The sequence below is a fragment of the Hemiscyllium ocellatum genome, chromosome 23 (genome assembly GCF_020745735.1).
Source record: "Hemiscyllium ocellatum isolate sHemOce1 chromosome 23, sHemOce1.pat.X.cur, whole genome shotgun sequence".
Taxonomy (NCBI): Eukaryota; Metazoa; Chordata; class Chondrichthyes; order Orectolobiformes; family Hemiscylliidae; genus Hemiscyllium; species Hemiscyllium ocellatum.
Genome location: NC_083423.1, coordinates 38,055,844 through 38,190,144, shown reverse-complemented (window position 1 = coordinate 38,190,144; position 134,301 = coordinate 38,055,844). Strand labels below are relative to the sequence as shown.

The 134,301-nt window shown below is 41.3% G+C and overlaps 2 protein-coding genes across 2 annotated transcripts; both read left to right on the top strand.

Moving 5' to 3' along the window:
* Positions 1 to 68,112: 68,112 nt before the first annotated feature.
* ccnd2a (cyclin D2, a) lies at positions 68,113 to 98,167 on the top strand. The gene is made up of 5 exons (XM_060842888.1): positions 68,113 to 68,841; positions 75,713 to 75,928; positions 77,141 to 77,300; positions 82,910 to 83,058; positions 95,769 to 98,167. The coding sequence occupies exons 1-5, from the start codon at positions 68,647 to 68,649 to the stop codon at positions 95,907 to 95,909; spliced, it is 861 nt and encodes a 286-aa protein (XP_060698871.1). The 5' UTR covers positions 68,113 to 68,646; the 3' UTR covers positions 95,910 to 98,167.
* A 6,032-nt stretch (positions 98,168 to 104,199) lies between these two features.
* Positions 104,200 to 134,014, top strand: LOC132826607 (fructose-2,6-bisphosphatase TIGAR-like). The gene is made up of 8 exons (XM_060842562.1): positions 104,200 to 104,218; positions 106,884 to 106,934; positions 110,227 to 110,264; positions 110,774 to 110,801; positions 115,125 to 115,246; positions 117,786 to 117,863; positions 129,713 to 129,823; positions 132,464 to 134,014. Exons 1-8 carry the CDS (start codon positions 104,200 to 104,202, stop codon positions 132,905 to 132,907), a joined length of 891 nt encoding a protein of 296 aa, XP_060698545.1. The 3' UTR covers positions 132,908 to 134,014.
* The last annotated feature ends 287 nt before the right edge of the window (positions 134,015 to 134,301 follow it).

Genomic DNA, 134,301 nt, shown 5'->3' with positions numbered 1-134,301 from the left:
TTTAACCTGACCCCAACCCACAACTTCTACGCACTGACCCTCTGCTTCACCCAGGACCCCACACATTTGGTGTGATGTCTACTTTTTCAAATATGATCAATAGAAGCAGTCATAAAAATGGAGATTATTCAAGGCTGGGGATAATCTGATGGCATTATCTAGTCCTTTTCTAATACAGTAATGATCCAGGTTACCATCTCTGGAAAGCTCTAGACATTCTCGCTGACATACAATGAATGGAGGTCAAAACCTGCCTCCACACATTTTGATTGAACATTTTCACTGGGGTATTGGAGTACCTGGGGAAAAGATCAAATGAACTGGTCCTTTAAATCTTAAAAGAAAACCCCTGCTAATTAACCTGATAGATGATATACTACAGCATATATTTATATAGTACCTATAACACAACATAAGATGCTACACAGTAAAACAAAATTACACAGTGAACTGTACATGCCAAAAACATTGTACCCCAGCTTTTACCTTAAAAGATTTGTTCTGCTTTTGTAACTTTTTTGTTTATATTTCACCTTTCCAAACTTTTCTGTTTTCCTTTTTTTCTATTCACAAATCATGTATTTGTCTGACAGTCTTTGCTTTGCTCCTGCATCTGAGTAAATAGCTATTCTCTTATTGGCAATTTTCAAAGATTACATTTAAAGACTTACATCTAAGGCTGTGCTGGAACACAGAAAAGTTCACATGGAGCTGCTGATTTATTAGGCAACAAAAATCACTGGAACCAATTTATCTCAACAAGTGTTTTCTTGCATCAAGATATAATTGTTGCAGATTTTAAACACAAGAGTTAAAAGGTAAAGGATAAATATTTCCATGACCTATCTTACTGTGCATCACTGAAACCACCCTGCGGAACATTGCTCAGTGCTAATGGTTGCAATGTTTCTAAACTTTTTTTGTATAGATTGGTGCTCTGGTTTCCACCAACAGCTAAAAACATATCGGCCTAAGTTGTTTAGGTTGCAGTGTTTCCACAAAAATGCATCGGAATGGGTCTTCAATCCAGGCTGCAATTCTAGTCTGAATCTTAACCTAGGCCTCACTTCAACACTTAAGTACAGTTGGTCCCACTGGTACTTGCATCACCTCTGATCTTATGCAAAATCCCTCAGAGCTCCTCGAAGATGCACATTTTCTGGCTATCCGGGCCCAACCAGGACCATTATATTTTACCTTCAGCTAGAACGACAATCAAGAGTCAAATTCATGATAGTTATTTTTTTGGTTGATATTTAAAGTAATTGCAATGATTCCTACATGTTTATCTTAAGACAGAATTGTCGTACTTCATGAATGTTGGAAAACATTGCCAAAAATTAAAATTCTTGAAAGGCCATAACAGGCTTGGATTAAATAAAAGCCTGCCCGCATCCAGTCAGAACCAAAATTCTCAGAATTTCAAGATTTTGTGAAGGCTCCAATAAAATGCAATGACCTAGCAATGCTAAATAAGTCACATGTGTTTCCTTAGCAATGGGTAGTTCATCAGTAGAAATGGGAGTAACTGGTGGTTGACATCATAGTGACATTTAAACTTTAGCTGGTCAGTGTTTGGATGGATGCTACTGGCTACTGATTTTAATCCCAAGGAGAATAGATGTTAGGAATGGTGATTTGATGTGTGAGGGCTAGTTCACTCAGTGGTTAGGTGGCTGTTGGGTAGAGCAAAATAACTCCAATGGCAGGTTCAATCTCTGTAGTGGCAGTGGTTGTTCATAGAAGCCTGCTTCCTTGACTTGCTTCCTATTTCCTGTTGAGTTGTATCCATATAGCAGTATCACTATTTGTCTCTCTCTCTCTAACAGTGAGAGAGAGAGAGAGATACACTGTATCCTTCATGGATGATGGCCAATTGCTATTGACAAAAAATTTACTCTGGTGTTCTGAAACAACTCAAAGTTGATGGTAGAGAATCCAGACCCCTTCTTTGGAGGTTAACACAACCCTTGAAGGCGTGTTGACTGGTATGTGACCTGAAATCCTGAGGTGACTATTTCACCATGTGGCTGAACTTTGGCTGCCTAAAGCTGCTATCAGACTGAGAACAGAGTTCCACATGCCAGGATTATTTGATCAGTGAACATGATCAAGGCATAGGCGTCGCTTTCATGTGAAACAGCTTTAGGGAGACGCCAGGTAATCAATAATAGAAAACATGGATTGTGTTTTCAGTCACAGTTTATCCAGATTTTCAAGGATATTCCAGTTGTACAGTAAATTACTTCCAATGTAATCATTTTCCATGGAATTGTTTTGACATTGCCTGCTCAAATAATTGAAAAGTATATTTGCATTTGGACTTGTCAGCTTTATGCAATGTCTGGTAATAGAGCTTTCAGTATTTGCACTTTGGTGTCAATGTTACTTATTTACTGGTATTGATATTGGTTTTTTGTTATATTTTCCAAGGTACATCATGATCATTCTGTACCGCTGATATTGTGGACCTGTGTAGACTCATGCACCATGCATTCACATGTAAGATTTCCTACAATTGTTGTATTAAGCCAAATAAAGAGGCTGACCCTCTGTACCCTTGTAAATGGACATCATCGAATAGGTTGTATTTTTAAAGTTTGTACGCTCATTGTCAAACAACTTTTAAACAAACAGAATATTCCTTTCTACTGGATAACATGCTCAAATGTGGAAAGTTCAATCCTTTTTTAGCTGTAATATGTTTAATATATTGCCACAGATTTAATACAATAAGAAAATGGTAAAAACATTCCCTGGTTAATCTTCCAAGGACATAAAGAGATTGGATAGTTTTAAGAGGCAAAAACCAATATCTTGTGTTGGGTTGAGGACATACTTAAAATTTTAAAAACACCCAAGATTAACTTCAACACAGTTTCAATGCTCCAGATTTTGAGATGTGTTTTGCTATGTGTGACCAACCTAATGACAGCAGTCATTACTGCAAGCAGATGGTCAATGAAGACCATTATTTTAATGTTCCCTGTGACGACCAGTATGTAGGCACTTCTTTCATTCTCTGGTTGGTTTCCCACAGGTACGTAGTGAAATTGATAATGGGGATGCCAGAGATGCCTGGCATGCCTTCATAGCACAAAGGTTCAGATAGTTTTTATAGCTGCAATTAATACTAAGTGAAAGCTGCCAGCTAACTCTGCAGCTGAAACCAACCAACTTCACCATCCCCTTCACCAAACCAAACCACACAAACACCCGTTATACTCCTACCCATGGGCATCATAATGAATTGATATCCATCATTGAAACAAATGAACAAGTAAGCACTGAAGCCATAGTAATGGACAAGAAGTGGTAGCGGTGTTACAGTTATAATGTTATAGTGGTATAAAATCACTAAATTTAACAATATAGTATTGTATGAAACACTTTAATGAATCACCATTACTTTAACTTGTGCTTCTTGTTGTTTCTATCTGATACATCCAATGTAGCTTCAGTATGCAACTCAAATGCTTACCCTTACTGCTGAGATGCTTATGGCATACATTTGCAGCCTGTCAATACACCACTAAATGTGATCCATAGAGGTCAACCTGTCCATCAGGAAACAAGGTAATATGGATAAGCATGCTGAGTGGAATTAACACTTCCACATCTTTTATTACCATTTCCCGTTCATGTGTCAGTGGCACATTGCTCCTACCTCTTTGCTGCAGCCCAGCTTGGAGGAATTCAGTTACAGGCCATAAGGCTATGGATATGCTAAAGTTGGCCAATGTGTTAACATCTAGACTATATTGACCTTGCACATGGCTTGCGTGGACTCAGTTCAGATTCATGTTTGAAGCATTTACAATGCAGTCACACTCTCCCCTTGACAGACTTTCTTGCAATTACCGGAACCATCTATTTGCCAGTGTTTGAGTGGAATATGGTAGTAGAAAAGGTTTATGGTTTCAGAAAAGGTACTGATGTTAGGTGTTAATAATAAAAAGTGGGCACCTCTGCTGGAACAAATTCATTCAAACAAGATGGAGAGGGATGATAAGGGATGTGAGCAAAATTGAGGGAACTCTTGCACCTCATTTTCTACTTGACAACCTTCAGAATTCAACATTGAGTTCAACAACTTCAGAACATTCATTTTGGTTACGCGCTTTTACTCGCCTCCCCCACCCAATGTCTTATTTGTATGATTATGTTCTGAGCAGAACTGACTTATTTTCTGCTATTAACAATTACCAACAATACCTATTTTGCGTCTATATCATTCTGCTAGCACCAACAGCACTCCTTTTGCCTTTTGCTCTGGACATCCTCACCATCTGTTCCACTTATTCCTCCTACCCATTAGTCAACAGCTTAAAAATGATCATTCTTCCAGCCCCTTCAGTTCTAAATAATTCATATTGGATTCTTGTCTTTGTCTCACCAGAGATGTGACCAGACCTGGGTTTCTATAGCACTTTCTGTTTTTATTTTTCTACTTCTTCTTGACCTGGTGCCCAAAACCCATAAGCAGGCATGGCTCTGGCAAGACTCTAAGCATTTATCAAGCTCCTGTTCCTGGTAGCGCTGTTGGTACTGGATAACTGCTGACCTCTTATTGGCCAGCAGCTATTTGAACTGGGATTTTCTGTCTGTTAGGGACAGACGTCCAACCTTTAGCCAACTATTCATTAAATGGCTCTGGAAAGCCACAGCCATGGACAAGCACCCCACCCCCTCCATACTTGTTAGATAGCAACAAAGGGGATTAGTGGGAAACATAGTGCTTCATAAAATCCAATTCAGAGGACCAGAATGCTTCAGGAATTCAAATTTAGGGTCTTGGCAGCTAAAGGCACCACCATCTCTGGTGATGTGATCAAGATCAGGAACACACAAGAGGTCAAAATTGGAAGAACTCAGGAATCTTGAAGTGTTATGATCTTGAAGGAGGATGTTACGAAGATTGAGCTGGATGATGTCTTATGGGATCTGAAAGATTTGAGAGTTTTAAACTCAATGCATTCCATAACCAGGAACTAATGCAAGTACTGAAATCCAGCATCTCTGGATGTGAGGAATGTCATGATTTCAGTTATGAAGACAGACTGGAGAAGGTGGAATTACTTGGTCCTGACCAGGTATACTCTAGAACTCTGTAGGAAGCCAGAGAAGTGATTGCTGGGCCTCTTGCTGAGATACTTGTATCATCAATAGTCACAGGTAAAGTACCAGAAGACTGGAGGTTGGCTAATGTAGTGCCTCTGTTTAAGAAGGGTGGTAAGGACAAGCCAGGGAACAATAGACCAGAGAGCGTGACGTCAGTGGTGGGCAAGTTGTTGGAGGGAATCCTGAGGGACAGGATGTACATGTATTTGGAAAGGCAAGGACTGATTAGGGATAGTCAAAATGGCTTTGTACGTGGGAAATCATGTCTCACAAACTTGATTAGATTAGATTCCCTACAGTGTAGAAACAGGCCCTTCGGCCCAATCAGTCCATATTGACCCTCCGAAGAGTAACCCAACCAGACCCATTTCCCTCTGACTAATGCACCTATCACTATGGGCAATTTAGCATGGCTAATTCACCATACCTGCACATCTTTAGACTGTGGGAGGAAACCGGTGCACCACGAGGAAACCCATGCAGACATGGGGAGAATGTGCAAACTCCACACAGACAGTCACCTGAGGCTGGAATTGAATCTGGGACCCTGGTGCTGCGAGGCAGCAGTGCTAACCAAGTAACAAAGAGGATTGATGAGGGCAGAGTGGTAGATGTGATCTATATGGACTTCAGTAAGGTGTTCGACAAAGTTCCTCATGGGAGACTGGTGAGCAAGGTTAGATTTCACGGAATACAAGGAGAAGTAGCCATTTGGATACAGAACTGGCTCAAAGGTAGAAGACAGAGGGTGATGGTGGTGGGGCTGTTTTTCAGACTGGAGACCTCTGCCCAGTGGAGTGCCACAAGGTTTGGTGCTGGGTCCACTACATTTTGTCATTTCTATAAATGATTTGGATATGAGCTTAGGAGGTATAGTTAGTAAGTTTGCAAATGACACCAAAATTGGAGGTGTAGTGGACAGCAAAGAAGATTACCTCAGATTACAACAGGATCTTGATCAGATGGGCCAATGGGCTGAGAAGTGGCAAATGGAGTTTAATTCAGATAAATGCGATGTGCCCCATTTTGGGAAATCAAATCTTAGCAGGACTTATACAATTAATGGTAAGGTCCTAGGCAGTATTGCTGAATAAAGAGACCTTGGAGTGCAGATTCATAGCTTTTCAAAGTGGAGTCACAGGTAGATAGGATTGTGAAGAAGGCTTTTGGTATGCTTTCCTTTATTGGTCAGAGTATTGAGTACAGGAGTTGGCTGTACGGGACATTGGTTAGACCACTGTTGGAATATTGCATGCAATTCTGGTCTCCTTCCTATTGGAAAGATACTGTGAAACTTGAAAGGGTTCAGAAAAGATTTACAAGGATGTTGCCAGGGTTGGAGGATTTGAGCTATAGGGAGAGGCTGAACAGGCTGGGGCTGTTTTCCCTGGAGCGTCGGAGACTGAGGGGTGACCTTATAGAGGTTTACAAAATTATGAGGGGCATGGATAGGATAAATAGACAAAGTCTTTTCCCTGGGGTGGGGGAGTCCAGAACTAGAGGGCATAGGTTTAAGGTGAGAGGGGAAAGATATAAAAGAGAGCTAAGGGGCAAGTTTTACACACAGAGGGTGGTACGTGTATGGAATGAGCTGCCAGGGGAAGTGTTGGAGGCTGCTACAATTGCAACATTTAAGAGGCATATGGAAGAGTTTGGAGGGATATGGGCTGGGTGCTGGCAGTTGGGACTAGATTGGGTTGGGATATCTGGTCAGCATGGATCGGTTGGACCGAAGGGTCTGTTTCCGTGCCGTACATCTCTATAACTTTATGAGAAGTCTGAGATAAGATCTGATTGAAGCATTCAAAATCATCAAAGGCTAGGACAGAACAGATAGAGAGAAAAGGTGGAATTTTATAGAGGTCTGAGCAATTTGGACTGTGGTAAGGGTCATGACAGAATCTGATGAGATGTCCAATGAGGTTAATCTAGATGTGGGGAGTAGCTCACTGCATTTTTTCTGCTTTTCACCACTTGTATGGTACCCCTTGCTAGGTAGCAGTGAGGTGCCATTAAAGGGGATTTATTCTTGTTAAATACCTTGCTGATGGCATAACTTGCTTCACTAACTTGCTTACTATCTAACCAAACTTGCCAAGCAAGCTCGATGTCAAGAAAACTCAACACCATGGAAAGCAGAGCAGCTATCTCGAGGTTCAGCTCATCACTGGCTCCATGTTTCCTGAAACCAAACAACAGCCCAGGGTATGATCACAGGCACCAACCACAAGCACCCCTCTCTATGGACATGCTACCCAGCATCTGTCCACCCCTCAAGACTACCATGGCCCCCACCTGCAGCATTCCATGGAAGCACAGGTTTGCATTGAAGAGCACAACAACAATGAGAATTGAAAGGCTGTAGTAGGGATACTTTCCACACACTTGCTTGCTTGCTTCCTTCATGATTGTTCATTTAGTGTCTACCTGGATGCTCATAGTATTCATGCATTGACTTGACATGCATAATACTGCAGGCATCTGGTCTTGTTTGTCAGCAGAGCTCAATCAAGCTCTTCCTGTACAGCAGTGTGTTATGTCAATCTCACTCCTGTATCATGTGCCAGCAGTTTATGCAACTAATACACTGAATGTGCAGCAGGCAGACAGCCATGTCTCAAAGTCTTAGGGAGTGGTTCTTACCAAAGGCCATGGAGACACCTGTCAGTCAGGGGCCTCTGGTACAGTAAGTAAAGGGCAGACTCCGATATCAATCCAGGCAATTGGTCACAGTCAGGGAATCCATGCCTCTGCATTCTGGGAGTGGATCATTGTCAATCCTGTGGTTCCATAGCAGCCAATCTGGATGAGGGCTGATGTGATTGGGGAAATGTACAGCAACCAGTCAGGGGTCTTGGCACTTTTTGTACAGGAAGATTTAGCATATTAGTCTTTGTAACTGGGGCTGCAGACGCTAGGAAATTGAGGATTACAATTGTGAAGGGCATTACAGTATCTGCAATGTTGGGAGGTACAGGGTAAAGCATGGTGGAGAGGTGGTTAATGTGGGAAAGAGAGTTGTGAGGTCAGAAGCACTCTGGTTTCAAAGGAGGGGAGTGGGGGCAGTGAATGACCATCATTGGTATCGTCACCTCATTTGCCAGGGGATGAGTCGGAAAAATGGGTAGGTGCAGGTATATGTATGTGGTTTGGCTGGGAATCTGGGAAAGTGTGAATCCTAGGGGGCTTATGGGATGGGCTACTAGGAATGGAATGTGGATATCTGGGGATTCATTGACATGTGCAGGCAGAGGATGCAAGCCACCAGCACTACTGGTGGAACAGGTGGAAATTGAAAGTACACCTTGGGGAAAAATTGGCTGTGAGCATATTCAGAGCAGCCGGGTAAGTGAATTATCCTGTGAGGAAGGAGTTTGCAGGACCCATCAATGTGAGAATCTTTAAAGGAAAGCAACATTATATACAGACCCATCTGGTCATCTATCATTGAGTGGCAAGTTGGCATCTTGGGATGGGGCCAGAATCAGACATGACAAATACCATTGGAGCAAGATGGGTGTTAATGTGGCAAGTTTGGTAAGAAAGGTAGTTAGGCCTTGCAACAAAAGAGCTCGAGGCAACTTGGAAGGCCTCCAAGAACGTTGAGGCAACTTGGACTCAGCCAATATATAAGAATCAGTCCAAAATATTCTCATTCGTGAAAAGATCAAAAACTAGAGGGCACAGATTTAAAGTAATTTGTAAGAGAAGCAAAAGTGATATGAGGGAAAGCTTTTTCACACAATGAGTGGTTAGCGTTTGGAATCCACTTTCTCAGAGTCTGGTGGAATGAGGTTCCCTTGAGGCATTCAAATGGGAATGAGGTAGTTATTTGAAAAGGAACAATCTGCAGAGTTACAGGGAGAAGGCAGGAGAATGGCACCAAGAGAACAGCTCATTTGGAGAGTCAGTGCAAACACAGTGGGTGGAATGGCCTCCCTCTGCTCCGTACTATGTATAATTTCTGGCATTCTGAAGTAAGCAAGCACAGCACTGATGGGGTGAATGAGATTTGGTACATTTGGAAATGGGTAGCTCATTGATAAGGTTAAGATTGTGGAGGATGGGAGATGTGGGACCTGCCAGGCATGCATTGGAACAGTCTTGTGGCGAGATTAGAAACATGTGGATAAGTTTCAGCAGCAGGTAAGCTGAGTCACAGATGGACCTGGGTGCTGTCGTTGTGGAGGAAATAGATGGTCTCAGTGATGGCATGAATTTGTAGACCTGTGGTCATCTTTGAGTCATGAGGGTCACAAAACATTTGTTTTCTTGTTGGTTGGGAAGATAGTTGCCCAAGTTTCGGAGCGAATGCAGTTTATGGAAGCGATCCAAAACAATGGCTTCACTCTGCCCAATATTTATTGCAGTACTGGATGTCAGTCTAGCAATCCACCAATGAAACAGTAAAGGGATCAAGGTAATCTGCTCAGTAGTCACAGTTCACACCCACATGATATGATCTGAAGCCCACTAACATTTTCTCATGATTCACTTCCTCTGGTCTTGTAACCCCTGACTCTCTTCACATTTCCCTCCCTCTCTGTGCTCCTAAAACATTTCATTCACTGCATTCTCTTAACAACACACCATCATCTTTCCATTCCTCTTGCAGAACAGTCAGTCTCCTTGATTCTCACTGTTTTTCTTGTCTTACTGAGATTTAACTGTTCAATATTTGCTATTTCTATCCAACAAAACAGTGACATGTATATCAATAAGTTCAAGGATGGTGGAGGGAAAGCATTTATCATCTCTGTATTTAAACTTGTGCATCCATTTTTGTTTTGTTACAGTTGTTTTCATTTCTCTGTTGTTAATGATACTTTTCCGGTTCTCTGCTGTTTTCCTGGTGCACGTTGCGATGTGTTAGTTGAATGTTTGTGTGCTGCTATGGTAGCAGTTGGAGGAAGCGCTCTGTGTGGCACACTGGGTTTTAATGCTTTGTGTAGACTGTGTGTCTGCCAAGTGGGTTTAATGTCTCTTGTTGCAGTGGTTCCCAAATATGGTATCAAGTAGTGCCAGGAAAACAATCATATCCAACATTTATTGTCCAATGGGTCCAACTCCACTCTGTAAAGAGCATTTTCACCCCACCTGTCAAAAAGAGATTCAATGCCAAACCCAGTTTCTAAAAGTAAAAGGGTTTACTTGCGCTGGGGTTTTGAATGTTGTGACTCTACGTAACTGTTTCATGTAATTTCTTTATAATCTCAAAAATAAAACCAATATCTCTAAAATATTATTTCACTGATTTGTTTGTGATTCCATTGTAGATTATTGCTACTCATCTGCTGAGCATTTCACTTACATATCATTTTTGAAACACAGAGCTAGCAAATTCAATCATTACTGATTTAATCTAACTTAAATAATTTCACTTAAGGTTATTATTCGGACTCACAGGCTTTGTAAACATATAAATAAGAATAATAGCACTTTTAAAGTTAGCTACATATCAGAACTGCATATATTCTACATTGCACAACTGAAGTTGAAATGCAATATCTTTAGATATTCAGAAGCATAAATAATTATTATGAGGAAAGTAAGGGAATCATATTTAAAAGGATGCACTTGATTTTTCAATTTTTTTTCTTCAAATTAGATTTTTAACTCTCTTGCACCCAGAAATAATTCTAGCCTTCCTTCACAGACTTTAATTTTGCTTTCTCGGCTCATGGCCCTACCACTGAATAAAACAAGAGCATTCCACTGAAACAAAATAACATCAAGGGCCATGCATTTCTAAGGGGAAAGCAGAAATAACAGTGTCAACCTCCAGGCAACCACAGCAAAGCTAAGCCAACAATAGCAAGACAGGATGTCAGCTCCACGCAGCCAGGTCAGATTCAGTCACTGAGCACTGTGCTATTAGGCTGCTGCATGACGTTAAAGTCCATTCCCAGGCACAATGTATGCCCAGTGCATTGCTGCATCTTACTGCCTTGGAGGACAGATTGGAATCTGGGATCAGTGGTGCTGCTGGAAGTGCTTCCACTGAAGTTGAATATTCCACTGTCGGTGCTCATGGCACATCCAGTTTCTTCTGGCATGTCACACATGCCGAGGGTTAGGTGCCCCCGTGGACATTCCTTGTGAGCACCCAAAGCAACTGAATGCTATCATGATATCACACAGTTCAACTGGCAGATGGGAAGCCCATTTCTCAAATGTGAACCAAGCAGACCCATTCACAGGTCATTTGCAAATGTTCAAGCATTCGCCAGCCAAAGGTACCCTGCACTCATGTTACTTAAAGGTCCAGGTGCCCAATTTGCCAGTAAGATGATTTTTGAAGAACATCTATTGCAAAGAACCTGGAGGTTGCTTGGGCTGTTTCAGCAAATGTTTTGGCACATTTCTGGAATTGTCATGGCCTGTTATATCCCCAGGGATAACCTATCCATACAGATTGTAACAGTTATGGGGGTCAGTTTCTCTGTGATTGTACCATTATAGGGAGAAGATATGGAGGCCAGGAAGAGGGAGGATATGATGACCTTTCCAGACTTGCAGCTTGAACTGTGCTCCTGGATAGTGGAAGGAGGCTGTCAGGTAGGCCTGCACCCAAATGCAGATGCCTGTTTATACTCTCCTATGTACCCCCTGAGCAGGTCTTCCAGTGAGCTAGCACATGAACTCATCCAACGTTCTGCAGTTCCCTTCTACCCAGTGACTCATCTTTGTACTAGCTTTTAAGATAAGTGCAGTGCCATGTCCTGAAGGTTTGACTGCAAGTATCAAATAAAGAGATGAGGATTCTTCATCAGTGCTGTGCTGTGCTCGCTCTGCTGCTCCTTATGTTGTTCTGATTAGGCACTCCTTGAGTGTCTGACAGCAGTAAATCAGAAGGAGAACATTAGGCTGATTAAAATGGAATTGAAGTGGTGGAAAACCAGATGAGGTCTATGGTAATGCCATCTGCAGCTTACTCATCATGCTAGGTAGTAGGATGAGGGTGAGCTAAGAGGCATAATACGGGAACATGCCAGCATCCTCACAATATTCACAGCTACCCCCATGATATGGATATCCATCTCCTCCATTGGACTCAAGAGATGTGAGTTTCCTGGTTCCTTGTCAGTTTGGCACTGCCCATTTTCTTGTGTGCCACTTTTTCCTGCAAAAGGGAGGACAGAATGAAAACAGTTGTGTTTAAATGATGTGCCTTCCATGGCTGAACAGCTGGAGACACATGGAAGCAGCAAGAAGCGTGTGTAAGGCAGGTAGCATTGGGAGGTGTGTGAGAGTCAGTTTGATGTGAGATGTGAGATGGGGATGTGAGAGATGTGAGAGCTGAGCAACAAATACTGCTGATGGGCACATGATGTTGGTTGCAGTGCATTAAACAGCAAGAGAGGCTGCTGGAGCAATTGGTAGGTGGTATTATCTGAGGATAGGTTGACATACATTAATCACCCATGTGTGATCATCAGACTTGCTGTGACCTTTCCTGGCCACCAAGACTTCTGGGGGTCATTTTGGATGGTCTCCTGGGCCTTTCATGGAACTGAAGTATCCTTCCTTCCTTCAGATCATCTCCATTGGTGTGGCCTTATAACAGCAAATGACCCTCCACCTCAATGGAAGACATGCATTCATATACCTGGAGCCCTCTTTGCGTGCTGGTGTTCCATTTTTCTTGATATAGGGCTATGATAATAATATTAAGCAGGATCGTGTGGTGATTCAGTGCAGCTTTCTTTTAAGAGGGCCAGAATGCTGGCTGTAACACTTGTAATTAGAAAATGCTGCTTGGCTCCAAGCTGAGTGCAGAAGCAGCCTAAAGCAGCGATGGAGCCCATCCTACAACCAAATAATTGTGATGGCAGCACCAAAACTATGTGAATATACAGAATCAATATTAGCTGGTCATAACCCATGACCCCTGTGTCCAAGTAATATGCCAATACAATTTTTAACCCCTTGTGTTTGTGGGCATTTTAATTCTGTAAATAAGTTTAATCCAGTTGTCATACCCTGCTGTAAGTCTTTCCATTCAGATGCCTATGTCCATTCTGGAATGGACATGCTCAATATCAGTTGGCTCCCATTGCTGTGGAATTACAATCCCTAGCCACTAGATATAATAGTCAGTGGCAATACTGATATAACTGTACGACACATGAGGCCCCAAATTTATGAACACCTGACTTATGAATGCTTCTAGTTACAAACACGGGGGGGGGGTGGGGGGGGGGGGGGGGTTGTAGTTTTAACAATCTGACATATGAATGCTTCCTGTTCTTATGAACAGCTGTTTTATATTGTCCTGCATTGGATTCCAACTTATGAACAAATCAATTTGTGAACAGACTCAAGAAAGGAATCCATTTGCAACCAGGGACTTCTAGACCTCCACTGTCTATCCTCATCCTAATTATGGGTCATATCTAAACTTCAATTTTGGTTTACAATCTAACAAGTGTCAGCACTCATTTGTTGCCTGCATATCAGCTGGTACCATGGTTTTGCCAATTGGCTGGACAACTTTATGGGTTCCCAAAACACAAAGAATTGTAGCATTATAAAATCGTACAGCACATAAAGGCCCTTCAGCCCATCAAGTCTACACTGTCAAAAACTGCTCTGGATCCACACCCGTTCCATTTATCAGCACATGGTCCATAGCTTTGAAGGTTATGACATGGTGTATGCTCATCTAAGTACTTCCTAAAGAGATACCTTGTTAAGTAATATTCAATGGGGACACCCTACCCTCTGGATGCAAGTAGTCCACTGGATATTTAAGCCAAAATTCTGAATTGAAGCTTCTGTTTCCAGTTGAGTTGGTTTAGAACATTCTTTTTTCATTCATCCGTGGAATATAGGCACCACTGGCTGGGTCAGTATTTATTGCCCTTGTCTAGTTACCCTGGAGAGGTAAGCTGCCTCCCTTGAACAACTACAGTCCATTTGAATTGGGTGGATCTACAATGTCCTACTGATAGAGGTACAGACTATGACATGAAGATTCACAGTGTTGCAACAATGGCTACATATCAAAAGTAGTCATTTTGCTGAGGAGAAACTTGGAATGTCCCAAGAATGTGAAAGGTGCTAATTAAATGGAAATCAGGTCCTTTTGAAATTCTTCTGTAATTTAGAATGCAAGGGAAATGTTTCTTAGAAAGTGGTGGAAATTGAGTGGAATGGATTTTACATGGGTCAAGCTGTGGCAAGTGCTGCCTCAGGACACTCAAGGTCTAGAGTCAAAATTTAAAGAAGACAACTTCGCAGATCGCTGGTAAAGGCTGGTGAGAGAGCAAGTTTGGAAGGGCAGTGGAGATGAAATAAGCCTGACCAGAGTAATAACATTGGGCAGGACCTCTCCTGAACCCAAGAGAGTGACAGAAATACTGTCAGATATTTCTGCCACCAATAGAATTTCCCTTTATATCCCAAGGTGCTCTTACCCTGAAACTTCTGATGAGGAGGTTTTGCCCTTAGCCTTTGGTTTAAATTCTAGAATTCATCACAAAACGTCAGGAGACAGAGCCGATAATGTAACCCAAAGTTCCAAAAAGGAAAGGTCGAGCAAATTAGAAAAGACACCTAAGCTCCTCAAAGCAGAGTGGAGTCACTAAAGTGACTGTTTTGTGGACAGCAAATACTGAGCAGCATCAATAAATCATGCATGTTTTCCAACTGATTAATTTACATGCAAAGCCCATCAAGGGCAATGCAAGCGACCAAGGAGTAGGGAGGGGGAGAGAGAGAGAGAGAGGTGTAGTGAGAAGGGATGGGAGAATATTATTACCTTCAAAGAAAGTATAATTTCAGCATGCATGTAACCAACCTACTCAGAAAGTTGTTACATACCTCTGGAGCAGGTGAGACTTAAACTCAGGCTTCTGAGTCAGAGGTAGCGACATTACCACTGCACCACAAAAGCCTCCTACCTACTGATGGAATACCAGTGGTGTTGGGAGGACAACCTTAAGTAGCCTTTAATTAGCAACAACTAGGTGACCCAAAGTCTTCCCTAACTCTGCTAAATACAAGCAGGAGAGAGCAAGTGATAGGCAGGGAGCCAGGCCACCTGATTTTACACCCAGACTTTACACCAGTCCTGGTGAGTTGCGGGGAAGGGGTTACTGGGATGTTTGATTCCATCTAATGGTAATTATTGTTGCCATTTATGACCTTGCATCTTAAAAAGAGATTCCTGAAAATAAATAGCGACTGGAGCGCTGTTTCCATTTTAAGGCAGTATGGCAAGAACTTTAGCAACTTAAATAGGACTAAAGCAAAACAAACTGTTAAATTGCTTCTCTCACTTACAAACAAAAAACCAGGTTCATTTGCTCACTGCATAGATTATTGAGGTGAAAAACTGGTCAACAATAAACAGGAGCAAGACACTTTTTAATAGTACTAGAGCTTTGCAATACATGTACTTTCCTTTTCGTTTTTCTGTACATGCTATTATGATGCTGGATTACAAAAAAGGTAACCACGTTTTTAAATGGTGAATAAAGTACTTGCTTGCACATGTTTGAGTACTTCCCCTTGTCACATAGTTTTTTTTCATTCTGGAAAATGTTCCCTTTTTAAACTTCATGGTGCAGAAGAAAAGGGCTGCCTAATTCCAACAGTCAGTAGGGTCTTTGAGATAACGTTTAATTTATCCATAATCAGTTGCTGAATAAAGGAAACATCTGTTCTTGTGTTCTCTGATTGAGAGGCTGAAAGAAAGAAAAGCTTCTCATGTGTAAATGAGTAACTGCAGCCGTGAACTACCAGCTGCTCCTAGAATCTGTTTTCTGGGCAGTCGAAAACTGGCTGTGGTTATGTGTTGCTTAATTTTACTGCAGCTTTTATAACATAAAGGGGCATGGTCAGTATCTTAAACTACTTTGGATCGATTTAAATGATACTGAGGCTACTCTATAGCTGACCAGTCCTGGAAAATTGATTTGCTATTTAACTTGCTTTACAAGCATAATATCTAAAGAGCTCCACTGTGGAGTTTCAAAGGTTCTGGCATTCTGTGGGTTTCTGTGAATAGTTAGTGAACAGTAAAGAATGGCAATGTGATCACAGTGCAACCATATGTAGGTCTTGCACATGTACAGCCAGTTTCCTCTGAGTATGAGCTAAATTTGCTCAAACTGATTAACAAATCCCAACTATAGCACTTGAGCATGCTGTGATGAATGCCAATTTAATACAATGCAGGGCTGTACTGAATCATTTCCTTCATGTATGTCTTTTAAAGTCTCTTTTGACATGGCTACATTCCTTAACACTATGGCAGTTTCGGTGCCCATGCATTTACAGGCAGATTATTTATGTTTGCGATTGAATTGATTTTATGTTCCTTGCTTTGTTCCGTGTTCTTCTTTCATGTAATATTAATGCCTGTTGATTCCAAGTGTTTCTTTGAACATCTGAACATTTGTTCCATACTGTATGTTGTTTTTCTTTGCAGCAATGAACTTATTTTTCCAAGGATTACAAAGGTTCATTAATTAAGGGATTTTTGTTTAAAATGTGGAAAAGTTCAAGTCTCGATATATTAATTCTCATAGGCAAGACTGAAATGGAAGTGGGTTGGTTAATTTGTTTGGTTAATTGAGGAACAAATTCAACTACGTAACCAAATGCTGGTAGGCTGTAATGACAATTGTTTGCAGTGTCTTTCTGTATATTTTGAAATTGACAGTAAATGCCTGCTGCATGGTGTTTCACCTCAATTTTACAGCGCATTTGCCCTACCATTGCAGTCATGTGTGTGGTCTCTGCTTCCTCTTACAAGAAAACACAAAGGATGCAGCATACTAGAATACAAAAAGTTTTTTTTGTAGCTCATGAATGTGCTGAATGGAACTTGGTTTAACACTTGTCTTTGCAGAATGTTTTTGTAAATTATCACTTTATCATGTATCGGGAGGAAAAGCCCATTTGATGAAGTGTAAGAATTGTTACATTTTGCTAGTGGTGGCTGTGAATAAAAGTGATTCTTCTTTCTGAGTTATGTGTTCTTTTGTCAGAAATTGAACTCACTTTTCTTATGCGATGTTCAGAATTAACAGTACAATTTAATGGAGCACAGCAATGTCACAATCTGTACTTCACATGGTTGAACACATTTCCCCAGACTACAACACTTCAAAAGCATTTCTTTGGCTTTATAGTGCTTCAGGACATTGTGATGCCATGAAAAATGTTTTATAAATGCAAGTCTTTCTTTTCTTCTTAATGTCTTCATTAATCTGAGTGTCCACACCCTAAACACCCCATTGAGTTGGTAATTCATCTTTGTCAATTCCCTTTACAGTTAAAAATATCTGAACAACTTCACTAAATAATGAAATATTTAGTAAATAATGAAGCAAGTAGCTGTAATATTTTTAGTTCGATTAATGAATTTTAAAACTGTTATAGTATTAAAGTAAATAACCATATTAAAGATGACTTTAAAGACAGTAATAGAAGGAAAATGTGCAAGTTCAACATCCACATCTTCACAAATGTGTCATTTTCTGTTGTGGAATTCCAATGCAATTACTAATGCAAATCTCATGAATGAAACGTAAATTCAACAATTTTTTTTGTTTTCTACTTATGTACATTTCTAACTTGGGTAATTCATCAGGAAGAGTAATATTCTCCTGTATGTTTTCTCATTATGTTCCTTCATCATCAACTAGCTGCTGATCCTCTTCATCGAAACTGCCTTGCCATTCTCAAGTTGAAAAATGTTTCTATCAGGCTTCAGCTTTTCTCTTCACCCTGAACTGTCAATAGCCTGAGCTATATGAGGCAGCCACAAATAAACCCATTGAGGGTTTAGAGAAACTTCTTTATTCAGAGAATGTCTAAAATGTGGAACTTGCTCTTGCACAAAGTCAAAAGTCACACAGCACCAGGTTATAGTCCAGTAGTCTATTTGAAATCACAAAGCTTTCAAAGTACTGCTCCTTTGTCAGGTGAAATGATCTGACAAGGAGCAGTGCTCCAAAAGCTTGTGATTTCAAATAAACCAGTTGGACTATAACCTGGTATCATGTGACTTCTTGACTTTTTCCATGCCAGTCCAACACAGGCACCTCCACATTATTGCTAATGCATGTAGTGGTTCAGGTGCATAGTACTAATGTATTAAAAGATCTATGTAAATGCAAGATAATGGAGGTTCTATGGATTGGGTGAGAGGAATTTCATGTGCAGCATAACAGAAATATAGAAGCCCTTTGGGTTGATACGATATGATTGTTTCTGTGTAAATTTCTAAGTACACGGTACCTATCCTTAGATAGATGATTTTTTTTCCTTGATCACTTTCCTATTTGTTTTTGTTAACTATGCTTTTAGATAGTACCCTGCAATAAAACTTGTGGTTTTAGGTTTTAACAACATAGATCAAAAGAGTAAAGAACTAATCATGTATTTGTTGAAAAAATGGATCGGTCAGGCTACAGTTAAAGAACTGTGCGTATTTTCGGGCACCTATAAGAGAAAGAACACTAAAATGATCAAGAGTGCTAAGTAAAGATTTACCAGGATAATGCCATGGTTGAAGAACTAAAGTTATGAGGAGAGACTTGAAATACCTGGACCATTTCCACCAGAGCAATGTGGTTTAAGAGGAGATTGAATAAAGGTTTTTAAAAAGGATTTATGAAGTACTTTGATAGAGTGACTAGCGAGGCCAGTTCCTCTGTTTGGACGTTAGGTGTTAAGGAGTGGTTTAAAGTGAAAATGTCCCTAAAAAAATGGGAAAATGGTTAGTAAACATTCTTTCCTCAATGCTGTTGAAGCATGAAATCCTTTCTACAGTAACCGTTGAACAAACATTCTTGCTTCTTAACCCAGAAATAAGATAAATATTTGAAGCAAAGAAAAATACAAGGGCTGTTGTGGAAAAGAGCTGAAATAAACAATTGTCTTTGTGTCTGTCACTCATTTTCATTTCAAACATTTAAGATGTCTGAAATTGTTAAATTTGAAGATTACAGGACTATAACTATTTTTAATTGTGAATGTCAATTGTGGTAATAAGAATAATCAAACCAAAATTATAATTTACCTGGAGTTATTGTCAAGTCTTTCTTTTTTCCTTATTACCCCCATCTTCTAAAACAGTGCATCCGATAAACAGCTTGACATCAACCAAAGTTGTTCTAGAGCTCTCTTCATTCTCACTTCATTTCATTGAACTCACGAATGTTCCCAATGAAAAACAAAACTACCCCTGTTGCCTCTGAAGTCCTTCAAGCACTGGACTTGGACTGTCCTCCTATTTTACTTCATTGTAAAAAGCCAGCATGTAGATATTATCAACAGGTTCACACAACTTGCATGCAGGATTAGGTCAGCAGAATTTCTCTAGCCAGTAAACCCACTGGGGAAAGGTTTTCAAAATTCACATTATTTATGAGTTCGTTTGGATAACTGAATAAAACTCAAATGATTGACTGAAAATAACATTTTTTTTCTGATTTTAGTGTTTATCTGTGTCTCTGAATTAAAAGGTAAGCTTTTAGTAACATCTGAACATTTTTCTGCAGATTTTGAATGTTCTTCTGTAATACTGTGAATAACTAACCTGTTGTCAATGACATTTCCACAAGCTCCCACTGTTAGTAACATTTGTTGAGGATAAACGAACCTAAAGTTCATGGTTTCCTGTTCTCAGACTTTCATGCAACAAATCAATTATTTCCCGTTACTTCCCAAGGGAGCCAGATCTACATTTGGACCTGTAAATCTCAGGGTCACACTTCCCAGCACAACTGCCAAGATGCATCAGACTTTAGTCATAGTCATAGGGTCATAGAGTCACACAACATCCTAGAAGCATAGAAGGGTTGATATTGACGATGTTTGTGGGTAAAGTGAATGTGGACCAAGGAAGGAAGGCCTTCAGAGGTGTGGGGTGATCTGCAGGAGCTTCAGAAAACCGATCTTCAGTTTTGTATGGGCATCTACCAGTGCATCTATCTTCTCCTTGTCTCTCACAAACCTGGAAACACCAGCTGTGTCTGGATAGCTATAGGGAACTGCTGTGCACCTCCCCCACTGCCTTAACAACAAGAGCAATTTTTATATCCTTGCAGCTTCCCTAAGAAGACGTGCTGATTGAAGTTTAGATCCTGATTGAAGATCCAGGAACAAAATGTCCTGAATTAGAGAATATCAGCACCTACTAACTTTGTGTTGCTGGTTTGTAGAGGTGGATGGAAATTCCTCTATCAAAAGATCATCTTGGAAAGATGGCTACAAGACTAAGTCTCAGCCAATGACCATTCTAGTCAGCCCACTACTAGATTTAATGCAGGAGTCTACTAGAATGGTGATAGATTTTCAGCTCCTTGACCTCCAATGACTCATTTTATAATCTAAGTACAGACACATGTTTTTTCTACATTTATGTCTGCTACATCCATTGTTATATTCAACTAATAGCAAAATGTTCAACATTTTGATATCCCTCTTTAGATAAATGCACACCGTTTAAAGCAACAAATCTATTCTTCAGTTCTTCAGCCAAAGACAAATCTGACCCACAGCGCTGCAATATCCACCATGGATAAGGCAAGAAAACAGGTCCTGAATCCAACGGGTAAGAGGATTGATTACTGTGCTGTTGCATCAATATGATCTCCATCAGCCAAAAACCTAGATGATCATGGTCACTGTAATAATGGCAAAAAACTAATTCTATTTGTTGTAGCCAATATTTGAAGACATTCTGATGGATAAAATTCACCAAATAGGATGCAATAAGCAGAAAGTTCTTGATGAAAAAAGTTCCACGCCATGAATGCCATCTTAAGAGCAGCAATGATTTATCTAACAAAATCTCTGATTGAGGTTGCAGATATCTTGCAAGCTAAAATGCAACAGTCTCAGGTTGCTTGTTGTAGTCTGGAGCTATGGATAATGATGTTGGAGACTCAAATATTTTCTATCACTTTTTTCTATCACTTTCTATCTCAACTGGACCTAACTCACACTAAAGCTCATGCTTCACCACTCTCACTATTACCTGCAACGTCTTCCTCACTCACTCTCACCCAGCCTGTGATATCATTAACCCTCTGTGCCCTCAACATGGGTCTACTCACTTGCACAGGTAACCTCACTACCACCACTAACAGTACTAACTGTGCCATCTGTGTTCAGACTGAGGCCTGCTAACAACCCTTGTAATGTCCTGCTCTAAATGACATGCAAGACAGTAATAATTTGAGCCTGATACCTCTGGCTGAGGTGACCAGTGCACAAAATGTCATTGCAAGGCAGAGATGCTGCAAGCATGAGTGAGTGCTATTGTAACAAACAATGAGCACATAGATGCCACCTGGTCCAGTAAATGAGCTGGGTATCTATGCTTGAAGGGTGTTTCCTCGCTGCAGCACTACAAAGGTAGTTGCCAGTACACTCTAAGTTACAGCTTTGAAATTCTGCAGCACACTGTAACTGGATAAGAGATGAGGGTTCTTAGAGTCTGGCACTTGTCAAATGCCAATGTCCATGGATGTGAGCATATGTAGTTGGTGCCCATTGAGTGTACCTGAGATGTTGGTGCTTGGTGACCAATATGGAGGTCTTTTAGAGTTGATCCCACCAACAATGTACGTGAGTGTTGGCGGCAGCTTTGGATTGGAGGCAATTGATTTATAACTACTACCAACCTACTCCCCATTGGCCTGGACATGGATGATTGATGCAATTTATGGTTTCAATGAATTTTGTGAGAAAACTTTGCAGCCAACAGACGTAAATGAATACTTCCTCACTCAGCATCTATGACTAATAAAGTCACCTATTAAGAATGCAGTAACTGTGGACATGAGAAGTTACAAGGTGATTCACGTAAGCACGCAGCAAAGTGAAACATAACAATGAACGCCCCATTAAGAGGAATTTATATAGCACCAAGCTTTGGTTCCATGTTGAGTTTTCCTGATGGCTAGTTTTTACAGTGAATTTGGTAAAATCTCAGCCTGTGGTGAGTAGGAATGTCAATCGAGCATTTAACAACCAATAATGAATGTCAGTTGGGAACTAAAAGACTACAAAATGTAGCAGGATAATCTCAACATGGAGATGGGGCTTAATGATCATCTTATCCAATTCTGGCTCTCATCTCGCCATAACCCATATTGTTCAGAGCCTGAGAATATTCCACACATCAACTCTATTTCCTTCTTCACAGAAGCAGCTAGAAATCTATAAAACTTTCTGTTTCTGTTTCCATTTCAGATTTTCAGTGTCCACAACATTTTGCTTTAGTCAGTGATTTTTTTTCTTGTTCATTTATTCTTCCAATTGAAATGCCATTTAGCAATCAATTATTCTTCCCTAAGTCATACAGCAGCTGGCTGCAGGAAGCCAGTTCCTTGTTGGTCTTTAGCCATCGGCTTATTCCAGTTGGCCTGTGCTTTTTTTTTAACTATCATGTGCCTGATGCTGCTCTTCGTGCTTAATAGGGCCTTGTTAGATTTTCTTTCCCTCTTTCATTATTATGTTTAATTTTGTTGAGGGCTTCTGTGAATCAATGTAGTGACTTCTCATGCACACAGTTACTGCATTTTTAATTGGTGTCGTTACTGCTCACGAATGTTGAATGAGGAAGTATTCATTTATATCTGTTGGCTGCAATGTTTTCTCGCAGGTCAAATAATTAGTTAGAACACATGAATTGCATCAATCATGCCATCTCCAAGCCACTGGGAGAAGGGAGATAATAGTTAAGCCCCAGTTGCCTCCAATCCAATGCTGCTGCAAACTCTTACATACATCTCCTCCTTAAGTATCCACATTCATTGTAGAGACTGCAATTTGCATGTTAACAGTTTTAATTCATAAATTGGAGACAGATAATCCATTCCCCTTTTGCAAAAATGGAAAGCATTTATTTTAATAAGTGGGCAGCGCAGTCTCACCTGTTGGTGTCATGAAGCGTTCACTGCAGATTACGCTGTGACCCAAGTCATTTCCTTTGCCAATGTCTCCAAACTCTAACACAGCAACATTTTTGCAATAGTGTAAGACACCTGCATTGGTACACAAATTTAGCTCTACATTAGTTAGCCATCAATAAAATATTTATCTTTACATCAAAGCAGGATCTGAACTACACGTTTACAAAGGGCCTGTGCCAAACAATGTGTAAATAGACAACTTTACCTGTGCCCAATACATTGGAACATAATGACATACCATTACCCTCTGTTTATATTATGTAACATTCCTGTATCATACAATTGTTTTAAGCTGTCTTTTCCAAAGTTAACTGTCACAACATTGAAATGCTGTGACTGTACTGTACTTTCCTTACCTGCATACAGTATATTCTGTATTTCTTCTGTGTTATTTCTCCTTAATACAAATATAAAGTGGGAAAATGATCTGAGGTGATTGTGTGCCATCAGTCAGTGTGCATTGCTTAGACTGTTCATGCCAAGTCTAATCATAAAAATATTAGCCCATAGCTTGCTTGATATCTTGAATATAACTTTTTGTTCCACAGTAGATATTCTATTTTGTGTATATAATGGAGAAGCAACTCTAATAACTCCTGCCATTCTCTTGACATTGGACAGTTCTCAACATGGTCAACAATTTCAGCTGAAGTTGTCCTATGTGATGAGATCACTGAGCCAATGAAAAAGGGCTTGATCAATCTGATTTCTCCACAGGCTGAACCTGTGCATTAGCATCTAAGATAGATGCATAAATTCACCAAAGATCCTCAGACAGCACCTTCTAAACCCAGAACCACTTCCATCAAGAAGGACAAGGGCAGCAGATATATAGGAACACTGCCACCTTGAAGTTCCTCTCCAAGCCAGCCACTATCCCAACTTGGAAATATTTCAGCCTTGCTTCACTGTCACTAGTTGAAAATCCTGGAATTCCCTCCCTAACGGGTCAACCTACAGCAAGTGGACTACAGCAGTTCAAGTAGACAGCTCACCACTACCTCCTCAAGGGCAACCAAGGAAGAACAATAAATACTGGCCAGTTAGTGATGCCCACAAAATGAATAAATAAAACAAATGACAACTGCAGCCTCAATTAGAAATGTTATTAGTAAAATAGTACCTGCACTTGAGATGCCATTCACTGGAGTGGAATGTATTTCACCAAGAATTTGAAGAAAGCTTTCTGCTTATTGCATCCTATTTGGTGAATTTTATCTATCATCATGCCACCAAATATTGGTTACAATGAATAGACATAGTTCTTTGTCGTTATTACTGTGATCATGATCATCTAGGTTTTTGGCAAACTGAAAGGATCTAATTAATTTCCTATTCATTCCAAATCATTTTTCAAAGTTGGCAATCCAACTCATGGCCATTGCAGACGCCAAATGCAACTGGAAGCCTTTCATCTACAAATTAACTTTGATGTTTGAGTATCAGTTTTCAAGCACACTTTTGAGAATATGTCAAACAGTCTGCAGACATTGTGCATAGGTATAAAGAAGTCCAATACCCATACCTGTACTGCATAACCACTTAACCATAGACCATATGTATACATTTATTAGGAGAAAGTGAGGACTGCAGATGCTGGAGATCAATCAAAGAGTGTGGTGCTGGAAAAGCACAGCAGGTCAGGCAGCATCTGAGGGGTAGCATAGTCAGCGTTTTGGGCATGAACTCTTCATCTGGAATGATTTCTGATGAAGGGCTTATGCCCAAAACATTGATTCACCTGCTCCTCGGATGCTGCCTGACCAGCTGTGCTTTTCCAGCACCACACTTTCTGACATATATATATACATTTGTAGAGTAACGGGTTTAGCTTTAGAAGCATACATGGTGACAATGAAACAATGATGTTGTGTTGCATATCTGGTTAGATCTGGAAAGTGGCAGACACTCTAACCTCCTATGAAGGCCCAATTTATATGCATCCTTAGCTGTAAATAAAGAGTTCTTGCATAAAAGACTGTGGTCACAAGCAGCATACTGCTGGGAGACTAGATGGTCCTATGTAACACTTCACACACGAACCACACAAGAAGACAAGGTTAACCTTCTGTTTCCCAGTACGAAAGCCCTACTTTTCAGCTTTTATTACCTTAATCCCTCAGTATTGATACCATTCTGGTGAATCTTTGGGTTTTAATATTTGTACTATAAAGCCCAAAATACTTTGCTGTGCCTTAACTGTACTAATCTATGTATTTTATGAGTTCACTGTCCATTGGATATTAAAACCAAAGGTGAGTCCAAATTAATAGGATATGTTTTTCTTTTAAATAAAAATTGTAACAGGAAAGGTCTGTTTTGAAACTTTACCATTCTGTTTTATACAGTTTATAGTAATTTTTATTATGTCTTTCTCAGAGCCTACACATGTCTTATATAGATATTTTTATTGGGAATTTAACATTTTGACAAATTTACAAAAATAAGCAGAATTTTCAAGCACAAACATTAATATAAAAATAGATCTTAAATATATAATCATCAAAATTCAACTAATCCACAATCATCCAGAGTGTATAGTTGAGTCGCTTACATCCTTCAAATAAGAGAAAATGTTCTCTAATACATTCATAACAGTATGATAAAAAGGAAGCTATTTCCAAACAATAAGAACAAAAAAAAATTAAACATGTTTGAATGGAGATCTTCCCCCTTGTTCTCAGGGGGCCTTACTACCTTTCCAACGTTCCACCATATCCTCTCCCAAACAGTGTCCCACCCTCAACCCGGGCGCTCCTTAATAGGATTTAGATATAATACCGAGCTAGAGTTAACAGTGAGCGCCGCACCCCCACCCCTCCCCACCCATACCTGAGTATATCTAATAGCATCAATGCCACGTACAAACACACATAACTATAAAATTACAACTCCAACAGATTACAGTTAAGTATAATAACATAGCAAGGAAGACAACCCCGCTCCCAGAGGCAAAAGTAAAGTAGAATAAAGTATCCATTTCTCCCCACGGAGTGTGGAAGAGGCAAGCCAACATAAATTGTCTCTTACGATTTATTTAACCGAGTCTAAAAGTTTCTTGGCCTCTTCCGATGATCTAAAATTATACTCGGATCCTTCGTGGGTAAAGCATAACGTCGCTGGGTAGCGTAAGGTGTATTGAATATCTAAGTCCCTTAAACATTTCTTCACCTCATCAAACGCCTTCCTTCTTCGTGCCAAAGCCGGGGAGAAGTCCTGAAATAACATAATCTTGGATCCTTCATGAATCATAGCTTTAGGATCCTTTCCAAGCTTTCTGGAGGCATCCAGGAGTATCTGCCTCTCCCTATAACTCTGCAGCCGGAACAGGACCGGGCGTGGGCGCTGGTTTGGGCCAGATCCGCGTACTGCGACCCGGTAGGCCCACTCCACCCTTACCCGGTCAGTTTCAGCCCCCAGGTTTAAAAGCTGGGGCAGCCATCGCTCCAGAAATGCTGCTAACTGTCCTTTCCCTTCTTGTTCTTGAAGGCCCAGCAACCGAATATTCTTTCTCCGATTTCTGTTGTCAATATCATCCATGTAAATTTCAAAGGCCCGGACTCTCTGCTCCAGAGCTCGCACCTGTTCTGCAGCTGTTTGAGCTGCAGCCTCGGAGGTCGTGGCCTTTAGTTCCGCCCCCTCCACTCGGCCCTGCAATTCTCCAATAGTTTGACTCTGTTTCTGCAGCTTTTCTTCGAATGCATTCCATCTCTGTCGGGATTCTGCGATGAAATTGACCAGTGTCGATTCCAATCTAGCAATCATCTCTACAAGGCCTGTTTTTACATCAGCTGCAGCCGGAGGAGAGGAGGGTGGGGGAGGGGTCTTTGTTTTCTGAGAGCTGCGGGGTCCCTTTGATTTACTCATTATCCACTCAGTATTAGACTATTTAAATATAATATTCAGCAGCTAATTAAGATTAAAGAAATTTTTTGGGTGGTTTGGCAAGTGTGGTGGGGGCAGGAAACCCACTTTACCCAGGTTTTGGGAAGGGCTCTGTAGACTCAGACTTGCTGAGTCGCCGCCATCTTGGATCTCCTCGCCTACACATGTCAAGGAATAAACCTTAGTAGTAAAGTAAATCCTTTCATTACGTTACTCGCTTCCTTCAGAATTCCGTGAATGATTTCCAGCTGATTCGTATTTTATAGCTAATAACATTTTGTGGTCACTTATTCAGACTGCCTGGGTTGCCTTGACTTTTTTGTTATGGGGATTGATGTCCCTGTGGATGCACAGTTCCCATGTAAACTCATCTTTAATAAAACATTCTCATTTGAGTAGTGCATGGTTATCCAGCTTTCAAATGTTTCCATACAGCATCTACAAAAAAAATTATTCCAAACATAATTGTGACAAACCAGAAATCACTTCAGTTTAATGTATTAAATTATATGTTTTAAAATTAAGACGTGTGTGCTACTTTAAATCGATTCCTAAAGACATGGTTATTGAGTGTTGGGAGAGAATCTACTTAGATCACTGCTTAAAGTTTAAAGACGTTTGAAGAAAAGTTGGATGATACAGTGCATTAATCACTGTCCTTTTAACCTTTAGGACCTGAATTTAAACCCATCCCAGAATGACAGGATGAATGCCTGTATCCTTTTTGAGAAGTGGCTCTAGGCAGTGTCAATCCAGTCCCTAGTAGTCAGAACTCTACAGTTTCCTGTACTAGAATCCCTACAGTGTAAAGGCAGGCCAATCGGCCCATCAAATTCACACTTACTTTCCAAAGAGCATCCACTCAGACTCACCACCCCTTACCCCATCCCTGTAACCTTGCTTTTCCATAGCTAAACTACTTAGTCTGCTCATCCCTAAACACTATCGGCAATTTAGCATGGCCACCCACCTAACCTGCGTATCTTTGGACTGCAGGAGGAAACCAGAGCACCCAGAAAAAACCCACTCAGACATGGAGAGAATGTACTACTTTAGGAGAAGTTAACAATCTCACGCAAAGAAACCATGGGATTGCTGGTGTTGGAGGTGGGTAGTAAAAGAGACATTTTCTTGCACTGGGTAGTCAAGTGTTAGTAAAATAGATGAGAGAAGGTTTCTGGCCTTGCCTGGAAATGTTTGCTGCTTTGTGTCAGGGTCACCGTCTGTGGAAGGTGGCTGGACCCAACTGCACAAACAAAGAGCTGTGAAAGGTTCAGTGTACAACCATGCAAATATGATCAGATGACGGCAATTACCTGCTTACATTTCCAGTCAGGAAAGTGTTATTGTTTGAAATGCCATTTACTGCAGCTTTGAAGACAGATAAATGCTCATTCCTGATCCACCAGGAGAGGGTGTTAGATTTGTTGGCACATTACAATAGGTATGCCAGCCAAACTTTTCCAATGGTTTTTCTTTTAATTGATTGACAGTTCCAGTTCATCGATTTATCCTGTTTCACTGTTTCTCTGTTTTAGAAAAGAAAGATTGAAATATTGTACATGTTATTTTCAAAATCATGAATGAGTAAGCTAGATGTTGTAATTTAATATCATAATTTGTTTTATAATGCTCATGTGACACACCTTTGGACATTTCATTTCATTAAGTAAATAAAGGTTGTTGCTGTAGTGTAATTTGCTGTGTTGATCATTGTGTAGTTTAATTTTTTACATTTAATACATCTGTTAAATATAGTGCAGCAAAAGCCACATGGCCATAAAGAAACTCACACCAATTAAGTTACAGCAACTAAGAAGTTCTGTATAACCCTGTGGAATCTTGGATATTGTGCAAATAACATCACACCTTCATTTGTATGGACTTTTTATAAAGATCACAAAATATTATTATGCTGACAACAAAGATGAGGAAGAACACCGAATGCTAAGCAGAAGCAGACCTCTCAAATTTTACAAATGAAAGTAGGTTGTCATTAAGAGACAGTGATGTTTGGAGTGGCTATCAGGAGCTATTGAGTACACCCAATTAGCAATGGAGAAGTACTTAATTCAGATGCTACACACACACACATTGCATGCGAGAGAATGACAGGAAATGACACTGGGATAAGGAAATGGTGCTTTAGTGTAGATCCTAAACAGGAGGAAAGGGTAGATAGGGCAGCATGGACTTGCAATGACTGAACAATTAACGGTAGACTTGAGTAAAGCCACCATAATTTGAGTCCGTGCTGTGGTACATGGTAGTCTAATGAAATCTAAGAAAGGGTGAGCGTTTAAGTCTAACTGAAATTAATTTGCAAAGCCCATCGGGAGGATCATTGCTCAAGCACACATACTTAAATCCAGAAATAAGGTCTTCATTTCAAGCTAGTTTTGCCCCTTTAAATTGCACTTTTCCTCAGCAGCTGATCCTGGCAAGTCCATTTTAAGCAAGCATATATTACATTCAATGCAAATGAAGCAGAAAATGACAGGAAATTAGATGGATGATGTCATTCATTATTACTGCATTATTTGCATACATCTGTACATAAGCAGGCAGGCACTGTTTTTGGAGCAACACGGGTTCTCAGTGAAGATCCTGACCAATAGAAATAACTAAAGGTTTGGTTTCACTGATCCTCACCTTAGTTTATGTCCCTGCCCTCCCATGCTACAGTGGTGCAAGAGAGGGGAAAATAAGCCATGACACTGAAAGACTGTCTGTAAGCATATAGTCCCTGAAAACTTAAAATTATACAATGCAAAGTATGATACACTCTTTGGGAAAGAGGATTACACAATCCAACCAATGAACCATGTAAAAGGCCTGATTTTTTTTTGTGATTGGGCCTCATAGGAATATAAGAATTAAGAGCAGTTTAGAATATATGGTTCATTAAGCCCACTCCGCCATTCAGTGCGAATGTGGCTGAAATATACCTTCAACTCCACTTGCCCGATTGGTCTCTGTATCCCTTGGTTCCCTGAGAAACCAAAAATCTGTCCATCTCTTAAATATATTCAATGATGGAGCATCCACAAACCTCTGCAGTTGAAATTTCCAACAATTTACATGACAGAGTTAGAGGAACTCAAAGTTTGGCAGTGTTAGAGTTAATGTTTCAAATCTCATGTGACTCTTTTTCAGAACCTTCAGGATTTTTAATGTTTTATTTTATTACTTTTCATTCTTCTAAACTTCAAACAGCATAGACCTAATTTACACAGCCTTTTGTCTTTCATAGTAAGGGCCAATCTGGTGAGCAATCACTGTACCATTTCCCATGCAAATAAGTATAGAGCCTAAAACTGCACACCGTCTTGCCAAACTTTAGTGCAGAGAGATATGGCTTCTGTCAGTCCATTAGCAGAGTGCCAACTGCCCCCCCAATCAAAAGAATCAATGACACCTTACTGCTGACCAAGTAAAAAATAGTGTTGTAAAACCACAAAACAATGATAATTTGTTACAAAGTAATTAAGATTTCACTTTAGCAAACAGTAAATTCTCAAAGGCCCTTTCCTTATCTTATTAGTTTCAGGAGCATTCAAAGACTTGACAGTCTTGCCTATGCATCATTGGTTCTATACATAGTAATGCAAGGAATTGAGGTATGGATGCACATGGTGCATTTAAGGGACATGAAGGTGTCAAGGGAATATGAAGCAGCGTGGAGTGGACATCATAAATATGAGGGGCCATAGCGGAGTTATCAGGATATCAGGGAGCATAAGCAAACCTTTCCAAACTTACCTGTGAAAAGCTTCCTGATTCCACATGAGGTTTCCCTCAAGGTTCACACACTGACCTAACTAACAGAGTTCCCACAGTCGTCAGAAACCCACTCATCTACAAGAAGATACTGAATTTTCAGCCGGGATTTAAATTCGGAACTTGACATCACTTGAAGTGAGTTTCAGTTACAATCTGCCATGATTACAGATCCAATGAAAATGGCTAACAAGGAAAAATCATTGAGGAAATTCAAAATTATGATCACTCTTGTCTCCACCCTTCTAACTTGCATATGCTCTGAGCCTGGAGTCAAAGATGAAACCATTTGTGACCCCATCATAGCCTGTATTCCACCTAGCCATACATCATTGATTAGGTTTGGTGAACTGTTAACACCAAGTGACAGGAAATCCATCATTTGTGACTAGGGTATGAAACTCACCAAGCCAGTACATAAAAAGAAGAGATAAGCAATCTGATGATAAGAGGGAGTGTGTGGGAATGGAAAGAGACCAAAAGCAGGTTAGAAGATTTTTGTGAGTCTAGGAGCATTCATTTCAGGCAGAAAGAGCAAGCAGTTTTAATTTTAATTTCAAATTAAGCTGTAGCTAATGCAACTTCAAACATACACCAAATACTTCTGTAAAAAGATTTAATACATTGACACTGAAAAACACCCACAGGATGTCTCAACTAGTGAAATCATTCGCTGGCTTCCAGCATTTGCAATCCTTCCTGTCTCCAAGCCATACACAGATATACCATGTACTTAATTTTCTAACAATAAAAATGCTATAGCAACCATGAAGCAAATAGATTAAAAGAATGAGCAAAATGTTATTGGAATCTAATCAACAGAGAATCTGCATGGATGAAATAAATGACTTTAATACTGCAATATGAACACCTCTCCTACTTGTGTTATGTAATATCTGACTTGTATGGAGCTGGAGAGTACTACTCTTGGTCAAGTTGGCCCATCCTTGTAAGCTTGGTCTGTACCAGTTAAACCAAGTGACATGAAGTATGATTCACAAGTTGGAACTCACGGGTAATTTGAGATGACCATTCATTTTGGGCAACATGATCCTTTTAAAAATTTGTCAAAACATGAACAACTTGATAGTTGCAAATTCTGTACAATATAAATGCACAATCCTTCAGAAATTTCACAGCGTAAAAGTGAACTTTTCATATAATTAGTTGTAGTTTTAAAGGTTCAGTTGTTTGCACAAGTTACATTGAGTTCATATTCATGTGCTAAACAAGAGAGAGAGAAAAAACAAAACATACCCAGTATTTCACAGGAAATCATCAGCCTTGTTTAAACTTGCTTATTGTAATTAGCTAGTTTCCTCTCTGTAACATATTTTCAAACTCTCTTAGAAAATAGGCCCCTTACATTTTTTTCTGTTTTAAAGCCTAAGTCATGTGCCAAATCTTTAATCTTTTGCAATCTTCAGCTGCTCAGTTATGTTTTTATTAATGGCAAGGCAAGCTGAATGAAGTAGTATCCCACAGTACACTGGGATGCCATCAAATCTGCTTAGCTGGATTCCAATGATGTCTTATGCAATGAAATGATAAGATATCCCTTTGTAGTCTCTCAATAACATTTTGTTTAAACTACAAGCAAGCTACATTCCAACTATAGGTTCCCTTAAGACCTACTTGAGCTGAGGACAATGCAGTCATCCAGAGCTTGGGACTAGCCTCCTTCTTTCAGTCAGTGCTTCATTGTTCTCCACTGCCAAGGAGACATCTTTCTGTCCGATTTGTCATCATTTCTAGGAGAATTCCAGCTGCTTTCTGTAAGGAATGTGAGCGGGAAGAAGCAATTGCGTCCCCCGTAATCACACCCACCCCCATCCTTTTCTCTTGAGAAAGCTTTCATCTAGAAGGACTTGTCTGAGATGCCGGAGTTTGGAGACTGGCAAAGAGCCTGTGTCATTCAGCTCATAGTTCTACAAGGTGAAAAATGAGGACTAAACTCTATAAGTTCATATGTGGATATTTTGACATGATTTTAGTGGACAATGATTAAGGGCTCCTCTTGCTAGAAATAAAGATATGATCTCATTGTGAAAAATTTGATCTGCTCGAGAATTAACTGTGATTGTTCCACTGTACAGCTCATTAAAGTGGTAAATTATCAAGTATAATAAAGTTTCGCTCACAATAATACATGAAGAAATCCAATCGGCCTAAACAGTGAAAAACAAACTTGGTTATATATCCATATGCATAGAGTAGAAATTCACCCTTATAAAAGAACACAGTGATATGAAATTCCAGATTCAAATTATAAAATAAAACCTCAACAGTTTCAAACTGTGTCCAATGGACTTAAGAGCAATGTAACTTTAGTCAAATTCCTTGCCAGCCAGCAGCTATAATTGCTTCCTGTCAGTGTCACTGGTTAGGAATTTAATGCAAACTGTTTAATCAGAAAATTTATTGCTGATGAAGGGTATTTGTCATGCTGTGCTGTAATATATGCAGTGCTTTTACTAACATGTAATATGGACCAAGGTGTTTCTCATGGCTCAAAATGCTGTAAATTGCATAGAACGAGAGTTGATCATTTGTGTGTAAACATACCTGGAGATCTCAAAAGTTCACATCCCCTGTGCAGTCAGTCATAAAAACTGTGAAACAAGACTCTTATTCAGAATGTTTGTTTTTCAACAAGAACACTTTTGCAGCATCCAGGTTACTAATACTTTTAATATGTTTAAGACATGCCAAAAATTATTTAACTGTTTATTTTTCCCCTGAAGTAAGCTAAGTGAGACTTTATTTTAAACATTTGCTTACCCTTCATTTACATCATTGAGAACAGCAACATCACTGATGAGAAGATCAGACATACAAAATACTGCAGGGTTAGAAGCACTTCATGATTTAACTTAGCAGTACTGTATAAAGCACAAGTTTCTTATTTCTTTTCAAAAAATGATAAAAGATATCTCTTGAAGGTATAAATTAGTGTTTATTACAGCAACTTGGCAAAATCCAAGTTTCTTCTGTACCTGTTTATCAAAAATATTAAAATCCACCACATTTTACAGAATAGTTGTCAAATGAATTCTATAAATATTAAATAGCTGCATAATAGAGTTGCTCCCTTCTGGTTGCTTCCCTACAATGGATTTTCTTGTTTAAAACTATATTCATGTCCTGAAAACTAATAAAGAAAGGAGAACCTGAACAGGATGAGCTTAAATTTCAACAGCGAGGGGAATATGGCAAGGTTTAATTGACTGGTAGGCTTCATTTGATTATTGATAGATTGACACTAAATTTGAAAGAAAATTCCAAATGGAATAAATTTGTTTATTGTTGTTGCATTCTGCATCATTTTGTGTTTCAGTTGCAGATCAATTGATTGCACTTTTATTTTCGAGTCAAATGTTGTGCATTCAGATTCCCACTCCAGGTATTAAGTACAAAAATCTTGACTCCTATCCCAGTGCAATACTGTAGGTGTGCTGCAATGTCAGAAGTGCTATCTTTTGAAGGCGATGTTAAATCAGGGCCCTGTCTGTGAATAAGTGAACGTTGAAAGTAATGAATGGGGCAAAACTCAAGAGTGCTGCATTGACCTGAATGGCATAAAACTTCTTGAATGATGTTGGAACTATGTTCATCCAAGCCAATAGAGAACATTCCAATACAGTTCTGATTTCTGTCTCGTAGATTGTGAACCGTCATTGGATCGAAGGGAGATGTGTTAATTGTCACAGTATTCCTAGCCTCTGACCTTTCGTTGCCACAGTATTGATACTGGTCCAGTTCCATTTCCCAGGATATTGATAGTGGTAAATTCAGTGATGGTAATGTCATTAAATGCCAAAGGGCAATACTTTAGATCTTCTTTTTTTGGAAATGGCCACTGCCTCACACTTGCGTGGAGTGAATGTCACTTGCCGCTTATTATGCCAAACATAAATATTTTCCAGGTCTTTCAGCATATGCACACAGACTGCTTTAATATCTAAAGAGACATGATTGGTACTGAACATTGTGTAATCATTGGTGAACATCCCCACTTCTGACAGAGGGAAGGTCATTGATGAAAGAACTGAATGTGATTCGTCTGAAGTACAACTGCTAAGATGTCCTGAAACTGGGATAACAGACCTTCAACCACCATAACCATCTTCCTATATGCCCTGGCGAAGGGCTTATGTTTGAAATGTTGACTCTCCTGTTCCTCAGATGTTGCCTGACCTGCTGTGCTTTTCCAGAACCACACTTTTTGACTCTGACTCTCCAGCATCTGCAGTGCTCGCTTTCTCCTGATATGGTTCCAACTGATGAAGGGTTTTTGCCCTGATTCACATTGAATCTAACTTTGTTTTAGTGCGTTGATGCGATATTGAGTCAAATGTAGCCTGGGCACCAAGGGTAGTCTCCTTCACCTCCCCTCTGGGGGTGAAGGAGACTACCATGTTTGGACCAAGATTATAATGAGGTCAGGAGCCAAGTGACCCTGTTGGAATTCAAATTAAGCAAAAGTGAGCGGATTATTTCTTTGCAAGTGCTTCTTCATAGCACTGTTGTTAGCTGCTTCCATGACTTTGCTGATCATCAAGTGCAGTCTGGTAGGGAAGTAATTGGCTGGGTTAGATGTATCTAGCCTTTTGTGCACAGGATACTTGAGCAGTTTTCCACAATGTCAGTTAGATGCCAGTATTGTGATTATGCTGGTTCGAGTAAAGCTAGTTGTGGAGCACACGTCTTCAGTGCTGTTGTCAGAATGTTGACAGGGTCCATAGTCTTTTGCAGTAAGCAGTGTCTTTAATCATTCCTTGATATAACACAGAATGTATTGAATTGGCTGAAGACTCGCATCTGTGATGCAGGGACCTCTGGATAAGATCTCTGGTCATTATCACATTGCCATGTGTGGAAACTGGCACCAGGCAAATCGACTTTAAGATGTAGGCCATCAGCCCTTCAATTTGTTCCACCATTCTAAGAGATCATGTATGATCAGATTAATCTTCAATTCCACATTTTTGCTTTTTCCCACAATCCTTGATTCCCTCACTGATTAGAAGTCTATGTGACAGCAATGTTTCTTGCATAACGACAGTGTCTGCATTTTGAAAGTTTACCTTGATTACCTTGTTGTAAAGATTAACTTGTAAAGTTATTTAAGATGACATCCTGAAGTTGTGAAAAATATCATATAAATGCAAAACTTTCTTTTTTTCCTTTTACATCTCTAAAACATGTGATCATATCTGTTATTGAATAACTTAGTTGGATAAATTGATTTTGTTTTGTCCGTTTATTGAATGTGAGCATTTGTGGCTATTGTCCAGCCTAATTGTCTTGGAGTAGGTGGTGGTGAGCTGCCTTCTTGAATTGTGGCTGTCCTTTCAATGAAGAGGCACCCACAGTGCTGTTAGGAGAGAATCTCCAGGATTTCGAGCCAGTAACAGTGAAGTGGCACAGTTCCAAGTCAGGTTGGTGCGTGACTTGGGAGGTACTGGAAGGTGTTGGTGTTCCCATGTATCCACTACACTTTACCTTCTAGATAAAGAAGGTAAAGAGGTCATGGGTTTTTAAAGTTTATTCCTGGAGCTTTGGTGAGACTGTAGTACACCTTCTTGAGGGTACATGCTGCTGCCATTGTGTGTCAGTGGTAAAGGCAGTGAACGCTGAAGTTGGTGGATGGATAACCAGTCAGGAATGCTGTTCTGTCCTGAATTGAATTAAGCCTCTTGGGTGTTTTTGGAGTTGCTCTCATCCAGACAAGTGGGCGGTATTCTATCACACTCTTGGCTTGTGCCTTATAGATGGTGGACAGGCTTTGGGCAGACAGGAGGTGAGTTACTTGCCAGAGAATTCCTAGACTCTGACCTGCTCTTGTAACCACAGTATGCATATTGTCATGATCATAGTTCATAATCCTGGTTCATCTATGGAACTCATTGAACTTTTAATTACAACATTTTTTTTTCAGAAAGGACATATTGGCAAAAGCTAACTTCAGATGTGAACTTAGAAGCTTTCTGGAGAGAGACAGATCCTGGAATGTCACACCAGATGAAGTGTTAAGAATGCTTCAAAGGGATGGGCTTGAAAGGCAGAAAATGCATTACAAACTGAACCATAATCTCCTGGGAGTGATCTCAGGTTGCGAACATGATGGGAGAAAAGGCAGCAGTCTGGACAAGCGACATATTTTGTGTTTTTCTTCTTTCAAGAATGTACAAGGCTTGAAAACCAGTTAAATCCCAGTCTATGCCTGCAAGTAGAAGAAGGTGTGCTAGTGGAAGAAGATGTGTTATTTAGTTAAGGCGCTTATGGGCCAGTGGGCCGAGGTACTTGTGTATTAGCTTACACTCAGGTACAAGTGCGCTTCAAGTGTCAAAGTCTAAATCACCCAAGAGTTGCAGGCAAAGGAAACTATCTCTCTAGATATAAGCTAACCAGCCAGTTAGTTAATTAAAAAGAAATAGGACAAAGAGGACTATCTTGCTCTGAGTGCTATAAGCCAACCACTACCAAAATGAAACAGTACAAAAGGATTTCAGCTAATCTGCTAAGTCAGGAATCCTGAAATCAACTGCCTAACCATTAAAGTTTTATTATCTACTCTTCTTGAACAACCTAGAGCCTGAGCTATATACCTTATAACATTTAGAATACTTCTGTATTCTTCCCTATTTCTAATCTGTACAAATGTTTGTCACATTATTATTTATTGTTAGTAAATGCTTAGTGCTTAGTAAATAATAATCCATTGTTTATTCAAGAAAGCCGAGTGAAATTATACATTTTTAAGCCAGAGATAGATACATTCTTGATTACCAAGGGGGATGAAGGATTATTGGGATGATGCAGGAATATAAAGTTGAAGTTAAAATGAGTTCGCAATGATCTTATTGAATTTCAGAGCAAGCTCGAAGGGCTGAGTGGCGTACTGTTGTTCCTTGTTTGTATTTTCATTCACATTTGCACCTGTGACCGATGGCATTAGGACTGCCTGACCAACAGCACCACCCATCCCCTCCCACTCTTGATTTGGACTGAGGAAAAGGTCTAACCAATTTTCAACATTGTCATTTGGTAAGTTAAATGTGCAGTGTGTTTGCCACACAGGCAACTGGCACATGCTGTAGATGTTAGATTGGTGCCTGCTGTGCCATTATACAATGTACTCCTACTCCCATCCCACCATATCCATCCAGACAGATACCTACTGACAAGACAAACAGCTTGCCTGTGTGCCTGTACCAAAGAGCATTGCACTGATAGTCTTTGGCTCTGGCTGAGGTGCCAAAATGCTGACAAGCATGGCGTAACTTTTCAAGGAAAGGTAGGGATTAGATGCATAGGGCATACAGGTACGTGCTGAGCAGGTGAGTGCTAATAGATTAAGCGAGGAACCTTAATTTGCAACCTGTCCAATCCATGGCATTTGCAAGTTATATACCTACAAATATTTTGATTACTCTTTAATAAGTTCTAATATCTTAAAAACCTCAATATCTCAGTCTACTGTCCTGTGCATCCCTCCATACTGGAGGTTGGTGTCAACCACTAGACCAGAAGATTTGTAATTCTCTTCCTAAACCTAAACCTAAGCCTGTCTCCCTTTGTCTCCTCCTTTTGGATGCTTCATAAAACTCACACCTCTGGCAGACACTTTTGTTTATCTGTTTAACAGGTTCTCATGAAGCTCCCATGCAACATATTGAGATAAATCATTATCTTGAAGCTGCTATATTTTTAATGTAGCAAGTAGTTAAACAGGTGATTTGAGATTAATTGATTTTTGTTTACTAACCAGGTAGACATAAAGATAGAACAGGTGGGACTGGTGTGTAGAAGAAGCTATAAGACTGAATAATTAATAAACCCTATCCACCAAAAACAAGTCTTAGCTTCTGTCACAGCATCTGCCTTGGATCCAGACTGACATTGTATAGATGCAAGTTGCTGTTCACATACTTTAGTCCTTTTTGGATTTGATATATTTGAACACATGACATATTACGACCTGAAGAAATGTTTGATCCCAATATTTATATTTCATCAGACTTATCCTTTTGTCTTCATTGTGTCTCAAGCTATCTGTCTGAAACTACAGTACTCGACCCATTCTTAATAAAACCCCAATCTTATCTATTCATTCCTTTTAACAAACTGTTTGCAAATTACATCATTACACATTCAATTTCCACTCACTTCCAAGGTGCTGTTCGTCCTTTTGTTTTTATAACTATATTTAAATCTCTTTAACACTGCTTCACATCTTGCTATTGAGTTCTTTACGCTTGGCCATGTCTCAGTGGAACCATGACATCAATGATATTGATGAAGATCCTGCACTACTTCACTTCAGCAACCTATTCTATCTACTCCAGGTTGTTGATAGCCTGGGAAAAAATAAACCATGAGGGAAGAAAGTTGAAAAGGGAAATCCAAAGCTTACAAGGTGTTAATGTACCTTAAAACATATAAAATAAAATTCTTTTGGATTTTTCTGTGGATACATTTTGACAAAGAATTGTGACATGGTTACGTGTGGTGGGGGACATGTGTAGTTGACTGAGTGAAGCATTTTGGCGCCTGGATAATCCAGTTTTGATCCCAGTTAGAACTTTGGAACCCAGTCAGCATTGCCTCATCCTCACCTGCCAATATTTAAAAAAAAGCTGAATTTCACACACTAACTTGAAATATAAGTTATTGACACAGTTAACTAGGCTCCAAGATTCTTTTAGCTTGAAAAGAAAAGGAACATGTTGTTCATTTCTACTTTTCTTAAAATGACAGCAATAAAGCAAGTAAGTGGGTGGTTTGGGTGGTGGGTGGTCCATTGGTTACTGTCCTGTTCTTTTACCTCAATGACATCTGGGTTCGACTCCAGATCAGACAGATGGGATAAAAGTCTACTGTCTCTGATGGCTATTTGTATCCTAATTAAGATAGGTTTTGGCAGTCTCAGTGCAATTTCCACTGACAAAGTAAGGCCACAATACAAATCTGGACTCACAACATACAGTTCAAAATGCAAAAAAACTAAAGAGTAAAAATGCATCAAAAGATTAGAGAGATATTCTAACTTTGAAGTTGAATATTAACATTTATTATTCTGTTAATGATACCAAACCTCATAGGATAACTGCAGTACAACACTTAATCATTAATGCCCCTTACCACTGTGTATAACATGGCTGGATACTGAGATTAGGCATTCCTACATACTTTCCACTGTATTACGGAGGGACTTTCAACAACTGTTTTAAAGGAATGGGAACAGATGCAGCTGACAGAAGCAAGCTTGTGACAGCCAGCAGTTTCCTTCACCCTTTGTGGAATGTGGTCAGGCACGATTCAGACTGGAAAAATCCTCCAAAGTTTCAAATTTGCAAGGAAGGAAATATTTTGTCATTTTTATTTATCTTTTCCTGCTGGGTCATGGTGCACAGATCAGGCAGCAGGGAGTGACCTCAAAAAAAAACTATTTATCAATTACTTTAGGGTCAGTCATCACAAAGACCCATGTTTTCTCAGGTCTTCCCAGTTGTGGCTAGTCTGCATAGCTACAGTAAGTGCATTGTTCTGGGATAAACTGCAATCCCACCTGTGGTATTATGATATCAGCACTTAGATGCATTTGTGCACAACTGGCAATATGACAAACAGTTTTCCAGTCTAACGGCTCTGTGGATTTGAACAACTCCAGTTTCATTCATTGCTGTATAATCAATCCAGATTGTGAATAAAAGCATGCGTTACAAAAATTAAATTCACGGAAACATTCTACTTATCCTATGGCTATCTTTCAGTAATGATATTTCTCATCATTGTTGCATTGTGCAGCATGTTTTGCATTTAATATCTTAGAAAAACAAAATACTCCAGATGCCATAAATCTGTAATAGGAGTCAGAATATACTGGAAATACTTGTCAGGTCTGACAGCACTTGCAGAGAGAGAAACAGAGTTAGCATTTCAGGTTATGACCTATCATCAGACTGGGAAATGTTAAAATTGTAAAGGTTTTCAAGTGGGAGAAAAAAGAACAAAAGGGTGGGGGTGTGATTGGCTGGAAGACAGGAAACATTAAATGAGAAAAGATTCAGTGATAGAGGGGCAATGGGAGTTTTAATGGGAGCAATAAAGAAACAAGTACGAGTCTGTAGGTGAAAGTGAGGACCACAGATGCTGGAGATCAGAGTCAAGAGTGTAGTGCTGGAAAAGTGCAGCATGTCAAGCAACACACAAAGAGCAGGAGAATCAATGTTTTGGGTGTAAGCCCTTCATCAGGAATCATCATTAGTTCACATTCTATCATCCACTCAAGCTCCAACCCACTTCCCTGAACATTGGTTATTGTTTTTAATGGGTCCAATGGTGGCTCCCAGTGGTCACTCAAGCAGCAAGCAAAACCCTGCTCTGCAGAGGAGATGTTGCTGGTGCCGCAGTAGGTCTGCTACTCCAATATCTGAAGAGCCAGGGAATATTTAAAGTAAAAGAGCACCAAATATCAGTATTCAATTTTGTTTTGCTTACTTCAGACTGATGAGAGATGGGTCCAAGATAGGGCGAACTTAATAACATCACTACCTCCCAATCCTATCATTCAGTGACTTATAGGATTCCCAAGGACTTCTAACTTTAATCTCAGGAGCCTGCCCTGTATTACTTATTTGTACTAATAAGGGGATAGACAAGAGGGGAATGAGTCAGAACCAGAACTCTAACTTCTCACTGTTATTTTGATGAAGAGCATGAAAATGTAAGATCAGGACTGGAGGAGGAGTTCCTATAAGGTGGCCATGTCCAGACTAATATGCATTTTGAGATTACAATTAAGACAACCCAGCTGAACTTAACATTCTAATAAGGACAATTAGTTGGTCACATATAATTCAGCATTTTGGATTTTTCATGATTATCATCTCTCAACACCAACCTGATTTCTTGGTATTCAAAATGATCAAGTTGTTAGTGAGCCAACAACATTATTACCCACCTTCCAGGGGAAAAAAAGGCCTGAAATATCTCCTCTTCCTTGACAATTGCATCAGTTCTCCTGTCCGTGTGAGGACTTGGAAAGACTATAGTCCACAGTATTTCAGCTAACTTGAAGGCAAACTGCAGAATATTAAAATAGACTTTTGTGCAATAATTTTCTGTTTATCTAAAACTTGCTAATCTGAACCTTGGGATTTGTCAGAAATGTTATTTTTCAGGTTACCATAGTTATAGAGTCATAGAGATTTACAGCATGGACACAGACCCTTTGGTCCAACCCGTACACACTGACCAGATATCCCAACCCAATCTAGTCCCACCTGCCAGCACCCAGCCCATATCCCTCCAAACCCTTCCTATTCATATATCCATCCAAATGCCTCTTAAATGTAGTAATTGTACCAGCCTCCACCACTTTCTCTGGCAGCTCATTCCATACATCTACCATCCTCTGCGTGAAAATGTTGCATCTTAGGTCTCTTTTATATCTTTCCCCTCTCACCCTAAACCTATGCCCTCTAGTTCTGGATTGCTGACCCCAGGGAAAAGACTTTGCCTATTTACCCTATCCATGCCTCTCATAATTTGTAAACCTCTATAAGGTCACCCCTCACCCTCCGACACTCCAGGGAAACCACCCCAGCCTGTTCAACCTCTCCCTTTAGCTCAAATCCTCCAACCCTGGCAACATCCTTGTAAATCTTTTCTGAACCCTTTCAAGTTTCACAACATCTTTCCAATAGGAAGGAGACCAGAATTGCATGCAATACTTCAACAGTGGCCTAAACAATGTCCTGTACTCAATACTTTGACCAATAAAGGAAAGCATACCAAACGCCTTCTTCACGATCCTATCTACCTGCGACTCCACTTTCAAGGAGCTATGAACCTGCACTCCAAAGTCTCTTTGTTCAGCAACACTCCCTAGGACCTTAAAGTTAAGTGTATAAGTTCTGCTAAGATTTGCTTTCCCAAAATGCAGCACCTCGCATTTATCTGAATTAAACTCCATCTGCCAATTCCCAGTTCATTGGCCCATCTGATCAAGATTCTATTATAAACTGAGGTAACCCTCTTTGCTGTCCACTACACCTCCAGTTTTGGTGTCATCTGCAAACTTACTAACTGTACCTGTTATGGTCCCATCCAAATCATTTATCTAAATGACAAAAAGTAGAGGACCCAGCACCGATCCTTGTGGCACTCCACTGGTCACAGGCCTCCAGTCTGACAAGCAATCCTCCACCACCACCCTCTGTCTTCTACCTTTGAGCCAGTTCTGTATCCAAATGGCTAGTTCTCCCTGTATTCTGTGAGATCTAACCTTGCTAATCAGTATCCCATGGGAACCTTGTTGAACTCCTTACTGAAGTCCATATAGATCACATCTACCACTCTACCTTTAACAGTTACAGCAACTTCAAACCTAATTTAAACCGAAAGAACCGTGGGTACTGTAAATCAGAAACAAACATAGATATTGCTGGAAAAGCTCAGCAGGTCTGGCAACAGAAATCTGGTTTCTCTTTCAGATATTACCAGACCTGCTGAGCTTTTCCAGCAATTTCTGTGTTTGTTTCAAACTTAATTTACTTGCCAACATTACTTCTTCCAGGAGTTTCAAAACACATTTGTTTTGGTCCTGGTTCTTGTAAACTATTCAACAAGCCCATTCCTGATGCAGTGTCTGTTAACAGAGAACCCTAATAAAGTTACAGAAGTGCTGCCAGACATAACACCAACCAACATATTAAAGCATCATAACCTCATTCACCTGCTGGAGAGCATTTTCATTATTTTGTGGGAAGTGAGCATCACTGGCAAGACCAGAATTTGGTGTTTGTGCGTAGCTGTGCTGAGCAGGTTCTAGTGAGTTGCTCTGAGCCACTGCTGCTCATGAGCTGTAGGCATACTCACCACACTATTAGGAAGAGTGTTCTAGGTTTTTAATTCAGTGACAGTCAAGGAAAAGTGAAAGGAAAAGCTTGCAATTATATACCTTGCTTCATGACCATCACATGTCTCAAAGAACCTTTAAAATTGAATCACTGTTGTGACAGAGGAACATGACAGCCAGTTTGTCCAGAGTAAAGATTGGCTTTACTGATTGGCAAATCTGCTTTTATGATGTTGTTTGAGGGATAAATAACAATCAGAATACATAAGATAACTCATGGTCATAATTAGGGTTTATGTATGGTTTGAAGGGAAACTTGCAGATGTTGAAGTTCCCATATCCATGTTACCCTCACTATTCTATGCAGGTTTCAAGTTTAGAAGGCGCTGTCATAGGCAAGTTGTTGCAGTGTAGCTTGAAGATGCTGCCACTGCACAGAAGTGCTATGAATGTTCTTAATGTGGTGAATGGGCTACAAGACTGATGCCCTTCAGTGGGAAAGTTTATGTGCTCAAGTGTTTATGTGCTTAATTTTGTGAGGCTGAAGATTAAAACAACTATTTTAGAGAGAAGTGAAATGTGGAAAATACTAGTGGATTGAATAAAGTTATCTTAACTTGTGATTTCAAAACTAAACTACATGATGAGAGTCAAAGTCTATATTCACACAGTACTGGGATGGTTTAATTAAATCTTTCCTCTTTACAACTGTCCTGAAGGATCCTGCCATAAGGTTACTTTCAACGTTCTTGGGATCTATTCACATATTGTACTGCCTTGGTTTGACTACAAATTACAATGATTTAACAATGAAAACGTTTTACAATTTTGTTGCAGTCTCGCTGCAGAACCCTTTGGTGTCAAATACAGATTAGATTTCTTGTTTTTCTGTAGAAGTTTAATTTGATTTGGTGTTTCCTTATTATATTTATTAGTTGCGTTTTTGGCTTGACAGTTTAATTTCAGGTCATAATTTTTAGGAATTTTTGTATCAAGGTGCAGTAGTCATATTGTTTAACATTTCTTCCAGCATCAGTTTTCTCTGCACCTTTATAGTAATATATGAGAAGGATGCAAACAGCATTCATTTTCATGTTACTGCAAAGTTTCTAATATGTCCTCTTTTATGAATGTGTGGATCACACAACAGTTAATAAAATAATACAGCATCCTTTTACAATTTACTTTAACTCCATCAAATGTTGAGAGATCAAGTACAGAGAATGGGTAATTCATTCCTTGTTCTTTTCAACCAGACTTTGCTACTAAATTAATCACCATTTACTCCTAAATTAATTAATGTTTACTTCCTGCTAAATTTAATATCATTTACTCCTCACTGGACACAAGTTAAAACCTCCTTCAATGGTTTTGTTACAAGTCTGTAAAGACCTTCTCAATGTGCAGTCCTTTTAAATTACTATTACATCTAATCAACTCACTATTGACATAGTGTATTAGGAAAGATCCTCACACTTTGTATAAGTTAGCTGGTCTTTCCCACACTCAAATAATAAAACAGCACTTTCTGTCAGACAGCTGTTGCTGTATCTTCATAATTCTTATGGGGCATTTTCCCAAGTTTGTATTGATAGTCTTCTAGTTCCTCTGTTTAGAACAGCTGCTGCCTGATACCAGACGTAATCTACTTTGTTTCCAATGCTACCAAGCACATTTGTGAACAAGCTTTGTTAATGATATATGAACAAGAATTTTTGAGTTTACTCTTTGCCAGAGGTTTTCTGTAAACTGGGTTGCACACTCCCATCAGCAGATATTATATCCGGAAGCACTTGTTCAACAAATGTTATTCTTTGCTCAGGACAATTGCAATAAAAATCCTAATCTCTAAGCAACTCTTTACAATTTCACTCTCTTTAGATTCTCTGACACCAATTTCTTGAGGACAAGAGAGCTGAAAATGCACAGCTCAGAGAGTGCAGAGGGCACTGATGAGAATAATAATAATTCAGTACTGCAATGACAAAGGTTAGGCTCGTGTAGTTTACAGAAAAAAAAGAGACTTATAAAGGAATATGACTGAGGTTTATAAAATGATGAAGTGATTGAATACAGCATGTGGGTCACCATATTCTTTGGTCCTGTCACTTGGATTTCTTTGGTTTCTATCTTTCGTGCCATGTTTGGTGACTGTGACCACAGCTGGCATAATCCTACAATTTGCAACCTTTCCCCAAAACTCCATCCCTTATTCATAACTTTCCCAGCTCTTCCACAAATATTCAATCTTTTGTTTTCATCTTTTTTGTTTTAGATCAACAATTACTACCAATGCTGTATCAATTTTGAATATTGAAGTCAGCACAGATTTGTAAAACGTTTTGAGGGAAATTAACATCTCTATTGCAATACTGATTCTTTAAATCCCATTCCAACTCTATTCTATACTTCTGTTGCCATCCCTCTCATGCCACACCTGTCCCATTCCTTTCATTCCTCTACTTTTTTTACTGCATCCCATTGCTGAATACCACCTTTTTTCCTGTTCCCTCCCCATTCTATTCCTCCTCTGTATCCTGTCTCCCATGTCACCTTCCTCCCTCTTAGGCTGTTCCCCTTATTCTGATGTACCTCTCCTATGTCATTCTGCATTATACCATCCCTCCTATACTGTAATCCCTCCTGTTGGCTTGTCTCTAATCTCTCCAACCAGGATCTCTTTGTTATCAGGCCATCCTTATCTTATGTTGTTCTTTCTCTCCACTGACAATCCTCCATTCCATTGATGCTGCCAATGATTGGCAGCTGCATGTGCTCTAGTTCTCTCTGCATGCATCAAGGTGCCACACAAAAATTCAACCCACTGACTAATCAGAAAGGTATGGACAAACTACACTATGTACTTTTAGTAGAGATTGGCTCTGTAGGACATTTGGTTCATTGAAATCTCCTGTGTAAACCAGTCATATGGGAAATCTCATTCTCCCCGTGTCTGTGGGAGTTTCCTCCGGGTGCACCGGTTTCCTCCCACAGTCCAAAAATGTGCAGGGTAGGTGAATTGGCTGAGCTAAATTGCCTGTAGTGTTAGATGAAGGGGTAGATGTAGAGGAACGGGTCTGGGTAGGTTGCTCTTCGGAGGGTCGGTGTGGACTTGTTGGGCCGAAGGGCCTGTTTCCACACTGTAGTGAATCTAATCTAATCTAATTGCAGTTAGTCATGAATATTTCAAATTGCACTGTGACAAGACAAACAAGTTTATAAAGGGGCATATAATATTGCTGGTAACATGAACTCCTGCGTGAGTGAATATCTTACAGGATACTCATAACAATGTTCCTCCTGCAAATCAGTCATAGAACTCCAACAGTGTAGAAACAAGCCATTTGACCCAAGTTATCCATATTGACTCCCAGATTCATACCCCTACCCCATATTTCCCATGGCTAACCCACCTAGCCTGCACATCCCTGAGCACTATGGACAATTTAGCATGGCCAATCCATCTAACCTGCACATCTTTGGACTGTTGGAGGAAACCAGAGCACCAGACAGAAGCCCATGCAGATACAGGGGGAATGTGTGAACTCCACACAGACAGTCTCTCACCAGTGGAATCGTAACCAGGTCTCTGGCACTGTAAGGCTGCAGTGCTATCCACTGAGCCACCATGTAAACTCTTGTAAATTCTTTCTTAACAAAACAGAGCTGAATGTTTCCAGGAAAACCAGCATTAGACATCTGTTATTGAAGAAAAGGTATTTACTTAGAATAATCACTGATACTCCAATTCTTGAGATCTCCAAATTAATTTGTGATTCTGACTTCCCCTCACCATCTTGATACCAGTCCCAACCTCTTGGATTCCCTTGTTAGGAATCTTAAACTCTTAAAGTAACACACAAGGTTTACAAATCCCTATCTGCTCCCCCAGTTTTTCTCTAGAGGTCTGCAATTTTCCTATTTAAGCCCACAATTATTATTATAGTGGCTGATCTGTCTGCAATGTGCTCACTTGTAACTGAATACTATGGATTAGAAATCATTAGGGCTTGGGGATTTTGCCACTTTTCTTCCATTCTGCCATTTTTCTAGGTTTCCAACAACCTCCTACATACAGTTTGGGGTGGGTGAATATACATGGATGGATTGAAGGTAATAGTACTAACAATTTAGAATGTAAAATAATTAATGTTGGATTATTACAATAGTTAAGATTCATTTGTCTATGACTGTAGTTTTGAGTGAAATGAAAAATATATTTTTGTTAATATTGGTTTATTTTGATAACAAACAGCCCATATACATCAAGCCAGATTACATTTCAGGAATGGATTACACCCCTGGTTGCACATTAATCTTCAATGTGTGTTTGTGAAGGCATTGGTCAGAGAATGGATTTGAGTATCATGTATTTATCATGTATTTGAGTATCACTCATTTATAGGGAATAGATATAGTTAAGTTAAAACCATTTATGGTGATTGTGATCTCAGACTGAAATCTCTAAAAACCGTATTTGATCTCTGCATTGAAAAGAAAGATCCATTTATAGCACTAATTGAGATTTATAGAATAGCATATGCATCCAAAAGGTCACAGCAAAAAATTAATAAACATGAAATTTTCTTGTGTGATAGTTCACTACCACCTTTTCAAGGGCAATTAGGGATGAGCAATAAGTGTTGGCCTAGCCAGCAATACTAACATCTTATGAATGTACAACATTAAAAAGTTAGCGTGCCTGTAGCCCAGTTTACATTTTATTTGATCCGCTGAGAGTTTGGCTGTAAAATCTGGCTACACAGTATCCAGAGTTTCAGATTGAGAGGTTCCAATTTGGATGGAAACTGCAACCTGTATTGTGCAGGCACACTTCCAATGCAGTCCACAACGGGTGTAATCTTTCAAATGTGTGTTTATGTGATGTAGGCATTGTTGACTTGGGCAGCGCTTAATGCTGACCTTTAATTGCCCTTGAGAAGGTAGCCGTGAACTATCTTTTGAACGGCTGCACCCTTGAGGTGTTGGGAAGGGTGTAAGGACTTCGACAGTATGGTGAGATAGTTCCAAGTCAGGATGTGGTGGTGGGATTCTCATGCATCAGCTGCCCTCATCCTTCTATGTGGTAGAGACCGTGGGTTTGGAAAGTGCTGTTGAAGTGCACCTTGTGGATGGTACACACTGCTGCCACTGTACATTGGTGGAGGGAATGGATGTCGAAGGTGGTGCTTGAACTGTCAATCAAATGGGCTACTTTGCCTTAGCTGGTGTCAAGATTCTTGCGTGTTTTTGGAGCTGTACTCATCCGAGCAAGTGAGGAATATTCCATTATGTGAAAAATGAAAAACTATGGCTGCTGGAAATCAGAAACAAAAGATTTTGTTTCAGTATTTGATCATATTCATGACTTGTGCCTTGTGAATGGTGGACAGGGAAAACAGGATGTGAGATACTCACCCCAGCATTTCTAGCTTCTGACCTGCATTTCTGTGTGTGTATATACTATATATATATATTTATATGGATGGCCAAGTTCAATTTCTGAGTAATGGTAACTTCCAGATGGTGATTTTGGTCGTACAGAGACTTGAGCTGAAAATATATATTTAGCAAATTGCAACCTAAGTCAACTTGTACTCTGATTTGAAGCCAGTGGTGTCATTTTCAACCTCAATGTTTCAGCAAATGTTAAACACAAACAAAGCTGAACTTGTGTTCAGCAGCAGAAATGAGCTGTCATCGAGTGTGTGTTTTAAAGGAATATGCAACCACTTTCTGGTTAGTTGCTGATTGAGTTCTATTGGTTCTTGCTATGGTTGGAAAATGTTTCATGATTCCTGCATTTAGTTAAAGCTGGTGTGGCATGTTTTGAAGAGTTTTGTTTTGACTTCAAAGGTTCTGGCACTCCAAATCTTTGTTGCTGTAGTCACCCTTCCCATTGGTCTGCAGGATGCCAGTTAGATTGGACAGAGGAAATACCAATGAGAAGGGTTTCCCTTCTAAAACAGAATCTTCAGAGAGCAATTTTCATACTGAATATCAGCAAGGAATAGTGTTCTCAATGTCTCTGTTTTATGAAGGTGGTGTTCACTAAAAACTGCCTTGTCTTCCAGGCAGCTGCAGAGCAAGGCAAAGATAATGTTGCTTCAATACCAAAGATAAACTTAGCAATAAACATCATATCAGGATCCTTTCAGGCTGCAGCAGCTGATATCTCTAATAGTTCCCACTTGGCTATCCAGTGCTATATTAGTGAAGTGATTTACTTTGAATGGGTGGAGAGCAGGATATGTTATGCATTCCCTTACCAGGAAGATGCAGGTTGAGCATTTATGTAGCTTCAGTAGAATAGCTGTTTTCCTGTGCTGTGAGATGCTACTGCCTGCACACATGTGGCTTTTCATAAGGTGTCACATCCAAATGCAGAAATGGATCACACAGACAAAACTTCCACTCGCTGAGTCTGCATGGCTACTCTCAGAAAAGGATGGAAGTCAATGCCCAGTATTTTGGCAGTCATCATGATGCCTTCATTCTGTATAAGTCCACTTCAATATCAGTATTTAAACTAGCACACCAAACCAGAGGCTACCACTGAACTACAAGGACTACCTACCAACCCACTGGCTTATGACCCTGGTGAGCAACCCAAGCACGTCGGCAACATACCTATAACAGAATAACATACCTGTCCTCTGTCATGATGTCATTCCAAGCCAATTTTGGAATTAATTCAAGTGCCTCCTTCAAGGCAAATGCTTTTGCTCTTTAAAAAGTGTAGGTTTGCCTTAAGTTGGTTGGCTTGAACTCATGTTAGTTTTGAAAGATTTTGAACCCCCTACTTAGGCATGCAGCCATTCAGCAGTGTTGGCTTTACACTGTGATCATGTAAATGGTCAGGTGACATAAAGTTTATAGCATTCTAATGAATAGGTGTGGCTAAATGTGCATCATGCTCACTGGACACATTTTTGAGTTTTATCAATTTTCATCCTCTTTCTCCCAGTTTAAGTTTTCTAAACTGTGCACAGCACTGCTGAATTTAGGCTCCAATGTCTTCATAAATCAAGTAAGAGTTCAGTTGTTCTGTTTGTGCTGTGTAAATCCTGGAATGGTGTATAGCCCAAATTGATAGTAAAGAAACATGTTCTCTCTGAATTAGGTTATATTACTTCAAACGCTTCATGCCTACTTCAAGAAAAATACTGTCTTTCTTAAATGTTGAAATTCTGAATTTATGCACAGCAGAAAAGATAACAGTTTACTGGAAGGAATCTCAGAGGCTGTTCCATTTCAAAGAATGTATGAGGGAGTTTGGTGGAATCATAGTAAGACAGAACCATCATTTATAAACTCTAAGTGACCCAACAGTTGGCTTTGTCTTGCAGCAAGCATCATGTGACCTTATACAAAGTATTAACAGTTGAATTTGAATGCAGTTCAAAATAACTAAAATATTCTGATTGAAATTTTGTGACACTAGAGAGATTTAATTCTCACCATACTGATCTTCCACAACCTGCTATTCCAACCACAATATTATGCAGTGAACAAGATTTTTGCAAAATCTAATTGTATGTTACAGGCAATGACAGTCCAGATTATGATCTACAACTCACAAGGGCATCTAACAGGTGAACAATGTCATGTTTGCCAGGGCCAATGTTTATGTTGTTACAATTCATAATGTCCCTTTTAACATTAGTAAAATAAAATTTTCTGGTTACAGAGGTTGGTGGTCGTAGAAACAAGCCCATGTGATCTTATTGTCATGGAGAAAGAATCTCAAACCAAAAGCTATCAAAAACTAAATGATAGTTTTCACATCGTGACACACAACAGTGTTTTTTTGGGGGGAAAGATCCAAAGACTCTCCTTCCAGAGAAGGAGAAAAGCAATGACTTACTTGGTAAGTAGAGAAAGATTGTTTCAGTATTAGCAATCAAGCAGGATGCTGGTGAGAGTTGGTTCTCTGTTTAAAAAAATGGAAAAAATGGGACTTAAGAAATTTTTTGGAGAAGGTGGGTCATGTGTTGGGGATTTGGATCTGGGAAAATCAGGCTAGTTAGACCAACTTTTAAAGAAATTCACACATTGGCACTGTTGGGAGAAGTGAGCACTCTGGAAATCTGGGAATAATATGAGGCTCATTCTTGTTAACACTATATACCTGTTACCTAAGACTATATTCTATATACATAGCTAAAGAAGTTGTAAGACATATCCTGATTGTGTCAGTTAATGAAAAAGTATTGCTTCTTTAACTCAATGTATTGGTTGCCTGTTAAATAATATTTTATTTATATTGATTTTAGCTTTTTTTCTTGTACATAAGTCCTAAAATGTGAAATCTTGACCTTTGTTTCCTTCTGGTGGTAAATTAATCTGTTTCTAAAAGTTTTCTCTCTACTGGAGTTGTACATTTTACAACTGATAAGGACACAGTCATCAACTGGTACATGACACAATCAAAGTGCTCCCAGATTACCCAGAAGCTCTCATAAAATGAACAGAATCCTATTGCATTGATATTTAGCAAGCCTGCAAAATTGAAATATCATAATGCATGCCTTTTCAATGTTCACATGGAGCTGCCATGATGTGTTCATCCTGCAACAGCCAGGTCTTGCTAAGGTATTCAAATCTTCCATTAAAATTAGCACATGGCTCCTTGAAGACAAGGTCTAACCTCTGAAGAGTTCAAACACCGACGCTCATGAAAGATACAAGAGAAGCCACGTGAATATTACTGTTTAATAAAGCAAGCATATGGGGCACTGATATTGCATTTCAGATGCTTCAGTAGATCTCCTTGAATATATCACACCTAGAGTATTCAGAATGAAAGTGATTTGTTGCACCTTGCACAACACTGTGCATTAGTGAGGACTGGAGCCCACAGATGATGCATGTGATGAAAACCCTGCATTTCAAGAGAGGAGAAGCATGAGGAAAGTGATGTGGCAAGAGCACCAGCAGCTGCACACTTGGCTGCCAGGAATGTTAGGAATGCTTGCTCATTAAAATGAGATAGTGCAACCATCTACCGAGGAAAAAGTCCAAGCACAAAACAACATCACAAACAACGATTCGTCTCTTTATCAGACACTTACTGTTCATCTTTAATTCTTGATGCATCATTCGTCTTTAGCAGACAGAAGGCCACTAGACAGTCAACACGCATCAATGGACAAGGCAGAACAATGTACTCAAGAAGTAAATTGTACGTATTTAAACATGGGACAGAAATGTGACACGGAAACAATGCTGTAATCAACCAATACCCTTGCACAAAATACCACTATGCAACTATAAGTCTTTCATGTTTCTTTTCTACTACTCTGATGCAGTTATATGTCTATAGTTTTAGCAGATTACATAACAATATGTTCATATCTCTGTTCTAATTTTAAGCTGTTTTCATCCAACATCCTCCAAGTTTGACAGCTGAGAAGATTACTGCCAAAGATGGCTCCATCTTGTGAAGGAACAGTCTGGTCATTGAGACAAGAGGTTGCATGTAATGCTCTGATTGCAAACCCAGAAGTGAATGGACTTTAACAGAGTTCCCACTTCTGTGTTCCCCATTTTCCCTATCATGGTTTGCCTACATTTTCTTGCTAGCTAACAGTTGCACAGCACCGCTGAGTTGGTCAAAGTAGATTTTCCTCAATTCTGCTGAAGGTGACATTCTGAATGTGTAGACCATTGATGAGTGTCAACAAGTACACTGTGAACTGTTATATTGGGTGGTGCATTCACGAAGCTGCTCCTTTCATGAATGTAAACATCATTGCGAATGTCTGAGGAAGACTTGATACTCTTGTTCAAGACAGACTCCTCCAATTTCTCTACAAGGCATAAGTAGTCCATTTAGAAAGGTTGGCAGAAACTCAATCATTTTCTTATATGGTGCTCAGAGCCTCCAGAATCGATGTCCAGCTGAGCTGTGCTTGGAGGATTGTGAGCCCTCCAAAGGGAACTCTCCATTGCTGTACATATCTCCAATACTTCCTGCTGCTCACCTGCCTTGTGCAAAACCATGTATTAACTCAATTACCTGTCTTAGCAGTCCCACCAAAACATGCATACCTGAGCAGATGGAGGATGCACATGTGTTATTGTTAGTGTTTCCTCAGAATGATCTCCTCTGAAGAGTTTTTGTTCTCCTCTGGCACCAATACTGGAGGATAACTTGAAGTACATGGCCAGAGCAGGGTGGGGGTGGGGACGGGAGGTTGGGTGGGGGGTGGGGGGATGGGGGGTGGTAGGTGGTTGTGGTGGTGATACAAGACATGAATCCAACTGACAAGATAAAGAGATTCTTAGCCATTTTGTGCAGATCATGATTTCTCATAGCCTGTTGACATCAAATCTACAGGAGTGAGATGAATGTTGAATGTCCTGAGGCTGTTTGATGATTAATTCTGTGGGACCTCTTTCTCTCCAAGTCCCATGTCACAGTGTGCTGAAAACTGAATTTGTTTTTGAAACTGCCTCTGCAGTTGCCTAAATGGAGATGACTGGATGGCCAACTCTAATGTTCTGTAATCTTTTCTCCTACAGAGAGAAGAATGTGAGAAATAGAATGTTGTGAGAAGATGTACATGCAACATATGTAGGGATCATTATGAGAGATGTCTGTGGCATTACATTCCCCACATGCTGCTATATTCTGCTGTGAGCAGACTGGGTAGTTGCACCTCAGCCTATTGTATCTGGGCCAGTTCTTTGTTACAGTAATGGAAGCTATTCTCACTATCTTTCTTTCCCTTCAGCACTTTCTCTTTACCTTTTGATTTTGGAAGCTTAGTTCCACTTCCTCTAAACGTTGCATTAGTTGTTGCCTTGACTACTCTCTGTGAGAAATCACACTGTGTTTCAACATTCTCTGCACAAAGAAATTTCTGCAAAACCTTCCCCCCACACTCTCCACAACTTGTTTGAATTCATATTAGCTTCACAAGCATATAGAAGTCACTCCAACTCGGCACCATCCTCTTGACCTATCCTACCTATCCATCTTCCTTCCCACGTATCTGCTCTACCCTCTCTCCTGACCTATCACAATTAACCCCCAACCTGCATCTACCTATCGCCTTCCCAATTACCTTTGCCCCAGCCCCATCCCACCCTCCATTTATGTCTCAACTCCCTTCTGCCTCCACATTCCTGATGAAAGGCTTACATCCAAAACGTCGACTCTCCTGCTCCTTGGATGCTTCCTGATATGCTGTGTTTTTCCAGCACCACCTTTTTCATCTCTGACTCTCCAGCATCTGCAGCCTCACTTTCTCCTCATTCCCTTTTCATTCTATTAAAGCCTTTTTGTCATGTTAAAATTGTATACTAAATACTGTATTTTCTTTGCCTCTCTGCTCACCCTTTTTCTTGTATACTTTTGCTTTCAATTGATCTACAGTCCATATAATCCTGATTTTTGAGCCCATTCCATACTGGACCACCCAAACCACTCAGTGCTCAATCATCTCACCTAATACAAAGAAGTCTCTTTGTTCTTCTACTTCAGTTATAAAATGCAATATTTGATTCAACATTTTATTTTTCATCAATTATGTATTTGATCTCCAAGGTCTTGAGTTTCATTCATAGGTTTCAGCATCTCTTGATTTGAGTGTAATTAATTATTCACCTAAAGAGGTATAACTTCACACACATCCACATTAAACAATCTCTTTGTACCATCTATAGATTTTACTTCCCATGTACAACTCTACATTGTGTTAGAACCAGGAGAGGAGATTTAACTACTCCCTTTTTTTAACTTCTCTTAGTCATAATTTCTTTTTGGACATAACTATTACATCTCAATTAAAATATAATTTGCTAAAACAACAAGCGAAACAATAGCCAATATTTTCTCGAGTGAACAAAAGATGAATTTTATTATCTACTAATTTCCTCCAAAATGGAAACACAACACCAAACAGACACATACACAAACACAGATAGTAAGTTTAAAACAATGTATCTAGTATAGATAGGAAGAATAAAGGTTACACTGTTAACTAATTCTTAGAGTCCTTGAGATACTAGATTCTTAATCTGAATTGACAATTGTTTAATAGTTGATTTAGACTATCAGCAATAGTAGAATCGATAGATATTTTTCAATTTTTGGTGAATGGTTTATTCCCAATTTGTTATTTCAATGGGTGCTGTATTCTGAAATGATGAGACAAACAAGCAAGGAAAAACAGAGTAAAACAAAGAATTGCGGATGCTGGAACAGGTTCTGAACCATCTGACAAAAAGTCACAGCAGTCAAAATGTTGACTCTATTTTCTCTCCACTGAAGCTGCCATACCTGCTGAGTTTCTCCAGCAATTTCTATTTTTGTAAGGAGAAAGACAGTTCCAGCTCTTGTTGTCACAAATGCATTTTTTCTTTCTCTCTGCTTTTCTACTCAAGAGATGCTGGTAAAGCACGTTTCTGCATATTATAGAGATTAGCTTCATCGTCTTTCTACACTATCTTGTTGGCAGATGAGCATGTCATCTCACCAGCAGGATAAATGCTGAGATGATGTTTCCCTTCATTGGACAGTTTAGGACCAGCGGGCAAAGTCTCAGAATAAACTTTATGACTGAGATGAGGAGGAACTTCTTCTCTCAGGTGATTGTATATTTGTGTAACTCCATAACAAAAGAGTTATGAAGGTAGAGTTCTTATGTATATTTAAGGTTGAGTTAGATATATTTTTGGTCAGTAGGGGAATCAAGGGTTATGGGGAAAAGGCAGAAAAATTGACTTGAGGAATGTTGGAGCAGCCACAATCATTCCATTGAATGGTGGAGCAGGCTCAAGGGGCCAAATGGCCTCCTCCTATTCCTATTTATTGTAGTCTTATTAAGAAGGAGATGCAAATTCCTTGACACTGACTAGATGCCTGGTTTTAATGTCTTTAAATAAAAATTTAAAAATAGTAATTTCAGTGAAGATAGCTGTGTTTTATCACATAGGCTTCTAGACATTTGACTCAAACTGTCATCAGGTAACCATTGTAACTAATATAAGTCTATGTTTCTTCCTTTTACAAAAGATTTCAGTCCAAGAAAGATCTTAAGTATCACAATCAGATGATGGAAGTCAAAACTCAGTAGTCCATATTTCCCACTATCATAACAATCAACCATAAACACCATTTTAAAAAAATCAACTTCCAAACCTTTTTCAATGTGCCTGTCATTCAACTAACCTGACCATTGGCCCTCACACTGTTTCCTGTCCTTCAGTTGTGTTTTGATTCATTTTGTTTGCAAAGTTTTGCAAATTTGTGTCTTAAATCATGAGGAGTCTCCTTGATATCAATTGTTCAACCTTTTACAAAACATTCCCATTAGAGCAGTGTTGTCTTGTGCTCTGTTTAAGTTTGGTTTGTGTCCCTTAAATTTTCATAAGTAGTAATAACAAACATGAGCTACTTCAGCTGTGGTTTAATCTACATATGTACCAAAGTGAAAAGGCCTATTTGCAATAGATAACACAAAATAGTTGACAAATGATAAGTATGAGATAACAAGGTTTTTTTTTAACACTGTTCCATGATTTTTGAAATGCAGTGGTGAATGGTATGCTGTTCCTGCATAAAACCCACCCCATATGCCTGAAGGGTGAATCTTAAATTACCCTTCCTCCATTACAAACATCACTCTGAGCAACAACATGCTCCTGGCTGCCTATATAAGCCAAGAATAGGACTTCTCCAGTGCATACTTAGCTTCCCAAAGGAGGTTACGTCCATGCAGGATGGCTTCAGTTCCTATTTGCAAATATAAACTCATGGCCTATGTTTCCTTACCAATTCAATGACATATTAAGAGAACTAGAAAATTAGCATTTGTAAATTTCAAACCCGTCAACCTGCACACAAGCTTCAAGCTCTTTTATTACAAAGTTGAAACCATTTTGCATGTCTTGGTGGACAGAAATCAGGCCTAAATAGGCAATCCAATCTGTTTTCCTTAAACATAGATGATCATTTTTGCTTGTTGCTAGTCAACAGTGAGTAGCATGATACTGTTAAAATATCAATAATTCAGCCTTAAAGAAATTAAACTACATTTCCCTGTTCAAAATGTACATAAAAGGAGTTTTGAGAAGATTTGTAGCTCAAGTTGAGGTTTTGAATGTAGGTTTGCTTGCTGCGCAGGAAGGTTCATTTCCAGACGTTTCATTACCCTATTAGGTAACATCTTCAGTGGACCTCAGGCGAAGCACTGCTGAAAATTCCTGCTTTGTATTTATTCATTTGGGTTTCTTTGGGTTGATGATGTCCTTTTCTGTGGTGATGTTATTTCCTGTGGTGAAGTTAGTTCCTGTTCGTTTTCTTAGAGGGTGGTAGATGGGGACCAACTCGATGTGTTTATTGATAGCTTTCCAGTTGGAATGCTCTGCTTCTAGGAATTCTCGTGTGTGTCTTTGTTTGGCTTGTCCTAGAATGGATGTGTTGTCCCAGTTGAAGTGGTGTCCTTCCTCATCTGTATGTGAGGATACTAGTGAGAGTGAGTCATGTCTTTTTATGGTTAGTTGGTGTTCATGTATCCTGGTGGCTAGTCTTCTGCTTGTTTGTCCAATGTAGTGTTACAGTCCTTGCATGGTATTTTGTAAATGACGTTAGTTTTGCTCATTGTCTATAACAAATGCTACATTTGACAAACAGGCAGAAAACTAACCACCAGGATACATGAACGCCAACTAGCCACAAAAAGACATGACCTTCTCTCACTAGTATCCTCACATATGGATGAGAAAGGACACCACTTCGACTGGGACAACACATCCATTCTAGGGCAAGCTAAACGACCACAGGAAATAACATCACCACAGGAAATGACATCACCAACCCAATGAAACCCAAATGTATAAATACAAAGCAGGAATTTTTAGCATTGCTTAGCCTGAGGCCCACTGAAGATGTTACCTAGTACGGTAATGAAACATCTGGAAATGAACCTTCCAGTGAAGAATCCTACATCCAGGATATAAAAGGAATTGAAACCAGACTCATAAATGACATGCTGCTGTACAGTAAGGAACAGTTTTCTCAGATTGGTTATATGGTTGAGTATTTCAGTTCTGGCTTGGTTCCTCAGCATTCTTACCTCTGAGTTGAGAAAGTTATGAGTTCAAGTGCCATTCTAGAGTATAAAAACATTGGTGACACTCCAGTACAGTTATTGGGAAACTCATGTTCAGTTTGAGGTGCCATCTTTGGAATGAGATTTTAAACTGAGGCCACCTGTTCTCTCAGCTGGATGTAAAAGAGCCGATGAGAATATTTCAAAGAAATGCAAAGGAGTTATCCCTGGTGCTTATCCTAGCCAATATTTATCCCTCAATTAACATCACAAAAACACATATCAACATCACAATAAGAGATTATTTGGCCATTATTAAATTGCTGTTTGTGGGGGGGTAGCTATGTACAAATTAGCCTAAATTACAACTGGGACTACACTTCAAAAATAATTCACTGGCTGCAAAGCACTTTGAACATTGGAAACAGTGCTACAGAAATGCAAATCTTTCTCTTTTATAGGAGCACTGTAGCAAGAACTTCTACATTTCCCCTTCCAAACATATCTAAGGATGTTTAAGTATAATATGAAAGGATAAAGTTTCCGGAGGAGTATGGGGTTGGAGGAAACAGGATCATGTGGTCTTAAGTGGAAAAGTATTCTATTCTATTCCTAACTTTAATTACAAAATTTGCTCCATTCTGAAGTTTAAGAAAAAGTGTATTCTTCTTCTAGGTATGGTTCCCATCTCAGTACAGTATTATAAATGCAGAAGAAATTAAAACAGTGCACACTTACAATTTAAAACCCTTGATGTAGAATTTGAGAGCATAGTGTTCACATTGTTGAAGAAATGCTATGCCATAAATTTAATTACATGGAGCGTAAGTGAACCAGTATACAAGAATTAACTTTAACTCTTTCAGCATTGTATTTAAAGCATTTTAAATCTGCATCTGTTTTTGATCATAGCTACAATAGAGCTTTCTATGAATTTCTAATTACCTTGAAACCTACATGTTCACTCAATTCAATTCACACATTTATCCACTTCATTGAGTCAGAGATAATTTGAACGATCTTCCTTAAAATTGGTACAGCAAAAATGTAGCTTAATATTGAAATTCTGTTTAAGGGTATCTATTGAATGTCAGTGTGATGACAGAAAAATAAGTTTGGTGATTAAATGATATTGGAGATTATATTAGCTTATCTAATAAGATGACGTCAACTACACTGCTGAAATTGAATTACAAAGAAACAATTCTAGTTGTGCAGAGAATCATGTACAGTAAATCAATTTGCACACATTATGCCAAAAGATCTTTGATCAATAAACTGTTAGCAGCAACTCAGGGCAAACATTAGATCAGATGATCAATGTTGGTGTTGCCAATCCTGGTCTTCCATTGAATGTATATTGATCCTTAGTTATGCTTGGAAGAGTACTGCAGTGGTTTGTCATTGTCTTATGCAGTGTGGCTAAACAAATAACTCTCCTACTCTTAATGCTTGCTATTAGCATCTGGACAGGATTTGTATGCTGATAGGCCACCCTCTTGGCTACATTATGAACAATTGAGTGCTGGTGGGGGTGTTGAACACAGCGTTTCTCAGATGGAGATAGGGATGCTTCCACTACACCACAATGCTTGATACTTTGATATCCACATGTTGAATTAGGCAGCAAAGGACTTTCAGAGATTTACATGGATTTATCATAAATCCACAGATTAACATAAAAACCAGTTACCATGTTTCCCTTCTGGCTCCTTTCCTTTCCAGAGCCAGCTCTCACCAGAAAAGAACCTAGCCCTTTCATTGAATATTATTGTTCAGACAAGTTACAATGCACTTCTGCTGCAGGTGAGATTTGAACTCTGCACCGCAGGAACCATAAATACTATTTTCCCAATTTTGTTATCAGTGGATAGCAATAGAATAAAACAGGGTGGTTTCATCCATCAACTGCTGGGTTATGGTCCAAGCATGTTCCTACTGAGCCACTCTATCATGTGTCAAGAATCATGATTTTGTTTAAAAAAAATTAAATCATTCTGTTCGTAGCTACTGCTACATTGGTTTGAACCCAGGCCTCTTGCTCAGAGGTAGGGGCTCTATTACTGTGCCACAAGGTAGGAACTCCTGATTTTTTTTCTAATTAGCCTGTTGGAGAAGTTATTGCACATCTCTGAAGCAGCTGGGACTTGAACCGAGTTCTCCAGTCTCTAAGGTAGGGATACTAACACTGTATTACAAGAGCCTCGAGGTAAGGACACTGCCATACAAAGTCCACTGAGCATCACTTGCAGTCAATCAACTCTGCAGATCCTTTGTTTTACTTATACAAAGACCTATATGTCCAACACTGCCATATCAGGCTTTCCTGTGTGCTATTAGACTCCTTATACCAAGGAACAGTAAGTGTATCTAGAAATAAGAATACAAGGAAATATCAATAATCTGAGAACATCCATTAGGTACAGATGACCGTGAGGTACACAGATGTAAACAAGAAAAATACAGAGCTGTAATGGCACTTGTTTATGATGGTCAATTCCAATCATTTGGATATGAGAATGACTAGACTTGAGTCTTATTTTATGATAAGTAGAGAAACATTATTTATTTCTTTGGGGGAAAGATGACTTGGGTGAGGGAAAGGTCTAATTGGTCACACATCTAATTGGCATAACATCAATGGCAACAAAATTTAAACAATACCAATGAAGTATCAATACTCCATTAAACTTACAGCAGCCGTTCAGGGATATCCCCATGGAAATTTAAGCCAATAGAATTTTACAGAATAGATGTAAACCATTTGATCTATCACATCTGTGTTAGCTCACTTAAAGTGCTATTCTGTTGTTTGTATTCTATATGTTCTCTGGTTTAATTTTCCATTTTTCCCTTTTATTGTTCCTTTAAAATATTTTTCAATGTTAACATCACTATATAGAATCAAATTGTTGTTTGTAGATGAATGAAGAAGTTTTAATAGCAAATTAGGTTTATATTCCATTTGTTTTTACTGCTATGACCTATTGATGTGTCCTATTCTAGAATATTTTTTATCTTAAGCTTCCATAACTTCGAATGATCAAAGTGGATATCCCACAAACGTAAAACTTTATACACATGAGTGAACCCTGAACTAATATAAAGGATCAACAAAGTGAGTGACTAATTTCAAATAATGAAAATAATAAAGAAAAGAGCAAGTTTGAAATATCCATGTGTATTAATGTTAGTTCAGTATGGCTGCTTTCAATTGATCTCACAAAGCATACACAGCATTGGCAAAGTCCCCCTAGTAGTGAGAGTGGGGCAAGTCAAAATCGTGGTGTTTCTAAACCAGGAACATATTTGATGTGATTGTTAACGACTATTATTGTTAGTATTCAAAGGCTGAAAGGGGGCATCCCAATATTTTAAATTTTATAAAAATATAATTACTGTTAGATTCTCTTTTCTTCCACAGAAATAGCACCTTTGATGTAATGCGAGAAAAGTCACAGTATAAATTATAACATGCAATATTATTTAAACAAAACTCAGAATCAAAGATTTGAACCCCAGGGCAACCAAAAGATGGATCTCATCAATAAGTACAGTGGCAGCCTCTTGTGAACAGATTCTGTGACCAATCTCCATGCTAAACAAACAAGAAAAATAACATGTCTGGTCTGTGAAGCCATATTTCACTTTTTGTTTTAAATCAACCTCTTTACAGATGTTATTACAAAGTTTCCGCCCACAAATTTGCACAATTCATCATGAAGATATCTTTCGATAGTACGGAATTAGGAAATTAATAAAAAAAAGAACATAGCCTCTTATTTGTTAAAGTGGATTTTACGCGAGCTAACTATCACTCAGAGTGACACCACACGCGTATCAGTTACACCCACTTTACTTAACAAGAATTGTATTGGTCACCTCGGCCCGGCCCGACCCTGTCCTGAAGACAACAGGGTACTTTGGCGTCTGCAAGGTGTCCTCCCAGGACAGGTAACCCCAGCCTCACCGCCAGCAGGTGAACCAGGGGAAAGGAGGCCAAGTATGGGCTGGGGGGGAAGGAGCCAAGAGGCGGGGCCAAATAATGCAAAAAGCAATTCATATTTGCCATATGGCAATCAAATTCGGGACAATTCCACAGCTGCTGCCTCTAACTGTCACAACAGGATGCAGAGCCGCTTCGTTGCTGCTCCGGGCACAATGCTATTGTAAAGTCATCGACTTTGTTTTAGTTCAATTCTTAATGTGGGTAATTGCCTACTTGCGTTTTTCATTAAAGATAAATACGCCGCGAACTTTGAGGCAGTGCATAATTGAATACACAATCCGGTAATACAATTGTCAATCAAACAAGACTTGAATTCGAGTTGGTATGGCACAGGGCAGGCTGCTCGCTGCCTCATGGGTTTCCGTATTTTACAGCTATAAAAATCTCAGGGCGATCATCAAACAGACATGATTTGGAGATGCCAATGTTGGACTGGGGTGTACAAAGTTAAAAATCATCCAACACCAGGTTATAGTGCAACAGGTTTATTTGGAAGCACTAGCTTTCGGAGCGCTGCTCCTTCATCAGGTGATTGTGGAGTACAAGATCGTAGCAGTAGCACGCCGAAAGCTAGTGCTTCCAAATAAACCTGTTGTTGTGTGGTTTTTAACTAAACAGATCAGCAATGGACTGCTGCTGGTCTTCGCATTTAGTGTTTCACTATAATATGTAAAAGCTGGACTATGGGCAAACTCCATCCTTTCCTCTTTTGCGAAAAAGAATTCGGGAAAATAAAATGGAATGTGTTTAACCATCCCTAACATTGTTGCGATGGACGGTTCCCCTTCAGTTTACAGTTTGTAGATAACCAGCATTTTAAACGACTCTGCGCTTCGCCCGATGAGTAACTTATTGATTTCAACTCGGTAAACCCACAGCAGATGAATTTTGACAGTGTAGAAACGCCAACAATTTTTTTCAACCCTTTAGAAAGTTTTAGCTCAAATAATCCCTTTTACAGAGGTTGCACGTCATTCAACAACTTTTTAAAAAACATAAACCCTGGAAATATTACGTGAGACTATCTTTCATTGAAATGTCCACATCGAAGGAAGAGAAGGATACTATTCGGAAATTGTGATAATCAGACAAAAATTGCCAGACCAATCATATAAATTATAATGATGTGCTGTATCACTATAGACCACAAAGACTCCTCTGACATGGTGTGTGTTGCCAGACAAATCTAAGAAACATGCCAAGAACAATACCAGGAAGTTTTGCATTCAGAAACTTCATCTAAGTATTTGATTAAGTAAATCTACATGCTCTGTGGATGGTATTACAAAAGTAACCAAGAATCTTCAACACAATCTTCAATGATCATGTGGCTGTAACTGTCTTGAGTGGGAGATCTGAGAGAAACTCATTCGAAGTCCAGGCATTGTGAATCAAGGCCCATTATATTAACCATCTACCTGTTAGTGGCTATGCAGCTAATCAAAGGTCAATTGTCTTTTATTGTCAGCATGAAATACTGACAAGATTGCAAATCCTTTAATCTCAATTGCCCCGTACTAAATATAAACTGAACACCATGGATATATCACATACCTGTGGGTGATTGCAGTGGCATTTGCCCATCACACACCAAATTTACAAGCCACTCTTGATCACTTCAATTCTGCCTGCATAACACTTCCTCTGTTCTTGAATGAAGCCAAAACTCTTCTTTTTTTAAAAAAAAGTCATTCATAGGAAGCAAATATTGCTGGCTGGGCATTGTTCCTAATTGCCATTGAGGTGTTGGTGAGCTGTCTTCTTGAATCACAGCGGAACTTTTCATGTATTAAATTCCGCAGTGTCTTTAAGTAGGGAGTTCCAAGACTTTGACCCAGAAATATGAAGGATTAGCAATATATTTCCAAGTCAGGAAAGTGAATGGCTTGGTGGGGAACTTGCATTTGGTGGTGTTCTCATATATTTGTTACCTTTGTCATTCAGATGGTAGTGCATACAAGTTCGGAAGTTGCTGTCTAAGGAGCCTTGATGAATTTCTGCAATGCATCTTGTAGGTGGCACATACTGCTGCCATACATACTGAGAAATGATGGTATAGGGAGTGAATATTTATGGATGAGGTGCTAATTATGTGGGTTGTTTTGTCCTGGAAAGATGCCAAGCTTTTTGAGAGTCATTGGAATTGCACACATTCAAGCAAATGTGGGTTATTTCATTGTACTCTTGAGTTGTGTCATGCAGATGGTAGACTGCCTTTGATGAATTAAGTGATTGAAACTTATTGAAACTGATTGACTGGCCTCCAACAACCACAAACATCCTCCTATGTACGAGGTATGACACCAACCACAGAGAGATTTCCCCCAATTCTTATTGGCTCTCATTTTCTTTCCTTAAAAGTAGTCATAGAGAGTCATAGAGTCAAACAGTGAGGAAAGAGGCCCTTCAACCCACCATATCTACACCAGCCAAAGAACACCAAAAAATGGAAATCCTATTTCCCTACACTTGGCCCATAGCCTACTATGCCTTGGCATTTACACTGCTTGTCCAGATGCTTCTTATGTGCATGCCCCTACCATCCCTTGCCTTGATTTCAAAGGCAGTCACTTTCATCTCACTCCTAATATTAAGCTCTTTTGTCCATGTTTGAACAAGCCTTTAATGAGACCAGAAGTTGAGTCACTGTGGTGAATTCAGTGACAGGTTATTTCTAAGCAGGTGCTGCTTGATAGCACCATTGATGAACTCTTATATTTCTTTGCTGGTGAGTGAGAGAAGAGTGATGGAGCCGCAGTGGCCAGGTTGGATTTGTCTTGCTGCTTGTGTACAGACCGTACCTGAGCAATTTTCTACATTGTTTGGATCTATGTCAGTAAGAGCAAAATAACTCTTGGACAGAAAACCTTGATTAGGAGTTGATCAAGGACTGTGGCGTTCACCCTGAAAAATAAACTACCAAAAACAGGAGTAAACGAACGCTTTGTCTACCTCCTGTATCTTTACTGGATGTCTTAAGTCTTGCTGACATTTATTCCTGAAAACTATGTTCAGCAATTGCTGGAAATCTGAAATGAAAAATCTGAAATGCTGGTGAAAACTCATTTCCCTCAGATGCTGCCTCGTCTACTGCGTCTTTTTTTTTGTTTTATGCCTTCATTCAAGGCTTCAAATGTACTATCATCCATTTATCTCAAAATTGCTGAGACTCAATCGCGTGCAGTACGCGTATCTGAAATGAAACACTAAGGCCAGATGCAATGAAGGTGCAACTCGTCCTTATTCTGCACAAATAGAAGGGCAGATAGCAAAATATAGGCAGAATCCAAATGTTTCAGAAAAGTAATTAAAATGAAATGTCCAAAGCTGAAGCTAATCGAAGAAAAACAAAAAAAGTTGCTTTCACAAACTCGCAACTGAAACAGTAACGTACACATTACAGAACTTAGATCAACAGGTTGCCATTTTTAAGTCCAACGTTTAGCAGGTTGGAAGTGTTGGATTTTTGTTGAGATCACTTTGTAATTAACTTATGGGTTTATGATCAGCTTAATACGTACTTTGAACACGTTGCAGCAACTTAAAAATAGCTACAAGGCTCAATAAACATCAAATCAACACAATCCTTTCACTATATGACGGCTGATCAAAGGCATTTTTAATGCGACATATTTGGAAAGTTGGTCCAGTGTTCCATCTCGCTTTATACACAGTACAAATCCTTGAACTGTGATTAAAAGGATTCATACAGATGGCACTGGTTACTGAAGCCGTTCTGGTTCTTGGCCATTGTACAGTATCTGAAACGAGAGGTGCCACACAATCTGATTTCCTAGAAGGTTGCAGGCGTGTCAACAACAGCAGAGACACTGACATTTTGCCTTTAGTATTCAAGCCAATTTTTAAAAAAGCACAGTGGAGAGCTTTCTGTGGACCACTGACAATCTGTCAATCAGGGGCTCTCGCCTCCTGTCAGTCTCTGATAGGAGACTCTCGGTGCCTGTCAATTCGAAGTTATGTCAGATTCGAAACGTGAATCATAGTTTTGCAGCACTGAAAACAGGCCCTGTTTCCACGTGTCCACGCTGGTGATGTGTATAAAGCTCTTGGCGAGCAGTCTTGCATTCTTTGGCGTTTCAGGTTTTCCCTGTTCAGGGAAGCTTCCAGACGGCAATTTCTGTTTTATTTCAGATCTCCAGCATTCACACAACCTTTACTACCAGTCAATCATTGAACATGAGCAAGGCTCTCTCGGCGACAGAGTAGAGGCGGAACTCCTGTCAATCAGGGCGTGGCGCGGCTACAATGACGAGTGATCACGCCTAGTGGGCGGGACCTCCGTGTATCGACCAATCACTGACTGGAGGCGGGGGTAATTTCACCTGTCTATCACAGGGAAGGATACAATTTGCATCTGTCTGGGGAGGATGTGACCAGCAGATGTGCATCATTGCTACACCTGTCCATCACGGGGGCAGGGAGGCAATCGGCTTCTGTCTGTCACTGGGAGGGGATCAGGTTCCTGGAGATGTTCATCAGTCTGGGGGCTTTCTCCACCTGTCCATGACGGGGGGGTGGTGGCAACTGGCATCTGTCAATCTCTGGGGCAATATCTACCTGGAGCTGTCCATCACTGCGAGGAGGGTTACCTGCACCTGTCCATCTGAGGGGGAGGAGGTGCTGTATGCCTCGCGAACACTGGGGCGGGGGCGCGAGTGAGCACCTGTTGGTACTAATGGGATTGCAATACAGTAGTTATATGGTTGATTTTTAATATGTTTTTTCTGATGTGGGCGGGGAATTGCATGTCAATCACAGAGGGGGCGGAGACCTAACGCTGTCAATCACAAAGGGGCGGTCTCCAACTTTCCGTCAATCGCCGAGGGGGCGGGACTTTAACCGCAGAGAGAGGGACACAGCCCAGTGACAATCACAGTGGGGGCAAGAGCCGAACCGGAGATAGTGAGGACTGCAGATGCTGCAGATCAGAGCTGAAAATGTGTTGCTGGAAAAGTGCAGCAGGTCAGGCAGCATCCAAGGAGCAGGAGAATCCTGAAGAAGGGCTTTTGCCCGAAACGTCGATTCTCCTGCTCCTTGGATGCTGCCTGACCTGCTGCGCTTTTCCAGCAACACATTTTTCATCATGAGCCTAGCCGCCAGTCAACAGCTTGGTGGGCGGTAAATCGCCGTTCAGCTCGGAGGGGGCGTCGACCTTTCCGCCAGTCATTAATAGAGGGGCGTGGTCTTAGCCGTCCATCTCCCGGGAAGCGGGCGGGGCCATAACTGCAATTCTTTCACAGAGCGGGTGGGCTCCCTGCCGCCTGTCCATCACAGAGGGGGCGGTCTCCGAGTCGCATGTCCATCACGTAGGGGGCGGATTCCCATTCGCCTATCCAGCAGAAGGGGTGGACCCCAGCTTGACTATCCATCAAAAGGGGAGGCGGGTCGTAAGGCGCCAGTCTATAAGAAAGGGGGCGTGGCCCACACGCGACAATTGGAGGGGGCGGGGCTCTCTGGGAGCATGCGGAGCGCCAACGGCCGGGAGGCGGACTCGGGGTTTAATCTCCGTTAAACCCGCAGCTTCGCTCGTCGACCCCCCCCCCCCCCTCCCGATTCGAGCGTGGTTCCTTCTCAGCGGCCGCGGCTCCCCATCGCGCCCCGGAGATGTCCCGTGCCCACCTCGGGTGCCACCCTGGCGGCGGCCTTTCATGAGTGCCCCGATGTGCATGGCCGCCGTCCCCTACCGCTGGCCTCCCCGCTTCCCGCTGCCCGTGTCGGATGTGCGCGCTGCCTGCGCCCGCCCAGCCGCCGCTCGACACCATCAGCGGCTGCCCGCTCCGTGCGTCAGCGCGTCCCGTCCGCAGCCCCAGCCCCAGCCTTGGCCCCGCACCGCCTGAGGGAGGTTAGACCAGGACAGGCCAGCCCAGGACACCAGCTTCCCGTGCCGCGCCGCCCCCTCCCCCCGGCCCCTCTCTGTCTCGGCCTCTGTGTCTGTCCTTCCTCTCGCCGTTGGCCGCCATGGAGCTGCTGTGTTGTGAGCCGGAGACGGTGAGGAGGGCGCTGCCCGACCCCGAGCTGCTGCGAGATGACCGTGTGCTGCACAATCTGCTCGCGCTCGAGGAGCGCTATTTGCCGGCCTGCTCCTACTTCAAGTGCATGCAGCTGGACATCCAGCCCTACATGCGGAGGATGTTGGCCGCCTGGATGCTCGAGGTGCGTATTCTGAGGACACCCCCCCCCCCCCCCCCCAGTCCCGAGATCAACCCCCCCCCCAAAGCCCCACACATCCTCTCCACTGTCTCCGATCACCTCCCCCCCCCTCCCCCAACGTCCCCGGGTCAACACCCCCTTCCTCATGCCCAGATTAACCGCTCCGTCCCCCTCCCCGTGCCCAGATCAACTCCCCCCGATTCCCCATGCCCAGATCACCTCTCTCCCTCCCTGATTCCCCATGCCCAGATAAGGCTGTGCCCTCCACAGATACCCCCTCCCTGATTCCCCATGCCCAGATCAACTCCCCCTGATTCCCCATGCCCTGATCAGGGCATGTCCTCCCCGTGCCCGGATAAGGCTGTGCCCTCCCCAGATAACCCCCCCCCCCCATGCCCAGATTAACTCCCTCCCTGATTCCCCATGCCCAGGTCAATTCTCTCCCTCCCTGATCCCCCATGCCCTGATCAAACCGTCCCCGATTTTCCGATGCCCAGATCAAAGACTTATGCTGCCTGAACTGCTGTGCTCTTCCAGCACCACTAATCCAGAATCTGGTTTCCAGTATCTGCAGTCATTGTTTTTACCTTTTACTCCCTTCTCCATACCCAGGTCAACCTCCATTTTCCCAAATCAAGATTAACCGCGCTTCCCTGTCACCCCTCATCCATCTTCCCCTCATAACTCTCACCCATTGTGCCCGAACAAACCACACCCCCATAGCCGATAAAATGCCCCTTCCTCATACCCGGATCAGACCTCTTCCCCATATCTAGATCAACTCTTCCCCCACTTGACGTCTCCATCACCCAAGGCTAACCCAGATCTACTCTTGCTTACCTCCACATACACATACCTGGATCTAACTACCCAACTTCCACCCTTATCCTTGCCTCAATCAACCTCCCCACCCTAACAATCTACCTATGCCCTGCCCCCAAAAGCAGCCTTGTCCATGTCTGGATGGACCACCCCTAACAATCATGCCCATACCCAGATTACCCCACACCCCCATTGCTGTGCCCTGACAGACAGCCTGTTACTGTGCCAGTGCCATGCCTACACCCAACTTCCTACATGGCAGGATTGACAACGGTCCCCCCATTCCCCCCCCCCGTCTCCTTTCCCCCTGTCTCCTCTCTCCCCCCCCCCCCCCCCCCCCCACGCCGGTCACCTCCTCCCCCCCCATTCACTCCCTCCCCCCCATTCGTCTCCCTCCCCCCATTCGTCTCCCTCCCCCCCCCATTCGTCTCCCTCCCCCCCCAATTCGTCTCCCTCCCCCCCCATTCGTCTCCCTGCCCCCCATTCGTCTCCCTCTCCCCCCATTCGTCTCCCTCTCCCCCCCATTCGTCTCCCTCTCCCCCCCATTCGTCTCCCTCTCCCCCCCATTCGTCTCCCTCTCCCCCCCATTTGTCTCCCTCTCCACCTCGACTCCTTCCCCCCACCTCGTCGCCTTCCCCCCCCCCACCCCGTCGCCTTCCCCCCCCACCCCGTCGCCTTCCCCCCTCCCCTCCCCCCCGCGTCGCCTTCCCCCTCCCCTCCCCCCCGCGTCGCCTTCCCCCCTCCCCTCCCCCCCGCGTCGCCTTCCCCCCTCCCCTCCCCCCCGCGTCGCCTTACCCCCTCCCCTCCCCCCCGCGTCGCCTTACCCCTTCCCCCCCCCACCCCGTCGCCTTCCCCCCCCACCCCGTCGCCTTCCCCCCCCCACCCCGTCGCCTTCCCCCCCCCACCCCGTCGCCTTCCCCCCCCCACCCCGTCGCCTTCCCCCCCCCACCCCGTAACCTTCCCCTCCCCCCCCGTCGCCTTCCCCTCCCCCCCCGTCGCCTTCCCCTCCCCCCCCCCGTCGCCTTCCCCTCCCCCCCCCCCCCCGTCGCCTTCCCCTCCCCCCCCCCGTCGCCTTCCCCTCCCCCCCCCTCGCCTTCACCCCCCGTCGCCTTCCCCTCCCCCCCGTCGCCTTCACCCCCCGTCGCCTTCCCCTCCTCCCCCCCTCGTCGCCTTCCCCTCCTCCCCCCCTCGTCGCCTTCCCCTCCTCCCCCCCTCGTCGCCTTCCCCTCCTCCCCCCCTCGTCGCCTTCCCCTCCTCCCCCCCGTCGCCTTCCCCCTCCCCCCCTCGTCGCCTTCCCCTCCCCCCCTCGTCGCCTTCCCCTCCTCCCCCCCTCGTCGCCTTCCCCTCCTCCCCCCCTCGTCTCCTCCCCCCCCTCGTCTCCTCCCCCCCTCGTCGCCTTCCCCTCCTCCCCCCCTCGTCGCCTTCCCCTCCTCCCCCCCTCGTCGCCTTCCCCTCCTCCCCCCCTCGTCGCCTTCCCCTCCTCCCCCCCTCGTCGCCTTCCCCTCCTCCCCCCCTCGTCGCCTTCCCCTCCTCCCCCCCTCGTCGCCTTCCCCTCCTCCCCCCCCCCTCGTCGCCTTCCCCTCTTGCCCCCCCGTCGCCTTCCCCCCTCTCCCGTCGCCTTCCCCCCTCCCCTCCCCCCCGCGTCGCCTTCCCCCTCCCCTCCCCCCCGCGTCGCCTTCCCCCTCCCCCTCCCCCCCCCCGCCCCCCGTCCCCTCCCCCTCCCCTCCCCTCCCTCCCCTCCCCCCGCGTCGCCTTCCCCTCCCCCCCACGTCGCCTTCCCCTCCCCTGCCCTCCCCCCCCGCGTCGCCTTCCCCTCCCCTCCCCCCCGCGTCGCCTTCCCCTCCCCTCCCCCCGCGTCGCCTTCCCCTCCCCTCCTCCCCCCCGCGTCGCCTTCCCCCTCCCCTCCCCCCCCGCGTCACCTTCCCCCCTCCCCTCCCCTCCCCTCCCCTCCCCCCGCGTCGTCTTCCCCTCCCCCCGCGTCGCCTTCCCCTCCCCTCCCCCCCACGTCGCCTTCCCCACCCCCCCTCCCCTCCCCCCCGCGTCGCCTTCCCCTCCCCTCCCCCCCCCGCGTCGCCTTCCCCTCCCCTCCTCTCCCCCGCGCCGCCTTTCCCTCCCCTCCTCCCCCCCCGCGCCGCCTTTCCCTCCCCTCCTCCCCCCCGCGCCGGTCACCTCCTCCCTCCCCCCCATTCGTCTCCCTCCCCCCCATTCGTCTCCCTCCCCCCCATTCGTCTCCCTCCCCCCCATTCGTCTCCCTCCCCCCCATTCGTCTCCCTCCCCCCATTCGTCTCCCTGCCCCCCATTCGTCTCCCTCTCCCCCCCATTTGTCTCCCTCTCCACCTCGACTCCTTCCCCCCACCCCGTCTCCTTCCCCCCCCACCCCGTCGCCTTCCCCCCCCACCCCGTCGCCTTCCCCCCCCACCCCGTCGCGTCGCCTTCCCCCCTCCCCTCCCCCCCGCGTCGCCTTACCCCTTCCCCCCCCCCCCACCCCGTCGCCTTCCCCCCCCACCCCGTCGCCTTCCCCCCCCACCCCGTCGCCTTCCCCCCCCACCGTCGCCTTCCCCTCCCCCCCGTCGCCTTCCCCTCCCCCCCGTCGCCTTCCCCTCCCCCCCCCGTCGCCTTCCCCTCCCCCTCGTCGCCTTCCCCTCCTCCCCCCCTCGTCGCCTTCCCCTCCTCCCCCCCTCGTCGCCTTCCCCTCCTCCCCCCCTCGTCGCCTTCCCCTCCTCCCCCCCTCGTCGCCTTCCCCTCCTCCCCCCCCTCGTCGCCTTCCCCTCCTCCCCCCCTCGTCGCCTTCCCCTCCTCCCCCCCTCGTCGCCTTCCCCTCCTCCCCCCCCTCGTCGCCTTCCCCTCCTCCCCCCCTCGTCGCCTTCCCCTCCTCCCCCCCTCGTCGCCTTCCCCTCCCCTCCCCCCCCGCGTCGCCTTCCCCTCCCCCCCGCGTCGCCTTCCCCTCCCCACCCCCCGCGTCGCCTTCCCCTCCCCTCCTCCCCGCGTCGCCTTCCCCCTCCCCTCCCCCCCCCGCGTCGCCTTCCCCTCCCCTCCCCCCCCCCGCGTCGCCTTCCCCTCCCCTCCCCCCGCGTCACCTTCCCCCTCCCCTCCCCTCCCCTCCCCCCGCGTCGTCTTCCCCTCCCCCCGCGTCGCCTTCCCCTCCCCTCCCCCCCACGTCGCCTTCCCCTCCCCTCCCCCCCCCCCCGCGCGCCTTCCCCTCCCCTCCTCTCCCCCGCGCCGCCTTTCCCTCCCCTCCTCCCCCCCGCGCCCCACCCCCCCCCGCCTTTCCCTCCCCTCCCCCCCCCCGCGCCGCCTTTCCCTCCCCTCCTCCCCCCCCGCGCCGCCTTTCCCTCCCCTCCTCCCCCCCGCGCCGCCTTTCCCTCCCCTCCTCCCCCCCGCGCCGCCTTTCCCTCCCCTCCTCCCCTCCTGCGCCGCCTTTCCCTCCCCTCCTCCCCCCCGCGCCGCCTTTCCCTCCCCTCCTCCCCCCCGCGCCGCCTTTCCCTCCCCTCCTCCCCCCCGCGCCGCCTTTCCCTCCCCTCCTCCCCCCCGCGCCGCCTTTCCCTCCCCTCCTCCCCCCCGCGCCGCCTTTCCCTCCCCTCCTCCCCCCCGCGCCGCCTTTCCCTCCCCTCCTCCCCCCCGCGCCGCCTTTCCCTCCCCTCCTCCCCTCCGCGCCGCCTTTCCCTCCCCTCCTCCCCCCCGCGCCGCCTTTCCCTCCCCTCCTCCCCCCCGCGCCGCCTTTCCCTCCCCTCCTCCCCCCCGCGCCGCCTTTCCCTCCCCTCCTCCCCCCCGCGCCGCCTTTCCCTCCCCTCCTCCCCCCCGCGCCGCCTTTCCCTCCCCTCCTCCCCCCCGCGCCGCCTTTCCCTCCCCTCCTCCCCCCCGCGCCGCCTTTCCCTCCCCTCCTCCCCCCCGCGCCGCCTTTCCCTCCCCTCCTCCCCCCCGCGCCGCCTTTCCCTCCCCTCCTCCCCCCCGCGCCGCCTTTCCCTCCCCTCCTCCCCCCCGCGCCGCCTTTCCCTCCCCTCCTCCCCCCCGCGCCGCCTTTCCCTCCCCTCCTCCCCCCCGCGCCGCCTTTCCCTCCCCTCCTCCCCCCCGCGCCGCCTTTCCCTCCCCTCCTCCCCCCCGCGCCGCCTTTCCCTCCCCTCCTCCCCCCCGCGCCGCCTTTCCCTCCCCTCCTCCCCCCGCGCCGCCTTTCCCTCCCCTCCTCCCCCCCGCGCCGCCTTTCCCTCCCCTCCTCCCCCCCGCGCCGCCTTTCCCTCCCCTCCTCCCCCCCGCGCCGCCTTCACCTCCCCCCCAACCCGCTCCCCTCTTCCCTCCCCTCCTTCCCAGTTCCCTCTGTCCCAGTTCTCCCTCTCCCCCCCTCTCCTCCCCTCCCCTCCCCCCTCCACCGTCCCCCCCACCCTCCTCCCCCCCTCCCCCCCCCCGTCCCCCCTCCTCCCCCGTCCCCCCTTCACCCTCCTCCCCACATCCCCTCCCCACATCCCCTCCCCACATCCCCTCCCCACATCCCCTCCCCACATCCCCTCCCCACATCCCCTCCCCTCCCCTCCTCCCCTCCCCTCCCCCCCCTGTTCCCCCCGTTCCCCCTCCCCCCGTTCCCCCTCCCCCCCCCTTCCCCCTCCCCCCCCGTTCCCCCCCCCCCCCCGTTCCCCCTCCCCCCCCCGTCCCCCCTCCCCCCCCCCCCCCCCCACCCCCCCCCCCCCCCCCCCCCCCACCCCCCCCCCCCCCCCCCCCCCCCCCCCCCCTCCCCCCCCCTCCCCCCCCCCCCCCCCCCTCCCCCCCCCCCTCCCCCCCCCCCCCCCCCCCCGCCCCCCCCCGTCCCCCCTCCCTCCCCACCCCCCCCCCCCCCCCCCCCCCCCCCCCCCCCTCCCCCCCCGTTCCCCCTCCCCCCCCCGTTCCCCCTCCCCCCCCGTTCCCCCTCCCCCCCCCGTTCCCCCTCCCCCCCGTTCCCCCTCCCCCCCCCTCCCCTCTCCCCCCCTCCGCCCTCCCCTCCCCCCTCCCCCTCCATCCTCCCCTCCCCCCCTCCGTCCCCCTCCCCCCCCTTCCCCTCCCCCCACATTCCCCTCCCCCCCTCTCCCCTCCTCCCCCCTCCGTCCCCTCCCCCCGTCCCCCTCCCCCCCCCCTCCCCCCCCTCCCCTCCCCCCCTCCCCTCCCCCCCCCCCCCCCCCTCCCCTCCCCCCTCCCCTCCCCCCTTTCCCCCCGTTCCCCCGTTCCCCCTCCCCTCCCCCCCCTCCCTCCTCCCCTCCTCCCCTCCCCCCTCCTCCCCCCCTCTCCCCTCCCCTCCTCCCCTCCCCCCGTTCCCCCCCCCTCCCCTCCCCCCGTTCCCCCCCACTCCCCCCCCCGTTCCCCCCCACTCCCCCCCCGTTCCCTCCTCCCCCCCTCCCCCCTTCCCTCCCCCCCCGTTCCCCCTCCTCCCCCCCGTTCCCCCTCCTCCCCCCCCGTTCCCCCTCCTCCCCCCCCGTTCCCCCCCTCCCCCCCCCCCCCTCCCCCCCCCGTTCCCCCTCTCCTCCCCCCCCGTTCCCCCTCTCCCCCCCCGTTCCCCCCTCTCCCCCCCGTTCCCCCTCTCCCCCCCCGTTCCCCCTCTCCCCCCCGTTCCCCCTCTCCCCCCCGTTCCCCCTCCCCCCCCCCGTTCCCCCTCTCCCCCCCGTTCCCCCCCCTCCCCCCCCGTTCCCCCTCTCTCCCCCCCCGTTCCCCCTCTCCCCCCCCGTTCCCCCTCTCCCCCCCCGTTCCCCCTCTCCCCCCCGTTCCCCCTCCCCCTCCCGTCCTCCCCCCCGTCCCCCCTCCCCCTCCCCCCTCGCCCTCCGTCCCTCCTGTCCCCCCCCCCCGTTCCCGCCGCCCATCCCCCGTCCCCCCCTCCTCCCCCCCCGTCCCTGTACTCCCTCCCCCCGTCCCTTTGCTTTTCCTCCCTACCCCCTTCTCCTTTCCTTCTCTCTCCCCCCCCCCCCCGCCCCCCTTAAATTTGTTTCTTGCTTAATGACCTGGAGGCATGTGGCGCATCATAGATGGTGCCAAGGCCTCATTCACTACTTTCTCCAATCTCATTGTTCCTCATTTTTAGCCATTTCTCCCCTCTTAGGTCTGTGAAGAGCAGAGGTGTGAGGAGGAAGTCTTTCCTTTGGCAATGAATTACCTGGACAGATTCTTATCGATTGTACCAATTACCAAAAGCCACCTGCAGCTACTTGGAGCTGTGTGTCTGTTCCTTGCATCAAAGTTCAAAGAAAATATTCCTTTGACAGTGGAAAAACTTTGCCTATATACTGACAACTCTATCAGACTACATGAACTTTTGGTAATTTAGTAATCTACCTTCAGCTTTCTGTGCAAAACTTACATTGATACAAAAATGCAAATGAGGCTGACTTATACTTTAGGTGGGAGCACATGGTTAGTAATGCTGTTTCACAGTGTCAGGGACCCAAGTTCAATTCCAGCGTTGGGTGGCTTTGCATATTTAGGTGGATTGATTGTGGTAAATTGTCCTGTAGTGTCACAATGTGTAGGCTAGGTAGATTAACCATTGTGAGTATGAGGTTATGGGGTTTGGGGGAGTGGAGTGCTGTTAAAAGGATTGGTGTAGACTCGCTGGGTCGATAGGACTCTATCTGCACTGTAGTGATTCTATAAGTTAAACTTCCAACAGAATTGTAAACTTTTACAATATCTGCTTTCTATGAAATTTGGCGTTCAGCTGCAAAAATCATTCAGGTCTTAAAAATACATCCACAGTTGGGGTGAATCAAATACTTCATTCACAATATAGAAAAAGTTCAGAAGTTACGACATAAATAGGACTTTTGTTCTGTTCTTTGACATTTGAGAGGCAGGAGGTGGTTCCAGTTAAATTGCTACTGTTACAAAGTTGTTTCTCTGGTTATAAATGTAGATAAAATGTCTCAAACATGGATGCCATGATTTGGAGGTGATCTTGTTGGATTGGGGTACGCAAAGTCAAAACATCGCACAACACTGGGTTATAATCCAGCAAATATCCCAGTGTTGTGATTTTTGACTTCAAACAAGGATGGGTGAGCTGAAGTCTACAAATTAAAATAAAAACATAAATAAAACATGATGTAGCTGTACTCTTTGTTTAGGAACAATCATTTAAGTGGTAAGTATAGTATGACCTTTCCAACAGTGAATACTATAAATCACTGTCAGTAGCTCCCTCTAGAGGTAGATGTTCAAACGTTTACCATGGATAGGTGTTAGTTGTGCTTTCACCATTGCAAAAAAATTGGTGTGGCAGATGGCTTGTTTGAAATATCCTTTCTTTTTAATAAAAGTCTTTTGGTTTAGTTTCTTCTTTCCATGCAGGGTCAGTGGCTCCCTCTAGAGGTATATATTCAAAAGTTCACTCTGAATAGGTGCTAGTTGTGCTTTGCCATAAAAAATGGTGTAGCAGGTGAATTGTTTGAAGTAGCAGTTTTTAAAAATAATTTATTTTTTTCTTTCAATTGTTCATTCTTGTACTGCATTTAACCTTTTTTATTTTTGTTAGGAGTGGGAGTTGATCGTTTTGGGAAAGTTGAAGTGGAATCTTGCAGCTGTAACTCCACATGACTTCATTGAACACATTCTGAAGAAGCTGCTGCTTTCCGAAGACAAGCTGCACCTCATCCGAAAGCATGCACAGACCTTTATTGCTCTTTGTGCCACAGGTATGAATGATTTAACACCTGGAGCTGGTTTTGTTTAAGGCCTATGGTTGAGAATACGTTGATGGGAGAATGGGGAAATTCAGAAGCGAAGCAGACTGAACCTTGCTTTGGCTTTGATTGTGTTTTGAATGTATAGAGGAAAATTCGAAGATTTGAGATTCAACTGCCGAGACAAAATGGGTTTGTATTAATTGGCACAGTATTGTATGGTGCCATGATGGAAGGTCACAGACCTGAAGCATAATACTAATTCTCTCTCCACTGATGCTACCAGTTCTGTTGATTATTTCCAAATTCCTTTGGTTTTTTTAAATAAGGCTTTTTGTATCTACATTATTTTGTTTTTCTGTTGACCTTTATTAATATTTGGTGGAGATTATTTTCACAATGGTACTTTTAATCAGTTTTCATTATTTCTTTTATGTATTCATCTATTATATGTTAAAAAAATATTGTCAGCTTGGAATCCTGTCAGTTTCTGTACATTCCAATTCTGTCTGCATGTATAGAGGAAACTGAAATCATGTATCACTGGTTCTACTATCCTGCCAATGTAAGGGCTGTAGGTTCTTTTGTCGGGGGTGGGGGTGGCTATGACTGGGGGGCAATAGATTTACATGGATAATTTCCATTAGAAATGTAGTTTGTGAATTAATTAACAAAACCTGTACATAGTAATATTAAATTACGGCTTCACTGAGTTCACTTAAATATTGAAAAATGTGATTTTTAAAAATGATTTGTTGTGACTCAATGAGATATTGTGCTGGAAATTGAGCTCTGCTATTCCCAGAGTCACTACAAAAGTTTTATGAAGTACATGAAGTTCCCAATTTACCTAACTTTCAGACCCAGATTGATGGAAAGCACAGACCAGATTTCTGTAGTAATCAAGAATGATTTTACTACACATAATTAGACTTCAGTTACAAGTTAACAGTTATAAATTATTATTATAAATAAAACTCTAATTCGTTTTTATACACTTCCCTCACTCACTCCCTCTCTCAGTCTCACATTCTCACTCGCTCTCTCCATATGTGTGCACGTGTACCAATAAGTTATTAAGATTGTGGACAGAGTGGAAAGATAGTTCCATAGACTATGCTCTTGTGTACTGTTGTTGAGATGATTTTTGTAACTGTTCTGTTGGCTAGCATATAACATCAGTTGTCTTTCTCTCGTTGCTTCCACTGGTTGGTGAGAGATGCAAGGTAGCTGGTTCTCTTATTAAAAACTCTGTGACTTATCAGTTAAGAGTTACATAATACAACAACAGTTCCAGGAAAGAGGAACTGCTTTTCTTCAGGTTTACAATGAGTTTTAACTGTAAATAACAGGCAGACTGCTTCTGAACTGGGGAAGAATTGAACAATTTTCTCCCTCTCCTACTGCAGCTTGTTCTCGCTTGTCAGTCACCAGACAACTAATTACATGTTTTGACAGGCAAAAATATCAATCATCGATAACTGGTCACTCGTCCATACACCACATAACTTGATGTCAGCAAAAGTTGCATTGGTACATTCCCTTGGTCCAAATCCACAACTTAAACTGCAATTATTGCTTGTTGAGATGGTTCTTTGTGGGTGTCATGGTTGCTTACTTTTCAAAACTGCAACCACTCTTAAAAGTCTTTATTTTAAAAAGAATACACTTTCTCATTTCAGTCCTCAGGTTTTAAACACCCAAAATTAAAAACATGGACCTCATATAAGGATCCTCTTAATAAATAGTACATGAGACTAGTATTTAGAATAGTCTTATAGCAAAAATATTAAGAAAATATTCTTCAAAAAGTGCCAATTTGATGAAAACATAGTTCTAAAGGTGGCTAAAACACTATAGAATGGGATGCCATATCTTTTGTTAAGTACAGTGCAAGAAAGAAAGCAAAGACTGTTGGAATAACCGTGACAATGGAGGATGTGTAGAGTGATCTGCTTACATAGTTGGGTACCTGTACAGAGATTTAACATTGATAATTTAGTTTGAAAGCCACCTGTCAGTTATTGTCTGAATGATGCTGAGAAATTTAAGATGAAAAAAAATTGTTATGCTAGTAAATCTCACAAAAAGAGATGTATAGACAAAGGATAGTACTTAGACCATCTGGTTTGGAAAAGCAGTATATTTTGCTAGTTTTATTGAAATATTTGGAGTTTCTAGAGCATTTTTTCAATTAATCTTGGACAAATCAAAAGCTAATGATTGTGATTATCGAAAGTGTTTAAGTAGATTGTGTCATTTTTACAAACAGTCCAGAAAATAAGTCCGAGCAGCATGCAGATCTGTTGCTTTTACCTTGGTGGAAACTTTGGAAAAAAAAATTAGTTTCTATTGTTGCTGCTTGGAACAGGTACATCCTGTTTCTCCCTTTCTCCCTCCCAATGTTCTCTCTCCCTCTCTACCCCCCATCCACCCATTACTTGGTGTTGGAAGCAAGCTGACAGGCAGAATATTATTTTAATTGTGTTTTTGCCAGCTTTTAAAATATAATGCAAGGGTAGCATTTGAGGATTTTTTGGAAAGTTATGGAATTTGTTTTGAATTGCTGATAAATAAGCATGATCATCTATTTTGTCAAGAAGTCTAAAAAGTGCTATATGCTTCATTAATCAAGAGAAACCTGTTCGATAGAATTGTGATGCAGTTGTACAGTTATGCAATATAAAAAGGAAATTTTTGATTGGATAAATATTCATTTCTAAAACACCGTCTCAAAGACACAAATTGGGCATTGTTGGGTCTGCTCTGTGTTGCCCTGACATATCACCTTCATCTCCTCCCCCACTCACCCATTGTACTCTATGCTACTTTCTCCCCACCCCCACCCTCCTCTAGCTTATCTCTCCACGCTTCAGGCTCACTGCCTTTATTCCTGATGAAGGGCTTTTGCCCGAAACGTCGATTTCACTGCACTTTGGATGCTGCCTGAACTGCTGTGCTCTTCTAGCACCACTAAATCCAGAATCTGGTTTCGAACATCTGCAGTCACTGGGATAGTACCCTGGAAAACAAGCTCTGTCATTCCTGGATTTATCAGGAAAGTTAAAGATTTTATCATACTGTGCAAAATTCCTCAATTTACCTGCTTTTTTTAGACCCAGGTTAATAGAATTGGCCAGGTTTCTGAACTTAACTAGAATTATTACTTATTATACATGATTCTTTTTATAGATTTGCAACTTTGAGCTGTTGACATATAAATTTACTTGTAAAACTCTACTTCCCCTCAATAAAATTTCTGTTTCTCACATGCAGACGGAAAAATAAAAGATGCATTTAATGAATGGAGGTAAAATTGTGAGAAATAAACGGACACTACCTCCTTTGGAAGTCCAAAGCGTTTGGTTATATTGTTCATACCCACAAACTGTTCAACTAGCTGGGAGGTAATTTCATTTGTTGGAAGGCAAATTTATTGTTGACATTGGTCACTAACCTATATGTAAGCTACTTGTTGCCAACTGAATCTCTGCTTGTACACACCTGTGGCACCAGATCGTCTGCCCCAAAACTTCGCTGATTGGTTGAGCAAACAATAGTGTAAACAGCAATTACATGAAGAGCTGGTAGCTTGCTCTTTAAAAAGAACAGCAATCCTTCGTTTTTAAAATGGTCTCTGGTGGAACTGTCTCTGCAGATGCTAGTGAGGTTAATTGTTTTAACTGTCGATCAAAACCACCTTGTTAGAGAACTTAATTAGTTAAATCAGCCATTAATATTCAGGTCGCTGTTGGGTAAGTTATCTTCAACAGCTGAATATCTTTTTTCCCCCACATTTGATATAATGTCATTTGGAAGCATTACAGCAAGAACTGGGGCATGAGGTTGTAGTTTAAATTTTTCTCTATGACCACTGTTAGCTTTGTTTTAATTAAAATGTGTAGTATCTTATTTTGAAAGAAATACTGTATCATTTGCATAAAGTACATTTCTACTGTCATGGCAGAGCTTTGTTTAAACTGGTGGGTCTTTCAAAAGGACTACATGCTTTCACTTAATGTCTCTTCCATTCCTATGTCCCAAAATATTGTTCAATTAGTTATAATTAAAAGTAGTTGTGTAGGCCAGCTGACAATGAAAGTGAACATAGCAACTTTCCATAAAGTTGAATTTATGATTAATTAAACTCTTGGTGATAGATGACGAATAAGAACAGTACTTGCATTTTTATGGTAGAAAAATGTCATTTGGTTAATTTGTCAGGCAAATTTGCAGATTGCAGTGTAATGAATTAGAACTCTTAGCAGAGAAGCACCTAGTGTGCAATTGTTTCACGTCTTCAGTGCACTGATGCATTTTTAATGGGATTTCCTGGTGCGATGGTAATTCAAATATGTGTTTTAAAGAAATGTGGCAGAGCATATTATTCAATGGAAACTTTAAAGTCAGAAGGCCTAGTTGAAGTTATTCAGAGCTTAATTTTTGATTGCATTGTAAATTCTGAACTGCAAATGTCATGTCTTAGAACTAAGATCATTTGGCTTACAGGTGTTCTGATTTGTTTGAAAATGCCTTTTGGATATGAGGGGAGTTTCTGGATAGCCCAAATTATCAATTCAATTTCAATATAGGTTTACACGTGACACCTGAATTGAAGTGCACATGATCAGTATAATGGGTTTTTGCATTTCATTGTGTATTGGAAAGTAAACAATAGAACTGTAGCTTTAAGTTTTTAATCAATGTACATAGTGGCAGGAAAATTTGTATTCACAAGAACATTAATATTTTAGGAGCGTCCCTATAGTTTCTTTTATTTCAATCATTCCATAATTATTCTTTTATCCTAGCACCATTCTAAGTGACCCACAATTATACTATCCTTTTGACATTGTTTTTAAAAATCCCTTCCTTGCTAGCTTGGTTGGGTGAGCTGGCAAGCTGTATGTGTGAAATTGGTGCCCTGCCCCCACCCCACAGTCCCTTTGTGAGTATGTCAGCCTGAATTCATAACAGGAGGAGGGTCGTTTCCATGATTTTCAATGGCAAAGATGAGGGGATGGTTTCAAACAATGATGCCACACTCTCCAGTTGGAGACACTTGCCTCAAACAGTTGCAGTAGTTAATTAATATGCTAAAAATAGGAGCTACTGATGCAAATCACTGCCTGTTGAACAACAAAGAGGGGACATGTGGAGCTTTGATAGCCAAGTTTATGGTGCTTCTTACAGTGGAAAAGAGGAGGGGAGATAGAAGCTTTGCAAGACTTTTGCAACCTAGGCATTAGTCACTCTGGGCCTCCAGCCATTTGCTAGCTGTCTCATTTGCATTGTGGGTGACATTAAAGGCATTTACAAGGTTATTGGGCAGTAAAATATGTTCATGTGACCGTATGTAGGAGCAGACCTACAGCAGTGTTGGTTGGCAGGGCCACTGGCTTTTTATTCAGTCATTTATGATCAGTTTATTTCTGAGATATCATTTTATTGATAAGTGTACCATAATTCTGTAATAATTGAGTTGTCTTTGGATCATTCTGTTCATATGTTGTTTAATATTTGTGGTGGGAATGATATGTATTCTGGAAATTTAGTGTAAAAATTACTGTTTGAGAACGTATACAGTTTTTAAACTTACTTTACTGTGCCTCTCCCCACAGAGTTTAAGTTTGCCATGTATCCGCCATCAATGATTGCGACTGGAAGTGTTGGGGCAGCAATATGTGGACTTCAGCTGGATGTTGGTGATAGTTCACTTTCGAGTTATAACCTGACAGATCACCTGGCCAAGATCATACACACAGATGTGGTGAGTATCCTGTTACACTAGTGAGAAAATCCTCACAGGTGATTAGCAACCAATATCTTGTCTGTAAAGTATTTTCAATTTTAGTTGCAAATCCTTCTGGAGTTAATTTGCTCTCGGTGCAACTAATGTATTTTAGAACCCCATTTTAGGGTATTGTTCGATTTAAACTCTTTGGGAAGATGTCTTTAAATGACTAAAGCTTTAGGAAAGTGAGATAGAAGTATAGACGTGAACTTTAGATTAGATTCCCTATAGTGTAGAAACAGGCCTTCGCCCCAACAAGTCCACACCAACCCTCTGAAGAGCAACCGACCTACACCCATTCCCCTATAATATGGGCAATTTAGCATGGCCAGTTCACCTAACATGCACATCTTTGGACTGTGGGAGGAAACCTGAGCACCCGGAGGAAACCCACGCAGACACGGGGAGAACTTGCAAACTCCCCACACAGTCACCCGAGGTGAGAATTGAACCTGGGACCCTGGTGCTGTGAAGCAGCAGTGCTAACCGCTGAGCCACCGTGCTGCCCAAATCGTGAATAACTTAATCCATTACATTGGGAGGATTTTGTAAAGTATTACCCTCAGGAATGAATGGGGCTTCACTCCTGTGTCATGAATGTGGGTATTCTGGCTTAGTAGCATTGCATGTTTATGGTACCTTTTGTATCACTTAAAGTATCAAAATGCAACCACTTGAGGTACTAGTTGAAGTTGTTCTAGAAACTAAAAATGTGCATGTCTCAGGTAGCGATGCTGTTATGATTAAGATCACAAGTTATTTAGTCTCAGCTCATTTGGACTGCAAGCATGGAATTCTGCTATCATTGAATTGTAGAGATTCGGTTCTTAAAAACTGATTTTGAGTGGGTTAAATTTGTAATAGTTTAATAGTGTAATAGTGAAACTCAGGACTGGCTAAATCATTTTTTTTTTAGAATTTACATTTCTGAAAATGTTGACGTTGTGGTGCTCCTGATTTTCATATGAACTGTTCAACTAGAAGATAGTGTGTGGAAAAGATAATGCACAGAGGATGGCTGTGATTCAACTTATTACATCAGCGCAAAGTCCATTTGAGAATCAGGGAGAAATAAAATCCAATTGTACTTTCAAGGTCTCGGCATTATTTTAGTATCTATTTTTACCGTAACTAATTAGTAACAACAAACAAATTTTAAAGAGAAGCAGCTACATGCTTTGTCAGTTTCCATGTAATTTGCTGTTTGCATACCATAGCCATATTTTGGCAGGGTAGATGGTCAGTGTTTCTTTAGATTTCTGCAGTCTTGCCAAAGCTGTAACATGACATTATTTTCCAGACGTGGTACTCTACGTTTAGCATTTTCCTGTCCAAAATAGAGGTGCTGTCAAAAAGCAACAGTGTGTGCTTACAGTTGTGAAGCATGAAATGTGAATAAATATACATGTTTCATTTTTTTTATTGCCATTGATGGAGTGGCTGTTGTACATTCAGGAATTCTTCTTGAGCTCTTTGCCTGAAGGCTGATTCTTGATGATTAATCACCAAACTGTAGCAAAATGCTGGGGTATTTTTACTGATTGAGCAAGAAGACAGGCAGTGAATCTACTAGCCCTGTGCTGGTGGCACACATCAGATGCACTTCTGTTGAGCCAACTTAATTAATTGGTTCTTAATTCAGAAGTTACAAGTTTTTGATATTATAGTTCTAAATTTTGTTGAGAAAGACACTTGTTTTAAGTATTCTTTTTATTGTCTACAACTTTTAATCAATCGTGATCCAAGTAGGAAAAGATTTAAAACATGCCCCAAGTATACAGTTTTCTATGCAGTAAAGAGTTATTTCTGAGGATCTGCACAACCATCCTTTACCACTTCTCACTCAACTAAAAGTGAAGTAATGAAGATGCTGGAGAACAGAATATGATTGTATGGAGCGGGAGTGGACCTTTCAGCCTCTTGAATCTGTTCAGCCATTCAAGAGATCATGCTGATCTGATTGTAACCTAAAATCCACTCCCACCTACTTTGGATAGTCTTTCACCTCTTGTTTAAAAAGAATCTATCTACCTCTGCCTTAAACATATTCAAGGACTATGCATCCATATCCTTAGGAAATGAGTTCCAAAAACATATGGTTCTCAGAGGAAATTTGCATGACCTCTATTGTAAATGGGTGACTCTTAATTTTAAAACAGTGACACTTAGTTCTGTATTCTCCTATAAAAAGGAACGTTCTCTCTTCCTTTGCTTATCGAGACCCATCGTGATCTTATAGCTTTCAATCAGGTTGCCTTGTACTGTTCTAAATTCTGGGTACAAGCTTAGTTTGTCCAACCTTTCTTGAGTCAACTTGTCCATTCCAAGCATCAATCTAGTAAATCTTCTCTGAACTGCTCCATACATTCTTCTTTAAATTGCATAACAAAGACATCGCATTGTATTCCAGATGTGGTAGCGTTCTGTTAACTTTCCTAATTATTTGCTGTTCTTGCAATTCCACCTTTTGCGATTCATGCTATAGTCGCAGATACAGTTCGATCTGCTGAGTTTCTCCACTTTGAATTTTAGTCACTTATTATAAAAACAGACTGCTATCAAACTGTCTACAGAACCTTCATTATAACTTGATGGCAAGTGATATAAGTCAAATTTGCCAGCTAGGGCCTTGTAAGTGCCAGCTGCAAATATCAGGACAATGTGATTAGGTTTTTGGGGTACATGTAGTTTTTATCGAGGACTTCGGAATGGATTATATGCAAATTACATACAATTACTGATGTAAAGTAATAGCATGAAATATGTAGAAAATCATTTGATGTAAGATGTGTATATTTAAAACAAAAGACTACATTGATTTAAATATTACTAGGGCTGCTGATTTTCATGATTCATATTAATAATATAGACTTAGGATACGCAGGGCACAACTTTAAACTTTGCCAGAAACACAAAGATAGTACTTAAAAAGGATAATGAAATGAACATATGAACATAAATTAGGAGCAGTAACAGGATATTTGGACGTTTGGAATTATTATTCCATTCAGTAAGATCTTGACTGATCTGTTAGTAATTCAATTTCCACATTCTTATCTAGCTTTGATGGCTGTAGATCCTTGTTGGGCAAAGGAATCAATCTACCTCCTTTTAAAAACCTTCTGAGACAGTGTTCCAAAGTCGTGCATCTGCTAGAAGAATCTTCTTTAATGACAGGGTGACCCCCTAATTGTATCTGCTAGTTCTGGATTTGCCCACAAAAGGAAAGATCCTTTCCATATTCACTTTAAGACTGTTCAGGACTTTGCATATTTCAATCATGTTACCCCTCACTCTTCTAAATTTAGTGAAAATAAGTCCAGTGTGACCAACCCTTCCCCCATAAGACAACCTGCTCATTCCAGGTATAAATCTAGTAGACCACCTCTGAACTTTGTCCAATGCATCCTTTTTAAAAATACATCCTTTCTTAAAATACTGCATAAAATATTAGCAATATGGTCTCACCAATGCGAGCAGCTAGGTGAAACTGAAGTGGGACAGTTTTTTGTAAGAAGAACAAACTGAGAGTTTAATTCTAAAGGTTGTGTTCAAAACGTTATATGGATCCTTAGTTTTATAAATGATGTAGACAAGAAAGTAATGATGAGACTTTGTGCTGGCTCAACTTCAACTGGAATATTGTATCCAGTTTCAAGTGCCACAATTTAAAGGACTTGAAGGTTTTACTGTGCAAAAAAGGTACAAGAGTAGTTCCAGAGATTGGGACTTCAGTTCAATATAATGGTGAAGATGGGTTTGGTCACTTAAAAGAGTAGATGGTTGATGGGACATTCGATAGCAGTATTCAAAGTTGTAGTGGTGGAGATGGAGGAAATGAAACTGAGTTCATTGCTGGAAATGCTTAAAACTAGAGGAACTGATTTAAGATGAATGACTCAGTCAATAATATCATGCTAACCTCTTTATATTTGGATTTGGAGTATGATGGAGGTAAATCTAATTGAGTCTTTTGAAGGAGAATTGATAACATATAAAGGGAGAGAATTTGTAGAGCTTGAGGAAAGGGACCAACTCGGTGGTTGTTGCTTAGACATGGAACAGACGTGATGACCTGAATGCCAAATGCAAACATTTTATGATAAGTAAGAATAGAATGTGTATGATTCTTCGAACGCCAAATGGACAAGGAAGCAATTTTAACTTGTTTGAGAGATGGTAGTTGATCCATTAGATTTAAAGCATTTGAACTGCAGTGTCTATTCATTGATAATTCTGTTCTTATAAATTGCTTGTGTGCACTTCGTAACACAGTAGGTAAACTCAAATAAGTAACAAATATCTGTGACTGAGCTAGGTAAAACCAAGGACTGCAGATGCTGGGAACCAGAGTCTAGATAAAGGCTCTATCTCAAAGGAATAAGGAAGATCTTATAAACAAATGGACATTTCGAGGAACAAATTGGGAGATAGGAAGCAGGATCATTAAAACTGCCATAAGTTTTGACATTTTCTAAATAACCTATTCAGTGATATTATCATAGACCTCTGGAACAGGTTGGATTTGACGCAACCACCATCACAAGACCCCTCAGTTCATTACTTCCAATTAAACCAATCTGGAATTAAGAGTAGGGTATTTTGCTAACTTGAGTTTGATCATGTGCTGTTCATGCATTGGCGACCCCATTAGAGTCCAGGCTGCCTGATTAGTCACTACCACATGTGCATATTAATAAACAGTGATATTTAGTGTATGTGCAAACTAAAGGAGACACAAGGCTTACTTGAGTCAGCAGAAGAGAACAAGAGACACATGCCCAGTCAACCCAAAATGAGCCGGTGTCCCCAAGTGATTGTGTAAACCACTGCTTAGAGAGCATGTCATTTCTTCTGTACTTATGAGAAACCAAATTCTAAGAGACTTGTGAAAATGTACTTTTGACTGGAATTGATCTTTTAACAAAAGATATTTTAGGTTGCCCCTCTCAAATACCAACTATAATTGTAATTGACTTGGTTTTACAATTAGTGAATGCCAAAATTCAACACTAGCTCCAAATCCAATGGGGCATTTTACTGCATTAATATCACCTACATTCTATGTAGAAGAAAACTCGTGCATAAATAGGATGCTTTGCACAACTACAAAATATCTGAAATCAGTTTACAGCTAGTGAAATACTTGAGATAGTTACTGTTTCAATGTAGCAAATGTGGCAGCTAATTTGTGCATCTCACCTCCCAAAAACAGCAACGTAAGAAGATAATCTGTTTTTATGATGTCGGTTAAGAGATCTGTATTAGTCAGGATAATCGGGCTAACTCCCCTGCTCTTCAAATTGATGCTGTGGGAACTTTGGCATCATCAAACAGGTAGATGGAACTTTAGTTTATTTTCTTATTTGAAAGACAGCACCTTCAGTGCAATGCTGTCAACGTTAGAAGATTAACCTTGGTTTTGGTGCTTAAGCTCTGAGGTGGGTTCTTTCTTGAACCTGAAATTTTGTGACTCAGGCATGAAAATGTTACTGGCTGACCCACTCTTGCCATTGTAAATTGCAGTTGACTGTACAATGTGAGGCTTTTTTTTTCATTTTTTTGGTATGTGGGTATTGCTAGCAAGACAAGAATTGTAGGCTAATCCTTATGTCTGTTGAACTGCGTGTCTTATTAGGTTATTTTAAAGGACAATTAACAGTTACTACTTCGCAGCTGATCTAGAATCATGTGGGCCAGATCAAGTGAAAATGGCACATTTCCTTCCATCTGGTTCACCTGTAAGTGTTTTTACAAACGTCATAGATACCATGGTCACCATCAGAGATTAGCTTTCACTTGCAGATTTTATCGAATTTAAATTCCGCTAGCTGCCTCATTGGAGTTTGTGCCCATGCCCCCAGCTTGGGCCTCTGAATTATTAGGACCATATTAACACTGCTGCTGTCTTCCATTTTACTTCAGATAACTAAATTGATTTGATTAATCTTTTCTGGTTGGAACATAAAAAAAGTAACATGGATGTGTGGAAACAGCTTTACCTCAGGTTGACCCACTAAGTACAATGCGAATCTGAAAACCATGCCATGTATAATCTATTGTGATGGGGTACCCGTTGGAATTGTTGAAACTTTGCCAGACACCCTGGCCATGGTCTGAAGTTTACAAAGTAATCTTTTTGGGGCAGGAATTCTGCGCCTTCTCTTTTGAGGCAATTAATAGTAGCAGCACAGGGACAAGAATATTCTCGATCCTGATTTCCTGTGCTGTGTTTATGAGTTAGGCTCTGGCATTGCATTAACTTGAAGCTGAACATAACAAATATCAGCAAATGAAGAGCTGAATTTATTTATGTTAAAGTCTGTGAAGTTGTGTCCCTGAACTAACAGTGGCCTGTAATTTAGGACTATCTCTGACTCAATGGGTTCAGGGACAAGACTTGCTGATCAGTGTATCTTCATATTTTCACTTTCTTTGACTATTCTTTATCCCCTCCCAAAGTGGATAATCAGTTTTCTCAAGTGCAAAGTGCTTAAGTGCTTACATATTGGATCTATGTAAGCTCTTTGGTATAAATACTTAGTAAAAACAACTGTATATCTCCATCAAGATAGAAGTGTCTTTAAGATGGGATCATGTAATACATTTTCAGGCAAACTAAAAGTTTATCCACTCTTTGTACTGCTTAGTGCTTGTGGTTTGGAAGCATATGACAGGATTTGCTTCCTCCTCGTGCTTTGTTTGTTTGCAGACTGTACTTAGTATGCGAGAAAACAGTAGCCAGGATTGACTGAAATGAATGGAAGAATGAGATCGTTTCCTACTTGTAGTTGGTTGATTTGGCAGCTATTAGCATCATTCAGCTTCTAATTCAAAGTGCTTTGCATGTGGAGTAAGAGTGGGGTGATGCAGCTATCTGAAATAATTGTGCTGTTGCATCACATCCCAAACAATGGAAAGCAGGATTTACAGAGGATGCTGCCAGTTTTAAAGTATATCCAAGGATAGTTGTAAATAGTATGTGTTGAAGTAACCACATTTTTTATATACAGCTATCATAAATTCTGTTACTAATTACTTAAGGATTTTAGATTGCCTTTTATGATTGTTACAGTTTGGACAATAATCACCTTACTGCTGAAAGATTTGAATAACACCTTTCAGCATTTAAATTCACCATTTAAGTAAATTGTGACATGGAACTGAACTACTTGTAGCATAGGCAGATTTTAAGAAGAGGTCACATGGATACTTTTATGTAAAATCTGTTGTGATGGCTTTCACCTTGAAAGGTGCAATATTAAGTTTGGCTTTATTTATGAAGAATAACTTCTGATATCTGAGACCAAAGTTCAGTTTTGTGTTCAGTCAGATGGATGTTTGTCAAAACTCCTGGTGGTTAGGACTGTCAGTTAATTTGTAACTGCTATTTGAAGGCAATGTACTTTTTAAAACATTTTCCTATCCAAGCTCATCCATCAATTGAAAAATCCTTTTCCTATATCAAAAGCGTTTAGTACTCTTGGCAGATTATTTAATCAAATCTTCAATAACCTGTCATCTGTTCTAGAAATTTGCACTAGTCTTTCACTCTTTGTTACCTTCTTGGTTTAATCAGTAAGAATAATAGGTTCCTAGGTATTAGTGTTGTTAAGGAAGAATACCATGTCCACTGCCAGAATATAATTTCCTGTATTCTTTTGATGCTAGTAATCAGCTACTTTCCACAGCTGTAAATGGCCACTAATAATTCACTGTCTTTTAAGATGCATTGTAAAGTTGAGATTTGAATATAAGAACACAAATGTACCAGGTTGTGAACAGGACCATTGATTATTCTGTAAAATCTTTTAAAAGCCAGGAATTTAAAGCAGTCTCCATGCAGCAAGGACCAGTTTTCCTAAATCAAATTTTGAAATCAGATTTGTAGCATGCCCATTTTGAGAAATCCTTTGTTCTCTTGAGGTTCTCTTGCATTGACTGTTGTCTTGTAAAAATTTGAAATCAGGGACTTGGCTTCAAGCCCACAATCCTACAACCTGATCAGCTATTTCATGATGGCAGAGCATAATACATAGACCTTATGTCAGTTTAATTTTGTTTTAGAAATATAATCCATCTTATTCTAACATTAGATTGTGCCTGTATGTACATACAGTTGCTGTATGTAAACATTTGTGTTCATCTGTCATACTTAGAGATTTTTTAAAAAAGCATCCTCAATAACAAGTACAGTGTGTATGTAAATTCATACTAACAACAGATCTTTCCAGTGACCAAGTCATTTAGAACAAGGGCTCAAAATCAGCAAAAGGGCAATGAAAGGGCAACAGGTGCTAACCCAGTCAGTAACACCCATATTCCAAGAACTAATGAAAAGAAAACTAAAGTCCTATCTGTACTCAGGTTTAGTTTAATATCTCTTTTCGAGAAACAGCATCTTTGATAGAGCAGCACTATGAGTAGCGCAGTGGAATATCTGCTTAGAATTTTGTAATCCTGGAGTGGAGTTTAAAATCTCCAACCTTCTGGGGTAATAATGCTACCATCTAATCCACTGGCATTTTTTTCTATGAAAATCAGGAAGTGACTAGGATTTCAACTGGACAATTATCTTGGAAAGAAAGATGTCATCAATTTGCAACTGAGAGGAAGAGCTTTTGTTCAGCCTAGTAATTCTGTTGCTGTGTGATGTGCATGTGGAATATGGAAAGAGCTAGAATGCTTCTGGTTGCTTTGCATTTGCTGATGTTAAGCTATAACACTTAGTGCATGTGTTTGCCCATTTATTTAGGGTTGGCACTTCTTTCACCTACACCCTGTTCTTTGAGACACAGTACTTCTGCTTTCTATTAACTTGCGATGCAGCCTGTATAACTTATCTGAGGAGGAAGCCCTTCAGCGCCAAGCAGGGTAATTCTTTTTTCCATTTTAGAAGGAGCAGCTGCAGCAGTGAATGGAGAGCCTCTGTGTAGACATTGCACCATTCTTCAGCAACTGCAGTGATTTCCTGACTCTTTTCTTCTTGTTGCAGTAATAAATCAGTTTGCCTTTAATTTGTAACTGCAGCTGTGCCAATTTCACAGCATCTTCTCTCCTCTATTTCAACCCAAACTGAAAGCTGGCATTGAAATTATCAATGAGCTGTACCCAGAAGTTTTGGTTATGTTAGTTCCTGAGCATACTTGTTCAAAGCCTGCAGTGCATAGTTCCCAGAGACCAAATGTAGGATGAAAAAAATCTACTTTTTTTATATGATACAGCTGAACTGAAGCAGTTCTCTGGAATCCAGTGAAAAGACCTTTTTCTTAACCTGTAGTTCAGAGTAACTTGAATTCTACAAAATGCTGCATTTCTACAATTCAGAGTATATAGTGTAGTAAACATTTTGGTAGGTATATATTTAATGGGTGTGTGGCTGGAATTTTAAAAGCCTGAGAGGGTGCATTCGGCTGTAGATATGTATGTAAGATCATGCTTTTAGTTGAATTCCAGCACTCATGGAAAACATGATTTCCAAAAGGGGATTGGGATTTGGCAATCCATGTGTCTCCAGTTAACTGGTTAAGCTTATTGCAAATTAAGATTGATTGAGTCTGAAAATCTCTGTCACTCTCTGGGAGATGCAGCAAAACATAGGCTCTGGTACATGTCATTGTGGCTGTAATGAACACGGTAGAAATCCAGGAGGAATAACGGTGCAAAAATAGGTTGCTGGAAAAACACAACAGGTCTGGCAGCATTGTGAAGAGAAATCAAAGTTAATGTTCTGAGGAAGGGTCACTGGGCCAGAACATTAACTTTGATTTCTCTTCACAGATACTGCCAGACCTGGGGAGCTTTTCAAGCAATCTCAGTTTTTGTTCTTGATTTGCAGTTCTTTCGGGAATAATGGATGTGTTAGCTGAAAATGTGTTGCTGGAAAAGCGCAGCAGGTCAGGCAGCATTCAAGGAGCAGGAGAATCGACGTTTCAGGCATGAGCCTTTCTTCAGGAATGTACCCATTCTCGATTCTTCTGCTCCTTGGATGCTGCCTGACCTGCACTTTTCCAGCAACACATTTTCAGCTCTGATCTCCAGCATCTGCAGTCCTCACTTTCTCCTAATGGATGTGTTAGTCAACATATGGGAGGAATGGAGACTTGTACTCAGTGACTCAACTAGTGGCACAGAACTTTCACTACAAATGTTGAGAGGCTTATATTTGTGAATAGGAAAGGTGTTGTAAAACTTGAAAGGGTTCAGAAAAGATTTGCCAGGATATTGCCAGGATTGGAGGGTTTGAGCTATAGGGAGAAGTTGAATATGTTGGGGTTATTTTCCCTGGAGCGTCAGAGGCTGAGGGTGACCTTTACAACTTTGAGGGAAGAAGTTTATAAAATCATGAGGGACATGGATAGGGTGAATAGTCAAGATCCCTTCTCCAGGGTAGGGGAGTCTGAAACTAGAGTGTATTGGTTTAACGAGAGAGAAAGATTTAAAAGGGACCTAAGGGGCACATTTTCATGCTGAGGCGTTTATGGAATGAACCACCAAAGAAACTAGTGGAAGCTGTACAATTACATTTAAAATGCATTTGGATGGGTATGTGAGGAAGAAGGGTTTCGAGTGATATGGGCGAAAAATTGGCAAATGGGACTAGATTAATGTAGAAAATTTTGTCAACATGAACAAGTTGGACTGAAGGGTCTGTTTCCATGTTGTGCAACTATCTTAATCTAAGTGGTGCTGCTCCTGAAAGGGACTACTGGCATCATGTATCAGTTTAGTAGAGGATACCCAAGAAAGCTGTGGTGAATGAACAAGTAGCAGGTGATGGAATGAACTGAGAATGGGCTGCATGTGAACTTTGGTAGAATAGCGAGGAACTTCAGTACATACAGTTCCCTTGTCAGGAGGAGACCAGAGGAGCAGAGCACAGGAGAAGAAGCTGCTTCCCATCCAAGTGGTCACGTGTAACAATTAAGAATCAGCAACATCCAAAATAACAATGCCAGTACTTAAAAGGTGCACCTCCTGCCGGTAATTGACATCTAATATTTAGACTCGGTGCTCTACTGATCTGAGACGCCTCAGCTCCAGTTGTAGTAGACCCTTACTTGTAACTATCAAGGTCATGTCTCTCTGAATTTTAATGACACTCCTGCTGAATTGAGTGTCTTTATCCGTGGTGAATTCTTCTGGATGGCAGGAATAGCACCTCTCCTCTGACATTGTTAAAACCTGAGGAAGCCATCCAGGAAGTGTGCAACTGCCTGGGTCAATGCTTGCCCAGACCACCATGCCTCCTTGGTGATCTTTCCTGCTCCATAGTTTTTGAATGGGAAGTCTTGTAATAGCTGCCATTCACTTTACCACTGGGCCTTCTGTCACTGGGATTTTTCTCCAGGTTATTCCTAGTGTTGCTGATTGAGTGCTAATCTAAGGTTCAGGCTTTTTCTTGCATTTTAAATCACGGCACATCAGCTGTGTAGGCTCTAATTAGAAATTATCCGGACTTTGGTCTCTTTGACCATGAACTGTGTCAGAGATTTAGGGAAGAGAGTTGAGACAAGTGTGGTGGAGATGCTTGATGACTCAGGAAATGGAGTGTAGATATATCAAAAGCTAATGCATAAAGGAATTGGAGCTAAAAAATGAGGCATTAGGGAACTTTAAAGTTTTGAGAATTTTGTTTAATTGGAGTTCGTACAATGAGGTACTGTGGGTAAGCAATGTCCTTGCCCTTGGATGTGAATAGTTGAGTTTTGGGCAAGATTTTAAGTTTTTGGAAATTGGAAATTTTCAAGTTATTGGAGAGCTGAAGCTGGATAATGATGAATAAAATTTGGGGTTTGAGTGGAACACAATACCAAGAGCATAAAATTGGAATCAAATTGAGATATAAAGAGGGAGCTGCTTTTATTTCTCTTTGTATGGCATGGCAGGTATTTCGTTTCTTTGCAGTGAAGAAATAAACGTTAGGGTGTAAAATGAATGACCAATTTGTTACACCTGTTCCATGTGCCGGCCCATGCACAATTCTCCCCAGACTCCAGCTCCAATGCTTTTTGTATGGCTTCATTTAAACTGGGGGTTGCTTGAGAGGGAAATTGAGAAAGTGGTTAGACCCAGAACGTTGACTTTGATTGAGAAGCTTTGGTTTTCCCACTGAAGACAGTCTAGAGTTATCTATAAAGTAAGATCAGACAGTTATACTTCAACAAAATAAAATGTATGGTGACACAATTTATGATATTGCAAATCAAAAGTTTGTGAAAGGAAATTAATTATGATTTGTTAGTGGTGAAGATGGCTAATAACTGCATCTTTAGTATCACTGTCTAATGTTCTCATCAGTTTTGTAAATTTGGCTGCCAATATTTGATTCTGGAAGTACTGTTTTAATAGTTTGTTTTAAAACAGTAGGAAAAAGTGGTTCCTATGTATTTAATTGAATGTTAAAAATACAGGAACAGTGACTAAGTTTTCTTTAATTTGTAAACTTTAAGTTCCAGGGTTTATCATGTCACAGTAATATTTCTTTAATCAAGTAGTTCAAATTTTATTCTGTGTTGTAATTGCACATTAATTCATCGTTAAACAAATAAAATGACAACCTACAGTGAAAGAATGTGCGTTGCAGGACAGATAATTTCTCATTCGACAACAGAATAATTCAAGTTGAGAGATTTAGCTATGCCTCAAAATTATGCCTATGATATGGTTAATCTTTTTCTTAATAGGATTGTCTGAAAGCTTGCCAGGAACAGATCGAATCATTGCTGGTCAACAACCTGAGACCGACTGAGCAGGACCATTCAAAGAGGGTGGATGAACTGGACCAGGCAAGCACACCCACAGATGTGAGAAATGTAAACCTGTGAGGCTACAGGAGTGGAAAAGGCTATGTGTGATCTTCCCTTTAGGAAGATTTTTTTTTGTTTTTCCTTTTTAAAAATGCTCCTACATAGAAACTATCTAAAGCTTCTTTTAGAAAACAAAACTGATATTAAAACTATGGTGCCTATGGTGTTCTGCAGAAGGGAATCCCACCTTTATTTGTTTGCATAATTGCTGTTTTATTATTGACAATGAACATGCTTAAGAAGCATAAAAATAGCTAGCTAAATGCAGGCCTGTGTATGTGGGGTTACATGATTAGATATTTACTGTTCTATTTTATGGTGCATGCACCCTCTTCAATATATGAGAAATTGTGGCTCAATTTAGATTGCAAAGCAATAGCCTGAGTGAGGTGGGGAGGGTTGCTGGAAAATAGTCTTCTCTTTTGAGTGAACCATCTTCAGTGTGGATGGATTGCAATACTGCCTTAACATATTGAACTTATCTTGAATGAAGTTTGGTTATGGGCAGGATTGCTGTTCTGTGGATTTGTTTGACCTTAATTAATGAATGCATATGTGGAAGGTTCCTATTTAAACCAACTTGAAAGTCTATGTCATGGCTGTGCTGTGTACATTTTCTCCTCATATCTGTTTCTTCCTATTGTCACTACTGTAGTATGATACTCGTGTTTCTCTGTTTGTGTTTTCACTCTATTGCCACATCTATCAGTACTTACCCATGCACCCTCCACCCCCCCCTTCTCCAAATAATGCACCTGGTCCTAATTTTTCTCTATTTCCTCATCCATTCCACCCCTCACCCCCCGCCCTGCCCCACAACAATGTGTCTTTAACTGTTCTGGTTCTGCCTTCAGAAATGGTTCATTCTACACAGCAAATTGTTAGCCGCTCCTCTAACTGTGGGCCAAATTTGAATGTGTCTAGGGAACTCCTGTTCCAATAGCCAGTCAGCTGATTACACTGCCACTGCACTCTGCATTACACTACATTGTCCAGATTGTAAGAATCTTGATCATCTTTATTGGTCTCAGATTTCAACTTTGATTCCACCTAGCATTCTGTGTGGAAAGCAGAGAAACCAAACTATATCCTTCCACTTGAAAAGAGGTGAAACTTCCAAACATATTTTTTTTGTGCAGAAATTGACCCACAGTTAGCATTGTTGTAAACCATTTCATTTGAAAAGCACTTTGAATATATTTCCCTAGGGATGAATGAAATGGTTTATGAAATTGACTTGTTTTTGTTTCCCAGTTTCTGGTGTATTATATTATCATGTTGCTGGAAAAAGAAACAACATTTTGTATGGAAGACATTCCAGTTTGGGTTGCAACATTCCACAGATCTTTAGTAACTTCATATGTTTTCAGTGTCACAGAAGGATCTTTGTGCCACAGGGATGCCGAGCCTTGGACATTTTGGATGAGAATCATTGCTGGTGCAAGAAGCAGCAAGTACCATGGTTCACAACTTGTTGTTATTTGAGAATTTGTATTCAGTCTACTTGAATTTTTCTGCTCCATCGTTGGGCATGGATGGTAAAGAGTTGGGGGCAGTGTTTATTTGCACATGTTTTGTAACAGTCTGAAATTTGCAAAATTAAGCTATTGATTGAAATGTTGAACTAGGGATTTGAGAGAGGTAGGATTAAAGAAAGTATCTGGGGGAAATAGATTTTTGCTGAATTGACACAGCCTGACTGGGGTTGATGAGGGTAGAAAATGGAGTACGAATCTTTATTTTGCGCTGCTATGAAAAGCTATGATTTGTTTCATTCTTATTCACATTAACAGTACTTGGCTGTATTGTTTCACTGAGTGTGCTGCTATTTTATAAACATTTTTATAATATATTATTTTACCGCTTAAGTTTCAAAATTCTGAAGTAGTGGGAATGGAAAATGAATACATTGATTTACTGGAAATACCCATGAACAGTTTTTTCCAGTATTGTTTCATGATTTTCTTTTTGTCACATTCTGAAAAACAGCATAGTTACCTCAGGTTTATTGGACAACAGTATGGTTAATTTCACAATACCTCACACACTACAGTTTTGGGGAGCCTTGCAGGTTTTGTTAGTATAGAGAGATACAGTTGAGCTTAGTGATGTCTTCTTGCTGAGATGTACAAGCTGGTTGCACAGACAAAAGGCTCCCCCTGGGCTTGGATACATTACCATTTACCTCATTGACTTTCTGATGCACAATTCTGTTCTTAAACCTTCCTGCTTTACTGAGTGTGATGCCATATCAATAAAATGTTATTCTCTCACAATGTTCTCTTATGTTTTGTTATTCATATGGTTAAGGGTGAATGGAAAGCATTTATAGTTGGACTAAAATGTGGAAAGCTTGTGGGGAGTACATGATCAGTTGATGGATACAAAGCTGAATACAGTAGATTTGGAAATAAATATAAAGTCTTGTTTCTTCAGTATTGAAAAGGCTTTTTTATTCAACTAATGACTTTGAAAGGATCATATGGTTTTATGGTGTGAAGTAAATGGCATGTCTTATGGACAATAAAGTTTCTTAGTCAAAAGTGCATATGTGTGGGTTTTGATTTCCCTCAACAGTCATCTAAAAGAGGCAACTCTCGTTTGCACTCCATTCTATTATACATCACATTGACAAGATGTATTAATTATTAACACAAGCTTGGTTTCTTGAATTTTGATGAATAGAGTGGAATTTTGAGGAAGAAATATAAATAAGTTGCATTCTTCACATTGAATACTCCTGCAAAAAAAAAGTATTTTGACTAACCCAGCATGAGTCCTGTCAAAACAATACAAACTACATCTTTAAATGAGCACAATGCAAAAATGTTCATTCAGTTGACTTATATATAGGAACTGAAGAATAGTGCTGGAAAAGCACAACTGGTCAGGCTGCATCCATGGAGGAGGATAATCAACGTTTCAAGCATAAGCTCTTCAGGATATTTAGAGGAATATCTCGGACAAATCATGGTGTAAAGTGAGCGTGCATTTCAAACACATCATTATCTAAAATTGCAATTAAAAGTATTCCAATTTTAGAACGATGTGAAATTATGTATTAGTTGTAAGGATGTGCAATGAGTTTGGTACTTAACCCAATTCCAAGGATAGATGACAAAAAACACTAGCTATCAATCTAGAACTGAATTGGGAATCTCTGAAAAACATGATTAGCAAAAGTGTACAAACTCCTACTCGGGACCATCTAATGGCATGGTGATAGTGTCCATATCCCTGGACTGGGAGGCCTGAGTTCAAGTTCCACTTTCTCCAGAGTTATGTGATAACATCTCTGAACAGGTTGATTGGAAGAATAGGTTAACTAGGAAAAAATAAATTATAAACTCATACTGGTGGGATTGAGTTTGCAGTATATACTTGAAGTGTTGAGGAGCTTATGTGCATGGCCTGCAAATCTGAGAGTATTAAATTTTTTAAGTGCAAAGTGAACCATTTTATTAAGTGGACCTGCAGACAGGTTGCGTTTCTTAAAGAAATGTTTGTGTTGTGTGGTTTTAAAACCATGTTGAATCTCAAAATTGGAAAATAATACACTCTGTTAGACTTTCTAACATGGTATTTAATTTTTATGATAAAGGTCCCCCTTCAAAAAGTAGGGTAATATTTTTCCACTTGATTTAGAGATGACTAGAAGCCCTAATTTGAGCCATGTAGGTCTAATGCAAAGTATTCTTTTATTCAAAATCTACCTACAGTTTAATGACACCTTCTCTATCTGCTTCAGTATGTTAGAGTGAAAGGAATTCCATTCAGGTGAATTGGCAAATTATTATTTGGAAAAATTGTGGTACATTATGCTTTAAATTAATGCTTTTCATATTCATGAGAGTTAAGGTATAGTGAGAGAAGTATATTAAATGTTCCTTGACTCTGTCACTTCATATACTACCTTGCATAAGCACTTATTTTGCTTGAATGCTGTCCAATTTTGCCATTTTTCTCCCACTGTGCCATTATTTAAATTTTTCTTTGAATTCCCTATGAAAATTTTGGCCTGCACATTAAAATCTATCCTCTTGTTGCTTCTAAATTCAGTAGACACTTTATCAAAGCCATCAATGTAGGCTTTTCAGACAAAATGGGCAAAAAACATTATGGATAGTTGTCTGGAAAACCACATTCAGAATTCTGGAACTGTGTAATAAAATTGGAATTTGACTTACTCAGTCACCATAAATTTTTGACCTTGTAAAACAATTCTTCAGCTTGTTTTAACTCAAAATAAAAATGAACTTTCTAACAGTAAATTATAAATAATACTTTAGTAAATGGTCCTTTTCAGGCCTCCAATCATCAGTATGTTAATACCAGTGGTTTGAAAGCAGTTCCAATCCCTGTTAAGCTGGCTCTAACCACATTTCTAACCTATTTCTCACTGCCTATGCATTCCAGAGAAAATGCAATGCAAAGTTTAGGCAAGAAATGTCTTGAAGCTTAAAAATACAGGGTTATTGTGCTGAAACTATTTTCCATGTGCTAAATGAACCAATAAACTACCCTGTAAACAAACATTTTGACAGTCTGAATAACTGTCTGTGTCTATGCTTTAGGTGAAATATTAGAATTCAGCAAATTTATTTTCCTTAGTTTCATAGTGTAAAGTTGAGGGTAAATAAATGTTGGAAATAACCCATTGACAACGTCTCATGTATAATTTTGGCTGAATGTAACTAGGTGTGTTACTAGGTCACTTCTATAGGAGTATTTTGGATTACTTGAGTTACCACTTGCTGAATCTTATGAAATTCAGCTAAATTTGATAATATTACCACAGCAAAACCTAAGGAAATGAATACTGGTTTGTGTGAGTGGATTATCAATGTGTTAAAATCATTTTCTTTGAACTTTGTAATACAGACACCATTTATTTAATCAGTACTAACCACTTTGCTCTTGGAATTCTATCCTATTTCTTGAAAGTAGTAACTTTTGTTAGAGTTCAGTTTCATAGACAATATGAGCCTCTATGTTGCTGCACATCAGCATTACCACAGTGCCTTATCCTATTCAAGTGGAAATATTTAATTTCTGTCCAGTGGCTCCTACTGAAAAGTAAAAGCAGGAGCGCACTCTTTAGCTGACTTCCCTTCTCTCCTCTTCTCATCCCTTTGCCCTGCAAAAAAAAACTCAGCTCCTGATTGTCAGATAGTGCAACAATAGTGATGTATATGTTAACTTAGTAGAATTTGGTCTTTGTTGTGTAGCAGTTACTATATTCTCTCTGCTTATAATTTTGACAAGGGTATTCCTATCTTCTGATGTAATTATCAGCTAAATATAGCTGAATAAATGTTTTAAACTGGACTGCTGCACTCATTACTTGATCTGTATTTTAGGATTAGTTTGAACATGAAATATCCCTTTTTTTTTCAATGAGCTGCCTCCAGAATATGTCCCATGTCTGTCCTCCTTCGTTAACTAGTGGGGCTGGAGTTACTTTATGATGGCATAAAATGGGCAATAGAAAACCATCATTATGTTGCAGTCAGTGAAAAGGAAGTGAGGAACTATGGGTTGCTGATATTGGTATTTGGCACTAATGGTAAACTGTACACATTCCATGTTTTATCTTTGCCGAAAGCATTCATTTGCTCAGCTAATGCTGCATATTTCTTAAGACAAAATGTAACCTCTATCACAGTATTAAATTATTGAATAAATTTAATTGTGAGAACACATTTGGATGACTCCCTGTTCTCTCACTGAGTAGGATGAATGTACTAACTTAAATGTGCAAAATCTAGGTTTTAAATTTTGGAAAATCTTAAATGCAAAATCAGCCTCTGCTATTTGTTAATGTTATGGATAAATGAAGAAAACCAATCTTCTCACAAATGAACATTGAATACTTCTAATGCAGATTCTTTGGAAGGAAATTGATGGGTATGAAAAGTGTGAAGTGAGACCACAATCCGATCTTTTCAAATAACAAAACAGGCTCAAGGAGCCTAAGGCCTAGATTTTGTGAGAACATCCTCAAACAAATATTTAAAATAATGAAATCCCACAATTCGTTTAGTATTTTCAGGAAAATGAGTTTTGCATAAAGTGGAGATAAAAGCTCATATTTTTGACTTCTAGGACTGACGTTTTGTCATTTAAGACAATGAACGAAGTAGCCTTCTGACATCTGTAGAAGATAACTGCACAGCAAATATTACTGACAAAGCTTTGCTGTTTTCAGCCTTCTGCTGTAACATTCATTATGTTCAAGAGATTTGTATAATTTATTGCCTAAGTGGTCTATATAAATTTGAAAAGGCTAGAATGAAGAAATGGTGATTTCTGCAGCACTCGAATTTGTAGATTACTGCCAAAGCTTTGCCACAGGACACTTGTATGATATCTTTGATTACCTTCAACTGCACATGCAGTTAATGGCAGCTTTCGTTTTTAAAGTAAGATTGGTGTGTACATGAGGCCAAGGTGTTTGGTCCCAAATGTTGATTTGATTTGGTATCGTGGTATTATCAGTTATCAAGTATTTTTGTCTTTCAAATATTTTAAAGTCCAAACCCTGACCTTTGCTATAAAAGGATTTTAGATAAAACAAATGTAATCGGAGTCCAAAATGGAAAATTGTATTTATGTTTTTTTTTCTCTAGCCCAGCTCTTTGTTTCTTTTAGGGGTATGAATATTCTGAACTTAACAGATATGGTTATGATATTTAATATTCCCTCATGATATCCCCTCCCTATTAATCTAAATGCCTACTTTAATGATCTGGAGATTATGAATAAAACCAACAAGTGGGAATTCAATTTGTCAAATCTAGAATTAAAAACCTAGGAATAATAACAATTATGCAAATATAGGTTGACAACATAACCTGCCCATTTTGCTTGCATCATATCAAGAAATGAAATCTGCCATTCTCGCCAGTCTGTGACTAGGGCCACAGCAAAATAGTTGACTCTTAATTGCTGGCTGAATCAGCCTTGTGTGCTGAGAAATAAAACTGAACAAATCAACTTTGTTACTGGACATGAGATAAATCCAATCCAATCAATCCTTAAGACCCTCACTAGCATCTGGGGACTTGTGTTAAAGTTTTGGTTTGTGATACAAGAACCACTCAAGGTTTGTGTTAAGATTTGTAGCTTGGGTACCAGTTGTTGTGATTGTGGGTATGTTTGCCGAGCTGGGAAATTGATTTGCAGACGTTTCATCCCCTGTCAAGGTGACATCTTCAGTGCTTTGGAGGCTCCTTTGAAGAGTTGGTGTACTGTCTCTTCTGGAATTTATTTGGTTCCATTCCTGCTGCTTCAGTTTGTTGTATTGGCCGGTATATTGAGTCTAGGTAGATGTGTTTGTTGATGGAGTCCATCGATGAGCACATTGACCTAGACCCAATATACCTGCTACTGGAATGAACAACCGGAACCAAATAAATTCTAGAAGACACAATACAGCAGCACTTCAGAGGAGGCTCCAAAGCACTGAAGGTGTTACCTAGACAGGGGATAAAATGTCTGCAAATGAACTTCCCAGCTCAGCAAACATTCCCACAACCATGACAACAACCATTATGAGGGAAAAACCTATCGTGGTGTAGAGTAGCACCTGTATTGAACAAACTGGTAGGAGTGCTCAACCAGAGACAGCTCAATCTTTACACTGAGGATACCCTCTCTTTATTGTGTGGTAGCACTACTCTGCTCAATAGGCTACATTGAGAACTAATCTAAGCTCTTGAAACTGGAATGAGGTGCCTCGAACCATTTGTAGCTGAATAATTGAATTCCTCTGCAATCTGTAACCACATGGTCTGGCATATGCTTTGCTCATTACTATCAGGCCAAGAGACACTAATTCAATAAGGAGAGTGAAGAAGCATGCCAAGAACAGCACCAGATGAATCTGTGGTGCCAACTTGCATACCTAGCCAAGCTATTCCAGTTCATTGCAATACAGACATCTACAAAAAATGTCGAAAATTGTCCAGGTATATATTTACACAAAAAGCAGAATTAATTCAACTCAGTTAGTTAGTGTCCCATCAATCTACATTCATCAGTAAAGTAATGGAAGTTGCCATTGAGCAACACCTGCTCAGTGATACCGTATGGGTTCTTCCAGGCATTTCCGCTCCTGACCTCTTTACAGCCTTGATTCAATCATGGACAAAAGGTGGAAGTGCAGAGGGTCTAGGAGAATGACCATCCTTAATATCAAGACTGCATTCAACTGAATGTAGTGTCATGGAGCCCTAGTAAAACTGGAATCAATGGGAATCAGAGACAAAATCTTTCCTGGTTGAAACCATACCTGGCACATCAGAGAATGGTTTTGGTTGTTGGAGGTCAGTTATTTCAGTTCTAGGACATCTCTAGAGGGGTTCTTCAGGGTGGTGTCCTTAGTCTAACCATCTTCATCTGCTTCAATGACCTTTCCTCCATCATAAAGGTCAGAAGTGGGATGTTTGCTGCTGATTCCATAATGTTCAGTGCCATTCACAAATCCTCAGATGCTGTTGCAGTCCATGTTCAAATACAACAAGACCTGGACAATATTCAGGCTTGAGCTGACAATGGAAAGTAATGTTTGTCACACAAACATTAGGCAATGACCATCTCCAATAAGGGATAAACTAATCACTACCCTTTGACATTCAATGGTATTGCCATCACTGAATCCTCCACTATCAATATCCTGGGTATTACTATTGACCAGAAACTCAACTGGACTCTCCATATTAATACAATGGCTATCAGGTCAGATCCGAGATGAGAAATACTGCAGAGAGTAACTCAGCATTTTAATCACTAAAGCCTGTCCACAATCTACATGGCACAATTCAGAAATATGATGGATCTGCACTCATCCAGGCAAGCAGAAACTATTCCAATATCACTCAAGAAGCCTGACTCCATCCAGGACAAAATGTAGGAACAAATTCCTGCAGGCTCTGGAATCTAATGAAAACAATGAATGCTGATGATCACAGTAGATTAGACAGCATCCATGGAGAGCATGCTAACAGTCATTGGACTCAAAACATTAGCTTGCTCTCTCCCCATGGATACTGTCTGACCCACTATGATCTCTAGCATTTGTTGTTTTCAGTCATTCAGGACAAAGCAGTTTGATTGGCACCACATCAACAAGCAACCGTTCTCTACCATAACGTGTACCAGTAGTAACATGTACTGTCTACAGTAATTCAAAGATGCTTAGGCAGCACATTCAAAACCCATGACCCCATCGATCTAGAAGGATAACGGCAGCAGAAGCATAGAAACATCACCACCTGAGTTTTCCTCCAAGTCAATTACCATCCTGACTTGGAAATATATTTTCATTCCAGCACTGTTGTGATGTCAAAATCTGGAATTCCCTCCTTAAGGGCATTGTGGGTCAACCTGCAGCGTGGACTGCAGTGGCTCAAGCTCACCACCAGGTAACTGGGGACAGGCAATAAATGTTGACCAACCAGTGACACCAATGTCTGAGTGAATTTTTAAAAAACTGGTGAAGCTACATAAAATGAAACCTCTCCCCCCTGACATTCAGTGGTATTACTAAGGAGGAGCCAATGAGAACTGCAGATGGTGAGAAATCAAACATCCTAAGGTCACCAATAGCCAGAACATATGAAAAAGAAGTACAGCACTAAGCCTCGTGAGCCGCCACCATTCATTAAGATTGTGGCTAATTTGTTTCATGAGTTGAATTCCACAGCTACCCCTCATAATCTTGGCCTACAAGATTCGATTCACCAGTCTTCATGGTGGAATGACCGTGCTTCTACCACCTGAGGTGCAGAATTCCAAAACTGTGCAACTCTGAGGAGAAAAAAATAAAAGTTGCTAAAAGGACCTTTAATTTGAATACAGCGCCTGCAAGTTCCGGGCTTCACGGGAGGAAATATTTCCCCATCCATCTTACCAAGATGGAGGTCCAGTAGAAAGCATATTTAATCGAACCACCAGAGTGTGTACCTTGCCTCTTGACTCTCCAAAATATTTCTACCACTTAGAAAGCTGGAGGGGGAATGGAAATGTTATGCACTTGCCTCAATTTGTGGGTGAATAGACCACCTACTCTATTACTGTGAGACAGGGGGGCACTGAAGGGGACATAATGCTTATGAATGGTGCTGAAAAATGTGTTGCTGGAAAAGCGCAGCAGGTCAGGCAGCATCCAAGGAGCAGGAGAATCGACGTTTCGGGCTTAAGCCCTGCTTCAGGACTCTCCTGCTCCTTGGATGCTGCCTGACCTGCTGCGCTTTTCCAGCAACACATTTTCAGCTCTGATCTGCAGTCCTCACTATCTCCCGCTGATGGATGGTCACGTGCAGGGAACAATGGCACCGCGTCACTGGGGAGTCCTTGTGCTTTGATTGGTTGCTATGTGGATGATGTCAGTTGGCCGGACCAACCTATCGGAGAGGTTTTTATTTCGAGGTGAAGCTGTTGCTGGGTTATTGACAGCATGAAGTTCAGGATCGTCTTGGTTCGGCAGTGAGTATTGGGGTGTGCGGTGGGTGAAGAGCGGGGCTGCTTAGACCAGGTCGCCTTACATTGGGTCCCTCTGACCGCCCCCTCGGTGGTTCTCTGACCGCAGCCGGTGTGTAAGTCAGTCTCAGTGCAGCTGGAGTGCCCATTCCGCCGGCCACTTTTGTTGTTTGAATGTTGTGGGGGGAGGGACGATTCCTAAATCCTCACCTTGATGCCCCGCTGGTGGTTTCCTTCCAACTCGCAGTTGGATGATATTGTACTGTAACACCGTGCAGCCTGGGGGGGGAACACAGGGGCAGTTTCATTCACGGCCCCTGAGGCTCCACAAAGTGGACGCAGCAGAACTAAGATCGGCCCTCGGCCTGAGTCTGCAATTCATTCTCTCTCCACGGATGCTGCCCGATCTTCTGACCATTCCCAGCAATCCCCCCATTTTCGTTTCAGATCAGTATTTGACCTGGTCAAGGTTGGGTACTCCTTTCTTGAAGCCACGAGGACGTGAATAAGCGAGTTATTTTCTGCTGAACTTGGTGGAGCTCAAGGTGGAGGACGTCAATTGTTAGTCAACAATATAAATGGGTATTGCAGCGCTGGTGTAGGTCGTTGCTTTATGGAAAAAAATATCAAATCAGTCGCACTCTACGGTACTCTTCCCAATAGACGAGTAGCTTTTTTTTTCACTTTATGCTCGTGCATGTATGGCAAACCCATTCATTTTTGTGAGTTCTTGTTGAATTTGCTTATCTCACTTTCAGTAGTGGATTAGTAAAAGCCATGTATGAATCCCTATAATTGAAATGTTAACAAATCCAGATAAACATTTAAGTAGAAAAGTGGATGAGAGTTGAATTTTTCAGTCATTTTTTCACTGACAAAATTGCTGAAAGCTGGCATAAAGGACAGTGCAATAAACAGACGCTGGTGTGATATAACCTCCTTTTTAAGTAGATGTGGCATGTGGTGTGCTTTATCCATCACATCTGGATGTTGCACTTCTTGGTGTGCAGTTTTTGGAGACGCTTGAAACTGACGTGCTTCGAATTTCTCATTCCTATTTGACAAGCCTCAGGTATGTGTCCTACCACGATGTTCAATTTGGAACTGAGCAGGATGCAGGGTATGGTATTTTATTAGCTTTCTGGTCATTCAGAGCATTGCTGCTAATGTTCCTGGGCGCTCTCTGGCTCCAGTAAGCCAGCTGGTTCCACACACAAGTAGAAAAAGAAGTTGGTGTCAGTTTGAATAGGTAATGTCAACCTGAGTGCTGCTCAATAAATATCAGGTATACGAAGACAGGCCATTACTATGACAGGCTATCATTCCCAGGGAAATGAGCAGGATCAATGGCTCCTGGGAAAATCTATCTATCCCTCCATCCCTCTCTCCCCTCTTTGACCTTGGCTTATGAGACTAATTACCATGGCAACCAATGAGGCGAAGCAACAAAACATTTAAGGCTTTGCCAAAACCTGGATGCTCACTAAGCAGTGTTTTGAAGCAATAATTCTGTTGCCTGGGTGACTTTGAGTGCCTTATGCTGCACACGACAAAAATTGTCCAAACAAGTGGTGATGTCCTGTATGCTCTATAATATCACAATGAATAGAGGCATAACATGCAGGCAACTGATGAGCAGAACAAAGGGAATTCAAGGATGTGGATGAGACATTCTTGCATTATGGCCAGTAGTGTCGTCAAATCACTTCAACATTCTTTAGCTAAGCTGCATCAATTTCGCTGTTGAAAATGTTGGGCTATCACGACTGTTCATTCTACTTGTCCTTGCAGTGCTAATGCTTCTTGCAGCTTATAAGAAAGGTACTGTTACTTGTTGGAGTTATGGCTGCCAGTTGCTTGCCAGCAATTACGGTTAGTGACTGGAGCAGATGTAGCGAAAGGAATCCAACTCTAACATACAGCACATTGACTCTAAAGGGTCTGTTCATTAATTCCTTGCACTATGACAAACAGTATGTTATTTTTGATTGGTATTTCTTTCACCCTCAACATGGTATTGTACTTATGATTTGCTGCTATTAAGTTAGAAGGGGAGCCCTTCATATTTGTGAAATTGCTCTTCGGGTTGTGGATGTCACTGGTCAGCATTTATTGCCGCCTACTAATTACTCTTGAACTGAGTGACTTGCTTAGAAAGTAGATAAGAATGAATTCCATACTTTAAATATGGAGTCGCATTTTGACCAGACCAATTAAGGATGGCAGATTTCTTCCTTAAAGACTATTAGAGCAACAATTAATGGGGAAATCATGCCCACCCAATGCTGAGACTTTGCCTTCCAGACTTTTTTTCAAAGATTAATTTTCTTATTTGAAATCAAATTAGAGAATTATCTTGGATCTTTGATTTATTAGTAATGATAATTATGCCACTATCTCCCCTTTCTTTAGAACACTTGGCAAAATCTACCATCATCTTAATAGACAACGTATAACAGATGTCCTCCAAGTTTGTGAGAAGATTTGTAGATTGGGTGCTCGTTGTTGTGGCTCTGCTCGTCTAGCTGGGAATTTGTGTTGCAGACGTTTCGTCCCCTGTCTAGGTGACATACTCAGTGCTTGGGAGCCTCCTGTAAAGCGCTTCTGTGATTTTCCCTCCGGCATTTATAGTGGTTTGAATCTGCCGCTTCCGGTTGTCGCTTCCAGCTAGTCCAAGGACTAGCCACACTACCATACATCAAGAGCATTTCCGAACTGACAGCCAGACTGCTGCGACCACAAGGACTCCTAACAGCACACAAACCAACAGCCACTCTCAGACAGCAACTCATCAGAACGAAGGACCCGATACCCAGCATGAGCAAAACCAATGTAGTGTACAAAATCCCATGCAAGGACTGCACAAAACACTGCATAGGACAAACAGGAAGACAGCTAACGATCCGCATCCATGAACACCAACTAGCCCCGAAACGACACGACCAGCTATCATTAGTAACCACACACGCAGATGACAAGCAACGTGAATTTGACTGGGACAACACTACTATTATAGGACAAGCCAAACCGAGAACAGCCAGGGAATTCCTAGAGGCGTGGCACTCATCCACAGATTCAATCAGTAAGCACATCGACCTGGACCCAATACTCTGTCCACTGAAATAGACAGCTGGAACTGACAAGCGGAAGTGGCAGATTCAAACCACTACAAATGCCGGAGGAAAGATCACAGAAACGTTTCATAGGAGGCTCCCAAACACTCAGGATGTCACCTAGATGGAATGAAACATCTGCAACACAAATTCACAGCTCGGCGAACAGAACCACAACAGATGTCCTCCTTTCAGACTACCATTTTCTTTCAATTGACTCTCATTTTCATCATTGCAAGTTCAATATAATTAATTAAGCATGCATTCTTCTAAGACATCAGAGTTCTCTATGCTAACTTCTGGCTTCACTCTTGAATTCTGTGCCTTGGCCTGTAGCATGTAGTATTGTGACATATCATGGCAGTCTTTACCATGCATTCAGTAACTTGAAAGGTGCTTGGCTTAATTTTGCTACTACATTTGTACAGTTGTTAGTGAGTTCCTGGAACATGGAACACTGCTGTAGGGTCTGACAGGTAGTTTTCCTCTGGATTATTTCAGATGTTTTATTTTTAATATCATCTGATCTGTCCTGCAACTTGAAATAAAAACAAAATTTTCTGAAGAGTTGATCCTTCAATCCCCATGCTCTGTAGTTGTGCAATTCTGTTAACTTGCTTGTAGAAATAGTGTGTAATTGATCTGTAGGTATTTGTGAACCTTGTATTGTGAAGTACAAAACTGGGTTGTCTTCCTATTTACTGCTTTAACACTATACTTTTTAAAACGTTATGTTTTAGCGGTGAAACAAGATACAACAAAGCAAAACTTCTTCAAGGTAAGTAGTGTTTGAAAATAATGTAATGTTTTAATTCTAACATAGAGTTCTAATTATCTTTTATTCTGTTTTGTTTTACTTCGGCAACTACTTTGATCTCCTGTAACAAAAATCCTACAGACTAAGCAAAATTGTTCAGAGGCTGACCTGTCACCAAAAATGTCCCCTTGGATTTGTGCAAAGGATCTGTGCAAAGGTGTTGTGAAGTGTCAACGCCTCTTAGCTGATGTCTCTTTTATTTGCTTTTCTTCTTTCAGTTCCTTAGCTAAGTGTTGTTACTTTGTGTAACATGCTGTATAAATAACCCATCACTAACCAATCTGTGTAACTTTGCTGTATCACTGTACCGTTCAGTTTCTATTTAAAAATCTGAATGTAGGATTTATGTAGAGCTTAAGAGATAAATGGACGTTGTGGTACGAACAAATGAAGAAGACCTCAGGGTCTACCAGTTGTCTGCAACATACTTGGGTTGTCAACTTGAGTGTTTGCATTTTCTTTATTTTCAGGTGAAAGCAAAGGAAATATTGGCTCAAGGTATTGACCACAAATAAACAACGTAATTTAAATTGCATTGTTCACATTTCAAACCATTCCTGAAGTGCTGTATTTGTGTTATAAAGACAAATATGTGACCATTTTTGTACAGCAACAGTCCACAAATAGCAAATCATGAGATAATCTGTTTTAATATCTGTGGTGTTGCAATCCTCACTCTTTTGAAGTGTCAGACTAGATTATGTTTTCACTCTAATGGAACTTGAATCTGCAAACTTAAGTTTTTGAATCAAGAGTGCGTATAGAGATCATTGCAGAGGAATGTAGATGAGCAAGCTTGATTGATGTGTGGAATATCCTTTTACTTTCAGTGAAGAATGTGGAAGTGCTTTAATGAATAATCTTTTTAATGCAATAATTGTTAGGTGGAACTACCAAGTAACTAATGTGCATCAACAATATCTCCCAGCAATAATAAGCTGAAATAGTAATTAATGTATTACTGGCAAGAACAATGGGAACATTTTTGTACTTGGATAATGTCAAAGATCTTTAATATTTGTCTGACACACCATAGGTAGTTCTTAGTTGAACATCTCTGCTGAAAAATGGCATGTCTGGTGATACAACCAAGCTTCAAATGTATCCAGCTACATAGGGAGATCAAATCTTGATGAAAGTTTGAGCAAGAGGTAGAAGCACTAGCAATAAAACAAACTGACAGTCTATGGACTGAAGACCAGTTCAGGTTTTGACTGTGGGGTCTAAAATATATACAAATTAGGAGCAGATGTAGGCCATTTGGCCCTTCAGGTCTGCTCTGCTATTCGATAAGATCACAGTTCATCAGCTGATGTTCTGAGTTCTACATAATGTTTTGATTCACTTGCCTAACAAGAATCTATCTTTGCATAAAAAAATATTCAATGACCATACCTCCTCCCACCACCTGAGGTAGAGAGTCTCAAAGAGAATGCATCCTGGATGCAGCACAAAAAGGCTTCTAGTAAGGTGTATGTTGAACTGAGAAAAGGAGGACGTCGAGGACCAAGATGAAAAGTTGACTTTACTGAGGGATAGTGATTTGAATCACTTACTTCTGTGTTGGGGAAAATTCAGCTTGTAATTTTGCAGTGTTACTACAAGGCAAATCAAGTCTGAATAATTTGTTGAGTTTCTTGAGCAAGTCTGAGCTCGGGTGGATAGGGGAGGAACCAATGTATGTGTTATATTTGGACTTCCAGAAGTCACTTGACAAGGTACCTCCCAAAAGGTCATAAGATAAGAGCCCAAGATGTTGGAGGTAATATAATTTCGTGGATAGAGAATTGATTAGTGGGCAGGAAACAAGTGGGTATAAGTGCTCTCTTTCAGATTGATGATCTGTGACCAATGAGGTTCCACAGAGATCAGTGCTGCGACCACAACTGTTTAGAATAGATATTAATAACTTAGAGGAATAAAGTTAATGTCCCTTTGCCAAATTTGCAGACGACACAAAATGTGGACAGGGATACAAACCGTTCAGCGGGATATTAATAGGTCAAGTAAGTGGGCAAAAAGTTGGCAAATGGAGTATAATGTGGGAAAATGTGAAGTTAATTTTGAAAAAGAACAAAATGTTATTTAAATGGAGAAAACCTGCAGAAAAGTTCCAACACAAAGATGCTTAGGGGTACTGGTGCATCAAAACACAGGAAAGCTGGTACACAGGTGCTGCAGGTAACCAGGAAAGCCAATGGAAGTTTGGTCCTTGTTTCAGGGGTTGTCAGGGTATATGAGTAGGGAAGTCTTACTGCACCTGTACATGATGCTGGTGAGACGACATCTGAGTACTGTAAGCAGTTTTGGTCCCCTTATTTAAGAAAATATATAATTTCATTGGAGTTCAGTGAAGGTTCACTAGGATTATGCCTGGTATGTAAGGATTGTCTTATGACGAAAGGCTAAACAAGTTTGGACTCTACTCATTAGAGTTTAGAAGAATGAAATGTGTTCTCATTGAGATTTATAAGCTTCTTAAGGGGTTTGACAGGATGAATGCTGAGAGGATGTTGCCCCTAGTGGGAGAATCTAAGACCAGGGGTCATATTTTCAGAATAAGTGGATTCAAGTTTAAGACTGAGGTAAGGGGAGGACTGTTGACAGTCTTTGTTAACCTCCTTCCACAAAGCTGTGGGGCAGAGTTCTTGTGTATATTTAAGGCTGAGACAAATTCTTGATCAGTAGGGGAATCCAGGCTTGCAGGGAAAAGACAAGAAAGTGGATGTGAGGAGTGTCAGAAGCTATGGTCCTATTGAATGACTGAGCAGGCTCGAGGGGCTGAATGATCTCCTCCTATTCGTATTTCTTCTGATCTTGTAGGATTAGCTAACCGATAGAAGATGGTGTTGGTTTTGGTGGGGTTTGTTTTCAGTATGGCAACCTGTAACTAGTGGAGTGCCAGAGGAATTGGTGCTGGGGCCAGTTATTTACAATGTCGGATGTCAGTCTTGGACGATAGACAATTTTATAGATGACACAAGTACTGAGCAGGCAAGAGGTGAGGATGACAAAGTCAGCAGAGGTTAATAGATAAGGTCAGTGAGTGGGCCACAACTTGGCTGATGGAATATAATGTAGGAAAGTGAGATTATGCACTTTGGCAGGAAGATGAAAGGAGCTGAATGTTATTTTAAACTGAGACACTGCAGGAAACTGCAGAACGGAAGGATTTGGGATTCCTCATGAAGAATTACTGAAAAGTTAGCACTTGAGTTCAGCAAGTAATAGGGAGGAAAATGTTGACCTTTGTTTCAAAGGGATGAAGTATGAAAATAGGGAGATTTTGCTGGAGTTATACAAGGCACTAGTCAGCTTATTAGGAGAAAGTGAGGACTGCAGATGCTGGAGATCAGTGTTGAAAAATGTGTTGCTGGAAAAGCGCAGCAGGTCAGGCAGCATCCAAGGAGCAGGAGAATCGACGTTTCGGGCATAAGCCCTTCTTCAGGAAGTGGCTGAACACTTTAACTCCCCCTCCCACTCCGCCAAGGACATGCAGGTCCTTGGCCGCCTCCATCGCCAGACCATGGCAACACGATGCCTGGAGGAAGAGCACCTCATCTTCCGCCTAGGAACCCTCCAACCAACCACAAGGGATGAATGCATATTTCTCCAGCTTCCTCATTTCCACCCCCCCCCCCCCCCACCCACACACACACGCGCACACACACACACACACCCCATCTCAGTCCCAACCCTCTGACTCAGCACTGTCGGCAATCATCTTCCTGACCTCTCCGCTTCCACCCCCTCTCTGGCCTATCACCCTCCCCTTAACCTCCTTCCACCTATCACATTCCCAACACCCCCTCCCCCAAGTCCTCCTCCCTACCTTTTATCTTAGCCTGCTTGGCACACCTCCCTCATCCCTGAAGAAGGGCTTATGCCTGAAAAGTCGATTCTCCTGCTCCTTGAATGCTGCCTGACCTGCGGTTTTCCAGCAACACATTTTTCAGCACTAGTCAGATTATTGTGAACTTTTCTTTTATCTGACGTGAGATATACTGACTTTGGAAGCAGTTCAGAGAAGGTTCACTAGGCTGATAGCAGTAGGGAGGGACTGAGGAGAGGTTGAGTAGGCCTGTAGTCATTGGAATTTAGAAGAATGAGTGTTTATTGAAACATATGATACTTAGACATTCAACGTGTGGATGCTAAGAAATTGTTTCCCCTGGTGGGGGAGTCCAAAGCAAAGGGCATAATCTTGAATGAGGGCTTGCACACTTAAGACGAAGCTGAGGAGGAACTTCTCTGAGGATAGTGGATCTGTGGAATTATTTACTGGAAGGGGCTGTCAACGCTGAGTCAGTAAACTTATTCAGGGCAGAGGCAGGTTTTTAACCAGTAAGGTTATAGGAAAAAGGCAGGAAAGTAGAGTTGAGGATTATCAGGTCAACCATGATCTTGTTAAGTGGCAGAACAGACTTGATTAGGCTGAGTGATCTACTTCTGCTATTGCAGATGATGGATTAAACAATTGTCTGCAATTGTATGACTTGTTTTTAAATATTATACAATGTAAATTACTGTTTCTGACACAAGCTATTGTCACGGTCTTTGTAAGAGACATTGTCAAGTTAGAAATATAGAAAACTTTAAAACTGTACTGTGCACATCAATTTTAGTGTTATATTTTAGAGAAGAATGCTAAGTCATCTTGTCTCACAAGAAAGCAAAAACTTGTTGTAAATGAGTGCCAATCCATGCAGGCATCAGCAGACCCTTTAATATTTTTAAAATTTAAACATTTTTACAGACGTATGTCTTTAGTATACAATATGTTAAAAAAAGTTATTCTAACATCTTTCTGTTCCTTCTTAGGGCAGGGTGTGGATGAACCGTTGTCGGAGTTTGGCTCCAAGCAGGCTAAGGCAGCAGGCCAAGCTCTCAGCAAAATCAAATTCTCTCACGTGTTTTCAAGTGACTTACAGCGTGCTAAACAGGTGTGTTTTACTTTCTTTCTCTTTAGTGCTGAATCTTTTCAAGAAGTTATGAATTTTACAGCCATTACTGTATTATAAATTAGATTAAAGTGCAATATGTTAGGAAATTGGCTAATTACATAAGTTATTGAACTTTGAAATGTTAAAACTGCAGCTACTGTAAAAGCAGAGTTCCTTCAGCATCTTGAAATGGATATGGAACCTTTTTCAGAACTTGAGAACAAGAAAAACAGTCATCAGCACAGAAGAAGCCTTTGGGCCCATCAAGTCTGTGCTGACCTATCTATGCTAATCCCACTTTTTGGCACTTGGCCCCCTGGCCTTGAATGATATGGCATTTCATGTGCTCATCCTCATACTTTTTAAAGATTGAGGTTTCCTGCCTCCAGGTAATACATTCCAGATTTCCATCACCCTCTGGGTGAACAAAATTTCCTCAAATTCCCAATAAACTTCCTGTCCTTCACCCTAAAATTATGTCCCTTGATATTGATTCTTCATCTAAAGAGAAGAACAGCTACTTATCCACTTTGTCCATGCCCCCTCATAATCTTCTACCTCCATTCAGGTTCTTCCTCTGCCTTTTCTTAAAAAAAAAACAACCTGCATCAAATCAAAGTCTCATCATTAGTTAATATCCCACACAAATTCCTGATGAATCTCTTCTGCATCCCCTTCAGTGCAATCATATGCTTCCTATAGCATGGTGATCAGAACTATATACAATGCTCCAGCTCAAACCAAAGGTTTGTACAGCTCCAACATAACCTCCCTCTTCCTATACTCTATGCCTTTTAAAAGGCAAGCATCCTGTATGCCTCCTTAACCACCCTATTAACCTGTTTGTTGTCTTCAGCACCCTACGATCCCTCTGTTCCTGAGTTTCTTAGTGCCCTTCTATTCATTGAGTACCCTCTTGTCTAGATACTCCTTCCAAAATACAAGCCTCATGCATTTCCGGGTTCAATTCTGTTTGCCACTGCCCACCTGACTAACCTACCCACATCTTCCTATAACTTAAAATCATCTTCCTCGCTGTTAATAAATCTTCATGTCATCCTCAGACTTAATTATCCTACACACACCACCCCACAGCAAATTCTTATCTGTATCATTTATATGTATATGTATCATAGGAGACCCAGCAGTGATCCCTTTGATACACCTCTGGATACCAGTCTCCAGTCACACAAGTGGCTTCTACCACCACCCTTTGTCTCCTATCACTAAGCTAATTTTGGATCCATCTTGCTAAGATACCCCGAATCTTATGTGCTTTTGTCTTTATTAGCGTACTTGTCCAAGGCTTTGCTGAAATCCATATAAATTACATCAACTGCGCCACACTTGCTGAAATTCATATAAACTACTCAACTGTTCCAAATAGTGATTTCTATTACAACATTGGGTAAACCTCCTGCTTAATTTAAAACCAGCAACACAAAAAAGATTTATCACATGCAGTAATCTGTAAAAATCGAGTGGCCAAGCACGACTTAAAGTAAAAATTAACAACTTTATTTCTTAAAGTATAACACTATTCTCTAGCCTACATTTTACCTTCCCTTCTATAATGTTAATCTGATAAAATTCCCAATTAAGATTTATGAAACAACATTTCTTATCTCAAAACCAGGTAGCTCTAGGTTCTTGTCTTCGGATCTTCCTGTGTCGTCTTTTCTCCTTGTTAGAAATTTCTGCATCACAAGTTACTGATCGAAAAGGCGCCGTTTTCAGGCAGTCTGTTTACGTGCTGGGCTTGTCAGTTCTCCTCTTAACTGTTCAATTTTCCCCCGGTCTTATACCCCAGAGCATCGGATTGTGTCATTGGCTTTTAAGATTGTCAAGATACTCAATTCAAACTTGATTGGAAATGGATTTTTTATTGGTGTATAACTTAAACTGATTGGCCAAGTTCAAATTTGTTTTTATCTCCAGGCAATGAACTACCCGAATTATTATCCCAGTGTTACACACATGGTTGCCTTATTGAGAACACTTGGTGCTGTGTCTGGTAGTTCTGCTTTTAACTCTCTCAAAGATACACCCACTTCTTCATAACACTTTTTAAAGGCCAAATTTCATTCTGAAGTTGGGAAAATAGCTGTATTGTAGGGTTTCAGAATTGGAGAAGGTAGCAGAGAACCCACATCTTGTGGGCAGTTTAGATGCAAACAATGAATTCTGGTTTTGTCAGTCCAAAATCCTGGGAGGAAATAAAGTGCTGTCAATGCTTGTTGTAGAAGTTCAAAAGCATATGGTTCAGAAGCCATTCATTGCTAATAGTAACACCAAAGTAAATACTAGATAGAACAGCTCCTGATGTTCATCACCAGTTTTTGGAAAACCGAACGTGCCATCAAAAAGGAATTAGTTGTATTTTTATTTCTGGCAAAGCAATAGTTGTACTGTATATACAAACAAACTGATGTTGATACAAGAGTATTCAAAATAATGTAATCTATCTATAAGTTGGTTTTACTTGCTAATAATCCACTGCATTTTTTTATTGTTGTAAACTTGATCCCGTATGTTTCAGACTGCATCTGCTATTGTGTCAGAAAACATTTGGGGGCATAAACTTGAAATAATTTGTGATCCAAAGCTTCGAGAAAGAGTAAGTGTTAAACAGAAATACATATAAAATATTACTGTCTATCATTAACAATAAGTTTAAATATGTTGACAAGTGATCTCAAAAACATGAGATTATTTCAGTTTCACAAAGTATGCAATCTATTGAGTTATGTCCTGCTTAAGCTAAATGTATTTATGTAGCTGGCAGGTAAAGACACAATAAAGTGAAATAGTCCTGAGACACTCAAAAACAAAAGTTAAAACCCACTTTGCAGCAGGACACAGTCCACCTACTGAAATTCTTATGACCTTGCTTTTTTTGTTTACTATTGCAATTCCCTTCCCTGTAACTTGATATTATTCCTTGGCATGTCATGCATCAAGGTGAGAAATCTATTCAATTGCTATGATATTTAGTTAGCTATTATGTGAGTCGTGAATTAACTTATGAAATAAAACTGCAGGAAATTCCTGCCAGGCCAGGTAGTATTGATATATACAAAGAGAGTTAATATTTCAGATTGATGAATTTTTATCACAACTGGAAGAAATTGAAGATTTAACAGTTTATATAAGTGTTGGGTAAAGAGATAGAGGAAAGAACAAAAGGAAAGAATTATGTTGAGTTGAAGGCAGGATTTATTAAATTACAAAGGCTTAATGCAAGTTGAAAGGGTTTAATAATGCAACAAAAACTAAAGGAGAGCTGTAATTAATATAACCAAATGTTGAAAAGAATGGCAGCATCGCTTATAACTCGAAGTTATTGAAATCTGGATGTAAAATGCGCAATCCAAAAAATGCGCTGCTCGATGTTCTGATGAGTCTATTTGGAATGGAATGTGAGGCCAAGACCAGAATGGGAGAGAGATGGAGAAATCTAATGGTAAATGGCTGGACTGTATTTAAAGTTATTTATGGACTTGGCTGTGTTTAACTTGTCAAAGTATAAACTACAAAGAACAATACAGCACAGGAAGAGGCTCTTCCACCCTCCAGGTTTGCACTAACACATTTTGCCCTTCCATACTAAAACTGTCTTCACTTACAGGGTCCTTATCTCTCTATTCCCTTCCCTTTCATGTTTGAATGCTGCTATTGTGTCTGCTTCTAGTACCACCTCTAGCAATGCATTCCAGACACTCACCACCCTTTGTGGGAAAAACTTGCCTCACACATTGCTTTTAAACTTCCCTTCTGGCACCTTGAACCTGTAATTGATCCCTCCACCCTGGGAAAAAGCTTCATACTTTCCAACTATCCATGCCATTCGCAATCTCTTAAATTTCTAATGGGTTACCCCTCAACATCCTGTGTTCCAGTGGAAACAAGCCCAGGCTATTCAACCTTTCTTCATAGCTAAAATTCTCCATACCAGGCAACATACTGGTGAACTTTTCTGCACTCTCTCCAAAGCATCCACATGCTTCTGGTATTGTGGTGACCAGAACTGTATGCAGTATTCCAAGTGTGGTCTAACTGCAGTTTTATAAAACTGCAGCATAATTTGTCTATCCTTTATAAGGTGTCTTGCAGAAGTTGCTGTGGCAGGGTTGTGTTGAGTTGGTTGATGTTGTCCTGGATGCTGGGTAATTTGCTGCAAATGATGGTGTGTTTAAGGTTTGGTGGGTGCTTGAAGGCAAGGAGTGGAGGCATGGGGATGACCTTAGTGAGATGTTCATTGTCATCGCTGACATGATGAATGCTGCGAAGAACGTGGTGTAGTTTCTCCACTACAGGGGAGTGCTGGATGACAAAGGGTACTGGATCAATCATATCCTGTATCTGTCTTCTGAGGAGGTTGTAGTTTTTCGCTGTGGCACATTGGAACTGGAAATCAATGAGTTGAACAGTGTATTCCATTCTCATGAGGGTGTCTTTCAGTGTCTGTTACGTTCCTCCTCTGTGCAGATCCTGCGTACACATGTTTAGGGTAGAATTAGAGAAGTGCAGCATTGTGAGGTTATCTGTGGGCTTGCAGTAGAGCGAGGTACTGAGGTTCCATCCTTGATAGAGATGTGTGTCCTTCATTTTTCAGCTGCTGACACTCCACTCAGACCTTCTGACACCCCTGTTCACCCACACCATCTTCACCATCCCCTAATCTCCATGCCTGTGACCATGTGCTTCCCTCCACCTACCCAACAAAAGAGCGGTGCCCCAAAAGCTTCCAATTTGAATCAAACCTGTTGGACTACATCTTGATGACGTGTGACTTCTGACTGTGTTCACCCCACTCCAACACCAGCTCTTCCATATCATCATACTTTAAAGACCTTGATTCCTTACTGTTCTAAATTCTAGAGAAAACAGGCCTAATTTGTCATCACCTTTCCCTTTGCAGCAATTACCTGTTTAAATTTAATTGTCTGATTGCAACAACTCTCCTCATAACTTTTCTCCTGAAGTCTAGGTATCATTCTTGCAAACCTAGGTTGTATTCCCTCCAAGGTCAGTATATCCTTCTGAATGCGAGTAGATCTGCTCATGAAATACTCCAAGTGATGTCGAACTAAAACTTTGTATAGCTGCAGCATAAGTACTGTGAGGCTAGTTAACACCTCAGGTTATTGAGAACATAAGGAAATTATATTGAATTTTAAAAGCAATGCCTTTAGGAAAATCTCCATTCCATGTATGTAATTGATAGATTTAGGGTTTCAATTTGTAACTGAGTAAGAGGGAAGGTAGCAGAAGGAACCCTTAGAGTGCTAGGTATCATTAGAAATTATTTAATGAGGTGCTGCACCCTTTTGGTTCTGGGATATCTAAGTGCAATTTAAATGAACTCGATCAAGACACCTAAGTTGTGATGATGGGGCCTATGGATCTGAGAACATAGCCAATACTTTACAAGGATCAGCAAAGTTTAACTTAAGTTGATCAGTGAAAAATAAAGTTCAGATAGACAGACATTTGTATCTAAAGTTTAAAAATAATGGAATGTATGTGATGTTCATGAGTGAGGTTGACCTAATTAGGTCAGCAAATTAAAAATAGACATTGATTCCTATCACAGAATAACAACTATTGGCTAGCAGAGTTGTTGCAATCAGGCAATTACATTTAAACAGGTAATTGCTGCAAAGGGAAAGGTGATGCATTTTTCAAGTTTGACACTGGATGGTCTGGAAAGCTCTCTCTCTTTGATCCTAGCTTGTAATCTTTAAACTATCCGATTGTAAGTTGGGCTATTTTGGAATTTAGCAAAATTTGTCAGAAGCTGTCGATGTTGTGACTTTAGTTCTTTAACGCCACTTCTCCACCCCTCTCCCAAACCCTCGTTCAGATTTTAATTTGAACGAAAGTCACTTTGTCCTACATTTCTTATTACTTAATGAAATCTGAGTCAGAATATAATTATTGTACAGGCTAGTTTTAAAGTTAGAAGGTTATAATTATTCATTGTTATAAACCAAGTCTACCTCTGTTAAGGCTGCCTTTACTCTTACTTCAGTGTATCAGCTTCTGGAATTCTCATCTGTGCTTTTTATTACTATTTTAATGGTTTATGGATTATTCCTCTCATCCTCTGCCCTCTAAACTATGGCTCAATTGAAGCTCTGCAGTTTACATCTCAATGACTTCTTATCCCCTCCCAGTTGAGCAACACCTCAAATTTAGAATTCTCATCTTTGTATTCAAATTCCTCCACAAACCTGCCCCTCACTATCTGCGTTAACTTCCTCCACCTTTCAATCAGCCAAAATGCTGCATTAGGTTAGTTCTGGCATGGTACATTCATAATTTTCATTGCATCCCTCTTGGTTGTTATATCTTTAGTTATCGTATCTTTAGTTATTTAAGTCCTAAACTCTGGAATTCTCCCTCTAAACCTTTACACATTTATATTAGAAACATGGAAAATAGGTGCAGGAGTGGACCATTTGGCCCTTTGAGCCAGCAGTACCATTCAATATGATCATGGCTGATCATGCATTCTCAGTATTCGATTCCCGCTTTCTCTCCTTTCCCCTTGAGTCCTTTAGCTGCAAAGCCCAGCTTCCTCTTGAATATATTTAATGAACTGGTGCCAACAGCTTCCTGTGCTAGAGAATTGCACAAGTTCACAACTTTGAGTGAAGAAATGCTTCGTCATCTCAGTCCTGAATGGCTTACCCCTATTCTCAAGTTGTGACACCTTTTTCTGGCCATCCCGACATTGGGAACAGACTTTCCACATCTCGTCTGTCCAGTCTCATTGGATTTTATGTTTGAGATTTGTCCTCATTCTTCTAAATTCCAGTGGATACAAGCCCAGTCAACCCAATCTTTCCTCATATGTCAGTCCTGCCGTGCCAGGTATCAGTCTGGTGAACCTTCGCTGGACTCCCTCAGTGGTAAGAATGTACTTTTTCAGACTAGGACACTGAAACTATACACAATACTCAAGGTGTGGCCTCACCAAGGCCGAGTATAACTGCAGCAAGACATCCTTACTCAGATACTCGAACTCTCTAGCTATGAAGGCCAGCATGCCATTAGGTTTCCGCATTGCGTGGTGCATGTAGATGCCAACCTTCAGTGACTGTTCCATATGACACCCAGGTCTCACTGCACCTCACCTTTTTCTAAACAGCCATTCAGATCATAATCTGCCGCCTTGTTTTTGTGACCAAAGTGGATAACCTGCCATTTATCCACATTATACTACATTTGCTGAATATTGTGCACTCAGCCAGTGTGTCCAAGTCACACTGCAGCCTGTGAGCATCCTGCTCACAGCACATACTGCCACCCAGCTTAGTGTCATCTGCAAATTTGTAGATATGGCATTCAGTTCCTTCATCCAAATCTTTAATGTATATTGTGTACAGCTGGGGTCACAGCTCTCAATCCTGCAGCACCCCCCTTGTCACTGCCTGCCACTCTGAAAACGACCCATTTATTCCAACTCTCTGCTTCCTGTATGCCCACCAGTTCTCTACCGTGCTAATACGTTACCTCTGATACTGTGAGTTTTAATTTTGCTTACTAATCTCTTATGTGGAACCTTGTCAAAAGCCTTTTGAAAGTGCAGATACACAACGTGTACTGATTCACCCTTGTTCACTGTACTGGTCGCATCCTCAAAACACTCCAGAAGATTTGCTGAGCATGATTTCCCTTGAGTGAATCCGTGCTGACTTGAACTGATTTTCGTCACTGTTTTCTGAATGCTCAGTTATTACATCCTTAATGATTGACTCTTGCATTTTCCTTGCCACTGGCCTATTTTTAAATATTAGAGTTAGATTATCTACCCTCCAGTCCATTGGAACTGTTCCAGCATTTACAGAGTGCTGGAAAATGATCACCAACTATTTCTAGAACCACTTCCTTAAGTACTCTGGGATGCAGAACATCAGGCCCTGGGGACTTATCTGGTTTTAATCTCTTCAATTTCTCCAATACCATTTCCTGGCTAATAAGGATTTCCTTAGTTCCTCCTTCATGCTTGAGCCTCTGTTCCCTAGTATTTCCTGAAGAAGATTATTTTTGTCCTCCATAGTGAAGACAGATCAAAAGTATTTGTGCAACTGGTCTGCAGTCTTTGTCCAGTATGAATTTACCTGATTCTGGTTGTAGGGGACCTACATTTGTCATCACCAGTTTTTTTTCTCTTCACATATCTGTAGATGCTTTTGCAATCAGTTTTTATGCTTTCTGCTAGCTTACTTTCCAAACTAAACACTGTCTTCCTCTGAATGTTAAAATTTTCCCAGTACTCGTGTTTGCTGCTTTTTCTGGCAATTTCTTATGCCACCTCCTTTAGCTTTAACGCTGTTCCTGAGTGCCCTTGTTAGTCATAGTCAAGTCACCTTCCCTGCTTGTTTCTTACACCAGATAGGGGTGTACAGTTTTGAAGTTCATCTGTGTTCTTTTAAATATCTGCCATTGCCCCCTCAACCCCTTAAGTATGCTTGGCAAATTTATCCTTGCCCATGTATGCCTCATACTATCAAAGTCCGCTTTCTTTAAGTTCAGGAACCTAGTTTCTGATTTAGTGGTGTTCTCCATCTTGAAGAATTCTACCATAAATGGGATAACAAGAGTCCAGAGACAGTATGTTCTTGTTAGGGTGAAAGGCAAGACTGATAGGTGTAGGGAATGCTGGATGACTTGAGAAATTGAGGTTTTGATCGAGGGGAGAAAAGGAAGCATATGCCAAGTATAGACAGCAGAGATAGAGTGAATCTTTGCAGTATAAATGCAATAGGAGGAAAATCAGGAGGGCAAAAAGGGGATGTGAGATAGCTTTGGCAGATAGGGTTAAGAAGAATCCCAGGGGATTACATAGATAAGTTAAGGATAAAAGGGTAACTAGGGAGAGAGGTTGCCTTGCTGATCTTTGATTGGCTCTATGTGTGGAACCTCAGGAGATGGAGATACTGTACAAGTGCTTACTGTGGAGGAGGATGTGGAAGATATAGAATGTGGGAAAGTAGATGGTGGCACCTTGACAGAATGTCCTCATTACAGAGAAAGAGATGCTGGACGTTTTAAAATGCGTAAAAGTGGATAAATCCACATGACCTATTTAAGTGTACTGTAGAGCTCTATGGGAAGCTAGGGAAATATCTCAGCCCCTTGCTGAGATATTTCTGTCATCGATAGAGGTTGGCTAACGTGGTGCCACTATTTCAGAAAGGTAGTAGGGAAAAGCCAGGGAATTATAGATCGGTGAACCTGACATCGCTGGTGGGAAAGTTGGTGGAGGGCATTCTGAGGGACAGGACTTTGATGCATTTTGGAAAGGCATGGACTGATTAGGGATAGGCAACATTGCTTTGTGTGTGGGAAATCATGTCTCTCTAACTTGATTGAATTTTTTGAAGAAGTAACAAAGAGGATTGATGAGGGCAGAGCGCTGGACATGATCTAGATGGACTTTGGTAATATGTTTGACAAGGTTCCTCATGGTAGATTGGTTAGCAAGATTAGATCACATGGAATACAGGGAGAACTGGCCATTTGGATACAGAACTGGCTCAAAGGTAGAAGACGGAGTGGTGGTGGAGGGTTGCTTTTCAGACTGGAGGCCTGTGATCAGTCGAATGCCACAAGGATTGGTGCTGAGTTCACTGCTTTTCATTGTTTTTATAAATGATTGGGATGTGAATATAGGAGGAATAGTTAGTAAGTTTACAGGTGACACCAAAATTGGAGGCATAGTGGACAGTGAAGAAGGTTACAACGGGATCTTGATCAGATGGGCCAATGGACCAAGGAGTGGCAAATGAAGTTTAATTTAGATAAATGTGAGGTGTTGCATTTTGGAAAGGCAAATCTTAGCAGGATGTATACACGTAATGGTAAGATTCTGGGAATGTTACTGAACAAAGAGCGTTGGAGTGCAGGTTCATAGTTCTTTTGAAAGTGGATTCGCAGGTAGATAGTGAAGAAAGCATTTTGTGTGCTATCCTGTATTGGTCAGAGCATTGAGTACAGGAGTTGGGACGTCATGTACAGAATATGGGTTAGGCCACTTTTGAAATATTGCATGCAATTCTGGTCTCCCTCCTATAGGAAGGGTGTTCTGAAACTTGAAACAGTTCAGAAAAGATTTACAAAGCTGTTGTCAGGGTTGGAGGGTTTGGGTTATGCGGAGAGGTTGAACAGGCTGGGGTGTTTTCCCTGGAGCATCGGAGGCTGAGCGGTTACCTTTTATCAAGGTTTATAAAATCATGAGGCATGTAAGTAGACAAAGTCTTTTCCCTAGGTTGGGGAAAGTCCAGAACTAGAAGGCATAGGTTTAGGATGAGAGGGGAAAAATTTAAAAAGGACCTAAGGGCCAATATTTTTCACAGGGTGCATGTATGGAATGAGCTGCCAGAGAAAGTGGTGGAGGCTGGTACAATGACAACATTTAAAAGGCACCTGGATGGGTATATGAATAGGAAGGCTTTAGAGGGATATGGGCCAAGTGCTGACAAATGGGGCTAGATTAATGTAGGACAAAGTGTGGCACAGTAGTTAGCACTGCTGTCTCACAGCGCCACGGTCCCAGATTTGATTCCAGCCTTGGGCGACTGCCTATGTGGGAGTTTGCACATTCTCCTCATGTCTGCATGGCTTTTCTCCGGCTGCTCTGGTTTCCTCCCACACTCCAAAAATGTACAGGTCAGGTGAATCGGCCATGTTAAATTGCCCATAGTGTTAGGTGCATTAGTCAGAGGGAAATGAGAGTGGGTGGGTTACTCTACGGAGGGTCAGTGTGGACTGGTTGGGCCGAAGGGCCTGTTTCCACACTATAGGAAATCTAATCTAAAATCTTCTCAGCATGGACAAGTTGGACCAAAGAGTCCGTTTCCAAGCTGTGTATCTCTATAACTCCATGACTCTGACTCTATTATGGTCACTCTTCCTTAAAGGATCTCACACCATAATGTTGCTAATTAATCCTCTCATTATCCAATACCCTTGCTCGCTAGTTGGTTCCTCAACATATTTGTTCAGGAAACCATCCATCAAACATTCCAGGAAATCCTCCTCCATTGCATTGCTACCAGTTCATTTCGTCTAGTCAGTATATAGATTGAAGTCACCCATAATAACTGCTGTAATCTTTACTGCATGCAACTCTGTTTGTTTGATATACTCCCCAACATCACAACTCACACTAACTGCAGCTCCATCCATACTGATTCTACATCGTCCAGTCTAATGTCCTCCTTATCCACCTCCCTCTATTTTCTGTCTGTCTTTCCTAAAAATTGAATAACCCATTGAGTTCCCATCCTTGGTCACCCTGGAGCCAGGTCTGAGATCGCAATTACATCATATCCATTAATCACTGTTTGCACAGGTAATTCATCCACCTTATTACAAATGCTCCTCACATTGAAATAGTCTTCAGGCTCTTTTGTTTTGACATTTATTGCCTTTCTAGAATCATAACTCCCTAAATTCAGCTTGACCTCATCCCATTTTTTTTACCTATACCGTTGGTGTATATGCACCATGAAAGCTGGCTGTTCTTCCTACTCTTTCTCTATCTGTTGGTCACCCATTCCCTATCTTCCTCAGTAATTTTACTTTGCGGTGTGGCCAACTTACTGAATGTGCTAACCACGAATCCCTCTGCCTCTTGGATGCTGCAAAGTGATTTCAAATGCAACTCCAGAGCTGTCAACTGGATAGTAGCTGGCCAGCATGTGAAGGAGTCAGGGACTTGGGAATAGTTCCTGAATTCCCACATCTCACAGGAAGAACATGACTCTGGTCTGGTATCTCCTGCCATAACATAACCCTCAAGTCAATAACAGTTAACAGAAAATAAGAGAGAAGAGAAACAACTTACGAGTCACTCACTCACCTGCTGTCTCTGATTCATAATTGAGCTTTCTTCTACTTCTCCATTATCGTCATGTCTTCTGCAGCTGCAGTAGTTTGCTCCTCCTCTGACTGCCTTACCTTGTTGCTGCTTGACCTCCTCACCGAAGCAGCAACAAGGTAAGGCAGTCAGAGGAGGAGCAAACTACTGCTCCTCTGCATTCACTTAAACCTGCACTTAAACCTCCAGGAGCACTTCCACGATAAAGTTTCCCTTCTCAAATGGCCTTGCCTTGTCTTTTATTTGCTCCAGGGTAGTGACTGAGACAAATCCTTCTAAAATCCTTCTCCGCAATGCCTCTGTTGAATGCCTTGATTGGATGCCCTCGCTCAGTTCACTGACATCAGTTCTGTGTTTCCCTCCTCGGTTGCAGTGATTGTGATAACAACTCCCAGATTCATTCTCAGCAGCGCTCTTGGTTCTTCTCTTTTGAGATTCTTTTAAAACCTAGTTCTTTAACCAAGCTTTTGGTTATTTGACCTCATCCTCTTGCATGGTTCATTGTCAAAATGAATCTTTTACTATACTCTGAAATGTCTTGGGATGTTTTTCTACATCAAAGTTTATAAAATGAAATGAAATTGGTTGTACTTAACCCTTGATTGGATGAAGTAGGGCAGTTTGGAAGACTTTGAAGGGTATTTTCTGTTTAGGTGATATTTTATATAATGAAATCACATTTATTTTTAACATTAAGTAATTAAAGTATTCAAACATTTCAGGCTTCAGTGTGTTATTTTTCTAATATTGATTTATCTACAGTATTTTTGAGCTGTGAAATGCAGTTTTCAATAAATAAACATCTGTTGTTTGATCCATTTTAAACTGAGTTTATATTTGCTGGTATTAATGCGCTTAACAAAGAGCACACTCCTTTTGCTACAAGTAAAAAAACGCAAAGCCTGAAACTAATTTCAAATTGGAAGAAGTCTTTTTTACTTTGTAGTTACATTATTATATTGCAGTGCAATTAAAAGGCAGTTTTCAAATGATTCATAATGTTATGCAGTCTGCTGCATTCTATTAAAATATGCAGAAGCTTAAAAGCTCTTTGGAGTTTTTCAACAGTAATGTGTGATTTTCATGCTGAACAAATAACAAGAAAATCAAAATGTAGTAGCCATTTAAGTTTACACTTAACCAGGTGAAAATCTGCTCAACTTTGTTTTTGTCAGTGTATTGTACATTGTATTTTGTAAATTTATTTTAAACAAAATGCAATTGGCATTCCTAACACTGTATAACAGATAAGTAACTATTGAGAAACCCTGATGAGGTATCTATTGAATATATTTCTATGAATTCAGTTTTTGATCATGAGTCCATGAGTATTTCTTTTACTGGTTTTGTTTGTGATTGGCACAACTGCCTCTATATCATTGACAATAGGCCACAGAATAGTAATTTAAACACTTGACTTTAATTTGCTGACTAAATTACTTGTGAATTATAGTAAAACTATATATAGCAAAATTTTTTTGGTTATACAGACAACAGCTTGTATAGAATTGCAATGAGTTTATGCAGATTTTCTGTGGTAATACTGGGTTTTTCTATGAACGCTCAAGAACTTGCAGCCTATGGGTAGTGTACTTTTGTTTATTGAATGCCATTTAATCTCCATGGTATTGCACAAAAAATTAACTGAGTATAATGTTTTGAGTAAAGTGAGAGCAATGGCGTGTTAATAGCAGAGAAGGAGCTGTTTTTGTCTGTGCTGGCTCTCCACAAGAGCAACTTAGTGAGTCTCACTGTGCCACCAGTCACCCATCGAAGTTAGTTTTTTTGAGGGGCATACTGAATCTGCCTGGACCACACTTTGGCACTGATTTCTAGATTCTTCATACCAAATTTCTAAAAGGGTCTGATAAGGTAGTTTGAGTGGTGCTGAATAAGATGAGTGTGCATAGTGTTGAGACTAGTACACTAGCATGGATAGAGGATTGTCTATCTAATAGAGTTGGGATATTTTGATGGCAAGCTGTAACTAGTGGAAAGATGACACAAAAATGATGAAAGGCAAGTGATGAGGATGACACAATGTCTACATAGAAATATATACAGGTTAAGTGAATGGGCAAAAATTTGGCTGAATTCATTTTTAATATGTATTAATTGCTTTAGAATTCATTTATGCTAAGTATAATACAACTTGAATAGCTTACCAGTATACTTACCTAATGTGATTTTGTTCTGCAATGCCACTTTTCAATATTTCCCTGCCTTATGCTGGTTCTGCAATTGTCATTAGTTCCTACACTGGATTTAAAGGTGGTATTCTCCCACAGTGCTTTGCTGCTCAGTTGGGAGGATGTGATTTTAGGACTTTAGTGTATGTAGTAGTTCACACATTACTGTGGACAAATTAATTAATAATGGGAAAGACCTAATTGAAAAAATGAGGCTCCACACTTACAAAGGTGAATGTGTGAAAAGAAGTAATTAATTTAGATGTCCTATTTCTTCAAAAAAAAAGTGCAGCATTCAATTATCAATAGAATAATGCATTATAAGTTTTTCAATTTTATATTACAGCAACATATTTGCAACTTTAATTTTATTCTTGTTCCTAGAAGTATGGAATTGTTGAAGGAAAACCACTAAGTGAATTAAAAACATTGGCAAAAGCTGCAGGGCAGAGATGCCCTGCTTTTACTCCTCCAGGAGCAGAGACTGTGGACGAAGTAAGTCATTGAATGATGGATGGATGTGACAGATTCAGATTAGAATTTTGATCAAATTTATGTAGGCTTTGCACCTAAAATTTATTCAAAATTATTTCAAGTTCGTTTACCCATTACCCATTTATTGAAACTTTAACCGTCGTCTTGTGTAAATGTAAAATAAATTCTATGGCAGTTATTAAGAGGAACAATGACTTCTCAATTTCCTGGCTGATATACGTTCCCTTAACTTACATCAGAAAAATGGATTTTCTGGTCATATCTCATTGCAATATTCCATGAACAGCAGTGTGCAAATTGTTTTGTTTCTCTATGGTTTATGGCAGTAATTACATTTCAATGTTGCAAAAGCTTTGAGAAATCCTGTGGTTACTAACAATTATACAATTTAAGTTCTAGATGCCTGAATTTCAGTTTCATAAGAAATGAGATTGCAAATTAACAAAATCTCCAGTGGCAGTCTTTCTGGTGTTACATTTATTGATTTTCATATGACTTCAAACGTAGCACCTTATGCTGTGCTTGTGAGAAAATTTAAAGCTATTGGATTGCATGGTCTTTCTCATGTAGCAAAATTATTTTTTTATTAACACGTTTTGCAAAAGTGGCTGAAAGTAAGATTATGGATGATGTCAATATATTCCAGCTCTGGTCAGAGTGTATTGTGTGAATGAGCAATGAGCACAATGGGCAAGGCTTCTTATTCTGACTTTATAGGTCATAGTGAGTAGGATTAAATGACAGTGTTGAATTTTAATAGCCACTCTTTAAAATTGCTACCTCAAATCAAAGGGTTCTCTATTCCTATTACAACATTTGCATGTTACGTTTTTGCAGGGCTCAATAATTGGAAATCAGTGTTACATTACATAGGATTTCCTACCTTTAAATATGCTAGCATTCTGTTTTTCAAACTATGAAAAAAATCCCAATCCTGCTAACCAGTAACCCAAGTTCCTTAGTTGAATATATGTTCACTGATGTGTGTAGTTCAAATTTAACTTGATAGCAGTCTATCAATATAGTTATGCCTGATATCCTCTTGAAATAAATAACCGAAAAATTGAAAGATATTATATATAGACATAGAGATGTACAGCACGGAACAGAGCCTTTGGTCCAACTCGTCCATGCCAACCACATAACAATAATTAATCTAGTTGCATTTCTCAGCAGTTGGCCCACTTCCATCTTAAACCATTCCTATTCTTATACCCATCCAGATGCCTTTTCAGTGTTGTAATTGTACCAACCTCGACCACTTCCTCTGGCAGCTCATTCCATATGTGCATCACTCTCTGCATGAAAACGTTACCCCTTATGTCCCTTTTAAATCTTTCCACTCTAATCTTAAACCTATACCCTTGGGTTTGGACTCCCTTATCATGGGGAAAAGACCTTTGTTCACACTATCTATGCCCCTCATGATTTATTAAACCTCTAAGGTCACACCTCAGTCTCTGACACTCCAGGGAAAATAGCAGCAGCCTATTTGTCCTCGCCCCATAGCCCAAACCCTTTGATCTTGGCAACATCCTTGCAAATCTTTTCTTAACCCTTTCAAGTTTCACAACATCTTGCCTAGATCAGGGAGACCAGAATTGAATGCAGTATTCCAAAAGTGGCCTAACCAATGTCCTACAGCCGCAATATGACCTTCCACCTCCTATACTCAATGCACTGACCAATAAAGGCAAGCATACCAAACACCACCTTCACTACCCTGTCTACCTGTGTCTCTACTTTCAATGAAATGTGAATCTGTACTTCATGGCATCCTTGTTTTACAACACTCCCCAGGACCTTATCATTAAGTGTATAACTCCTGCCATGATTTGCCTTTCCAAAATGCAGTACGTCACATTTATCTAAATTAAACTCCATCTGACACTCCTCAGCCAATCTGATCAAGGTCCCATTGTATTCTGAGGTAACCTTTGCTGCCTGCTACCCCCCAATTTTGGTGTCATTTGCAAACTTAGTAACTATACCTCCAATACTCAAATCCAAATCATTTTATATAAATGACAAAGAGCCATAGATCCAGCACTGATCCTTGTGGTACATTGCTGGTCACAGGCCTCCAATCTGAAAAGCATCCCTCAACCAGCATCCTCTGTCTCCTACTTGCAAGTCAATTCTGTATCCAACTGACTACTTCTCAGTGTATTCCATGTGATCTCATCTTGTTAATCAGTGTACCACACAGAAGCTTGTGGAACACCTTCCTGAAGTCATGTAGACAATGTCCACCACTCTACCTTCATCAGTCCTCTTCACCATTTCTTCAAAAACTCAAATCAAGTTCGTGAGAGACAATTTCCCATGCACAAAGCCATGTTGACAATCCCAAATAGTCCTAGTCTTTCCACATATGTGTAAATCCTGTGTCTCAGAATCCCCTTGAAGAACTTGTCCACCACTGATGTCAGGCTCACCGGTCTTTGGTTCCCTGGCTTTTCCTTACCACCAAAATATATTTTGATTATTGCCTCACTGTTGCAATTGTTAACAGACATAGCCTCAATTTTTGGATTTACCAAAGCAGTAATGATGAGTTTTTCTTTCGCAGGTGATGACCAATAGTAGGAAATGTTTTCCCCCCCCAAATTATTGAATAATGTTCTGTTTGTTTTGCAGGTTCAGGTTCGGGCAAAGGAATTCTTCAATTATTTATGTAACCACGTTGTGCAACATGCAAAAAAAGCTAACACTGTACCAGATCATATTGAAACCACGGCTGAATATTCTGGAGATGTGCACAGTTCACTAAAAGATCTCAACAGTGTGGACTCCAGCAGCTGTGATATAAATAATAGCATTTCAGATAAGGTTGAAGATCTGACCGCCACTGTACTTGTAGTGAGTCATGGTGGATTTATGCTACAGTGGGTTGGCTATTTTATCAAGGATCTGAGATGTCCTTTGCCACCATCCTTTGACCAATCCAAGGCCTTTTCAGTCTGTCCAAATGCAGGAATAAGCAGTTTTGTTGTTACTTTTGCTCAGATTGCTGACTGTTCTCCTCAGATAGTTTGTGATTATCTGTATGACTGTAGTCATCTTGTTGACATTGGTGTTTGACAGGATGTATTTTTAGTCTGAGCCTACAGTGATGATTTTTTTTTGTCAGGCATTTTAGTTGTGAAAATAGTTGCCAATATACAGATTCAGTTTGGATTAAATCCATTTGACTTGTTTAGGACAAATGCAAAATAGTGCAGATGCTGGAAATCTGAAATAAAAGCACAATGCTGACCACAGTCAACAGGTCAGGCAGCACCGTGAACAATGAACAAAAATCTTCCAGACTGCATTATCTTTTTATCCTCAGACCCAGAACTTTTTTAAAAAAAAAAGCAGATTCTAAGCAAGTACATAGGCAGAAACTTGAGTGTAGAGAAAAAAAGCTAAGCGTTTTGAGAGGGAGGATGGTAGGAAAAGTTAAATGCCTTAAAGGCATCATTGTGCAAGACAAAAGGAGGTGGTATGGATCAAGTAAAGAAACAAAAAGCTAGCAGTAATGCAACTGTGAGTCACAGAATTGTCATCAGCTGCAATTCGAAAATAAGCTTGCATTTCCAATTTCTCCAGTTCTGGTAAATGGTTGTCGGGATAAAATGTTAACTTTTCCAGTCTGCGCAGATGCTTCCTGCCCTGCTTCATATTTTCAGTATTTCTCTTATTTTAGTTTTTATAGATTTTTACTCTAGTATATTAAAATAGTGCAAAGAACTTTAATTTATTTTCTAAAATAAATTATTGATATTTTCTTCTTGCATGGATAAAAAATTCTCCATCTCCTTTAGTGGTTATAAATATTGCATCATCATATTGTCACTTAATTTCCTGACCGAGGGAGTGTATCCTATAATTGTTTAAAGACTATGGCTACTGGTGAACTCTTGTGATAAATTCCTCACAGTGGATGAGTCCTATACAAAAACACTGTAGTTATTGTGTGCAAAGTTTAAAAACTAGTTGTGTGTAAGACTGTATGCTGGTGACATTACAAAGTATATTGTTGATGGATTTTAAGCACCTTGAGAAGGGCTGTCAGCACTGATTGATGCAGCTATATGTTCACATTTTCAATCTATTTACCTTGTGCTATGTTAAATTAAAATGAATGATTAAACTGCGATTGATCGATAAAATTTCAGACAATTATGTATGTTACATAAGAAGAATAAAATACAATGTCATGTCACAATTTCATTTTCTTTTACCTTGTGTATCTAAGTTGGAAATTTACAGGGAAGCAGAACTAATTCTGTCCACATGGATTTAAATTAATTTGACAGAGGCGAATACTAGCATGAAATATTAAGAAGAAACATCAAAACATCAAAAGTCTTTTGAGGTGGGGTCCCTATAAAACACTGCCTTGATAGAAAGGTCTTTAACCTCTGTGCCAAAACTAAACTGACCACTGTACCGATAATTGACAGTTTGCAGATGGCAGCAGTGTTGTTGAC

Excerpts from the sequence above, each read along its gene's own strand:
- LOC132826607 (XM_060842562.1), top strand. Across the intron at positions 106,935-110,226 it reads CAAGGTGGAGGACGTCAATT|CGGTGAAACAAGATACAACA; the intron begins GTTAGTCAACAA and ends GTTATGTTTTAG. Across the intron at positions 115,247-117,785 it reads ACTTACAGCGTGCTAAACAG|ACTGCATCTGCTATTGTGTC; the intron begins GTGTGTTTTACT and ends CGTATGTTTCAG.
- ccnd2a (XM_060842888.1), top strand. The coding sequence starts at position 68,647 with ATGGAGCTGCTGTGTTGTGAGCCGGAGACGGTGAGGAGGGCGCTGCCC. Across the intron at positions 68,842-75,712 it reads TGGCCGCCTGGATGCTCGAG|GTCTGTGAAGAGCAGAGGTG; the intron begins GTGCGTATTCTG and ends CTCCCCTCTTAG. Across the intron at positions 77,301-82,909 it reads TATTGCTCTTTGTGCCACAG|AGTTTAAGTTTGCCATGTAT; the intron begins GTATGAATGATT and ends CTCTCCCCACAG.